Source organism: Rhinolophus sinicus, linkage group LG06, assembly GCF_036562045.2.
Source record: "Rhinolophus sinicus isolate RSC01 linkage group LG06, ASM3656204v1, whole genome shotgun sequence".
NCBI lineage: Eukaryota > Metazoa > Chordata > Mammalia > Chiroptera > Rhinolophidae > Rhinolophus > Rhinolophus sinicus.
In genome coordinates, this window is record NC_133756.1 from 144,748,960 (window position 1) to 144,893,138 (window position 144,179).

At 37.9% G+C, this 144,179-nt stretch overlaps 2 protein-coding genes across 3 annotated transcripts; one reads left to right on the forward strand and one right to left on the reverse strand.

Moving 5' to 3' along the window:
- Positions 1-13,159: 13,159 nt before the first annotated feature.
- APIP (APAF1 interacting protein) lies at positions 13,160-32,537 on the reverse strand. Its single transcript, XM_019738603.2, has 7 exons — positions 32,349-32,537; positions 24,027-24,127; positions 19,812-19,860; positions 18,491-18,608; positions 16,966-17,101; positions 14,090-14,257; positions 13,160-13,489 (listed from the first exon to the last, which is right to left on the reverse strand). The coding sequence occupies exons 1-7, from the start codon at positions 32,403-32,405 to the stop codon at positions 13,390-13,392; spliced, it is 729 nt and encodes a 242-aa protein (XP_019594162.1). The 5' UTR covers positions 32,406-32,537; the 3' UTR covers positions 13,160-13,389.
- PDHX (pyruvate dehydrogenase complex component X) lies at positions 32,201-93,972 on the forward strand. 2 transcript variants are annotated; one of them, XM_074336201.1, is made up of 11 exons: positions 32,201-32,417; positions 48,317-48,397; positions 58,716-58,816; positions 66,688-66,887; positions 70,445-70,543; positions 72,354-72,528; positions 74,741-74,888; positions 81,287-81,345; positions 84,343-84,501; positions 89,374-89,438; positions 93,067-93,972. In XM_074336201.1, the coding sequence occupies exons 2-11, from the start codon at positions 48,337-48,339 to the stop codon at positions 93,323-93,325; spliced, it is 1,326 nt and encodes a 441-aa protein (XP_074192302.1). In that variant the 5' UTR covers positions 32,201-32,417; positions 48,317-48,336; the 3' UTR covers positions 93,326-93,972. The 2 variants fall into 2 exon arrangements, with proteins under 2 accessions (XP_074192302.1, XP_019594156.2); XM_019738597.2 differs by lacking the exon at positions 32,201-32,417 and adding an exon at positions 32,695-32,927.
- The last annotated feature ends 50,207 nt before the right edge of the window (positions 93,973-144,179 follow it).

Here is a 144,179-nt window from a genome sequence, read left to right on the forward strand (position 1 = left end):
AGGGTTTGGTGGAATCGGTGAGGGTTTCACCAATTTGCTTGGGCAGCCACACCTGTTGGACTCTCTCATGTTTTCCTTTGGGAGGCAGGTATACAACCAAAGTAGGATGCACACCTTTTACAGGGCAGAATAGGAGCCTGGTTCCATCCAGTGGCATGGGTTTGAGCTCCCTTGGGAGTGTCCCAGTGCAGCTACTCACTGGCGTCCTTGCTAAGTAAACATGGCTGGAGAAGGATGGCTCCATCTGAAACAACTGGTAGCTCCTTTGAGGGTGACAGTATCACCACACTCATTGTGTAAATGCATCCTAGTGTCGAATACCCAGAGAGACTTAATTCCCAGTCAAGTCTGGGCATGGAAGAATAATGAGCTCATAGCTCTGAAGAGTCATGATCCTATCAGGGCCTCCAAATCTGTCTCTTAGTTGTCTCCTCCTACTGTCTGTCCTCAAATGTGCCCATAAACTTGGCTCTGAAGGCCAAGTTGGTGATTGTTCTTAGTTACTAGGGGTGTGGCCTATTGAGGATTTATTCAGTCCAAAATAATTAATCAACTGGCTTGTGGGAGGGATTACTTATCAGAGAGAGATTTAGAGACTGGATGTCATCTATTGGCTGAGTCATCCTGTCCATTTGTTTCATACCTATTGTATAGTATGTGCTCTCTGGTGGGCATTAACATGTGATTCAAAAATCTTCACACTTCATGCCCACTGTCTTATGTCTACCTTCATGCTTCTATCCTAGGCCAATTCCATCCCAATTTGCCAGTCTTTCTCCTTTCAGGTACCTGATCAGACAGTTAGACCATTTGACACTGCCGATGAGTCTGTGTGTATTTTAACACTGGGCCACTTCTTCTGTCCATATGAAGTGTGTGACCAGATTCATCACAAGATACTCTGCCCACTGGAAGTATTTTCATATCACCACTATCTTTCAAGGCCACCCTTGGGTGGAGATGTAGTACAGCTGCTGGCCATTTTTGGCTTGCACCCAGACTTCTCCCTTCTCTGTCAGCTGGCTGGAAGGCATCCAGCACATGAATGTAGGTGTGAGCTAATGGAGCAGTGCTGGTGCAACAATTATAAATGGCATGGAAGCCTGAGCTGTCTGCTATTGCAACTTGCTTGTGACCTCTGGCTCAGCTCGTGCTTGATCCCAGGTGTACCACTGCCATCTTATGAATTATGGCTGGGCCTGTCTGAACTATGGTTTGGTGAGTCTGACAAAACCCAGCTCATTATTATGATGGGTGTGTTCCAATTGTATGGTAACTTGGTGTATTAGTCATAATTCTCCAGAGAAATAGAACCAATAATATATTGGATATATATATATATATATATATATATATATATATATATATGTTATATTGGTTATATATATATATATATGTATATATATACACACACACACACACACACATATATATATATATATATATATATATATATATATATATATAGAGAGAGAGAGAGAGAGAGAGAGAGAGAGAGTTTATTTTAAAGAATTGGCTCACATTATTGTGGGGATGGCAAGTCCAAAATCTGTAGAGCAGGCCAGGAGGCTGGAGGCACAAGGAAAAGTTGCCATTGCCATCTTGAAACTGAAGGCAGCCAAGAGGAAAAATTTCTTCCTCCTCAGAACACCTCAATCTTTTCCCTTAAGGCCTTTAACTGATGAGAGAAGGCCCACCCCTATTATGGGGTGTAATCTGCTTTACTCAAAGTCTACTGATTTAAATGTTAATCATGTCTGAAAAATACCTTCAGAGAAACATCTAGGCTAATATTTGACCAGACATCCAGACACCATAGCCTAACCAAGTTGACATGCAAAATTAACCACGCCCTTGGTATCTCCTTGGCAAGTCCTGTCTCTAGCAGGGCCCAGGAGCACCCCAGTGTTTTTCAAAAGGCAAATTTTCCTTCCATTGCAGAAGCGCAGGACCTGCATAGTGGTTGTCCCAATGGGACTTGCCATAAACTACACAGTGACATCTTTCCCCACCATAGACTCTCAAATACTTGGTTAGTCTATGATGTCTAGATGTCTGGTCAAACGTTAGCCTAGATGTTTCTCTGAAGATATTTTTCAGATGTGATTAACATTTAAATCTGGGTCTTCTGGGTCACATGGCCCAAGCAGCTGGGGCTGCTTGACCTACAGTCTGGGGCTGCTGCAGAATTCTTTTCTGCTTTGGGTCCCACTCAAAGCTGACAGCCCTATAAGACACTCAGAATATACACTGGGAAAGGCTGCCTCAAGAACATGAAAAGATCTACAAGGCATTGCGCCTCCTTACTAGTGGGAAGTACAAAATGTAATAATTTGTCTTTCACTTTTAAACGGGATATCCTAACATGCCCCTAACCATTGGAACTTCAAATGTTTTCCCCATGTGTCAAAACCCAGAATCTTCAGAGGGTTTATCTCTCAACCACTGAGATAGTACTAGCAACTTTTTGCTCTCAGCTCATTTAGCACGTCATCAATGTGGTGGATAAATACATGTTCTGTGAGATATACAGAAAGTTCAAATATCTTTGGACTATATTATGAGAGTGTGAACTAACACACCTATGGGGGGAAACTGTAACTATTGCCTATTTCACATGAAGGCAAACTGTTTCTGATCCTCTAATATAGAAATTGATGTTCCATGTTCTGTGTCTGAGGCCGTGTTAACCTTCTCTGGCAAAGATACCGTAACTGGCATGGCAGCTGCAGTTAGGTTTGTGACAGTCTATTGTCATCCTCCAGGACGTCTGTCTGATTTCTGCAGGCATCCATACTGGTGAGTTAAGTGGAGATAAACTGGGAATCACTACCCCTTCCTCTTTCAGATTGTCAAGAGTAGCAATAATTTCTATCACCCCTTCAAGGAAGTAAATTTCTTTTTATTTAGTATCTTGGCTGGAAGCAGGATGAGAGTCGGTGGCAATAAAAAGCCTCCTATTTTGCATTCTCTATTATGATAGGTAGCTTTTACTTCACAGGCCAAGGATCCAATGTGGGGGTTCCACCATCTTCCAACTATATCTATTCTAATTATACATTTGGAAATGACCAATATGGTGGATTCATGGACCTAGTGGGTCCACTGTGAGCCAGAACTTGGGCAATAATCCATTTATAACCTCGCCCTATCTGACCCCAGATGAGGTCATGGGCCATCATGACACGTTGGGTCTCCAACTGTCAATGTCACCTCTGACCCTTTGTCCTTGGATATCCATCCCCCTTCTCCCTAAGGAAAAGAAATCAACTCTCCCATCATCAACCTATGCCCCAGCTTTCTTGATTAAGCATCCTTGCCTTGTGCCGCTAGAATTCCCCTGGCTCCTGCCGGTAGCTGTAGCTGGGTGCTGCAGCTACTTGGGTGTCCCTTTCCTCTCTCATCAAACCCAGCAAACCCTTGCTGGGTTATTCTGTGACTAAACCCCAGTTATGCACCCAGTGGCCAGGAAGGGAGTTGGGAACAGATCCTGGGGGACGCTGTCTTAAGGGAAAAGGTAAGGGAGGACTACTAGCTCCTAATAGGGCGGGGAGTTCACGTCTGCAGGCTCAGACAGTTCCGGGAATTTGGGAATGAAAGATTTTCAGGGACATCAATGCTGATTTCTCCATCCAGTGGGTTAACATCCCATTGTTTCCCAACAAAAGCTTTGGCCGTGTTGTGGCAGACTGGCCTTAGTTGGGAGTTGAACATTCTTTGAATCTCAGATACTCTGATAATTAAAACCCACCTTGTTCTTCAGCTTTCTTTGTTGTCCTACTGCAGGAGAGAGTCTCTTGGCAACCAAGGAAGCTCTCTGGCTTTCACTGTTGGCTTTCAATGACCTATTAATCACTCTCAGCCTTTTGTTATCTTTTTCTAGAGGAACAATCACTGTAGCCATCCAATCTCACTGTCATTATGGTGCCTATTTCCTCCATAATTTTCAAATGCCTGATATACTGGGTACACTAGTGTATTCCCTTCCTCGGTATACTATCCCACTTTACCACGAGTGAAAGTTTTAACAATTGAACCACCACCTTGAGGCAGGGACTATCTGCTCCACTACCACTAGATGGGATCCTCAATGCCAACTTGGTCGTAAGAGATTCAGCTCCCAAACTCTATCTTATTCCTACTCGTTCTGACCACTCTTGCTACCGTCACAGGCTGAACATCCCAGGAAGTAGACTCTGAGACCAAGTTTAGTGTACAGTATGTTTATTACGTCATGGTGTCTTTGGGATCAACACATGTGGATAGGGTGACAAATTCATCCTGGTTTCCCTGGGACACTTTTGGTTTTAGCACTGGAAACCCAGCATTCTGGGAACTCTCTCAGTCCTTGGAAAACCACGACAGTTAGTAACCCTACTTGTGGAAGGGAGAGGCAGAAGCAGGATTGAACAGAGGGAGAAATAAAGCTGTACTGCAGGCCTAACGGCCTCCGCTGACCCCATGGAGACAAAATTCTAGAATTAAATTGGTCCATCAGACATGTCCAGCGTCAGGCTGAAATGGCCAGGCCTTTGTCCTCCTGTTTCCTCAGTCACTGGACACGGGCTGCCCCAGGGAGAGCATGGCCTTGGGTGAGAACAATCTCTGTTCTCTGCAGCTGAGACAATCTCTGAATGGGATTGACAGCTAAAGGCTATTGACAGCACTCCAAGTCTTTCCATGAAAAGGGATCTGGCTGGTGCATTCCTCTGTCCAGTGCAAATGTATATAGACATATTCTTATATGTGCACAGATCATCGGTGGAGGGACGCACGAGACATTGGTAACAGTGGTTGCCTCCAAAGAGAGGAAGTAGGTAGGTGACCAGGAGAATGGAGTGGGGAGAAGAATTATTCTAAGAATATGCTGCTTTGTACATTTTGAATTTTTCTATCATGTTAAATGTATATGTACATTACAAACATGAATTTAAGGTGAAGAATATACTCAATACATAAATAAACATGGAAATAATCAAGAACCTAAGGATATAAACTCTTTTTTTAAAATGCATTTTTTTGTCCAGATATTTATTGAGCACCTATTATGTGCCAGAATCCAGAAGATCCCAAAATGAAAAATATAAAAAACCCTTGTTCTTATGGATCTAAAAGTTTATCACATCCCTCATTAACCAAATAGAGTAAAAAATACTTACATTCTACCACGTTTATGCTCTTATTTTTCAATTTAAACACAGCTAGCTAGGTAGAATAAGATGAATAGTTATATTAATTAATGAGTTTGTTATGGGATTGCCTCCTAGTTTTAAGTAAAATCTGAATAATATACCCTCCAACACGGGGCTAAAGAACATTCAGATTGTTTTAGCTTTAACTTTACCCTTCAACATTAATGCCTATATTTCTATTTCTTCCTTTCCCTCATTGTTCCCCCCAAATCATCTTTTTATGTAAATTTTTATATGGTCCTCAGTCCTTTTCAGAATGAGTGTGGGTATATATGAATAAAATATAAATGCTGTAACACCATATGCATGTTCCTGAAGAATCCATGCTGTGCTAAAAATAATAAGGCATATGGGATCGACATGGCCGAGGCAGACCAAAAAATTAATAGGACTGTGTAACCAGGACACCAATAAAAACAACAATGTTACTAATAAAAATGTGCGTGCAGTTAGTTATCTTCCGGGTTTGCATCTAGCATCACTGTTAATCATTGGCTTCTTTATAATTCCGAGGGTTGTGGTTCCTCCTTTAAGATGTAGGTCTTAGAGGGCGTTTGTTTCTTAAAGACTCTATTTTCATCCAATTTAGAAATCTGATTCTGTCTGAAACTGTCTTCATTAATCCATTATTTGACATAAGGGGAAGTGTCTTCTTAGTGTCTTTATCCAGACCTGCCCCAGACAGGTGAACAAGAGTGAAAACACTTGAGGGCTTGTGAAGCTACTAAATCGGCTTTTTTTTTTTCAATAAAGAATACATTTCTGGTACATGTTGGGTGGCAGATGGGCACTGGACTTATTAGGGGGATCACGTCATATACTGTGTGGATGCCTGACCACTGTGCTATGCACCTAAAGCTGAAGCTGAATAATATTGAATGGCAGCTGTAATTAAATACATATGTATGTATTTCAATAAATTAATTAAATAAACGTATATAAATATAGATTTACATAGAAATATATGTATATATTTAATTATACATATACGTATATGGTTATGGGATGTAAAGTACAGCATAGGGAAGATAGTCAATGGTATTATAATAACTATATACGATGTCAGAGGGGTAGTAGACTGGGGAGGTTATCACTTTGTGAGGGGTGTAAATGTCTAACTATTACATTGCTTTGTACACCTGAAACTAAAAACAAAGAAAGAAACTTTTGCAGATTTTCAGCTTGCCACCCAAAGTTTTCATATTTTTTCAAGTTTTCTCAATTGTGAGAGCATGCGCTGATTGCTCTAACATAATGCGCTGAGAAAAAATGTGTAGGAACCAGCACAACTTCCAGCTGTACCAATATACCAACATCATTTATCTATGCATCAATTCTGCATGAAGTAATGTGCCTAAAGGGCTGCCGTCTCACCAATCTTAATGTGAGTCAGCCTTTTATTTCATACAGTTGCATAGCTTCTACTTCAGGCCTTGTTATCAGTTAAGACTGTTACTATGAAAGAACCCATCTCAAAATAATTTAAGTAAAAAAAGGAAAGTGTGTTAGTTCATCCCTTCCGACTCCGAAGGCTGAAGCTGAATCCAACAGCACTGCTGGATCCATGTACTGAAACTCACTTTTTCAGTAGACAATTCTCTATTAGAATTCTCTATTTCTATAGCTGCTTTTTCTGCTTCTCTTTGTATGTTGGTTTCATTCTCTTCATCCAGAGACAGGTTTTCTCTGTGTGGCCGAGAGTGGAAGAAGGGCCTTGACACTTCTGAGTCAGGAACCTCATACTTGTAACCACCCCTGTGGGCAGGGGACTGGTACGATTGGCCAGCCTGGGTCATATGCTTATGATTGGAGCCAGAGGACAGGCAGCACACGGTGATTGACAGCATTCCAGAACTTCATGGAATGGGGGGCGTTGGGTGAAAGTGGGTCTAATAAATGAGGGGAGCTGGGCAGACTCCAACAACAGTTGATCACTACATATCTCCCAATACCCAAGTACTAAAGAAGTACTGAGTATAAAAGTAGCTGAAATTAGGAATTACAAGATCCTTAGGAAACAGCCAAAAAATGGAAGTTTAAGTGATTCTGTTCAAGGTCAGTGTTAAAATATTAAAAATGCTCACACGCTGAGAATATAGGCATCAGGAGAGAAAGTATAAGTCGGGACAAAAGAGTAAAAGTATAAAACAAAGACATATGTTTAAAGAATAAAAAGGGAAACAAGAAAAAGGGAAAAGGGGAACAAAAGTAATAGAGCAACTGAAATCTCCCTAATTAAGAATGGATGGGCAGAAAGAATTGAAATAAAAGGCAAACTAGTAGGAAAGCCTCAGTCCCCGAGTGTAAAAGCATTAAGAAAGATTATGAGTGATAATAGAAGCTTTAATATAATGGGAATTTGGTTTACGGTAAAATTTTCATTTCATATTAGAACTATAGGTGGTGATTTACCTCTTAAGTAAATAAGAAACATGCCTGAAGAATATGTGAATGGCATTGAATGATTGAAGATTAACAGCTAGAAGTAGTAAGGCCTGGGTTAAAATCACTTTTTTGTAAGCTTCATGAGTCACAATCACTGTAAATGCTAAATGGTAATTCTTATGAAGTTACCTGGGGCAAAAATAATATCCTTCACAAGGCCAGCTTTCACAACACAGCATGGTTTTAACAATGTCGTTCTAGGCTCGGAAGGGAAATCAGCAACTTGAAGTGAGAGTTCAATTTTGCTTTCTGGATAAAAAGGGGCAAAAGAGAAAATTACAATAGGTTCTGAAACTCAGGAAAATGAGAGAAGACGCCTTTTTCAGAAAATTTCTATAAAAAGGACTCACGGATTGCTGATAGAACATGGATAAATGTAGATCAAAATCAGTTAATTCATTCCATTGTGTGATAAAATCACTAGAGAAGCCGTGCAATTAAATTAACTGCAATAATTGCTAAAAACAAGGGAATTTAAAAGGCAGAATTATACCTGACATCCTGTAAAATGGCTTTAAAAGTGCTGTTGGAAAGTGTCACTGAGGTACAAAGCCCTTAGAGATATGAATTTAAAACAGAATCAACACATTTCTAAGTTACATGACACAGGTTATCAAGATCCCATATCCGTGAAAAACTACTTGAACAAAGTGGAAAGGCAGAAATATGCAGGTTTCTCAGTGTGTATAAGTTCTTCTCAAGAGTTGGAGAGGGAGATAGGGACATAATTGCTTCTTTAATATCTTAATGCTCTAACATTTTGATGTTAATCATCTCTATAAATAGTTACAATGTTTTATTAAACAGAGTTTTAGTAAAATGTCAGAGAATATACTTGAAATTGACATAAGGAATGAAAACAGACAAATCAAGCTGAAAATGTCGCTATGTACATTATCATGAACAATGTAAAAACTTACCAATCCAATGCATAGACCTGCCTTTGCGGAGAGGTGTTTGCTCATCCAGGCTGGGCAAATGCCGCAGAATTTAGAGCCAAAGGCCTAGGACAAATTCCCCCCTCTACCACTCAACAGCATCGTGCAGGTTAGTCTTTCTGAACCTAGGATTTTCATTTGTAACATGGGTGCTTATTCAAAAAACAAACATTTCTGATAATCTGCTACTAAATGTGGGCATGGGGCGATGGAAATTGAGAGCACATGGCCGTGGTTCTCCAGAAGCTTGTATTGTTTGGAAGATGGTGATAACACTGCAATCACAGGATTGTTGAGAAGTTGACTAGAAGAGTGAAAGTGTTTGCTAAACTACAGATTTTATGCAATTATTATTCAATATAGTTAGTGAATAAAATGATTAAGTATGTTAATAGGAAGACTCATTAAAGAAAAAATAAAGACATTCAACAGATACCAGATAAGCTTGCTCTTTCTTTCTCCTTCCTTCCCTCCTTCCTTCCTTGCTTCCTCCCTCCCTTCCTCCCTCCCTCCCTCCCTCCCTCCCTTCCTTCTTGCCTTTAATCTTATTCTTCCCAATCCCTTCGTGATGTAATATATTACTGATTTGTTTATTTGTAATTCCCCCTCCCACTTCGGTTCCAAAAACGGATTTAAGACTTTTCCAGTCCTATTTCATTAACTACATGACCAATTATACCCATAATATAAAAGCTAACACGACATTCATTCTTCCCAGGCACAATTCTCTCCCAGTGAAATTGGAGAAGAAAGTGAGGCTGACATTTCATTTTATTCCTAACACCTATGTGCTTTAATATTGCCAGGATGCCAAGAGTCATTCACTCAACATCTGTTGACATCTACTTACTATCCTAGGTTTGCAGCACTATCATTTGAAGGGTAAAGATTGCTCACTTGGGCAGGAGCAGTCAATGCCCTGGGGATGTCGACTCCATTCTCTCACTGGTATCCTTCTTGTGGTGTCTTTCAGATCATTTATATCAAACTGATAAGCTTACAGGTGGTCATCACTGCTTCAACTAGGGAGCCTAACATTTGACACCAACACAACAAGTGCCAACAACACAAACAAGTGCCTGCTTCAAGGGTCTGTCACACTAACGCATTGTGTTTCTTTGGGATAGGGTATTTTGCTTTTCACCATTTTTATAAAATAAGACAAGCCTAAATGGACATAAGATTTTCTCACACACACACACACACACACACTTTTTATATTTAGAGTATGGGAAAGAAAAGTTTACTAATTGGAAGTTCAACCACACATGAGGAAAGAGAACACATCTTAACTAGCGAGTTCCAATCAGTGGTATTGAATGTTAAAGGTAATTAAAAGGGTGTACAGGTCAATATCCCTTTTCCTTATTTATATTAAAAGTGATAGATAAAATTAAACCTGAAATCAACAATGAATATTTGAGAGACCAATGGAAAAATCTGTGGGTGATTTTAAAACACATTGTTCTAGTAGTAAATAGATGATGGCTTGATGGGAAGCCTCAAGACAAGAAAAAAGTATGACTGAGAGCCATAGGTAAACGCAATTGAAAGAATAAAAGAAACTAGGTTAAAGTCACAAATCACATGTGTAATACTGTACTTTATTTCTAATTTAAAGGGTTTTTTTTAAGGCCATTTTTAGGTTGGAGATTTCCACTTTACTCACTAGCTTTCAAACCTAAGATACAGCTGTACTATAAATCAAGAAGAAAAAAAAGACCCCTTGGTTTCACTTGCAAAGATGTGGCCCTTATTGCAATAAAAAGTATCAGGTAGGAAAATAAAAGGTACTTAGAAAAGTGAAGTGCAGAGGGTTTGCTGAGTGATCGCGGTACATTTTTCTCCTTGGGAAATTTAATGTCTGAATTTCATTTTCGTCATTTGTAAAATGGGGATAATAATACCTTCAAGGGTTATTATAAGAACTGGATGTAATGCACTGTACTGACAGGTCCGTCTCATAGTGCATGGGTTCCCAAAAGTAGAGACTGCTATGATTACTACAATTACACCTGGCCTGCGATGGCTGCCCTTCTAATGACACGAATGCATTCCTTTTATCCTCATAACCTTTAACTACTTCCAAATCAGAAAGTTTCAAGATCACAGAGGAGATTAATACAGCATTGATGATAAGAATTGGCTTGTTTATTCCCCATCTTCTCAAGGCCAACAATGAAAAACTTGCAGAAGCTTATACAAGGAGGTAGTAAATGGAGAAAAACTGTATTTTTTCTTAAGTCAGGTTTATTTAATTTTCAGGAAACATACTTTGAAACAATAAAGTAACACAATTAGAGATCTGTGAAAGAGATGAACACTGCTTACAAGCGTAAAAAAAATACCTATTTCAGTCATTATCCTCTAAAATGTGATGATTCGGCCTTTTTGAGCTTTTCCTTGGGGGCCCGCTCTAAACCCTTTGGAACGTACTTTTTTCTCCTAGTAATGCCACCCCTGGGCCTTTGCCCTTTTGCCTTGCCCTTCCTTGGGGCTCACTCCAAACTCTGGAGTGTATTGTACCATTAATAATGGCCCTTGAGCCACTGCTTTCTGCCGGGACCTGCTTCTGTTTCTTTGAAGTGTAATTTTTTCTTCTAATAAACTGCTTTTTCACTACTTAAAAAAAAAAAGTGATGATTCACTGATTATAGATTACAGATCGATGGAATGAAAACCAAATTCTCTTTCTCTTGTAGTCCTGCTTTAAAGCATCAAGGTGGAAGAATTGCTTCTCGAAAAGTGCTATCATTGTTACCAGCCCCATATCTGACCACCTTGACTAGAATTGCTGATGAGACGTGGCAGTTTTCTTTATCAAAAGCACTTGAGCAAATTGAAATACAAGATGAAATTTTCCTTAAGATTATGATTGCCTTTCTGAATTGGGACACTCTGGGGAACTAGATTATTTTGAGGTACCTCTCATAAAAGAGAGCTGGGTGGGACCAAATGGCTCTAATATCATTTGTGAAACAAATGACAGACTCTTAACTAAAATATGTTAATCCCTTATTTAATCTGAGAGTGGAATGTACTTAATGAAATAAAAGTGTTTGATCTAGATCTCTTACCAGTTTAATTCTTCATTCACAACCAACCCTTCTCCTCTTATTTAAAGAAGGAATAATTGAGAGAACAACAGTCACAAGGGTGTGTGAAGAATGCCCACTGCCCCTTTCCACAAATATGCACTGAACAGCCATGAGCCAGACACGGAGAATAAGCCAGCCCTCCCCAAGCTGGATCTGGATTCACCTTTAGACCCCAGCTCCTAGCAATCACCTGGTAGGGATCATACTCTCCTTTACATAAAAAAAAAAGTAGTAGCTAGACTTCCACCAGCTATTCCCCTACCTTGATTTCAGGCTTTGCAAATCTTTTCTGCATTTCCAGTGGTGAAGAAACATACGATCGGAGAAGTGCTATAGTACAGTTGATATGACTGACTTGTATGACAATTACCTTGCAGATAACGAAGCGAGGGTGTTTAGGAAAGGAAGTCCAGAGTTGGACCTCATTCTTAGTATATGACACACTGTGGTGAGACCTTTACGTACTTTCTCTTAAATTCTACATATTTATTATTCCTATCTGAGCTTCAATTTCCTCATTGAAAAAAGTGAACTTATCTCATCTAAAATTGTACCTGCCTCAAAACACTCTTAGGAGGATTAAATGAGACTTATAGAAAGGAGGGTAATTAATATATATCAAAGACCGACTACAGGTCAAGTACTGTGGTTTATCGTTTCACATACTTTATCTCATTCATTATCTCCATTTTAAAAATGAGGTGAAGCAGAAGTGACCCAAACTATTTTCCCTCTGTGGAACAACCTCCATCAAGAACCCAGAAAACAGGTATTTATTGTTTACAATGTGTCAGGCATTTTTCTTGGTTGTAGTGAGAGACGTCTGTCTCAGGGAGGTTTTTGGCAGAAGCATCTAGAAAAGGTTTGGGAGTTGGGGGAGGGTAATGACTTATAGGGAAGAAAAATCAATAGCATTGTTTTGGGCTGTTAGGTTTAAGATAGCAATTAGACATCCAAATGGTGACAGGAGGTGGGCAGATAAGTGTGGAATGTAGAAGAGGTCTGGGCTAGAGATAAAACACTATGAGTCATCAGTATATAGATAATATTTAAAGCTATGGCACTGCATGAAAGTGCCTAGGAAAAAAAGATGAAGAGCCTGGGTACCGATGGAGACCCCTGAGGCCCTCCAACGTTTAGAAGTCTGATAGAGAAATAGTCAAGAGAATCATAAAAGTGAGCGATGAGGCAAGCAGAGAAGCATGAATCTGGTGTCACAGAAGCCTAGAGGAACATGTTTCAAGGAGTGAGTAATCACTACTAATGCTCCTGTAAAGTCACATAAAATAGAGGGAACGGATCACTAGTTTTGGCAAGAACAAGGACGTGCTCATTCCATAATTAAGCGGAAATTTTTCAATGAATTCTAGGATCACCAGCAACTCTGAAGAGTAAGAGGAATTCCTCTGGGAGTGTATGCTAAAAAGGGAATTCATTTAAAGGGAAATATGTTGCTGTTATGAATTTTTAAATAAACATAAAAATATTCATTATAAAATTTTATTCCACTGCAGTGTCGTTTAAAATTACGAGAATTGAAGCAAACGTCAGCCAATATCAGATGAGATTCAGGGTGATCATCTGTAGAGCATTTAGTGGCAACTTAATGGCATCACGGAAATTTTCAATTCATTTAAAAATACAGTCAAGTTTCATTTAAGTATAATAATAATAATTAAGATAAGCTTTGTCTCTGTATATAAACTCCCATTTGGCTTATGCAATTCCATTTTCTCCAACTGGAAGCTGTGTAGGATCCAGTCCTACTTTCTTCATTGATACAGCAATATCAAACAAATAGTCGTAACACTCACACCTAAGAAGGAAAAAGCAAAAAGAACTAAAGGTGTTTAGTGAAACAGAGTTCTCTAATAATTACATTTCTCCTCCCCATTAAGTTAATGCTGTTCTTAGCACATTCTTTTTCTCAATTGTAGGCCAAAATTTCTTACTTTCCCCCCAATATTGTTAAAACATGGAATGGAATCCTATTGAATCATGCAACCGTATTATATATGAGGGAGTTTAAAATATACTACTAACATAAATTTAAATTTTTTACTATGTGTCACTTTTTGAAATAAAGGTAACAAATCATTACATAACTTCGGTTAGCTTTATATTCCCTTCGGCCTTAACCTCCCAGAACTAGACCTTATAATGAATATTTTCTTTGTATCAAAGTGCATAGCATCTTGCCAAATAATAGCTTATCCAATAAATGTTTCTTAATTACTGAATACCCAATACAAGTCAAATATCTAGAAATAGTAATGACAAACCATTTAAATTTAAACCAATCTGACCAATAACACACACAAAAAATCACACTTCACTAACAATCATAAGACATATTTCAATCTTTTACATTTAGAGTGTGGTGACTTGTCCCAAATGTTCTCTGATTTAAACTTACATGGTTTTAGCCTTCTCCCATGTTTCTCCCCAGACATAGACTCCATGACGTCTGACCAGTACCGCACAGGAGTCTGGGTATTCATTCATTGCACGAGCCATTCGTTCTTTGAGGTCTTTCTCCTCCGGTGTATTCTCAATAATGGGTACCACCAACACATCATCATATCTACAAGATAAACAAGCCATTTTTTCCCCATGAAAACAAATAAAAGTATACATTGGTAAAATTTATAATTTTTTCAAGCAACCAGACATTCTCTTTATATCTGGAAAGTACTCTAAATTGTGAACAAGATGTTGCATGTTATTCTGTGTATCTTGAACAAATATCTGTACCAAAAGACGCTTGGGAATTTGGCAGGCATTATTCTAATCCTAAGTATAAGTGGCAGAAATCTGTACAGGATACCAAAACCTAACAAAGAAATTATCAAGATCATACAAGTATTTCCTTGAAGCGGAGACAATCATATTTTTAGCAGGAGATGGGAAATGATGTGTCTCAGAATCAGAACTGTAGGAAGGATTAACAATTGAACTACTAATTAAGAAGGAATTTTCCAATGATACAAAATCATTTTACTTTATCTCTGCAGGACCACAAAGGTCAAGTAAATAAATACAGGGGTGATTTGTGGCACTGGGATAGCAAGAAACCTCTGGAGATAACTATTAAAGGTATGATAATATTTTCAGAACATTCTTAAATGTGTGTCTTTAGAACTTCTTTTATTTCCAACAGTTTTAGTAAATATATGTGATAAAATCAGAATATGTGTGTTCCTTTTTGTTCATGTAATAACATTCAAGCAAAACACTTAATTACTGGTAAAGATTAAGTCTATCCCTGAGGTTATTTATAACCCGTCAAAACTCAGACATGTTTTCCTTTATACAGGACAATCTCTTGCCTCGGTAATATAATATCTGCTTTTTCACTCCCTCTGTAATAGCTAAACCAACACCCCAAAAATTCTAGCTGAAGTATTATCAGAAATTACTACTTTAGGGCAGGTACAGGCTAAGTAGCTGTCATGTGTAACTTGGCCAACCATTACCATTAACGTATGGAGTTGCTCATTATTTCACTTAATTAAAATAGAGATAATTATAAAGTATTCTTAAATATGGAAGGAATGAATGGCTAATCCCAAATCTGTCCTCATACTGGCCAGGAGAACCACAAACTTATATTTTCCTCAACATATAATGACTAGTCAGACATATTTTCAAGTGGCAAAATAATTTCACAGGAAAATAAGACCTGAAAGCTAATTCAATTCAAGCTACCCATTTTACAGATAGGACACTAAAAAGTTAAATGAGGAACAGAGCCAGGATAGTCCTTTGGCCATCGAACAGCGTTCTTTTCACTCTACTATATGCACGTTGCTTCCAAAACGGAGGACAATTATATTTAAATATGGTAACTTCCTCTGATAAGAATTAAGCATTCAAAAGGTGTTTTTTTTCTGAAGATGGACTTAAAAAAATAAAATAGAGAATATCAAAACACTCCTTTCTTACTTCATCCAGCCTTTACTATCCCTTCTTTTGAAAACTGGACTCAAGATTCTCCCCAAACTCTGATAAGACATCACTGCTCCTGAGCTATAATAATGACTCTATTACTGATTTCCCAGCCAGGCTCAAACAGAATCTCAAAGGACATCTCAAAATAGGTTGTATTTTTCAAATTCTGAAACATTCAAAATAATATACCAAATGTATAAATTACAATGCATAAGACATGACATGTTTTCATTCATGTCCTTTTTAGCTCACAAAATTCCAAAGCTCTCTCCTGTGCTGTTTCTCTACCCGTCCTTTTACATGTTCTTCTGAGCTATTTTTATTTTTTCACCAAAGCAATCAAATGCTGATGAAATTGGTATCAGACATAATGCCTTTCCTTCAAGGCCCAGATGTGGAAAAGGCAATATGGGACTATACTTTCTTTACGATGTCCTCTTTCATAATATAAATATTTAACTTTTGTAAATGGGTATTTCACAGGACTGAGGAATGCTTTAGGCACACGATAAATATTAACTATAATCAAATCAAATTAATTCTCAGCACGCTAGTTTAAACATGTCCATTCTATTACATGCAGTAAGACACTGCTGTAAGAACACTTTACAAAAACTGGCACCCTTTTCCTCTAAACAAGGCCCTTTAGGAAATCAGGAAGGGAGAAGACTCAGGAGTAAGAATGCCAATACATTCAAATGAAATGCTTCGCTTGTACCTGAGCACCGAGAACATGTTTCTTCACATCGCTATCGTCTAGATTGATGAATAATTACTGCTTCTTTGTGGGCTGGTGGATTTATTGGATTTTATCCAGACCTTTGTTGTATACTATCTATGCCACTTTCCACAAAGAAAAAATTATAAAAATATAGATATCTACTTAAACTGAAATAATGATAAAACTTTTACAAATATGAAAATATTCTAGAAATACTAACTTAAATCAAAATGAAGTAAAAACTTTAGTCAGGTCTGAAACTTCCTTCAGACAAAGTGAAGGTGGGGAGCTCTTGTTCTTTGGGTGCTTTAATACACAGACATAATCTTTCCATTGCTATAGATGTCTCAGCCAAGGTTTTTTCATTTTGCTCTGGCAAACATTTCATTATTTATGTTGCTAATGATTTACCAAGGCTGGGGTGAGAGTGGGGGAGGAAGAGGGGAGGCATCTGAGTTGTGTCACTGAGAACAGATCGAAGTATAAAATTAGGTGGGGTCTTATTTAGCTTAGATCCCACAACAGTCCACTAAATGCATTAAAAAAACCAGTAGTCTGTTTATCAGAAGAAGGAAAAATACTTTTCAAATGATTTAAGCAAAAACAGAAAAAAACAATACCTATAATACCCTCCCGAGGTACATTTCCTTATTCCTTTTATCATCTCTTGATGTGTAATTTTAAACTCCCGTCCTGGAAAGAGAAGGGTGGCCATGACAGCAGCTTTAGAGTGGGTATGAATCACTGCGCCTGCTCCTGGAGGAGGAAGAAAAAAGCCACATGCTCAGAGAAAACTAAATTATACCTTTTAAAGGAAAAAAAAATACACACACACATATTTATATATGGTTATGGACTTGTTTTTCTTGGCATGGAATAAGCAATTGGCAGTTGGTAGGAGGGAGGTATGAAGAGAGAAATACTAATAGAGTTGGAAAGCTAAAAAATGAAACTTTATCCAGCATCAGGACACTTCACAATACTTTACACGTGCCCATGAAATATCTTTTAGATGGTCTGACGTACAGCGATAATAATCATGGAGACCATAATCAAACTACTACTACCACTTACTTAGGGATTCCTATGTGCCAGGCACTGGGCAAACCCCCTTTATGTATGTTATCTCTTTGCATCATCTCAGCAATCTTAGAGGTAATTCTACCTCCCTCATTCAATGGTCAATAGAAGCTCAGAGATGTTAAATAACTTGTCCATGGTCCACAGGCAGTAGTGGCAGAACCTGAATTTGAACCCAGGTCAGTCTGACCCTTAATTACCAAGTCAGGCTTCAGAGCGCAGACCATATCTTGGTAGCATGAGGGATGGTAGGGATTTTAAGGTCTAGATGTAATGAGTTTACCTAAAAAGGATTTGTATGCTATAAAATTCAGTAATGGCTCTTTTTGCAATTGGAAATTTATTTAGCTTTATGCTGGGAAAGGTCCTTCGTGCTATTAGAATCTGTTCCTGAAGTTTTATCATTTTCAGCAGTCACTGATAATTTCCTGGAACAGAACACAGCATGATTACTTACTCAATATTGATTTCATTCAGTGGCTATAATAAAGCATGCTGCTAATGACTTTATTGCTATGGCTGAGCCAGTACTTCAGTTACACTTTCTATTTTCACATTGCCTCCTAGGTTCAACCTTTCCAGGCTGGTTTTCTCCCACAATTCCTGGGAATTAAGACGCCTACTTTTTATCACACCGTCAATTTTTCAAAAAGAGAGGACCCCTCCCACTGAAGTGAAGAAAAGGCCATGATTCTCCCTCATCTGTAAAGTGATTTACTTCTTCTACTACAAGTTCCCAGAGGTATAACTCTAAACTTAGAGCAGGATCTGATTGTAAACATAGTCAGTGACTTTGGCAATCTGAATGGAGTCAGACTGACCTAGGTTGGAATTCTGGCCCCTGTACTCACCAGCTGTTTAGTTTGGGAGTCTCTTCCCAGGGCTCTGTCCTCTCCTATGTTAAATGGACCTTCCACACAGGACGATGTGAGGACTCAATAGGTTAACGTATGTAAAGTTCTTGTACGTAGTAGGTATCCAAGAAATGTTAACAACAATAATAATTATTGTTTAGGAGCGCCTACTCGGCAAATATTCTTTGTGTCGAATATATTTTCTGCCTACCTCTCATGGTGTAAGCATTCATAAAAAGAGGAGTACACTGGCTTTTTTTTAACTTCTTAGAGGGTGGAGGTCCACTTATGTCCTGTTCATTGATGTCACAAACAAACATGTCTTCCGGCTATTTATAGAAGGCAGACAAGAAAACAAGGCTTATACAATATCAATTAGAAATGTCCCCTTTTCATATATACATATATATACATATATATATATATATATATATATATATATATATATACACTCACACACACAGAGAGTGATAATATATATGTACATATGTTCAACTCATATTTTAAATATTCATATCATTATAGTTTCTCTCTCAAAATTTTTTAGCCATTTTGAGAATAATGTTTTCTACTAATAAAAATATTTTCAAGAGAGCTAAAGTATTTTCCTTTACAATTTGAAGAAAAAATTGACATGGAAAATTTAACATGTATATAATGACACTGCTGTCATTTCATCAATTTAGCTTCTCAACTTTGCCCTGTAATTTCATAACTATACTTCAGAGAGACTACGGAAAGAAATCACCATTCTAAGATGGGTGTTACATTTTTTTTCACATTTCATAATACAAGAGGAAATATATAGAGCAAAATTTTCTTATCCCCTGAGAAAGTTAACTGGCACTCAGAAACCCTGGCAAATGAAATGTATAAGTCAGAAATACATATCCATTACTGGGAAAAACCTGTGGATCTGGTTTTTCCCAGTAATGCATGCGTATTTCTGACTTATACATTTCATTTGCCAGGGTTTATTACAAACTACAAACTACAGGGTCTGTTACCAATGTTTTATTAATGAAGCATTTTATTAATTAGATAGAAGTTAAGTATTATGTGTTTGTTTTAACTAGATTTTCAGTATTATTCTAGCATTAATACAGAACGAGTCTTCTCAAAATTTTGAAATAAATTGAAATAGATTCGCTATTATTAAATAGGAGTCAGTTTGGTCCATTTGAGACCAGAAGTCTGATTACCCTACTAGCCTGATAAAGTTGGCGTTATAATAAATAACGTTGGCAAAGTTATAATCCCCTTTTATTATGAATCAAAATTGCACTATTCAATTTTGTCCTCTAGAGGTTAAATGAGAATTCAAAACATACTGGATGCATAGAGGATACTTACTACCTTAAAAAAAATGTTAACAATTACTCAAAAAATGTTTGTTGATTAGTTATTAAAATGGTCACAATATAACTACCCTTCAAAACTAGTATTTCTTTTAAAATTAATTCCATTTCACAAAACAATAGTCAAGTAGAGAAGAAAGACATTTGGGGTTAAGAAGGCTCTCTTTACCGTACCCGAATCCGTTCCTTTTGCACTCCTGAAGGAGCAATGTAGATTTCATTGCTGGGAACACAAAATACGGAAATTGGTATTTATTTCACTCTAATGTTCTGCTTCTGCACAGAGAAAAATATATCCTTGCAGTCCAATCATTAATGTTCTTTACAAATCAAGTCATACGAGGAGCTGCTTGATTTAATTAATGGTACTGGCTATAGAAAGAATACCAAATACTTGAACGCCTTTGTAATACTGATGATACAGTAAAATGTTGATAGTTGCTGTTGCCTTCTATGTTTTCATATATATTTCTTTATTTCTGTTTATAGGGCAAAAGCATTGGTAACCACGCTTTTATCTGGTTAGGAGAAATAAAATCTGAAAACACAAGTTTTTAGCATGAATCGTTAAGTATGAGTAAGCAGAGTTTATCCTAGTATATATGGAATACAGTTATTCCAATCAGGGGGAAATACGCTCACTAGAAGTATGTGTAGGTATCTGTCTTGCCAGGACTCAGGCAGGTTTAATTTTAGTGTTTTAAATGTTCTTATTAGAAAACATGAAGTTTAGAGACCTCTGCTGGACAGTTTATTAAATCATTACAGCATTAACACTAGGCTACTTTTGGGGTGGAACGGTACGCTTCCTGTTTGAAAAAACACATCTATCTTGTGAAAATACTGGTTAATAAACCTAAAACAATTACAAAAAGTTAAAAATATAAAAAGAATGGCTACATCTGGAGATCTCCATCTACAGAATGTCGTGTTATACTCCACCACAAGGTGCTCTGAAATTTGATTTGGAAATCAATTTCAAAATCGTCTCTAAATTCTCTCCACCCTCAACAAAAGTCCTTTGGCTCATTCATCAGTTTCAGTTGCTGCCAGAGGGCATTAAAGAGCTGCCCACGTAGATAAAGGAAGGAAGTGCGTGTGCATGCAGGCTCCAGCTTCTGCCACTGAGTAAATATTAACTGCTTCATAGTGAAAATGACGATGGCAGCCTGTAGCGAACCAAGCTATCAAACTTGGGGTCACTAATAAACCTATAGACTTGGAACTGACAAAAATGTTAGGTGAAATAAAAGTTCCTTTAAGGGTGCAGTGGTAAATTGAGGTCTAGAAAATAAATGCTGGACCTGATAATGGGAGTGAAATCCAAAGCACAGTAAGTAACATTCAAGCATTTGTTTTCACAAAGTGGCTAGCGCTTTTGAGTTCTGTTGCATAAGAAAACCATAGAGTGGCATTCCTCTAGAACCAGTGGGACTCGGTAGGGAATCATACTGTTATAAAGGGCGTTTTACCAATACCAGGGCTCCACATCTTTTGTCCTGGTGTAATATGGAAGAAACTCTAGAATCGTGTATGGTACGTAGTCCAATCACCTCCCCTGGTAAGTGGACTTGTAAGTCTTCTTACGTGGGAGAAATTTATGCAGTCCTGGGAACAGACCCAAATAAAGTACAAAACAGTCTGCTAGTAAATAAAATCCATCTACAAAGAAGGAAAATCCAGGGTATTTATTCAGTTTACTCAAGTAATTTGGTACTCCAAATCTGCTTTATTACTGCCTTTGTAAAATGGAAATTAGTTTAGACTTTGATCAACTTTGGGTAATTAAAAGATTAGGAAAATAGGTTTTAAAAATATATATTTATACCTACAAAGAAGGAGGTCTCTGAAAAAAAAAAAAAAAAAAAAATGACAGAGCTTTTATTCCAGGAGGGAAACACGCCAAAGACTAAAAGTGAAGTATTTACTTGGTGCTGTAAGCCACAAACAAAAAGCATTTTGAATTTCAAGGTATTAAGTTTTGGAACTTATTTCTCTATTCTCCCTGCTCTTTCACTATGTGGTAAGCCCTGGACAAAACCCAAGAGTTCAGAATACATCTATTTTCATTTACTGTCTAGTCATTTAAAAAAAAAATCACTTAAATCTTAATATGCCTTAATTATCTTGTCTATGATACGGGTTTATTAACTTTAATTCTAATAGCATGCAAGGGGATTAGCATCTCTAACACATAAGAATATTACACTGTAAAACAGGAAATGCTAAATGTAAATGGCAGGGACCTGCTAAGTATCCTAGAATTGCCTTGATCACTGTCATTTTCTTGGTCCTCCATTTCCTCCTTCTGATTTAACTCTTATATGTGACTTAACGCTCTCTTATATACGTCTTTCGGTACCACACATTAGTAACATAAGCTGAAATGATATCAGCCAAACCTGGGAATCAGTAAATAATTTTATATTCCTGAAGAGTTTATTGTCACTATTATTCTGGAAACATAATTAATCTATGGGGTTTCTACTTCATTACAAATTTATTTGCTCTAAGCATCAAAGAAAACCAAACTTTCACTAATAACATGAGAATAATATTGCTGATAAAGTAGTTGACGTGGGCTTATGAACTCATTTAAATATTAGAGAAAAAAATTCAACATTTTACTACAAGTTACCCACTTTACTGTGTAAAACACCAATTTAATAAGATTCCAAATACAGTGCCCTAAAATTGTGGCTGTTTCCACCTGTGACCTCCAGGAGGCGCTCCTTACCCATTAAGAATCTAAGGAAAAAGCATTTTACACGCACGATGCAACTGTCCTGTAAATTGATTGTAGTGCAGTACAAGTCATTTAATTTAGAAGGTGACAAGTGGTGTTTTGGGGTGACCACACACATTTCAGTATATAGATTAGTAAAATTCTTTTAGAAATAACATAGTATTTTATGTCTTTATGATTAAAAAAATTCCCTCTTGAGATCTGCAATGGCCCCTTATCTGCGTTCTAGTTTTAGCTTTGCTGCTTTTTCTTTTCTTTTTTAAAGAGCCAGTTAAAAATGGTTATTTAAACTCAGTTTGGTAGGAAGTTGTATTTTGTACATACACAAACTATTTCTGCACGTGCAAACAAAAAGTTAACTAAAGGCAATGTTTAGAATATGACTTACTATAAATAAAACAGCTGAGAAACCAATACTGGGACTCAACTCTTAAATGGATTCAAAACAACAACAAATATGGTTTTCATAGGAGTTTGCTGGAAACAGGTCAACTTAAAAATTTTGGCAAAATAACATGAAATCCTGCAAAATGCTGAGTTGACACATTAGTACTGGGTTGATGGTAAGAGAAGAGAGCCATGGATGGGTGGACAAGGTACCACATGGAATGTGACCTTTCCAGACTCAGTGCATCCCTGTACACATAATTGTGACAGATGTTAACTAAGGCTCCTCCTGTCATTTCCCACATTTCAGTTAATATTTCCTGAGTTACTTGGTGATTTGAAGCAGATGAAATTACAATGGCATTATTCTGCGGTATGCCCGAAAATTCCTTTTGTTCCAAATGTTGGTGTTTTTTTTTATATTCCATTTCCTTTTACACAATACAGCGTCCTTCGGGGCATCACTATATATATATACTCAATATTATATGAATATTGTAGTAACCCAGTTTTTGTTAAAGAAAGTGAATTAGGATAAAGAAATAAATCAAGCCCCTCAGTTTACATCAGCCTCTGGACAATAATATTCCAAAAACATTTCAAGAGGAAAAACACTTGAGAGAATGAAATTCCACAATCTCTGCTTTCACTTGTAAGCTACTTATTTCTTCATCCATTTGGAGGAAAGACACTGAATAAATCTAATGAACCAGTAAATACTATTCATTCCTTCCGTTTCAAGCCCAGTACCTGTTGCTTTGTCCTCTGAGCAACAGGGACCAGCAAATGCTATGTCCATTAATAATGACACACGTGCATAGAGAGTCATATTGCTTTTCCTTTGACTCAATACAATGTAATTTTCAGGATTTCTGATGGCTAGTAATGTGTAGTTAAGTGACTTTAAAATATGTATGTGAACCTTTGAAACAAATCCTGTCTACCTACAGGGAACCCCTCACAATTCCAGACATAGGTATGAACACATTTGGCAGCATGTTGTTTAACGCTAGTACTCCAAAGGCTGAGGACCAAGTTATTCTGATTAGAAATTGCGGCTCTTAAATCCTTAGGTTTTATTATATCTGCAACTTCCATACACTTGTTCCACTCCGTTATGCAAATACCTATTTCTCCAAGTAGAAATGAAATACCTTCAGTATCACATAAAACTGTGCCTCAGTTGTTTTTTGGACATCATGCATGCTAGGCCCTGTGTGGAGAATTCCTGGAAATGAAACCAGCCAGAAACTTACCCATGCTTCAAGCTAATGCCTCCTCCAGTCCCAGTGACCCAGCCCAAATGGTAGAACAGTTTGCAAAGCTCTGGAATCAGGTATCTTGGATGTTCCTTGTCCTTAAAAAGACAATGGTTTTAAAAACACATTTTATCAAGTGATTATTCTAGCTGACATCTCTATGAAGCCAATTTGAGGAAGCTTAAGAAAATCTACCATAGAGAGTACTGTGAGGGAGGAAACTATTATAAAACATACTTTGTTTTTAATGTTTAGAAAGTGGATCTACTGTGTTATTTGGCAACCTGGAATTATTCAGTATAGGGCCATACAGTCCAACACAATCGAACAGGCTGCAACAACAAAGTGGGGAAATGCCTGGTATGTATTACACAGTCTCTATTGAAATGGCTGAAATAAAATAGAATCTGGTGCTTTATGGAACATGCTTGTCATCCAGTAAATTTATTTACACAAAAACCTCTCATTCAATTAAGGCATGATATATATGATATACTATGATAGCTAGTTCATATTTTGTGTGTTGATTCAATTTTTTTTATTCTAAAAATGTCTTTTTCTCAAAATGAATGTATCGTTTTCTCTTATTACAGAAACAATATATAGTCATTATGGAATATAAAGTCAAGAAAATAACATAGAAAGCACTCACTCAGAAACAATCAATTAATACTTCCTGGGCCATTTCTATAAAAATGTGTGTGTACAGGAACACATATATGGTGTATTAAACCACCATATATAGTGGGATAAACATCAAGCCTTATTTATTTATTTTTATTGAGGTAAAAATGGCATAGAACACTATTTTAGTTTGAGGTGTGCAACATGATTCATTATTTATATATGTATATCGTGAAATCATCAGCACAGTAAGTATATTTAAAATAAGAGCCTTATTTTTATATAACTCTAAATTACTTGTTTAGAATAAAAAGGTTTTCCTTTCTTTTTTAAAGTTAAAATTAATGAAAACAAAAACAATAAATACCATGAATTCCATTTTTGCCAGGATGGAAACAACTGAAAATGCTGAATAAATCTGCTGAGCTGTCAAGAAAGTAACATCTCACAGGGGCCATAAAAGTAATGAGTAAGGTGCTTGGAAGGGAAGTGTGCTCCAACTCCATCATTTCCCCGAACGTATTTCCAAAACTCTGATAACCTGGAGCTTCAATTCTGATAGCTGTGCAAGCCACTAGAAACACGAGATAAAACTAGGGTGTGCTCAAAATGGGGCATCCAATAGCAAATCCCTACATAGCTTGAGATTCCAAGGGACTACACCCTCCAGGAGAAATACACCCAGTGGGCAGAAAAGCACAGCAAGGAAGCTTGCCCATATAAATCTTGGCACTGGGTAAAGGGGGAAAAATATCTAAGTCCAAAGACGGATTATTATTGAACAGACTGAATTTTCAGCTACTTGACTGGATTTCTGAAATTATGGTGTTTTTCCAAATTCACTGTTAATATCTGACATATGCATTTTAAGTATTACAAATGATAATTTGATGGAGTAGACTTCAAAATATAAAATTAAGAACATGGGAACATGGAAATTTTTTAAAGTTCTGATTCAACACAGGCTTAGGAGTTAATGGACATAAAGTGAAATACATTACTACCTCATTTTTTGTTTACATGACTTTGGGTCTCAGTTTACTTACCCATAAAATGTGAACATTATGAGGATTAAAATGAGATATAATGGATATAAAGCAGCTAGCACAATGCGTGACACAATGTCAGTTTTCCTTCCCATTTTAAAGAATCAAAATTCTTGAATTAAAGTTAATGGTAAAGCTATGGTGGTTTTTCTGATATCTGTTCTTACAAAATCCACCCAAGTTATCCGTACCCTGTATAATTTGCTATTTCCTTTCCTAGGGCTATAAATGATATTTAATTATATATTAAAGTACAGCTAATGAGAAGACTCCTGCAGTTTTCCAATCCTTAAAACCATCAATTTGCACAGCAAGTTGTAAGCATTATAGAAAATGGTCTGTTATTATGGGTCTCCCTTTGCCCTTTTTGTCTTTTCCAGTACTGAGGTATTGTAGCAATTAGTCAGCTTCATGCTACAGAAATAACAGTGGTAAGGCGGCCATTGCTAACAAAATTTCATTCAAGCATTCAAACCCACAAAATTACAATTTCAAGAAAAATAATCACTTAGCAGCGGGAACCAATAGAGACATATGTGGTAAAAATCCAGTCATTTACATTGTCCAGAGTAAAAATCCGAATAGATATTTTTAATAAGAATTGACAGAAAGTAAAGGTTTAGTTAGCATTTAGTTACGAATGATAATTCCTGTGAATGTCAATAACATTACTTGTCTATTATTGTTGCATCTCGTTTTCAATTAGAATAAGAATTTTGAAAGATGTTATCTAAAGATGGGTTACAATCAACTGTTTACAGTCGAGATTCTACTACAAGTTAAGTGATGGAGAACCGGATACCAGTATACAGTATTTTGTATACAGTATATAATAAAAACATTAAAGTTTAAAAAGTTTTTGAATTGGTACTTTATTTTTCCAATTTTTCAGCTACTTTTTAAGGAAATCAGCCTCACTTGTCAGTGAGATACCTACTCATGATCAACCATGGCTCTAATCTCTTCCTCTACCTTTTCTTTCAGTTTAGGCATAATAGAGGCATGTATTGCTCAGACAGAGGTGTTCCTGGATTTTAATACAAATATAAAATTACCATGTGTCAAAGATATTATTTAACCCATCAATTAATGAGGGAACCAGAAATACGTTACAACTGGTTCCAAAGAGAATTCAAAACACACACACACCCATATAAGTAATCAAGAATCCTGGATTTACAAATAATGTAAAACTGGACAATATCCACCAGGCAGCAATAGGTGAATCTCCATAACACAACTTGCATTTTTATGAACAATATTCATCTGCATTACTGTCCGTATTCCACAATTTACAGAGTGGTGAAATAGTTCAAAGATAGTCCCCAGACACCTAGTAGGTTTTTTTGCTCATTTCAGTCTTTCACAATTTTTCCTGACACTGGCCTCAGGAAGGGACTGGATGCAGACATAGCAAAGCCGTCAGCATTTAATCTGTCTGTTTTCTGTTTCTTTCTGTACATCCGTTTCACTTTCCTCTCTGTGCATATTGGTTTTTTTTTTTTTTTGTAACTTCACCTCTACTCAAAGGCCTAATTCTCCGTTCTCCTTTCACCACACTTCATTATTAGTCAAGCACTACCTAGAAATCGGAAGATCCTAAGGAAAGTCAGTGACCCTTTCTGGGTATCAGTTTCCTTATATTAATCATCTGGATAAGTGATTCGCAGACTTCTGAATTTGATGACCAGAAGTTTTTGTTGTTGTTTTTTTTCTTTAAATTTTAGAGACTTACATAAGTTTGCCAAGTTACAACATTAATTATATTTAACTACTATTGCCTTCTTCAAAAAATAAAGTACATTTTTAACATAAAAAGAGTAAGAAGGATAATCTCAGAATAAAAGGTAACCTTTTGAATGCAATTAACTTTGTAAAATTAACGTTTTCACTGTCCTTATTTTGTTATCTTGCAGAAGTCGAGTAAAAACTTTCAGAGACTGACATTTGGGGGAGGGTTAATGTTATCTTTTCCTATTTGGTCTCCTTGCCTACAATTCCTCCTTCTTCTTCTCCAGCTACCATAATAGAATTATTATGCCCAACATCATATGCCCAAATACCACCTCCTTGGTCTGTTAAGTCCTGTTTTCTTGCCATAATTTTTCAAATATTTTCTTTCACGTTTTTACGTAAGTCTTCCAATTCTACTCAACCTAGTAGTGGATGTCAACCACCGGGATGGCTCTTAACCATCCCCTTGTGTTCACACCAGGGTATACAGTCCCTTCCCACACTGTACCGGGGTTGGTCTGTATGACCAACAGACTATTGTAGAAGTGACAGTAGGTCACTTTTGAGATTGGGCTACAAGACGAAAGCTTCCATCTTGGTTGTTCTCTCTCTCAGATCACTTGGTCCAGGGAAAGCCAGCTGCTCAAGATGTCCCGATAGCCAATGCAGAAGGCCATGAGGTGAAGAACTGAGCCTGTGGCCAACCATCAGTGAGGGGTGGAGGCCTGCCAACAACTCTGTGGGTGCACTGGAAGCTCACTCCAGCTACAGTCAAGTCTTGAGGTAAGTGGAGCTCCAGCTGACAGCTTGACCGCCAGCTCATGAGAGACCCTGAGCCAGAACCTGGAGCTCAACTCTCCAGGATTCCTCATCCTCAGAAACTGTGTGAGACAATAAATGTTTGTTTTAAGCTTAAGTTTCGGGATACTGGTTATGCAGCAATAGGTGACTAAGACATATTTCCTGGCCAGCCAAGAATACACTTTGTTTCTTTGCACGGCTATTGTTCATCTGCATGTCCAATGGTCCCAACTGTAGCTGTCAAACTCCTGCTTGTCAGCCTTTACACCAGGCTCTCTGCCCACTTCACCTGTGATTCCTTTTCTCAATCACAGCAGGAACTGATCACTCTTTCCTTGAACTGTGCCACGGCATTTGCTCTGTGTACCTTTCTTTTGGTATTTATTATGAGAATTCATTCATTCATCAACTTATACTGAAGGCCCTGAAGAAATGAATGAAATCCTTATCCTGGAGAATCTCATAATCTAGTAAACAAGTTAACAGTTATGAAACGACAAAGCAATGTGTAATACAAGACAGTCCAGGGCATTACAGGGGCAGAAGCTACAGGTGGGAGGGAGCAGGAGTTGAGAAAACTTCATAGAGGAGGGGATGGCTGAGCTGCCTTCATGAAGGACAGTGGTAATATGCCAGGTAGGTTAAGAGGACAAAGGGCATTTCAGAGAGAACTCTCAGTAGTTAGAACAGGTTATAAATTAGGTTCTTAGAGCTGGAGGGGAAAGGGAGGCAGAGTATAGAGACTCTTTCATGCCAGGCACAAGAGTTTGGACTTCATAGATGACTGAAAACCATTGAGCAGTTTTAAATAGAAGACGACATGATCAGATCTTGTTTCTGGAACATTTCTACAGTGGCAGTGGGGAGAAGAGGATGAAGGGTGGTGACCACGGAAGTAAAAGACCAGGCCAGTAAGAAGGCTGTGCAAGGGAGTGACGGTGGTGATGGATTCGAAAGCTATTTTAGAAGTTAAAAAAAAAAGGATGAACTTTGGGTGAGAAAATGAAGTGGAAGGCTTTAAGGACTTCCAAGTGTTAGGTTAGCTGGGTAGCTATGTGGATAGTGACGCCATTCACTGGCATGTGAGTCATCAATATTTATTGAGTACTGACTATTGGCAAAGCACTTCCTGGAAATTCAGCCGTGAACAAGACCAAGTCATGGCTCTAAAGGAATTTACACTGTAGGGGGTAGTTTTTATAAAGTGAACAGAAAAATATAAAATTAATTGTAATAAGTGGGAAAAAAACACCCAGCGGACTTAGGAGAAAAATAGCAGAGATCGACTCTGATTACGGTGGTTAAGGAAGGCCTCTCAGAGCAGGTGACCTTTAAAGCCTAACAGATGTGACAAAAACAGTATGTAATGAAGGAGTGTGTGTGCACAAGCAGTTGTGCTGGGGAGAGGCAAGCACTCCAGGCAGAGGAAAGAGCAGCTGGGAAAGCCCCAGAGTGAGAAAGTGCTTGCGGCGCTGAAGGAATAAAGACCAGTTGGCTAGAGCAGTGACAAGTGTTGAGTGGTAGCCTATAAGCAGGGGCCAGATAGGGGCTTGAAAGTCATGCTGATGAGAACAGTCCTGCCAGAAAGGGAATTGATTCACGGTAAGAGAGACACGGAGAGGGAGAGAAGCAACTTCGGGAGGTGAGGGGATGGATCCTGAGCACAGGTGGAAGGATTAGCGTCTTCCATTTTGTGAAATAACATGGGCTCAAGTTTAGGCAGATCTGCGGGGTCTTGTGGTCTGAAAGTGAGGAAGTTCATATTTAATGATTCCTATTCCCTTAAGTATAAATAGAGTCATCAGATGAGTCAGAGTGTGGGGACAGAGTATGAGAGCTTTGAAAAGATAATAAAAGGTACCAACTCGTCATCTCCGGGCGCAGGACAGTGAACTACGTACTAGGGAAACACAGGAGGGTTGTTGGGCAGTGTTAAGTGCCAATTTGAGGTTGAAATTTTGAATATGAAGTGAGGCCACGGGGCACAGTTGTATAATTTTCTCTAGCAACGTTTAGCTGCACTGTGCAATTACAAAGAGGATGGACAGTAGGGTTCATCTCGGGTTGGGGTTTTGCTAGGCCAACTCTATTTGTAAATGTCAACTATAACTTTAAGTAAACCTGTTGCAAGAGACTGGGTATGGAAGCCAGATTGAAGTGGGTTAAGAAGGGAATGAAACTTAGAGGCCGAGCATTCTAAGGACTCTTTCAATAGTGTTGTTATGAAGAGCTGGATAGGGAAATAAAAGGGAAAACTGGTTAATAGTTTTCTTTCACATGTCAGGAGGTAAAATTAGGGAATAGGGAGATTAAAGGTATAGGAGCGCAAAGGCCTAACTAATAGGTCAGTCTTTGTGGAGACAGAAGCTGGAATTAGAAAACCAGGGGAAGTATTTTATTTACCTTAGACAGGAGGAAGAGTCAAGGTACAAGTAATATGTAATACAATTGATATCAAGAATAGCTATCATCTCTTGAGCGCTTACTTTGTGTCAGGCACTATTCTAAAGGCTTTCTATGGACTTTATTTTACTTAATCCTTATTATTAAATATATTACACTAAGAAAGGTTAATTTGTCCAAGACCACCCAGGGAGAGAAGCAAGATTTGAACCCAGGCAGTCTGATTCGAGATTTCTAGTCCTTAACCTTTTCCATTATGATGTAGGTGGGAAGAAAGAGTTGACACCTACTGGCTTCCATTTTCTTTGCTATTTTGGAGGCAGGGTCATCTGTGAAACAGGCCTGGGGTAGAGGATGAGGGAAGATGGTCAGATTTTAGGATAGCCACTTAGGGGAATGTGAATGGAAGCTCCCCAGAGGACTGCTGTGAGGTGCTCAGGGGCTAGCTGCAGAGGACATCAAAATACTTGAAGGGGCTCAGAACAGGTCCCCCCTGCCCAAGATGTGCTACTTTGGCATGTTAATTATCTTGAACTGAAGGCAACAGAGACCCTGTGGACTCAGGAGAAACTTTTACCGCTCCCTTAAAGAATTTAAATTTGGAGACTTGTCCATAAGAGTTATTACCAGAAATAACTTTTCATGACCTATCTATAGGGCAAGGCACACTTCTAATTACTGAACGTCTGCTTTTCATATCATCCTAAGGACCTTCCTCCCCAAGGCATTTTACCTCATCCTTGGCTCAGAATGTTCTACATACCTCATTTCACCTTTCTGTCTCTGAACCTCTCATGTATGTGGGGTCCCCCGATCTTTCATGTATGTGTGGTTCCCATACGTACTTATGTAATTAAATTTGGTTATTTTCTCTTATTACTTTCTCATATTGATTTCATTATTAGACCAGCCAGAAAAAGAACCTGGAAAGAAACAAATTTCATCCTCTCCCACAACAAGTATGTCACAATAAGAATCTCTTGTATTTTATTATTTAATTGAGACCTTCAGCCCTAAGAAAGAACAACGGGAGAGGAATAAGGGGGCTAATTTTTACCCCGGCCTCTTAAGCTGGGTTTCTCATATTGTATTAAAATTGCTTGTCTAGTTTTCCTCTAGACTCTAGGCCATCTCTCTTAACCACCACGGTACCGCGGAGCAAGTAGATGTTCCATCAAGTGTTGGTACAAGTGTAAGCAGCCTGAGGGTGGACTTTCCTTTGACCTAAGCTTGAGGAAGAATCGTTTCTATGATAATCAACCTAAACTGCTCAGAGGAAAAGTGCTGGCTACTGAGGCACAGCTCCATCCAGGCGAACGTTTCCCAGTGCCTGCTGCGTACCAACCGTCCAGATGCTCAGGGCGTACAGACTACTAGGTATCAGGGCTCGCAGTCTCAACTCCAGGTCCACTCCAGGGCTTCAGGGTTTCTTGTTTCACCTGCCTTCCTGCCTTGCTTTAAAACTCACACATCAAACGCTCCGATCCTTATTTTTTCTTTTGTCAACGTTTGGTGCCCAGCTGTCGCCGTAGGAGATCCTAGTCCCGGGGACACACCGCCCCGGGACTTGGCGTCACGTCGGCACGCGGAGCGGAGGTGGCGGTGCGCAGGGATCGCGTGGGGATACGTCCGGCCCGGCCCCACCACGCTGCTGCGCCCCACGGGCGTCCAGCCTCCCCAGAATAAAGGGCACCGGCGGCCCCGCCCCTACCTGTGCGCCGCATCGCCGCGAGCAACAGTCGCCGTCTGGAGTGGGACAGCCAGACATGGCCCGGACTAGGTGGACCCCGCGGCCTTCTATATTTGTACGGCTTTGCTCCCCGTGTTCCGCCTGGGCTAGCGCAGCAAGGCCGCAAGTGCAATCAGGCTGCGCTGAGGGCAGCCCAGGGGCGGGGCGGACAAGGCGAAGGGCGGGCCTGGGAGGGCTTCGCTGACCAGAGAGCCAGCCGCGCAGCCGCTAGACCGGGAGGCGGGATCAACGAGGTTGGAGGCGGAGCTAGGGGGGGGCTTCGTGACTGGGAGACTCAAAGGCGCGGCTGGCGTCTATGGGGCGTGGCCAACCGGGTGGGAGGCGGGGCTTGGGGGGTCTTGACAGAGAGATCGGGCTGTTCTGCTACAGCCGGTAAGAAGGCTGGGAAGATGGCCGCCTCCTGGAGGCTGGGCTGTGACCTGCCGATGCTGCGTTATCTCCTAGGCTTCGGCGGCGGGAGAGGCCTGGGGCTGGTTAAGGGCGCTCCTTTTGGCCGCGGAGCTAGTTGGAGATGGTTTCACAGCACGCAGTGGATGCGGGGTGAGTGACCGGGCTTCGCTCAGCTTCTCTCTGTAGCAGTGGGCCTGGGTCAGGGTCTTTCTGTTGAGGTCCTGCGTTTGGGTGAGGAGGTACTCGTTGCTCCCTGTTCCCTTGGCCTTTCCTCGGGGAGCGGTCCTCTGACTTGGTCGCCTGATAAGCGCATGCCGCCAAGGGCTTTCTTGGACGCTGGGAGAGTCTGACTCCGTCCCTGGCCCCCTGGTTGTATGGCTTCTTTGACCTTGCCTTGGAATTTGGGATTTTTTGTGAGGTGCGGGGATAGGTCCTTAACGCCCTTCTCTCAGGTACCTTCTTCGTCACGTCTCAGGTCCCTTTAGGGTTGTCGAGCATCTCTGTCGGGGAAAAGCTGCCCAAGGTTGCTGAGATTTAAAAGCCACTCTTAGCTGTCATTATTCATTCTCTTGGCCTGTCTCTATTGGAAGATCTCTTCTAGACCACTCTGTTTGCCCGACAACTAATAAAGGACTTAATTCGTAAATGCCTACCTCATCACAGACAGGTCTGGCAAAACATGAGCATGAAAGAAGGAAAATTTAGGAGGGGAATCATACCATGAAGTTTACTATAGAAAATTGGCCTTTAGTAATGATACTGACACAATTAACAATTCTTCCGGTATTTTATAGTCGGTAATACAATATTTTTCTTTACATGGGGTGGGATTATAGGGCTAATATTTTTTAAAGTGATGCATTCATTACCTGTCATACATTGTCCGTCCACAGAATGAATTTTAATCTAGAAAATTATGTGTAGTAAACATTGCCTACATATTCTGGGCTATCTGAGGCTCAGAAAAAAAACAAGTTACACAAAGTTATGTGCAAGAGGAATGCACTGTGATTTCTAAAGATTTGGTGATAGAAACAATTTATTTCAGTTTTTTCAGATTAATGTTTCATAAAATACTACTTGGAACTAACAGTAAATATTTATTTAACTGTCTATAGCATTCTGTTTCCTCCCTCCCCAGTTTGTGAAATATTGAACTTTCCTACAGCTCTCAAGAGATTCTGTCTGGGGTGGGGCTCAGCAATCTGCATTTTACAGACAGCCATAGATGAGTTTTGATGTTTTATGTTGTTTTTTGATGGGCTGCTCTTTGAGACTCACTGCCTTAGAAAATCATGGAATAGTAAAAGTTCAGTGTTGGAAATAATCTAGGAAGAGTGTTCTAACCTTGTTTGTACAACAGATCCTTTTGAGATCATTTGAATGCTCTAGATCCCCTACAGAGAAAGGGGCATATGTGGTTACACACAAAAATGTTCATGCAGGTTCAGGTGTTTTCCTTAGACCCAGTTTAAGGACTCCTGTCTTTAGAAACTCACTTAAGCAATCCTTATCTGATGGATCATGACATTTTACCTACCACCACCCCCCCCCCCGCCCCCATCACACACAAGATGAATAATTTGTCTAACTCTGCTTGAACATCATCCGTGAGGGAGAGGACACTACATCCCTATGAAGCTGTATTAGTTTCCTAGTGCCTTCCTCTTTCACATATAAAGACTGCATAGGCCCCACCTGGATAGAACAGGATGCTCTCCCCATTCTCAAGGTCAACTGTTTAGCAACCTTACTTGCATCTTGCTATGTAACATAACATTCACAGGTTCTGGGTGTTAGGACCTAGACATCTTTTGGGGGTCGGGGGGTTGTGGACATTAATTCTGCCTACCACAGAAGCTGTGTGTTGTTAGGGAGCTCTAAATTATTTGGAAGTTTTGGAATTTTTTCCTAATCCTGAGCCAAAATTTGTCTCCTGACTTTCACCTACAAGTTTTTTATTTTGCCTTGCTGAATACATGTGGCTGTGCTTGAGCTATTTGTTTTACAAAGCATGACTTTACATGCTGTTTGTTAATTTTTCCCTGAGTTTGGTAGAAATTGTTTCATAAAACTAAGCAATTATTTGGTGATCTATACATTATGTGAATTAAGTACGATTATTGAACTATTTCCTTTTTTTCCCCCATGTATCTATCCAGAATTTAAACATCTGTCAGATGGAAGTACCCTTGGAGTTTTGGTTTCCATAGATGTTTATTGGCATCATTTTTATGAGCTATGGCATATGCCATGGGCTTCGCACTTCCTATCACTCCTATTCTCTTCCCACAACAACCTAGTAAAGTTGGCATTAGCTGCATTTTACTGGACATTAATACTAAAAAGCCCAGAGAATTTAAGTGGATCTCCCAAAGCCACACAGCTATAATGGTAATGAACGGAAGAGGATATATGTATACCAGGGGTGCCAAAAAAATGTATTCACATTTTAAGAAAGGGGAAAACTATTAAAATTACGCTGATGGTAACCACTTTGAGCACCTCTTGTAATTGCAGAAGTCAAACGTGACTTGTATTCATCTTTTGTTATTGGTATATATATAACATTTACAATTTTAATATAGTATTTTCCTTTCTGAAAATGTGTATACATTTTTTTGGCACCCTCTGTGAGGTGTGTGTGTGTGTGTGTGTGTGTGAGATATAGATGTATACATATATATGGTATATATGGTATATACATATATGATATATATAGTTTTTATCTGGTTTAACAAATTCCTAACTTGTGTTCATTCTTTCAACTGAGATGCTTATTGAGAAGGCAGAGACTTACTGTTAGTCACCACTCTACTGACATTGTGTGAAGGAATGAACATGAGGCTACATGGTAGCCTGCTTGGAAATTAGTTGGCCTACAGACTGAAACAGATTCTCTGTATTCTGGCAGATGGCCCATTTAATCATACATAGCTTCTGGAAATGCAGTCCTAAATTCTGTATAGGTCTTATCTTCAAGATGTAGATAAGTCTGCTTAGGGAGATACACAATGAGGGCATGATTTCAGCAGTGTTTGCAATGAGCTCTGAGGGGTAAGTTCAGGTAAAGGAGTATAGAAGAAGGCTTCCAAGAGGTGGCACAGTCCTTCCAGGCTAAAAGAATAGCAGACACAAAGGCCTAGAGGCCAGGTGTGGTATTTACATAAGTGACAGCACATTTGTAAACAGTTTTTCAACCTAGTCTAGGCAATTAAATTTGAAGAGTTTCCATTGCTGCTCTTTCAGACTAAATGGCATGGTTCGGAATTTAATTAATTGATAACTAATAAGATGTTAATAATATTGGTTTTAAGTTGTCTCTGAGGAAGAATATATTGAATTTAAAATAATGTGAGTAGAAAAGTAAATGAGGTTCAACTCTGCTGTGCTTTGCCTAATATATAATTACAGACCTTGCATGTTATAGACAAATCTAGGAATGCTAAAAATCTAGGAAGTTATAAAAGGGCACAGAGGTCCACAGTAGGATTGCATAATGGCAGCCAATCAACTGACCTACATCAGTTTAGAAGAACATTAAATTTATTGACAACATTTAGAAACTAGGAACTTTACATAAAAATCTAGATTTTTAGCTTCTCTTGAAAATTCAAAGTTAGGGCCTGTCTGGGGAAGTTGGTTGAGTCTGAGAAATGGTTGTTCTCCTTAGGGAGGAAATTGCTGTCTAGTTCACCGCTGTCTCCTGCACTCTATTGCTTCTCAGTCAGCATGGCTGAGTGGGCCTTGGTATATGTCATCACCTCTAATTGTCTTCTCTTGTTTTGTTCTTTGAAAGCACAAAACAAAAGATAGACCAGGAAAATGGCAGAGAACAGATATTATGTGTATGTAAAGGCAGAACATTCTTACAGATTTAATATGAAAAGAAAGCATGCCTGGATCTAATGAAATAAAATCCTTGAGATGCTCTTAGCCCACTTCTCTCTGTAGACATCTGGGTTTTCACAGCTGTTCTATAACAAAGAGGCAACTTCTTTGATAAGAGTTGGTAGTATGGTTTTTCTGCCAAAACATGGATGCTATTTTAGGCCTGGTCCTTATTAAGTGCTTCTGTGCTGGTACTGGTAAGACTGATACTGTTGTTTGAGTTCTCTTTTAACTGTGGAAACAGAAACACACAGACTAGCTGAAGTAAAAAGAGAATTTATTAGAAGGATACACCACCACCTGTGAAGTGCTGCTGCGCCATGGGGGATCTATGCTGATGAGTTCATCCATTTCTTCTAGGACTCCCATTGTCTTCTTTCTTTTTCTCTCATTTACTTTGTTTTCCTCCCCAAACTTGCCAATCTGCTTACTCATAGCTTTTCTTGCTCTCTATTTAATGTCAGCTTGTCTTGCATTAATGCTGACTCAGGCCCTTCTACCCCATTCAATTTCAGTTTAGTTCAAGCGGGCACTATCATTTCTGTGATCTAATTCCAGATTCCCTGGAGAGAGAAGCTGATGGCCCCAATGTAGATCCGTTGTGCAGGACACAGGGCTGATTCTTTCAAAGGCTGCAGTTTGGACATTTTCTTTAGAAAGGAAGTATGAGTTGGGAATCAGTGATTGGCATGTCTGATACCATGACAGTCTGATTAAAGTAGGACAGTATTTTGTTTCTAGGGTAAGTAATGACTAAGCACAATGGAGGATTGATCACCTAAGCAGAGCAGATCTAGGCTACTCAGTAGTTGAGATGTGTGGCCACGCAAGGGAAATAGGAAGGGGATAAGTGAGATCCTAGTAGAAGCGGCAGCATGAGCAACTAATAAAATTTGGTTTACAGGAAGTACTTAGTACGTATGTGCATTGCTTTAAAACATTTCATGCTGTATATGAAAGTGGGACATTCCAAGTACTCACTATTTGCCAGGCCTCATTTTAGATTCTTTACTTGCATGAATTCTGATCATCATGAGAACCCTGCAAGGGTTGCTTGTGTTTTATAGGTGAAGAAAGAAAGACTGAGTGAGGTTCAGCTTTTTACCCAAGGTTCGTAAGTGAATGACTGCTTTGTTACTATGCACTTGATGATATCCAGGTATCCTTGTTGGATATCTTGGAGTGGATTAACCTTTTGCTAATCAAGGGACTACATACTAGACTGAATATTTGTGTCCCCCTCAAACCCAAATGTTGAAATTGATGCCCAGTGTGATGGTATTAGGAGGTGGGGGCCCCTGGGAGGTACTTAGGCCATGAGGGGAGCCCCCATGAATGGGATTAGTGCCTTTATAAAAAAGACGCCACGGAGTTCCCTAGCCAGACCTTGCTGTGGGGCGAGAAGGTGCCATCTATGAAATAGGAAGTGGGCCCCTATCAGTCATCACACCAAATCTGCCAGCGTCGTGATCTTGGACTTCTCAGCCTCCAGAACTATGAGAAATAAATGTTTATAAGCCAGCAGTCTGAAGTATTTTTGTTGCAGCAGCCCGAGCAGACTGAGACACTAGTGTGGTCGGTGGGGTCACTGACGCAGAACACGTATTCATAGGAAGCATGTGCCGCTGAACGAAACTGGGTCTCTGCGAGCAAGAAGGAAGTCGGGGGAGTGGGTTTGGGAATAATACACATTTATTGAGAGCTCACTACGTCCCACGCGCCCTTCTCAGCACTTCCCATGAATTAACCCATTTATACTCCCAACCCCTCATGCTGTGCTCTGACGATAGAGCTCCAGTTTCAACCCGGGTCTGCGTTAACACCAAAGCCCGTTTCCTTAAGCACCGTCCAGTTTAATGTCAAGTGATACCTTAGTTGTAGACAGCAGCAAAACAGTGTCAGCATGCTGAAGTTTTGTTCACCGTGTGTATATTCTAAGGGAACACTTAACGCCTTTTTTTTTTTTTAATGAAATGAGACGTTTTAGTACAAGAGTATTTTAGTGACAGTCGTGGTATCATCATTTTAGAACAATTTAAGATACTACAATTCTAGACTGTATAAAGGGTGGCAGGACCATTTAAGAGAGTGAGAGTCTATGTTAATGGCCTCCTATCTACGTTTCTAACATGATGTACTCTTACATATGCCTTATTGGTATTCTGAGTTTCATTTGCCTTTGATAAAATTTTTATGTTCCCAAACTTTTGCTAGACTCTTAAGTGGAGGGGTGATTTTTTTTTTTTTTTTTGCCTTTGTTCCAAGATGACAAAATAAACTGGCATTCATGTAGAATTTTAATTTTATAGTTTAGTAACAGGAAGACTGGTATTGCAAGCAGACTCCTCTTCTGAAGCTCACTCCCCTCTCCCTTCAGCCTCCTGCTTATGCTGCCCATTGGCAGAGCCCAGCCTGAGGCCAAACTACAAGGAAGCCTCCTTTTTTTTTTAAATCAAATTATTAATACATGCACATGGGGTATTCACATAAGCATGAAAATTCCAAAGACGGTGAAGCTTCACTGGGTATATATGCCATTTTAGACAAAAGAGAAAAGTAGAGAACTGGGTGTTAGATTTCAGAAGCAAGAATGGGTCGTTTAGAGGTCGCTGAGGAAGAACACAACACACACAGCAGGAACATTCTTGCTGGGCACCTCAGAAACAGTGGGACACGTGGGGTATCTCGCTAACAAGCCCCTGCTTTACAGCCTCCCGTCTACCACACTTAATTCAGAATTGGCTAAGGTGAATATAGTAAGATGTCTTTCCTGGAGCAGGTTTTTTCTATCTGAATCTTTCAGGCAGGAAGAGGGGGCAGGGGGCATCAAAGGTTCTTTCTGAGTCTTATTTTTTAATAAGCAGCTTAAAATTAATGTCCTAAAGGCAGCTTTAGGTTGACAAAACTTTGTTCCCCTTCAAGTGCGTGCTCTGGTAAATAATCATTATGACTTTATAAATAGTTCACTTTTTAAAAAAGGTTTTCTTGGTTTTTCACCAGCACTATTTGCCAATCCATGAGGTTTAGCAGAAACATGGATTCAGAAGAGCTGACAACGTGGATTCAGAAAAGCGATGATTTTAGTCTTGTGCACTGTTCAGTAATGTTTGTTGAATACTGAATGATGGGAGTATAATGGGTCATCTAGTCCAGTAAACCATCTGCTACTTGTACCTCCTTTAGACCATTCCCTGCCCACTGATAGGCAAGGAAGCCTACTGAGGTAGCCCGTACCCTAATGTGGGGAGGGTTGAGGAGCGACCTCCCATGTCCACCTGACCAACCCCCATCAGTCATTACACCTTATTGTCTCAATTTTAGCACTAAAACCATTAAGTACCGTCATACAGATTAAGTACCGTCATGGTAAGGGAGATAAGGGAGGGAGTATAACTACTCTTGCAAGACTCAAGTGTAATTTTCCTGGATTGTATCCTTAGCTCAGTGTCTTGCACAAGAGTAAGCACAGGGTTTTTATAATGGACCTGATTTTTAATCGGATTTTTCTGTCTACATTAGAGTAGCTCAGTAGGAATCTTTGTAGTTTATAAGGCTCTTTGGGCACTTTTTATGGGGAGAAATATTTTCCTTTTGGTACTGTGGCATCTAGTTTTGATTTTGATTTTCAATTGTACTCCTAACTAGAATCATCCTTGACTCCTGACTTTCATATGCCACATCCAATCTATCAGAAATTCCTACTAGCTCTACCTTTTCAATGTCATCTGACCACTCCTCACTATGGCTACCACTACCAACTAAACTGGTCCAAGCTACGACCATCTCCAATCTAGATGATTGCGGGAGTGTCCTGTTAGATATTGCTGCTACCACCCTCAGCCCTGTACCGACTGTTTCCCACACAGCTTTCAGTGCTGCTTGTAATTGTAAGTCAGATCACGTCACTGCCGAAAACCCTCCAAGAGCTTCTCATTAATCTCAGAATCAAGTCTGAAGTCCTTACTGTGGTTCACAAGGCGCAATATGATACGAATGCCGTCCAGCTCTCTGACCTCAGCCCTCGCTGCGCCTCTCCTCACTCACTCCACTCCAGCTTGCCGGCTCTTTCGTGTGTTTTGAACGTACCAAGCACACTCTACTCTTTGTTTTACAAGGCTGTTCCATCAGATATGTGCATGGTGTCCTCCATTCAACTCTACTTTTTTTTTTCAGGGAAGGCCTTCTCTGATCAACTGATAAAATAGTTCCTGCAGTGTCATTTTTGTCCCCTTACCTTCCTTTCTTTTCTTAGTTCATATCGTCACTAAACATTTATTTTCTGTCTCCCCACTTGGGAAGGTAAGCTTCATGAGAAGTGGGGGTTTTGTCTGTTTTGATTTCCTTTTGGTATCTCCACCCCCTAGAAGATCACCTACCTAACACTTGCTAGGTACTGAATAAATATTCGTTGAATAAATGAGCAAATGAACAAACAGTTCTTGTCTTTCTCCTCCTTCACTCTATTCCTGTGCATTAAATGTCCTTTCAGAAATGCCCACAGCCTGCCTTAAAACCCTTCCATTCCTCTCTCAACACTGTTGGGATGAAGGCAGCTGATTAGAAGGATCTGGGCCCTAGCTGCCTTTTCCGTCTCTTTGGACAAATGGTCTAATTGAGAACAGGAAACATTCATGGGTATCATCACTTGGTCCTTAAAATCCCATTATTTTAGCTTTTCTGTGAGGTTTATAGTTGCAACCATGTCAAAGCATGTGAATTTTTTTTGGGGGTGGTGGTGTGCAAAATAGACTTTTGAATATTAACCATATATGTGGAACTGCAAACAAGTTCTGTTTTCTATTGTGGTTATTTCTCTTACTTGCTCAAAAATGTTTTCATGGTTTTCCATTGCTATCAAACGTCAAACCCATTAACTAGGTATTGAAGTGTATTATCATAATACCACAGTACTGTGGTACTGAGGTACTGTGAGGTACTATAAACTAGTATAAGGTAGTACTTCCAAAATGCTTGTTTTACTTCCGTGGGCCACTGAAACGCCTGCCAGTGATTTTTACGAGAGTTTGGTTTTCAGATGTGAAATACAGTTAAACTAGAGGTTATGAGTTAGTGTCCTTTTGCTGCGAGAACAAGGCTGAATTAGGTAACGGAGAAGAGTGGGCTAAAAAGCTAAAAGGAACCTGTGAACCCATCTCATTACTGGAAGAAGGAATTGTAAGGAAGGATATTGTGATACCCCCAGCCGACTGTCTGCCCGCCTTCAGAAGCCCACCCTCTTAACCATATCTGCGCTGCCTGTCAATCAATAGCCAACATGTCTGAGTCGGACTTCCTTTTGCCAGGCCCCATGGTAAAGACTTTGCGTGTGTTACCTAATTTAATCCTCACAAAGCTGTATTTTACAGAACAGGCAACTGAGGCACAGCATGATTAAGTAACTTGTAAGTAGTGGTCTGTAATTTGAACCTAACCAGTTTGGCTCCAGTGCCTGTTACCTAAATCACTGTGGTATGCTGCTGCTTGTTAAATTCTCTCTTTTAATTACTCATTTTATTAAACAATAAAATATTATAACACAGTAATATATGCATCTGGTTTAAGTACTAAAAGGCTTAGCACAGTGGTCTGTGCCCCGTCTCTTCCTACTTCCCCAGACGTCGTCTTCCTTAGAAGCGACAAGTTTTGTTTCTTCTGGTGGTTGCTCTTCTCTCTATTTCTGTTTTATTCAGTGCTACTCCCCATGTTTTCCCTCCCCCATTCTTCTAATGTAGTTCTTTTGTAATTCTTAGTTAAATCCAAATTCATTGTAGTTCATTGTTGACGCTAAACAAATACTACACAACTGAGGATTGTCATACATTGTCCCATATAATGATTGTTTCCTTTATTTTTGCTTTTCCTGACATTGTTGTCTTTTAAATTTTGTCTTTGGTTTTCTGTGTAACGACTGCTGGTTCATCTCACACCATTTAATCGCTTTCAGCGCAATTTTCTGTATTGTCAGTCACATCAGGTCATCTCTCAGTTAACCTATTTGGCACTGCCCATATGTCCCAGGTCTGTGGGCTGAACCTCCATTCCAAAGGTTCTCACTCTTACCCTCTCCAGAAAAAAAAATCTCCAGTCTTTCAGTCTTCTGTTGAACGAGGGGGGGTTGTTACCCAGCACTGGATCTGGTTTTCTAGAATCTTATTAATCAATTATTACTCATCTATTTACTTTCCTGTTTGCAAAATTGTATGCCGTTGTCCCTTCTTTACTCTCTGTGTGTCTAAAAATAACAAAAACAAAAGCACATTTTTACATAGTGTTAGATAAGTTTTGGAGAGAGAGTAAAACTGGGTAAATTTATTGTAGAAAATTAACATGTAGATTATAAGAAACAAAAGTAATGAAAAGCACTTATAACATCACCAACTAGAGATAACTACGATTGTCATTTTGGAGTATATCCTTTCAGTCTTTTTGTGTGTACAAGCTAAGCAAGTAGAAATTAGATTATGCCGTATATACTGTTTGTGGGGTATCTTTTTATATGTTTGTACCATGCCAAGACTTACAAATGCTATTCTCACAGACTATTTATTGTGCATACATTTTCTGTTGTCATCCATTGATATTTTCAAAGTATTTTTGCACCAGGACCACACCAAAATAACTATTTGAACAAAGAAGACTTACGTGACAAGCACCCATTAAAAAAATTGCTTTAGCTGCTTTGATTCAAAGCTGCATTGTTAATATTCTGTACCCTGGTGTTGGTTTTTAAATGACCTGTATACTTCATTCCGCTTTACTTATTCGGCCAGCAGGTGGCAGGATTGTTTTATTTGCACAGAAGTTTTAAAGGTTCAATTTTATTTAATGAGTTCTTGCCTTGAAAAGAGAGGTGATTAAATGAGCAGTATCTCTCCCTATTGGAGAAGAAGCAAATTAATGTTCGGGGAGCCACATTAAGAAAGTACTGGGTAATTTCCTTCTTCATTTGATCTATCTTCATGAGTTTTGTGTTTGGATTATAGTCATATAGGGGGACGACAGCATGACGCTCAAGCTGTACCATATGTGAAACTGCTGAATTCCCTTAATTACTGTAGTCAGCTTAATGGAGTTGAGATCTGCTTCATATTAGCCACACAACAATTTGTTCTGCATTTGTATATTGCCTGCTTATATAATCTTTTTTTAAATCTGGAGAACTTTTAGAACTTATGTATAGGTCATCAATTTAAAGCTTTGATATAATTGGTTTTGCTGAAGTATAGGTGTTTTGCTCTTAGGATAAAAGAAATACTTTAGGGAACAAGAAACTAGAATTGGGTTAGTGTATTATATTTGATGTTGAAAACAGAATTATGCTGTAGAAAGATTGGAAGAGTAGATTTGAAGAATGTAGGAATTGCTTAGAGAAACTGTTATAAAATTCAGCGATTGATAGATTGCTTGTGTGCCCAATATGGCAGGTAAAGCAGCAATATGCTAAGCAAAAATTTTAATTTATTGTGTCAGTCTATTGAGGAAAAAAAAGATTACGACAGTTCAAATGACTTGTGAGACTCTACTTTTAAAACCAGTATGTTTAAATATAAATTGGAAATGTAATTACCCTAGTCATCTTAAATATTTTTTAAACTGCTCCAGAAGGACAGACTTTATAAGCCATTAGTATAGCTTGTTAGCTTGATAGAAAGGAGTAGAACACTAAAATGACTACAAAAGGGTTACATTCTGACTAAATTTGGGGTAATTTTTACTAAATGGGGTATTTTTACTAATTGAAATAAACTGTATGACCAGTGGAGGAAAAAAACACATTTTCTTTTTTCTTATCTATAGTTGTGCCCAGTTATTAGTAGGAAATATAATCGGTGCACATTTCAAGGCCTCCTCGATTTGACAGGAGAAAGGTAGAAGGTACTGCTCACTGAAATGAAAAGGGAAGGTATATTTAATTTGTAATGAAATTAAATAATATTAGGTGTAGGTTAAAATTCCAAGGAGTCTAGAAAACCCCACGCTATCTCAATAGAATTGATGGCAGCCGGAAAGGGCGGATATTAATTATGTGCAGACCTGTCACTCAAAGCTGATATTATGCTTGTATAATTAATTTTCCACTGGAAAAAATGCATTTGAAAAAGATGTGTATAACGTTCCAGTTAGAAGAGGACATATTAGAATGAAATATTATTAATAAATTAATGCTTATGTTTGATAGTTTGATATTATTTTCTTGCATGACAGTCTCAGGATAGATTGGTTCATCAGAAAACACATTTCACATTTTACTTTCTATAATAATCCAGTATAATCAATCAAGAGATAGTACTGAATAATGGAGATGTCCAAAATGTCTTTCTTTGTTTTTTGTCACCTTCGTTTTAGAGTAAGGATAGTGATCTATTACACAATTTTTATATTTTATTGTCATTATTCAGAGAAGCAATTTCAGTTCATCCATGAAGAGTAGCTGTATGAGGAATGGTTATGTTCTTTTTATTTTTAAAATATGAAAAATTTTGAGGCTTTTGAGATGGTAATTTGGAGAATAATACTTAATAAATGCGAAAGTTTTATAATGTAGCCCTTATATCAAGAATAATGGAAATGTGAAGGTTTCATTGGTGAGAGATTATAATAGCAGATAGAATTATAAAATAAATATGAATTGTATCCTGGCAACTAGAACCAAGATGCAAAAATATTGAAGACAGATTTTGTTTTGAGAGAATTGATTTAATGTTTGTCATGTGTTGAATTTAGACGTAGAATCATTGAAGTCCATTTATTTTGCTTCTTTGAAGTGGAATGCTGTTTGATATAAATTTAATATGTATGTGATTATGAACTATTCTATCTCATAATGCCAACCTTGCACTTTATGATAGAAGCAACATATTGGGACTTGTAACCAGTGTTTTTCAAGAAGAGAAGAGGCTGGCCTCTTACATGGTGCGATTAGATTGTAGGTTTTTTATTTATTTGCTTGCTTTTTTTTTTTTTTTTTTTTTTTTTTTTGGTCACTGTAAGCTTTAAAAAATTAAATGCTGAAGCTTAAGCTGGCTCTGCATTCATTAGGCAAATGTTTTTATTTGTCTTCTTTAACAAACCATGTGAAAATGAAAAAGGTACTAGATACTAGATACATAAATAATATAGGGGATTAGAAAGCTCATTTTATTATTTCCAAACATATTGACTGTATCAAGCTTTGAGCACTTTTTAAGAATTCTTGCAGTTAAGCTTAGGCTTGTTATGGTTTGTAAAGATTTGGACATGCATTGCTAATGTCACAATATAAGTTTGCCTGTGTGTGTGTTTTCCCTAAGCGCATCTGCCTAATTCTAATTCACTCCAGAATTTAGTGCTCCAGTGTTTTATAGACAACAATGTGCATTGTAGTCTGCGTTATTTTCTACCCATTCAGTATCTTATTGTGCCTCTTTTAGTCCATGGGGACTTACTTTGCTAAGGAAAAAAAAAAGATTTTTTAAAGCTATAAGAATTCTAGTCATAATTTGCTTTTCAACTAGAGGGCGCTTGACATGAAATGAAACTGTTTGAATAAAAGTTACTGAGAGACATAATGCCCAGGTTCTTCAGTCTCTTCTGAGCTAACTGTGCTTTAATAATAAATCAGGAGTTAGGAAACTCACTGTGGCTATTTCTTTTCTCTCTCTTATTTCCAAGATATAATGCACTTAAAGGTGACCTGTCCTCTTCTACATTCAGAATATTCATTGTCAGTAGGAAGAGTGGTTTCTTAGTGCAGGAATTCTTTATGCCCAAGGTAGGGAGAGGGTTTATTAGGATGTTTGATTGGACATAAGAAGAATGCACACATGTATTTGATCTGTCTGGTTTGCTGTGTCTGAATTTCTGGGTGAGTGTGCTAAAAATAACCAGCGATGAGTTGATGGTCTTTATTGTAGTTAATGATGGGAGGTGTATAATGTAATAGAGGACAGCCTCCTATCCCTTGTCTGGATTATAGTTTTCTCATCGAGGAAATGGGCATGTTGACTTGGAGTTTGGTCTGGGCTCTATGATTGTTGGGCTATTAGGAATGATGATTCTCCTTTTCTCTCCTTAGAGTTTGGGGCCAGTTGAGAGAGGCGAAAAAAAGCTCATAGAGATCAAAAGTAACAGTTGTAATGCTGAAGGTTTTATTGGGTTGGAGAATGTGACTTAGATCTGTGGCGTTCCGTTGTTGAACTTGCCAGTACAAGTCCATGTTTAGACTTCGGGCTTTTGTTTGAGAGGGAGAGTTTGTGTGTATAAAGCAAACACACATACCTGAGTTGCTTCCTCACCCAGTGGGTCCTGATGGACAGAAAGGTGGTCTTGTTATCTGCCTTTGAAAGGCAGGTCTGTTTACTCCTAGTACATGGAGGAGCTGAAAGGAAACTGCAGGTTACCTACAGTTTATGCAGTTCTTAAAGAAAATGAGGAAAAGGCTGAGGCAGGTATATGCTCTGGTCCTTTTCACAGTCCTTTACGGAGGAGAGAGTGAAAAAGAGAAAAAGGACAGAAGCCTCCTTCCAAATGCTTCAGAGATGGAACGCCTTTAATCATGAAGCCATAGGAACTCTCCATTTGAAATTACAGTATAATTAGTTCAGTTTCCCAAAGGAAATAGTTAACCTCATTTAATATTAGTGTTCAGTACCCTTGCTTCTGACCCTTAAACGTCAATGGGAAAAAAACCAAAACCATTCTGTCTTCTTCCACATTTAAAATACGTTAGATATACAGTCATGTTTTGCTTTTGGGGGTCAGATAGTTGAATAATTAATAGGTTAGAATAGGTTCTTTGGAAGATTCCATGGAATGTAATTTGTTACCATGGTTACTCATAGAGCTGGAAGGTGCTGTTAACTATTTTACTAGTGTGAACTTTACATAACTTGTAATCTAACACTGTGTACTCCTTGAATATGGTCCTAGGTACAGTAGGTGACTATTGGAAGCATATCTGGCCAAATATATAGAGCATCGTCTTTTTTGATATCTAAGGAAAACGTAGATGTGCTTCATTGAGAGGTCACACTGGTTTGAGTCTTATCTTTTTGGATCCCCGGTTAAATTGTGGTATGGAACACGATCTGAGATTAATTTAACCACTTTCGTTCGCTTGCCTGATCACCCTTGACAAGACAAACCTTTCCTTTCATCTTTCACATTTACCAGCAAGAACCTTTGATTATAATATTAGAGGAAAATAAAAACACAACCAATTTCTTAACGTCTTAATTGTGATTACTCTGTTGTAGGCTATCCCAGCCATAGTATTTTCCTTTTTTTTCTTATTTGTCTTTTTCTTTGATCAATTTACTTGTAAATATATTTCTGCAGTGACAAAAAGGGAAAGAGAAGATGAAACATAAATCAACTTTTTTTTTTTTTTAATTTTGTAAACACCTGGCTTGAAAATTTGCACAGAGGACTGGGGAACTATGAGAAAGGAGTTGAAAGAATTCCAAAAAAGCTTATTTTTATAAAGTTGAGAATTTTATGTTCCATACTATTTACTGGGCACTTAATTTGACCAATTGGGAGTTTTTTCCGACTTTGAAAATATGATTTTTCTCAAATTGAATTTGGTATTAATTTACTTGAATTTTTTTTATTGATGCCTTGTGAGTTGCATTTTTTGTGTGGCTAATTTTTCCATTTTTCAATTTCAGCTGATCCTATTAAGATACTAATGCCATCACTGTCTCCGACAATGGAAGAGGGGAACATTGTGAAATGGCTGAAAAAGGAAGGTGAGCAAGTACATTACTAATGTCTTGTGTTATTTGATCATTTTAGGTTTTTTTCTAATCAGTTATGTAATACATGATAAGTGAAATAAATTGGGTTCCTCTGCTAGTTAATCTAAGTTTGTTTAAACAAAAATTTCCCATGGTAATGTAGCAAAGGTTTTCTGCATTCAGCCTGTAACTTGTCACAAGCAGAGAATGGTACAATATTTTAAGGGTCTTTTTTCCAAATTCTAGTCCTTATACTTAACTTCTAGTTTCAAAATCATGTCGATCCTCTTAAGTTCATTTATAGCTTTACGATGAGTGTGTGTGTGTGTGTGTGTGTGTGTGTGTGTGTGTGTTTCCTAGAGTTAGGCAAGTTGATTATAAATTTCATTGGAAAGAACAAATAAGTAAGAATAATAAGGAAAACTCTTGAAGAAAGAGCAGTGGAAGAAGGTTGTAGCTCTACTAGATACTGAAACATGCTTTTAAGCCCCCATAATTAAAACTGTGGTATTGGTACTTAAGACAGAATAATAGAGCCGAATAGAAATGAGGAAAGAAATAGTTGCAAATGGGTATTTTGTGTATAATGAAGGAAGACAATATTAGATTTATTCTTTATACTATGCCAAGGAAAAATTGCAAATGAATCAGACACTTAATGTACAAAAATGAAACCATCATACAAGTCTTAGGGGGAAAAATGGTGAATTTCTCTGAACCTGAAAGTGAAATAAAAACCTGAACTACAGCTCAAAATCCAAATGCAATAAGGGAAATGTTGATAAACTTAATGATAAAAATAACTTTTGTATGGCTAAAAACACAATAAGTAAAGTGAGAAAACAAGTGACAAATTAGAAAAGGGTATTTGCAATTTTTATCACAAAGGATTAATAAAATTTAGAGAATAAGAAAACTGTCAACTCAATAGGAAAATGGGAAAGATGCACGAACAAATGGTTTTCATAAAAGGAATTTCAAATTGCCTTTAAACATACGAAAAGATACTTAGTCTTCCTACTGATAAGACATATGCAAACAAATACTAAAATGAGATAGCATTTCTTACCAATCATATTGACAGACATTAAAAAGTTTGACAAGGTATTCAATTGATGAGGCTGTGGAGGGAATGAAGGGGCAGTGAACACTCTCAGACGTTGCTGGAGGAAATGCAGAGTGCTGTAAATCCTGGGGAAGAGAATGTGTCAATATCTAGACAAATTGTATTTACCCTTTGGCCAGGTAGGTCTACTTCTGAGAATTTTATCTCAATGTTGTACTGGCAAAAGTCATTAGGTATAACAAGCAGCAGAACTAGACCTCCGAGAACTTCAGTTAGAATTACTAGCTACATAAAAATGTGTGTTTGAAATGATTAAACATGTAAGAGAAGGACTTGAAAATATGGACAAAGACAAACACTGTTTAAAAAGTCTAGGCAGATTTGAAAGGGACAGATAGAATTTTTAAAATGAAAAACATTGTCTCTAAAATTAAAAAACAAAACCTCAACATTGAATTAAAGTGTGATTAAACATGCATGACCAAAGAACTTGTGAACTGAAGACCAACCTGACAAAATTAGTTTGTATGCAGCACAGAGCGAGGATGCAGTAGAAAGGAATGAAAGGGAAGTTGAGACATGAAGAATAAAATAGGAGTCGATCAATACTCCAATAAGAGGAATTCCAGGAAGAAAACAGGGGAATGAGGAAGAGATATAATATTCAAAGAACAAATAGCAGAGAACTTTCTAGAATTTAAGAAAGACATAGATCATGTAAATGAAAGGGCCAGTGCTTCATTAGGAAGCACTTTGAGTAATTGGCTCTACGTGGCTGTTGCCATATTTTAAAATAATTATCAGTATCTAAGAAAGTTTCACCTTTATAAATAATGTAATCAATTGAAATCTATTTTTAAGTTTCTTTTTCCTGAAAAATTACAGAACTCTGGCTGTGTCTATATTCAGTCTGATAGAGTGTTGGTGTCATTAAATAATAATTCAGACACAGAACACCCTTGCAGGGTTATTATAAAAAGATTAAATTTCTTCGCACTTTGAGAAGAGAATTTTTTTTTTTTTTTTTTTTTTTTTCTCTCTCTCATACTGGCACTCTGATAAGTTATTCACACCCATTAGAATATGGAGAGTAGGTAGAGTAAAGAGAAGGTGTGCAAAAGAGCAAGTCATTCATTTCATTTTTTTTTTTTTTTTTTTTTTTTATATTATATCTATATATATAGGGCCAGGGCCAAAGCCCAGGGAGCATGAAGCCCATGGAGTTTGTTTTTTTTGTTTGTGTGTGTTCTGTTCTGTGTGGTGTTTGTTTTGTGTTTGTTTTTGTTTGAGAGCAAAATGAAAAAAATCTTAATCTTAATTCTCTGGCTTTTTTTTTTTTTTTTTCCTTTTTTTATATGATTTAATTATAAATATTTAACTTCATTTTTTTTTTTTTTTTTTTATTATATCTATCATGGTATATATGTAGTATGTTTGTTTATTTATTATTTATAATAAATTTCTATATTCATATCATATATATATATATTATAAAAATTTTTTTTTTTTTTTTTTTTTTTTTTTTATTATTTTTTTTTTTTTTTTTTTTTTTTTTTTATCTTTTATAATATATATATATCATCATCAAAGAGAGTTTTAGAATTGAACAGATTGAGGATTTTTTTTTTTGAAAAGAAAAGTGTTGTATCTAATCTAAAATCTAATTTTTTTTGTTTTTAAGCAAAGGCTAATCTGATAACCTTTAATGGATAGCAGTTCGGTCTTCAAGTTTTCTTGAAAGTCTGAGACTGTAATTCACAACTACTACTACGTGTGTGTGTGTGTGTGTGTGTGTGTGTGTGTGTGTGTAAGCCAAGGCAAAAAAGGGTGCAGAAAAAAGAACTCTGGCCTAGCAATCACGGTTTGTTTTTTGGTTTTCATTTTACTTTTTGAAATGAAAAGATGAGGAATGAGATGAGCTCTAATATATATATATATTATGGCTTTAGAATTCTAAAATATCATTTTTTTTTTTTTTTTTTTTTTTTCGGAAACATAATATATATATAATATAGTATCCCCATCTTTGTTTTTCTAATGAATGAAAGAAAAGTAGTTTTGTAATGAGTATCAGAATACTTAATTTCAGTCTGAGGATTAAGTAAAGAATATATATCATACAATAGTAACACACACACAACAAAAGTGCTGACACACACACACACTTTCTTTTGAATTGTGATATGATATATATATAATTCCATTTCTTTATTTTATGTTTGGGGGGGGGGGGGGGTGTTGTTTTTTTTTTTTTTTTTTTTTTTTTAGTGTATTTTTTTTTTTTTTCATCGTTTGGAAGGTCAAATTTGTTAAAATAGCAAAAAGGAAGAAAATATTCTTGTTGCCCCTTTTGTGAGAGAACAATGAAAAACATCGTTTTCTTTCTTGAGAGACTTAAGAGCCTATCACGAAAAACTGGAACCGAATGAGGCTGATATAGTTATGTGAGGTACACACACACACACAGTGTCTGGAACACACAGAGTAGGTGCTACATCAGTGATGTTTGCTGCTGCTACCCGTGGTGTTACTCCTACTGTCATTTTATGTAGTATTCCTTCTGTCATGTGACTGGGAATTTTGAATACTTCAAATAGTTTTGTGTAAGTCTTAGACTGTAATAGAGTGTACAAAATTCTGAAGTAAAACTGTCTGAAGGAGTCTTATCACTGAGGTGTTATCACTAGGTGCACTAGAGGTACATGGGTCTGTGGCATCTACTGTAGAAGAGGCTTTGGTTTCTGCTATTTTGGGGGATTTGTATAACATGTTAATGGTGCTGAAAGGGAAAATTTTTGAAATGGGCATTTCACAAATACCAACTTTTTTCAGTATATTATTTTGACATCTTTATTGAGGTATAATTTACATAACATTTACCTATTTTAAGTGCACAATTCAGTTACTTAGTAAGTGTATAGTATTTTGCCACCATCACCACAATCTACTTTTAGACTGTTTCTATCACCCCAACATATACGTGGGACCTGGTTGCAGTCACGTTCTTCTTGCATCACTAACCCTAAACAGCCCTGATCTACTTTTTGTCTCTAAAATTTTGCCTTTTCTGGATGTTTCATATAAATAGAATCATATGGTTTGTAGCCTTTGTGATTGGCGTCCTCCGTTGAGCATGGTTTTGAGGTCTTCCATGCTGTAGCATGTATCAGCAGTTCATTCCTTTTATTGCTAAGTAGCATTCCATCATTATGCTTTCTTTACATTTATTGTTAGTATTTCTGTTATGTCAGAATTTTGGAATTGCTGAGTGGAATTCTAGATTTCACTGTTATTCCACAGAACTTTCTGTGGTGATGGAAACATTCTGTGTTTGCTTGTCCAGTCCAGTCACCACTTGCCACGTGTGTCTTGTACTAGCAATGGACAACGCCATAAAACATAAGGTCAGAAGGATGTAGGGAGCTTAGCTTTCCTAGCAGTCTCCTTCTCAAACTACTACTCCTGCCGTCAGCGCCCCAGGTAGACCCTCAGATGGGCTAGGAGCCAGGGGTCCTGGACCGTGCGAATAGGGAGTATGATAGAATGGAAGGAGTTGGCAAGTGCTGTCTGGGGCCCCGTCTGTCTTCCCAGACTGCGGTGGGCACTGGGTGGATGGAATTGGCGGTGCTGCTTGTTTGTACTCTCCTTCAGTCAGGTTAGGGACTTCTTGTGGCAGGTCTGTCTTATTAGTTTATTTATTTATTGTTTTTCGCTGTAGCGTGTTACACACTGTCATTCACGTAGGGGCAGCTAATAAATTTGTTGAATAAACAATTGAATTATTTTTATCTCTAATCATGGTTGTCATTATGGTTGGACGTAGCACTAAAAGGAGATTTTTTTCTTTAATGACCATTAAAGTAGGTCTGATTCGGTTGATCTTACAGATCAAAACTAGCTCTCTCTGCCGCCACTACCACCACACACACCTTTTTGGTTTTTTTTCTTCCAAAGACAGATAATGTATTCAGATAACATTTGACACATATCTTTTAAAAGAAGACTTCTATTCTTAATTTTTGGCAGAACAAAATTATTTTGCGAAAGCCACAGGATGTGTTTAGTTACTAACATAAACATCACCATTCACTGTGTTTCATCAAGACTGTACTTCATACCCAGAATTTCAAAAGAGAAAGTGAAGCTTCTCTATATCCAGCCATCGGGACAAAGGAACAGGATGATGATGCTGGCTTCAGTGCTGGGGAGCGGCCCCTGGGCGAGCCTTTGCTCTGGCCCCTCATGGGGCCTGCACTCTCGCTCCAGGCCCGCTCCACCTCGGCTGCACCACGAGGAGATGGCACAGGGACACTGCAAGGCTGCCATCTCTTTCTACAACCAGTCAGCCATCAATGTGGTGCTGAGGAGCCGTCTGTCACGTCACGCCGACCATGATGCTCTTTCCCAACTTCTCAGTTTTCTTCTCTAGACTATGCCCTCGTTGCGGACAGAACCATACCTTGTTGTTTTTATACCCAGCCCTTAGTACAATACCTTGTACACTAATATTGATGGAATGATCTGCTTGAAATAACAGAGTATGAACTAAGGAGCTAGAATGAGTCTTGGTTTTTAATCAGTAACATACTTAACATTTTATTTTTATCTAAAGATATTGTAAAGTATTATGTGAAGATGTATGTGAAGGGTTAACCTAACTTTTCCAGTTCCTGGAGTTTTTTTGTTAATATCACTGAACATTCAGAACCTTCCTGAGGATCAGAGGGATTAAGTCACTTGGTCAGGATTACTAGTAAGTGTCAGAGCTTGGACTCAAACCTGTGTCTGAATTGGAAGAGTTCCTTGTAACTACTCTGTTTTGCAGTTTTTCTAAATTATAGTGCTCAATTGTTGATCAAGGCTGAAACTGAGTGTATTTGCAATCTTCATGGCTCATTATTCTCAAAATTTTTTGGCATTCACATTATGTTTGATTAATTGACTGATAGAACCTGAGTTTTGGGATAAATAAAGGGTAACGTACCCTTATATAATAATACGGCGTTTTAAACTTGGCTGTGGTTCCTTGGGAAAGTTCACCACACAATAGATCCTACCCTGTTTTTCTTTCCATTCTCTCTGTTTTCATATAGGTGATATATATGTCTGTTATGTGAATAGATTATGCACATACAATTAAAATAAAGAGGAAATAATCTAAGTTTTTAAATGTTAGCATGCTACCAACCAAATGTTAGAAGCAAAAGGACAGTTTGATGTATACCTTATAAGGAGATGAGGATGTGTGAAATTATTGCAATTTTTTTCTGAGGGGTTTTAATCTCATACTCATTATGTGTGAGGTGCTAGCTGGAATCCTGGGTAATGAGGTAGAATATAAAACACTTAAGACGTCCTATTCCTATTGTGGAGAAGCTCATATTCTTGTAAATAGAGGGAAACCCAATTTTAAAAACGTAATTAATAATGGCAACATAACATCTAATAATGCAATTCTGATTCATTGCAAATAAATTACAACTACTGTAGGAATTCAGGAATAGGAACAGAATGATCTGCATTGATCTGTGGCTGAAGTAGAGCCTGTGGGTGGTTCTTACAGGATATTTGGAATTTGAAGTAGGCGAGCACAAGTGATAAAACATTTTCTGTTTTCGTATGGCCAGAATTTCTTTTCTAGATGTCTGGAAGAAGTATTTGATGGCTAGGTTGCCTAGTTCAATTGTTTTTTTCCCCATGGTTACAGCAGAAACATATAAGGGTGTGATTTTTTTTTTTCCTTTTTGAAATACAATCTATTTCAACTACTAAAACATCTGTCATATAAAGAAAGATGTAAGCTTATGTAACCTGGCACTGTAGCTTTCTCTGGATGACATACAACGGTCCTGTTTGGTCTGATCTCATCATCCTGATCTCTCATCCCTTCTCTCAGCGAGATCCTCCAAAGTTTCCTGTTCTCTTTGGCCCCCAGGGCTTTGGGTATGTTGTACCTTCTGCCTGGGTCACTGCCCCTTCCCTTCATCGTCTCCTCCTCATCTTTTCAGGATCAGATTCCATGTCATTTGCTTTTAGGACGCCTTCTTTCACCTTCCCAAAACTGAATTAGATGCCCCTCTGAATATTTTCATAGCGTCTTGACTTCACCTAATCCTCCTGCAATTTCCAATTGTCACCAGAAAGTAAGCAAGCTTCCTGAGGTCAGAAATCTTAACTACCGCACCCCACCACCCCCCACCCACACACACACTTCTGTATCCTCAGTGTCCTAATTCGTTTTCAAATAAATATTTGTTGACCAGAAAAATCTCTTCAGGGTTAGACTAACCACCTTTTTAGACGTTCACTAGATACCATCTAACAGGTAAGTTTGTTTATTTCATTAAAACAGTGTATATTGGTGGTTGTGAAGTGTTGTAACTAAAAATACACTACAACCATCTATGTGAAAGTCTTGGTATACAATGAAGTAGTTTCTGTTCAGTGAACTTTCGGAACATACTTGTTATCTTAGTGTTTTAGATTTTCCTTTACATTCTTTTGTTGAATGTGCCTATTAATATTGCTGTCCCAGCTATTTTTGGTGTGTGTGTGTGGGGGGGGAGTGTATCTGTATATTGCATATTTTCCTAGTCCTTACTTTTAGTTCTGTTTTTGTTTTAGGTAAGCCATGTTTGCCCAGGTTTTATTTATTTTTTTAATTCATTTTGATAATCTCTGCTTTCAGTAGGTGATTTTAATTCATTTATATTTATTGCAGTTACTGATATATTTGGGCTTACATCTACCATTTTTTCTGTTTTTATTTGTTGTTTTTTTTCTATTCATGTGTCTGCCTTTAATTGAACAATCGTTTTTGTTATTTTCTGTTTCCTCAGCTTTTTTGATCACTGTAGATTATATTTCTATTATATTTTTGGTGTATACCATTAAGTTTTTAAGACACATATTTAATTAAATTTTGCCAGTGAAGTTGAGTTATTCAGTATTTTTTCCTCTTATATCAAATTCTTAGCATTCTTTAACTATCACCTAAACATTCCCTTATTCATCTTATTCTTTCTTACAGTTTGAGTTTCACACCTTTTTAAACACTCAGAAATGACCTTGCAAATGATTAATAATTAACATTTTTATCAATTTCTGTGGTAATTTGTTTCCTGTAGCCCAGGGGTTGCCTCTCTGTTCACTTTTCTTCTTGATGAACTCCATTTTGTAATAATTCATCAATAGGTGGTAAATTTCTTAGCCTTTATATGTCTAAATAATACTTTTCCTTCATTCTTAACTGATAGTTGGGCTACATACAAAATTCTCGACAGTTCTTTTTTCCTCAGCTTTTTGAAGATAGTACTCCATTGTCTTCTGACCTCTTTGCAGCTGCTAGGAAGTGTGCTCTCAGTCTGTCATTCCATTGAGGTACTCTATTTTTTCCCTCTGATAACTTTTATGATTGTTTTTATTGTAGATAGTATGCAGTTTCTCTGCAGTGTATCTAAAGTGGATTCATGTTTATACAGTCTAATACTCTCTTTTTCTGTTTAATTGTTTTTTTATCAAGGTATTACTTGCACAAAGGGTAAGCTCAGTTAATTTTTACATACACATATAATCCAGGTTACCACCACTGAGATCAAGATATAGAATGATTCCAACAAGGTACCAGGGTCCCTCTGCCCCCTCCCAGTCAATACACCATAGATGGCCATTGTTCTAAACTCATTCAGAACTCTTCCATTTTGAGGGTATATAGATTTCTTTTCAGTTCTGGGAAATTCTCAGCAATCATCTTTCCATGCATTGCTTCTTTACCATTCCCTCCAGTCTTCTTCCCTTGGAACTCCATTGGGCAAACATTGCAGCCTCAGTCTATGTCTGACTCCTCTTTTCTATGTTTTATCTTTTTGTCTGCCTGTTTTAAGTTCCAGGTAGTTCCTTAATGCTATCTATAATTTACCAAGTCACTTCTCGATGTCTACCTAGAATATATCCCGTTGATTGTTTTTATTTCACTGATTTTATTTTTTATTTCCAAGAGTCCTATGTAGTTTTTTCTTTCTACATACTATTTTGTTTTATTTCTGTATATTATTATTTTTTCTATCGTTTTTGTGATGAATCTTTTATTTTCATTTATATTTCTGAACATTCTTCAGATACTTATTTTAAAATCTTTGGCAGGTTACACTAAATGAATTGCATCTGAAATAACTTTCTGTTTCAGTTATTGATTTTTGTGGTTTTCTTTCTTAGCATTAGATTTCTTCATGTGTTTTGAAACTTTGCTTTGCAGTTTACTTTTTAATGGAAGGTTTTTGTTTGTGTTTCAGTGTCTTCCCACCTGTCGCCTACTCTCCCACCCTTACCCCCCAAGTCAGGGATTTTGCTATTGATGTTGGCACTATTAGCAGATGGAGTAATGGAGCCAGAGTGCCTTGGCTCTGTCTTTGGTATCGAGGACTATTTTTGTTTTACACCTTCCTAGACCCACAGTTCTCATTAAAGCCTCAGTCTAGTCACTAGGTGTTGTTTGCCCATTTTATCAGCCTCCTGTTATGAGCAGTCCTTTTATGACCCAGTCCTGGCTTTAAGTGGAGAATCTGATTTGAGTCCTCTGACTTCATGAGGTCACTTTTAGTTCCCTTTACTTCAAAAGAAACCAAGACACTTTACCCTCACCCAACCCCACTGCCCCCCTAATAGCTTCTAGGTCTAGAAAACAGCAAGTGAGATTCTGCTCAACATTTTTGAGTTTCTATTGCACAGAAATGTTTCTTTGACCTCAGTTGTGTCTTTGATTATCTCTCCTCCTGCTTATTAACACTTTATTCATTTATGCTCTATGATGCTGACAGGTTTTCTGAACCCAACTTACGATGTTAACCCAGAAGTGCTATTGATTGTAAAACTTTGCTCTTCATGGAATAAGGGAAAATATATTAAAAAGGAAGGAATGTGGGATCTGGAGTTGATTTGCTCAGAGGATGCTATGGATTCATTGCTGTTGTCTCTAAAATGTGATTTCATTTTTAATATTTGCGCAATAATCTTTGTAATTTTTTTATTATCACAAATATAATTTATGTCCATTATAGAGCTTTTGGAAAATACAGCAAAGCATACATATATACACACACGCAAACACACACACACACAATGAGAATTACTTGTAATTCCACAGCCCAGAAATAACTACTGAATATTTTGGTATCTATTATTCATGTTTTACATATACACACACACCGACCCACATACTAATATTCATACTGTAAAAAACAAAACAAACTCAGTCTTGTTTTGTAGGTGAAGCTGTGAGTGCTGGAGATGCCTTATGTGAAATAGAGACCGACAAAGCTGTGGTTACCTTAGACTCCAGTGAAGATGGCATCCTGGCCAAAATAGTGGTAAGTTTTTATTTTGATTGTTTTCAACAGGAAAAAGATTTCTTAAATGTAAAGTTACTTGCAATAAAGTTATCTTTTATTTTTACCTTTAATTTATAGTGTTGTAATATCTGCTACATAATACATTTTGAATTCAGATCTTAAAATATTTTAGTGATAAGGTTTAATAATAGCCAGTGATGGTCAAACATGGAACTATTTCAGCCTTAACAGTTGTACTCTGTGTGTTGAGTACCAGTTTCCAAGTTTCAAGTTGGTAAAAGAAAAAAGAAGGAATGATTTACTCTTACCACATGAACATTAGAAATCCTCTCTTCATTGATCCCCAGGATCCCCAGGACCCCCAGTTATCGTCTGCTCAGCCCCTCTGTCTGGACAAGTTGTCCTGTGCAGTCTTGTCTGTAGATTTCATAACCGCATTCAGTGGCCTGGTTGAATTCTTACTCATCCTGACAATTTGGACATTCTTATAATTTAAAGTATATATTTATATAAAACGTTGTGTGTATAGAATATTTCATATATTGGAATATAGTGGGCAGCCTTGTCTGTTGATATTATACTTTCTGTTCCATGAGCGTTTTTATGGAGAATATGCTTGTGGATCTAGCAAGACCAGTCATTTCCTTTTAGATCTAAATTTAATTACATGCAATTGTTAAACAAAAGCTTTCCCAGCCTAATGCTTTTCTAAAAGAAAAGGTTAATGAGCCAATTGCGAGCCAGGAAAAGGACCAGGTCCTGGGGCACTAAGTGTGAACCACCAGCAGCAAAAGGATAGATGGAGAAGGCAACAGGGCAGTCAGCTGTCCTGGAGTTGAGGGGCTTTTAGGCAGTTTGGGGAAGAAAGATGCAAAGTTGTTTGGAAAGAATTTGCATTGGCTGTGTGGATAAAAGGGGTGGGCAACAGTCCAGAAAGTTCATGCACAAGCAAGAAGAGGAGGTGCCTGGTGATAGGCAGCTTGGCCGTTCTCTGTCGATAATTCTGGAAATAGCTACCTGGAAGGTAGTTCAGGGTCAGTATACACTCAGGAATGGAAGCAGCCTTTTGTGGTTTTGCCCAGTGGTTTTAACTGATTAACTGCTCTTTTGTCTCTTCCTTCTACCCTCTGGCCTGCTGTAATTTAATTTAGGCGTTCTCAGAATTTTCTCCTGGCAGTCATCTTGAGTGCTCTTCCCTGGGCGGTCTTTACTTTATAACTAATTGAAAATATGGAGCGACAACTTGGATACTCTAGTGAGTTTACTGGAAGCTCAAGTTAGTACAGCCCTTCAACCGAAATGTCCAGCAATAGAAGAGGGGTTACTTAAATGACAGGAGTAAATATGCAGTGCCGTGTAGCCATTAAATACTGTTTCTAGAAGAAAATGTGATTTCTTTACATATGTTCTACATGAATAAAAATTCGAAATACAAATTTTTGGAAAAATGCTTTTAAAATTGTGTATGGACAGACAGTGGTTACAACCTTGTAGGATTTTAAGGAAAAAACATAAGTATAGAAAAGATTAGAATAAAATGTTATAAAAATGTTGAGTGTCTTTGCGAAGTGGAACCAAGTGATCTTCCCTATTTTTTTCTGTATTTTCTAAATTTTCTATCATAGGCGTATTATTTTTAAAATGGAGAATTAGAGTTTATGTGAAAAGTAGGTAAATTAAAAATTACCTAGTCAAATTAAAGCTTGACTATTTAGGGTTACCTGGTATATTCACTGACGGTTCATGTTTGTTTCTTAACTTCTAGAACATTTCATAGATAGTATGGTGGAGCAGCTAAGATTATAGGCTCTGGAGTCACACTGCTGCCTGATTTATATAGCTATTAATAGTAAGTTCTGCCAGTTATTTATTACATAATAATTGGCAAACTCTTTTGACTTCTCTCTGCCTTTTTCTTCATAGGGAAGTGGAGATAACAATAATACCTACGTAATAGGGTAATAATGGAGATTAAGTGAGATAGTACATATCCACTCATCATAAGACCTGTCACCCACCAAGTGTCAATAAATGTTGCTATTTCCATTATTATTATAATTATTCATCCAGCTCTTGATGACCTTTATATCCCACGCCTTTCTGTGTGTTCGTCTATTCATTTGTATTGGTTGTTTGTGACTAGACAGTAAGTATCCTTTCATGCATGCTTCTGTAGTTTGATTTGTACAGATAATCTGCCTATCTATTAGTAGTCCTTTGTTGATGTGTTTTTAATTCTGAAACTCCAGCTCACCTCTGCTTTGAGCATGGATATAACACCGTCCTTTGGATAGTCTACCCAAAGACCACACTTTGGAATGTTATACTCTCATTAGATGGAGATCTGTATGTAGTTTTTATTTGCATTTCTTACTAGAAAGTCCCCTTTCCCTTTTTTCTAGTCTCTTATATTTTGTCTTTTGCATTCCAATTTGTCAAACTTCTTTTGCTTGTCATCTACAATATCAATGACTATGTAGAACACATTGTTGAAGATACTTCCTTGGAGGAAATGTGAATGGAGGGCTAAAATTTCTGTACTTTTATAACTAAACATAAATATATGATATAGCAGCTAAAATTATAAGCGTGGAAAATCCACATATTCATACCAAAAATAGTTTCTTTGACTAATTTATGCAGCATTTCAAAAAAGAAAAAGGTTGTTCGAATTACCATAAGTAATAAACCCAGCTACATTTTATTGTGTGTGCTTTTGGCAAGCTGTATTCCTGGCCCTAGATTGTCTAGGTTGTTTGGCTATGAAAATCTTCCAGAATTGATAGCATTTTCCACTTAGCTGCTTAGCAATGCATTTCAAATTGCTTACAATGTCATACGTCAGCAGTGCCTATTCATCTGGCCCCCTAAATGCCCTGGAAAGGGGTGGGGGATGTGATTGATAGCACAAATAGCTATTTGCTTGCCAAAGAAAAGATTGCATGTATATTTTAGGGCTTCATGGCTTTGTTATTATTCCACATGCTTTTTGGATGATAGGAATGGGAGTATGTTAATGTCACAACGTATGCAATTTTATGGGGGGAAATGGAGAAAAGGTTGAGATGGTATTACTGGTTTGTTCGGTGTGTTTTTTTTAAGTCTCTCACCCCACTCCATTCCCAATCCCCAACCCCCACTATAAATTACACCTTTGTCTTTCATTGTGGAATAATTCTCGTATTAGCATACATAATAAAATGATTTTTTATAGGAATCTATGAAAGAGATTTTACTTTGAGAATGAAGGAATTGGATAAGGAGCTTATTAAAGCCAAGTGATGGTATAAAACTCTGGTTTTTAGTCTTCCCACATTTCTGAAAGGATTCGAAATTACAACCTTTTTTGCTACTCACAGGGATTTATTTCCACAGTCTTTGAGAGTTTTTGCTTTCTTTTTCTCCCTCACAATTTTATTCATTTCTTTGTATTGAGTCTTATAACTTTTGCATCTGAATTCCATTTTAAATATAAAATAATATTTATTATATTTCAGTTAGAACCAGAAAAAAAACTTAGAAGCTCTTAATAATATTAAAGAATATTTGCTCTCAGTGTAGATAATTTTATGGTTTATTTCCAATTTAGTTCAGTTAATGGGAAAGTTAAATTCTCATTTAATCACTAGTAAATTACTGAGTAGAAAATCTTAAATTATTACACGCATAGCAGTTCATAAGCTCAAATTTATTACTCAGAAAATTGGACAACAGGTGTTTTTACGTGATAAATTAATAAAATAGAATATTAGGATGACATATTTAGAGAGTTTATTAGAGATTGTCTTCAATTTCTTAGTTGTATCTCACTCTAATACTGTGTCGATGGTGTTTTCTAAAGAATGGCATTTTTCAATATGGTTTTATTTTATGGTTAGGTACCCCCCCTTATTTTTATTAAATTGCCCACAGTTGCCTGCAAAGTTGCATTTTATAGTTTGAAAGTTTATGGATGAACTTTGAAGTTGTGAGACTTTTAATTGATTCTTCTCAGTGGGCTGATATTTTTAATTGAGAAAATACGCCCTCAAAGCTCAGAGCAAATTCTATTAAATGGAAGATATTCTCAGTTTTAATTTTTTCCTATTGAAATTGGTAAATGACATTTTGAAATGGTAAATGAGTCTCTGTTCCCCAAGAATTAAAAGCTAAATCAATTATAATCCACTTTACATCTTCTCTTTTGAGCTTGTTTTCACAAATGGTAGCGCTGTCCTGAGGTGCCCGATGGTAATTTTGGTCAGGTGAGTGCAATCCACAGGTTGGGTACTGATGCATCATCCTGCATGTGTCTCCAGGGTCAGCATTTGACTCCTGGCTCTGATACCTAATAGCCCTGTCATCTTGAGCAAGTTATTTAACATTTTTGTGCCTCAGTTTCATCATCTATAAATGGGAATAATAATATCACTTAACCTCAGAAGATTATTAGGAGAATTAAATGAGTTAATACTGTGCTAGGACGGAGCCTGACACTTACTTGAATGCCAGACAAACTGTTACTCAAGGACTTGATGAATGTTTCTTCTCCCCCTTTGCATTTTAGCTTATCTTGTCATTGCTTTGTTTTCAGCTTCAGTGTTTCTTATGTATATTCCTCTTAAACCCAAGTTCACTGTGCGTGTAAGTTAATCAGTATATATTAAAGAATAAGAACAACTTAAAACTGTGTGATGGTTCAAACCATGATGGAAAGTCTTTACCTGGTCAGGCAGTCCACTATGCGTGCTCCGTCAGGACTCACTCCGCAACTCTCAAGCTGTTCTGTTTTTTAAAAGAAAAATATTTAAATAATTGCTTAACTTACTGATTGTTTTTTAATGTCAGAATCAGAACACTGGATTGACCAGCACCCCTGCTGGAACGAACCCCCTCACACAGTTCCTCTGTCGGGAAATACTGACGTAGTCCTTTTGTCTCTTGACTTCATCTCCTGCCCTTTGGTGCACTGATGAGCGTAGGTGGCTGTAGTTAGCACATTTGCAGGTGATTTGTCAGCCTCTGGAGATGTCGCTGGTAAAGAGGCCCCATACGAGGGGCTCCTGCCTGGGGATGGAATTCGGCCTCTATAGAGTATTATGGAAAAACAGTTTGTCACAGGCCTTACCACCTGTTGTCTCATATGTTGCTATTTACTCTCAAGTGCTGCCCGCCTTAGGCCCAACCTTGAGGCATGAATTTGCAATCCTTACCAAGGGGGCACTCCTCTGTAATCCAGTGTATTGTTTTGTTTTAAAGTCAGTCATTTGAAGGAAAACGTCATCATCATCATCATAACTTTCACATTTATGTAAGTACTAGATGTCTGGTACTGTGTTAAGTGTCTTATATCTAACTCATTTATTCCTCATAACAACTCTGTGAAGTAGCGACTATTATTATTTCCATTTTACAGATGAAGAAACAGTCATGATGCGATAAACTTGACTAAGGTCACCTAACTAGTAAGTAGCAGGGCCGGCATTTAAACCCAGGAAGTCTATAGAAAACCGAGAGGGTAGGCCAGTGCTTTGAAGGACAGATTCCTGATCCGATCCTTCCGCATTAATCAGCAGTTGTAACAGGGCTTAAGTATAAAAATCCTGCATTTGATAGTAAGAGACCAGTGGCACAAGAGTAGGAAAGGATTTTGATCAATAAGCCAGATGCCCGGGAAAAGAACTGGGCGTTTGAGGTGTCCTCTCACCCCGCGCGCTCTCCTGGAGTCCAGCACGTTCACTGTGCTAACGCAGAGGGAGCAGGAGCACAGCCTCGCTTGTTGGTTTCTGAACACAATTTGGAAAGAGCGTTATTTACTCTTCTGTTACTAAGTCTACGCCAATTTTAAATATTTGCTGACTACAACATAAGCAAACTAGTCTACAGGCAATTAGCACACCTCTAAAAGATCTCTTATTTCTAAGGGAATTAAGAAAATCAGAGAAATTGTCTTAACTTCATTTAGTGATTTTAATGATTTTAAATGGAATTATAACAGACATTATTTTCTTTTAACTTCTTTTATACATTTAAGTTGTGTGGTAGTATACACTTGTCCTTGTCTGTTATTATGGTTGGATATCAGGCTTCATGGTGTCATTTTTTTAATGGGAAAAATACAAATAGTTAAAAATAAGATTTATTTGATAATTTAGATATGATAAAAATGGAAATGATGTTATTCTAAATGCTCATGATTGCCTACTTGTGAAGCATTCAGTTGGTAGAATATATGTGGAATTGTTTATATGATTTATTTTAGGAAATGAAACAGGTGAGGTGTCAGTTACTGATTTAATATGTGTCTGATTCAGGGTTCAAAAATCTATTCATTTTTTAAAAATAAAACTTTCCCCCTTTTTAAAAGAATGCTTTGCACGGGAGTGATGTTCTTTGTGCTTGGATATTGATTCTACTTCATGTTCAATTTTGATAGGAATTAACATCAAGTAAATGTCATATCACAGTGCTTTTTTTCTGTCAATTTCTTTAGATTATTAATTATTTTACATTGCGATTTTGAGTTAGCAGTCATAAGCAGGTAGACATTTTTAGAAGAAGAAACAATGTTAACTTAATAAATAATCTTAACTCATCTTTTGATTCAGTAAAGACAAATGAGCAGTCCACAGAAGTAAGACATTTTAGTATGTGACAAACAACTAAAAAGATTGTTTTGGGGTTGTTTAGTGTTTTACCACAGGTTGCAATTCTTTAAACGTCTTTAGTTTTATATACCCATGTCTTACATACGTATATTTCTTCATCAAAGCATTGTACCTGTTCTTCTCTGTCAGTAATTAGGAAACTTAGAAAGCTTCCTAACTCCCAGAACTCATGCCTTATTATTTTAGGAATAGCGCACATACTAAGCATCAAAATTCGTGTTACTCAGAAATGTCAAACTCATTCTACGAGTTATGCTTTTACTTATAATTACTATATTAGTGAACTCCCTGCATGCTATCATTCAATTAGTCATTAAATTACATCTGTAATAAATCTTATTTAAAGTAATTGAAAGAGAATAATAGAAAATTTTAAAGAAATGACATTTTCTTCACTACTTAAGTTATAAAATATTGTCATCTGAAGGTTCTCTAGGGACTTTTTTAAATAACTAAATAAGAATCAGTCCTTTATAAATTAATGCTGTTGAAATGCTTTAAATATGTTTATCTTAAGTATTATCTTTGATCTTATTTATGCTTTTAATTGGCATTATCTATGAAAAAGTGTTCGGTTACTTAAGACACCACCATGTTTCTGATATATATACTTATGAAAAATTCATGAGGTTTTATTTCTCAAGTGTGTAAATATATATACAGAAAAAAAGTTAAATATAGAGAAAGGCGGAAATTACACTTCACATTAACCAGACTAGTTAACCAAGTCTGTCTATACACAATGGGATGTTCTTTCTTCCAGACTAAGTCTCCTGAAAAGATTTTTCTTTAAATTAATTTTAGTAAATAGGATTAGTTTGGGGGAATTAATCCCTTATGGGCTCCTGGAATGCCTAAGCCATTGTGTAGAAACTGTGAAAGACAAACAGTTGAGCTGTGTGACCACAGTCTTCTGTTTTGGATTTGTTCTGACTGACATCATTGGAAGATGGTGTGAATAGCTCTTATGTATTTCAAGGCTGACAGAAAGAGGAGAGATTCTGTTTTTCTTTCCTATTTCAGGAGATAACATTAGTAACTGGGAGGGAGAGTGTGGTTAAGGAAGGTGCAAGTGGGAGAAGGTAGGAAAGGAGGTGGAGGAGGCAGGCTGTCTGGAAGCAGATTTTAGCTCAAATTAAGAGATCTTTCTAACCAGTACAGGATTATCCAACAAAGGAATGAACTGCTTCCTGAGGTCATGAGCCTTTGCATCGCTGTAGTTATTCTCTTTTTAAAACACAGGTTGAAGAAGGATCTAAAAATATACGGCTGGGCTCGCTAATTGGTTTGCTGGTTGAAGAAGGAGGAGATTGGAAACATGTTGAAATTCCCAAAGATGCAGGTCCTCCACCCGCCACTTCAAAACCATCCGTGCCTCAGCCCTCGCCAGAACCACAGATTTCTGCCCCTGTCAAAAAGGAACACACACCGGGGAAACTGCAGTGAGTGTGTTTATTTGAATGATGATGTAAGAAAAATGTTATGGCAACTTTCAGGGTATTTTAATCATGACAGTTAACACGTCTTGTATGTTAAGTAAGAAGTTACTGGTCTTCTCTTTTTTCCCTTAGGAATGAGTATTATACCATCATTAGTCATTCAACAAAGTTCTTGCATACCTGCAGAGTTCCAGGTACTGCAAAGCCCTGCGCACGAAGTAGAGAACAAAATAATTCATGTCCCTGTTGAGCTTGAATTAGGTTTTAGGATTCCAGATGCAATTCAATATATAAAACTTCATATTGTGTTTCCATTTATAGATTGTAATTACTGCACTGTGAATTCCAGTTTCAAATGTGTAATTGCTATAAAATGGAATTAGCATTTTAACATGCATTTTTTGTCCAGCTAATCTGCATTTGAATTTGACACAGATTAGAGCTCAATTTTGTCCAGTTCTGAAACAACAAAGATACTTAGTAAACACCGTTTTACTTTAGCTTTCCGTAGCTTTCATTTATGGACTCCGAAAATTCTAACAAGTTTCATTTGTTTAATAGTCTCTGTAGTTCAAAATTATAGGAAAAAGTTATCTGTGAAGAAACAGTCCTAAAAACCACTTTGAACTTACATAAAAATGCAGACCCTTTCATTTTTAAATATTTTGTTTCCTTTAGTTTACCACTGTCAGTTCTTGTCAGAAAAAATTCACAGTGTTTTTGAAGTACTGAGTTTTAAATCCTCATTGTCACACAGTATTTCTGACTCCATTGCCTTAAACCTTTATTTTCTCTTCGTTTTGCCATGAAAATCAGAAGGTGGGCTCACGGATGTTTTGTACTTACTGCTCTTCTCCCCTTGCAAAGGTAACAGCGTGTATCTGTCATTCTGTCATTAGAGACGTGCATAGGTCTGATGCCCCATGGTGTGGATTCAACACCAGCTGAGCTGTCACCCTGCACGTTGTTGGCCCACATAGTGACTTTCTTTTTTAAAAACATTTTTGAATTGGCTGGTGACGAGTTAATCTTCCACAAAAATCTAACATTTAAATTTCTCTTGAAAAACCTGAAGATTTGGTAGCACTGAGTCCATTATCAGCTAGAGCAGTTTCCCTGAATGCAGCATGTGCCACACTTGTTCCTCTTCATTTCTTAGCTATAAACTTATGGACCCAGCTCATCTTATAGTTCTCTTTATCTGACCACGCAGTCATTTGTGTTTGCTGCTGTGCTTAAAGGTCTCAATGGAAGGTGAGCACTAGTCATGTGATCTTTCAGTGTGTCTCAGTTTACTTGTCTGTAGGAGCAACGTAATTATTTTTGCCTCCTACTCTTCTGGAGTGTGCGTACAGTAAAAATGCTTTCATGTAAATACTAAGGACTTTGGCAAATACGTAAAGGATGCTATTCAGTGCCAACAAAACAAACAACCTAATTAAAATAGGCAAAGGATTCAAATATGCATTTCTTCCAAAGAAGATGTACAAGTGACCAATAAGCACATGAAAAGATGTTCAACTTCACTAATTATTAGGGAATTGCACATCAGAACTGCAGTGAGATACCACTTCACACTCATCAGAATAGTTATTATAAAACAACAACAACAACAACAAAACTGGCAGCCGGATGGCTCATTTGGTTAGAGCGCGAGCTCTCAACAACAAGGTTGGCGGTTTGATTCCCCCATGGGATGGTGGGCTGTGCCCCCTGCAACTAAAGATTGAAAACGGCAACTGGACTTGGAGCTGAGCTGCACCCTCCACAACTAGATTGAAGGACAACAACTTGGAGCTGATGGGCCCTGGAGAAACACACTGTTCCCCAATAAAAATTAAAAAAACAAACAAACAAACAAAAAAACCCTGAGAAAAAAACAAGTGTTGACAAGAATGTAGAGAGATTAGAGAACTGTTACGCACTGTTGGTGGGAATGTAAAATGGTTCACTCGTTGTGAGAAACAGTGTGACAGTTTCTCAAAGAATTAAAAATAGAATCACCCTATCATACAGCAGTTCCTCTCCTGGGTATATACTTAAAAGGGTTGAAAGCAGGGACGCAAAGGGATGTTTGTACAACCATGTTCATTAAAGCATTATTCACAACAGCCAAAAGGTGGAAACAACCCATTTGTCTGAAATGTACTATATACATATACTGGAATATTGTTCAGCCTTAAAAAGGAAGGAAATGCTGACCTACACTACAACATAGATGAACCTTGAAGATATTATGCTAAGTAAAAGAAGCCAGGCACAAAATGACAAATGCCATATGATTTTCACTTTCATGCATTGGTTACCTATAGTAGTCAGATTGGTAAAGACAGAGAATGGAATGATGGTTGCCAGGAGTTAGGGGGAAAAGGAGGGGGATTACTGTTTAATGAGTGCAGAGTTCACTTTGGGAAGATGAAAAAGTTCTGGATATGATGGTGATGGTTGCATAACTGTGTGATTGTATTTAATGCCACTCAATTGTATATCTAAAATGGTCAAAATGGTAAGTTATATATATTACCACAAAATAAAATGAAGGGACAATATATAGTTAGTTCCTTATTGATGAGTGTGAAGAGCCATGTGAAAAGTTATAGAAGCTCTCTCCTTATGAATATTTACTCTTTTTAAAAGAATATTTTGAAATAGTAACTAGTTAAAATTTTTTTAAACATTTATGTAACACTTTTTTATCAATTGCAGTTGACATTCAATATTGTATTAGTTTCAGATATACAGCATAGGAGTTAGACATCTATATGATTTACAAAGCGATCCCTTATAAGTCTAGTACGCCCCAATACCATACATAGTATATTATTGACTATATTCCCTGTGTACTTTACATTCCTGCAACAATTTTGTAACTACCAATTTGTACTTCTAAATCCCTTCACCTTTTTCACCTAACGCTTTTAACCCCCTTCTGTCTGGCAAACGTAAGTTTGTTCTCTGTATTTATGACTCTTGTTTCTGTTTTGTTTGTTCATTTGTTTTTTAGACTCCACATGTAAGTGAGATCATAAGGTATTTGTCTTTCTCTGTCTGACTTACTCACTTAGCATAACACCCTCTAGGTTCATCCATGTTGCAAATGGTAAGATTTCGTTCTTTTTTATGTCGAAGTAATATTCCATTGTATATATGTACCACATCTTCTTTATCTAGTCATCTATTGATGGACACTTAAGTTGCTTCCATATCTTGGCTATTGTAAGTTATGTGGCAGTGAACGTAGAGATGCATATATCTTTTCAAATTAGTGCTTTTGATATCTTCAGAAAATTACCCAGAAGTGGAATTGCTGGGTCATAAGTTAGTTGTATTTTAAATTTTTTGAGGAACCTCTATAACTAGTGAAATTTATAGGAAAATATTTTGATAGTAAAATAAACCAAATTAGTACAGATTATTCGTCTGTGACTGTCCATGGGAGTCATTTTAGCTTTCGTATGTTTTTATTTTTCTGATTGTCAGCAGAACTGTTGACATTTAGATATATTTCAATCAAATGTAAGTGTTAATTGGTTCCACTAATCTTTATGTTTCCTTCCTAGGTTTCGTTTAAGTCCAGCTGCCCGTAATATTCTGGAAAAACATGCACTGGATGCTAGCCAGGGCACAGCCACTGGTCCTCGGGGGATCTTCACTAAAGAGTATGTGTGTGTTTTCTGTAATAACCAATTCCATTATTTATTATGATAACTTTTTCTGGAAGTATTTAAAGAAGAACTTATTTAATATTAAGATTTAAAAGGAAGTACACTGGTTTTTTTGTATTTATTGCTTTTGTCAGTGTAAAAATTGTATTCTATGCAAGTGTTGTTTTCTGAATAATTGCAGCATTACTGAAGAATAGTTCTAATTTGGTAACTAAGCCAGATCCTTAGAAATGGTGATAAACGTAGAAAATTAGAGTGCAGAGTGATGAAGCTTTATATTGTTTTAGGTTTTAAGTATCATATCATCATATAATCACATTTAAATTTCTAAAACATGGAAATAATACTTTTAAAAATGATTTTGTTCTTATTTGTTTGAATTTTATTCACTTGTATGGTCAAAGTAATTTCCATATACAGTTGGGTCTCTTTTTGGATTTTCTTTTCTATTCTGTTGATCCGTCTGCCATGATTTAGTGCCATGTTTTTTTTGTACCACACTCTTAATTATAAATATTTTATAATATGCTTTAAAATCTGAGAGGGCTATCCTTGCTCTTTTTTCCCCCCCAAATAAATCAGTTTTCTTGTCATTCTTATTTTAGTATTTTTCCAAATGTATTTTAAACAGTTTAGTCCCACGGGCAGAGTTGGGCCGGAGAGCTATGGCATTTTTATTGGGATTGTGTCACATTTTAAATTAACTTAGAAAGAACTGGCATCTTTATGATGTTGAATCTTCCTAGTGAAGAACACTGATAGGTCTTTCCATTTGTTTAAACTTAGTGTCTTTCAAGAGTGTATTAAAACAGACGGTCCCTGCTGTATTGAAACTTAAGCTAGTTGCGACGACAAAGATGAATTAAATAGGCATATGAACTAATGTAAAGTTGTTGTAGCGGTAGGTGCCATGTTTCTATTGGCAGTAATCTTAAATTTTTGAAATTGAGTTAATGTTTTCAAGCAATATGCTTTTTCCCTCTTTGACTAATTGATAAGAATTGAGGGCTTAACATATTTAGTAGTCTGATTATGTGCTTTTTAAAAAACAAAGATACCTTTGTCTTACAGAGTAATGCAAAGGCAAGTTTATTACTAGTTTAGTTATTTTTCATTCTAAATGGTGTTGTGGGTTATGTTTATTACATTAGGTTGTGCTGATAACATATTGAGCAAAATTAACAATGGTGTGATTTCCTGGCCATAAACAAGCTAATTTTCACTAGTATAAACAATGATTTAGTAAATATCCTAATGAAAGTCATTGGTACAATGAAGTTGACACTTTCTGAATGCCATGTGAGAATTATTTCACAAGTACAAAGAATGGTTTAATGTATGAATTGCTCATATGCCAAATGACACTCTCCCCCAGAAAAGACTAATTTCTTTTTTAAAAATAACTATCTAAACCTAATACTTTGATAAATTTCTAATTGTTTGGTTTTTGAAAATGTACAAACATTGTAGCCATTGGACAAATAATATGAATCAGCAGACCAGGTAAGACATAAGATGTACTTGTCTGGCTCAAATAATTCATTTTGCATCACAGCCTTGATAGCTATATACAGAGGGTGCCAAAAAAAAATGTATACACATTTTAGAAAGGAAAAAAATGTATTAAAATTGTTAACACTCCATGTCTACCCATAACAAAAGATGAATACAAGTCATGTGTATACATTTTTTTGGCAACCCCGGTATTTTTATATCTTCCCTCCACATCTCATCTCCATTTTCTAAAAGTTCTCTTATAGTTCGTGTTGCTAATCATAGTTATCTAATTCCCTCTTATTTCCAGGGATGCTCTCAAGCTTGTCCAGTTGAAGCAGATGGGCAAGATCACTGAAAGCAGACCAACCCCAGCCCCTCCAATAGCTCCCACTGCACCTTTGCCGTCACAGGCCACAGCTGGGCCGTCTTATCCCCGGCCAATGATCCCACCCGTGTCAACTCCTGGACAGCCTAACGCAGCGGTAATGTCAGCTGAGTAGATTTTTAATTTTCAGATTTAAGTGAGAGAGAATAAGAACTATTACTGTATGTTTTACAAGTACCTTTAGCAACCTATTTTAGTAGTACCGTATTTTGCCGTGTATAATGTGCACTTTTTTGCCCAAATTTGTGAGGGAAAATAAGGCTGTGCATTATACATGGGTAGTACTAATTCCATATCTATATAAATGTTTTTCATTCTTTTATTTTTGCTTATGAGTTAAAAGTGTAACTGTAGAAATCAGTAATGATACCCGTATGCAAAATAATACCCTGGAATACGATAATTGATTTTGTTGAATTTAGAATGAACTTACAATGCTAAAGAGTTCTTGGCCTTCTATGATGCATAAATATCATAAATTCGTTACCGGTACCTAAAATTTCTGGTACCTTGTATCTGTTCTTGTGTTTTGTAATTATTTGTTACCTAAAATTTCTTGTAGCATGATATGTTAAAAAATAAATGCTAAAATTCCTTTATAACACAAAAAAATAAGTACCTAAATGTAAACAAATAAAAATTTGAATTAAAAAATTAAAAGTTTTTTTTCCCTGAAAGTTTGGGCCAAAAATGTGGGTGCACATTATACACGGGATTGCACTATACACGGCAAAATACTGTATCTAAAAGTGATAATGACAGAATACTGCAGATGCTTTGTTTTGCTTATTTTCTAGCACAAACCAGATTTGTTTGTGCAGTGCTAACTTCCGAAAGGAATGTTAAAATTATGATTCAATTTAAATTTACTACAAGTTCCACAACTTCAGTACCATATGTATGCTCTATAATCATACTTTTCATGTCTTTTTTTCTCGGGTCTGGTATTGGTAATTGGTAGCTGGCACTAGCTCCCTTTTGTGAACGTGTTTTATTTTTTGACTAAGGGAATTGATAGTCTCATTGGGAAGAACTATAGAGACTGTATAGCTAATCATTTCTTCTCAGGTATATGCAGTCTTGGCAGTCCTCTTTTGTTTTCAAATCGCTCATTGTCTTTCTGTCTTTCTTTCCTAATACCTTTCATGTCATTTCCTTCCCATCAGAAGAAATGTAGGATAATCAGGTTTATTTAAAATTGAATGGACACTTAAAAAATAAAAAATAAACAGACAGAGACAAACTATGCTGCTCTTTCTAATGGGGAAATATCAATACAATATTTTAAAGTAATTGAAAACAGTACATATTTCATAGCAAACAGCTTTTTAAATGTATATTAAAAATTCATGACTACATAGATGAAAAGTTTATGTGTAATCAAATCTTGTTTTTTAAAAAGTAAGTTATTCAAATTAGAAAGATAAACCTTCAAATTTGTATGGTATGTAGAGAGCATTTATTCCATTTGATAAAGTACTTTGCTAACAAAATGAGTAATTCCATGAGACCATTTGTGAAAACTAAATCGTCTGTACTTTCTGCCTCTGTATTACCCTGAAATGATTGTAATCCAGACCCAGAATGGAATGAAGAGCAGGATGGGATTAGATGTAATTTAAGGTCCATCATGCTTTTGTTAGAGGTTCAAGAAACAGAATGGAAAAACTGTCAAGTTACAGGAAGATTTTATAATCTCATTCAAACTTTATATTATGAATTTCTAGGAAATAAGGTACTCATGTGATTTTTTTTTTAATGACAAACCAAAATAGAAATAATTTGATAGGTTATCTAGTATTTTGGATTATTGTTTTCTATTTTATGTCATTTTTCTAAGTAAGAGTTGCTTTTAGTTGGTTTATTGATTTATTACTGCTTTGAGTTTTATTAAGTAAGAAATGATGTTTATAACAAAAGTTGCTTACGGGTGGTATCTCTTGTGTGTGTGTGTGCACGTGTAAGTAGATGCACACATATCTATGGAAAATGATTAATTATTTGTTAGATTTCTTTTTAATTACCTTAAACATAGTAACATAAGATGTCCCATTTACAACTGAAACCAATGAGTTTTTCCACTTTTTTCTACAGTCATATACTATAAAGTTTTCTCTACAGTCTTAAACTATAAAGTTAAAACTCAAATTTTTTACATTCCTCCTTATACGAAGACTTTTTAATAGTACCGTTCCTGTATTAATCTTTAATTATTATCATAATTAACTGAGACTGGGTTTCTGTTATGAAGTTGTTGTTTTTTCCCCTTCCTTTTATGGTTTAATGGACAGATTTCTATTTCTTTGCAGGGCACATTCACTGAAATCCCGGCTAGCAATATTCGAAGAGTTATTGCCAAGAGATTAACTGAGTCTAAAAGTACTGTACCTCATGCATATGCTACTGCTCATTGTGACCTTGGAGCTGTTTTAAAAGTTAGACAAAATCTTGTCAAAGGTTAGTAAAGTTGAATTTACTTAATGCAATACACATGCTAATACCATGAAATAAATATATAAAATGCACATTTTATAGCTTTTTATTTTAATTACATCATCTATTTTAATTTCATCATCTGAGCATATTTTAGTGCTAGAGAAAAAATTGGTTCTCTTTTTCTATAAGAAATAAATTGGTTTCGTAGTATTGAATAAATCATAGTTTTGATAATTGAGAAAAGCAATCCTTACCATTTTAGAAGGTATAAAATCCAAAACTGGTTTAAGAATATTTTACATTATAAATATGTCTTAGATATCATTCTTCTTGATATAAGTTTTAATTTTTTAATTTCTTCAAAATGCATTTTAGGTTATTAAATTTGGAGTGTTCCTCCCCCAAATCAATTAAAACTAAGGTTGCATAGAAACATAAAAATTTAGTGTGAACTGATGTATCATTTCTTTCTTTCCAATCTGTATGGCTTTTATTTCATTTTCTTGCCTTATTACACTGTCGAGGACCTCTGATACAGTGATGAATATAAGTGGTAAAAGCCGACATTCTTGCTTTGTTCTTGATCTTGGGAGAAAGCATTTAGTCTTTAACATTAACTACAGGTTTTTGTAGATTTCTTTTTTCAGGTTGAGGAAATTCTCATTTCTAATTTGCTGAGAGTTTTAAGCAAGAATGGATGTTGAATTTTGTCAGATGCTTTTTATGCATCTTTTGAGATATTCTTGCCTTTTCCCATATGTTAATATGGTGGATTTTATTGGTTGATTTGCAAAAGTTAAATCAACCTTCTTTATATGAATGATTCCTCATTAATAAGTGAATAAAATTCATTTAATCATTAATTTTCTCATAATTGCTTGATTCCATTTTCTAAAATTTTGCTAAGGATCTTTACTCCAGTGCACATGCGAAATACTGACCTGTAGTTTTCTGTTAACTGAGATTTTTTTTCTGTTATCAGCTCTCACAGTATGAATTGGAAAACATTTCTTCCGCCTTTCTTTTCTGGAAGAGTTTGGGTAGAATAGGTTTTATTTCTAATTGTTTGATAGAATTTAGCAGTGAAGCTGTTGAGACTTCTGATTTTCTTTATGGGAAGATTTTTAACTATGAGTTTAATTTTTAAATAGACGAGTTGTCTATTCTTAAATGAGCTTTGGTAGTTTCTGTGTTTCAAAGAATTTGCTTATGTCATCTAAGTTATCAATTTATTGACATAAAGTTGTTCATAATATTACCTTATTATATTTCTAACATCTGTGTAATGTGAAGTGATGTCCCGATTTTCAATATTAGTAATTTGTGTCATTTAACTCTCTTGATCAGTCTGGCTATGGGTTTTATCAATATTATTGACCTGTTCAAAGAGCCAACATTTGATTTTATTAATTTTATTATTTCTGTAATTTTGTTTTCATTGATTTCTGCTCTCATCTTTATTATTTTCTTCTATTTGCTTTTATTTTATTTGTTCCTCTTTTCCTAGTTTCTTTTTCTAGTTTCTTAAGGTGAAAACTGAGAGCAATATAATAAACTTTGTTTTATTCCTAATATAAGCATATTATGCATTTACGTTCCCTTTAAGCAGTCCTGAACTATATACCATAAATTTTGATGTTTTTATTTTCCTTTTCATTTAATTCAAGATGTTTTCTAATTTTGTGATTTCTTTTTTTGATCCATGAATTATTTAGAAGTGTAAGTTTAATTTTCAAGTACTTGAGGACTTTTTTGTTATCTTCCTTTTATGATTTCTAGTTTAATTCTGTTGTATTTAGAGAACATACTTTGTATGATTTAAATCTTCTTAAATTTGAGATTTATTTTTTAATCATAATAGGGTCAAGCTTACTGAATGTTTCATGAGTATTTCAAAGAATTTATGTTCTACTTTTGTTTTGAGAAGTGTTCTATGAATGATGGTTAAAGTTGGTTTCAGTGTTGTTCATGTCTTCTGTGCCTTTACTGATTTCCTATCTATTTGTTCTATTAATTCTTGAAAGAAAAATGTTTAAAATCTCCAATTATAATTGTGGATTTGCCTGTTTTTTCTTTTAGTTCTATCAGTTTTTGGTTCACGTATTTTGAAGGTCTGGTTTTAGGCACGAACACATTTAGGATTTTATTTGTTCTTAATGACGAGGCCTGTCATTACATGTCTCTGTTCCTGGTATAATATTTTTTATCCTCAAACCTTTATCTGATATTGATATGAGCACTCCAGCTTTCTTTGATTAGTGTTTTTTTGTTGTTGTTTTTCCCCTTCTTCCGCCTCCCCCCACCCACTCCAGTTCAAGCCTTTGTTTCTCAGTCTAGTTGTGTAGGACACAGCTCCCTGGCCCATGCTGGTATTATGAGCCTTGCGCTCCCCCTGGCTGAGGCAGTCGGTCACCAGTTGGTCACTGGTTGTCAGTTGGCCCCTCACAGCAGCTCATGGCTGTTCACGATGGCTGCCGGCCACTCACGCTGGCCACTGGCCACTCCTGGCAGCACACGGTAGCCCATGGCAGCACACAGCAGCCCGCGGCAGCCCACGCCAACCTTCAGCTCATGGCAGCCCAGCTCCAGGGAGAGCCATTGTTCACAGTCTTAGCTGTAGAGGGCGCAGCTCACTGGCCCATGTGGGAATCGAACCTGGAGCACGGCTCTCCAACCACCTGAGCCACCAGGCCGTCTATCTATTTAATAGAACAAATAGATCGGAAATCAATAAGGGCACAGAAGATTAGTGTTTTTATATTAGATCTTTTTACATCTCTTTACTTTTAATGTATCTGTATCTTTATATTCAAACTGGTTTCTTGGAGACAGCATATAGTTGGTCCTTGCTTTATTATTCAATCCTATAGTCTCTGTCTTTTATTTAAGGTGTTTAAACCTTTCATATTTAATGAATTTGTCCTTTGTTTTTCCTTTGTACAATTTGTGGTCCTTTGTACCATTTTGGCCTTTTTTATTTGTCCTATTCTCTTCCTATTTTTTCCTATTGTCTCCTTTTAGATTAGTTATTTTTTATTTGATCCCATTTTTTCAATTTTTTCTCACTCTCTCTCTCTCTCCATAGTTCCAATAGGAAGGATTTATAATATAATTCTTTAACTTACCACGTTCTACCTTCTACCTTCAACTTTTTATTACACTGCTTCATATATAATGTAAGAACCTTACAACAATTTGCCTACATTTCCTCCCTCTTGACCTTTATTGCTATTATTCTCATGGTTTACTTCTACATATGATATTAGCCCCAGAATATATTCATAATATATTTTGCTTTAGCAAATCAACCTAGCTTCAGTTTCACTGATTCTTTTCTCTGCTGTTTTAAGTCTATGAATCTTGGCTAAAAAAAAATTCTTTATCTTTGATAGCATGGTTTCCCCCCCTAGATTTCCATTGCAATGTTTTGAGTCTCCATCTCTCTGCTGCTATTTCCCTGTCTGTTCGTGCACGTTGTCCCGTCCTCTGTCCTGTACTTTCCTGTGTTCTGACAGTGGTTGATCACTTATGTGCTTGTCTCTCCTCTCAGCGTCACCCTTTGACATTCAGTTCACCTATTTTCTTGGCAACCATAGCTCCCTAATGGGCTCTAGAAAGTTACGATTTTGTAGTTTATCCTGCATTTTCTCTCACCCTGTTAGGGTGGGAGCAACATTCCCTTGTAGCATTCCACATCCTAAGTGAAAGCAGGATTAATAAATCAGTTTAGATGCAGTCTTTCAAGATTACATATGAAGATAACCTGACAGCTTTTAAAAGTTCAAGGAAACAAATGGAAAGCTATTCAAAGCAAGTGATGAATATTTAAAAAGTCAACCATGAAAGCTCCCTTATAGGTCTCAAATCATACTGGTTTAGTTACAATGTAGAGGTTATTATGAGAATAATTTTTCTGGTTTCTTCCTCTCATGAGGCAGAAAACAGTACTATTTCAGTGGAGCTATAGATTAATGTAATATCCTTGCATGATCCAGGTTTTATATGTCCTTGCAATTAGGAATTTTTCTGGTGAGTCTTCAAAGAGCCTACATTATCTGTGTATCCTATGTATCTCCACTCTTTCTTATATAAGTTTACAATATATAAATTCTATAAGTATGTTCCACACTTTGTTTTATAACAATATGCAAATGAGAATGTCTGATATTCCTCTGCAAATTATTTTTTACTCTCTTCTTCTCAATAAATGCCACCAGCAGTCTCCTTGCTGTATGTGTGAAAATGTCTGTAATAAGGAGTTAAAATAAAGAAACTTGAAAAAATATCCTTTGCACATTAGATTTCAGATGCCTGTTAGACATGTAAGTGGAAATGTCATGTAAGAAATTGGATATGTAAGTCTGAAGCTCCAAAAACATCAGAATTAGAGGTAGAATTTGGAGGAATCATCATATAAATGGTATCAAAACCATGGAACTGAAAGTTCTCACCTGGGGACATGCCAACATTCAGAGTTAAAAACTAAAAATACGTGAGGGACAGCGAGCAGAGGGAAACCAGAAGAGTATAGTGACAAAGAAGCCAGTAAGAAAAAAGGTTTCAAGGTGAAAAAAGTGTCCCACCAAAGAATCCTTAATGTTGGAGTATGATAGGGGCAGAGAATTTTAGGTGAGGACTGTGGTTTGGGCGGGAGGTGGTTTGGGAAGTGTTCACTGTGGATACCTCTGGATAGTAGACGCAGTGAGAAGGAAGCTGAGGGAGCCGCGAGAGGGATGCATAATGAGTCCATAAAAGGTTGTGTCCACATATTTGAATTTGTATATGCCAAGTCTTTTGTATGGTTTATCATTAAAAGTCTCTAAGTACTAGAAATCCGTTCACCTGTCTATTTCTAAAGGGGTTTTAAACAAACCAAAAATGTGTGTGTTTGTGGAAATCTGAATTAGAACAGCTATGACTTAGACGAGCAGCCGGCAGTTACCATGACAGTTTGTCAGTATTTATGTTTATGGTAATTCATCTAATCTCCTCTGAAATCTCCATCATGCCTTTGGTATGAGCGGCTGGCTGTTCACGCAAAATTCCATGATGCTATAATAACAGGGTCTGTGATTCCTGCCACATACCATTGACTAGATCTTGATCTTAAAGTCTGTTTCTAGAAGTTCTTGCAATAAAGAATCCATTATAGTCTACGTTTTCCAACGCTTTCATCCCCACTGGGAAAAGCAAAAGTATAAATCAAATTCTCTAGTTATGATCAGCTCTACGGAGAGGGAGGGGACCTCGGCTTTATCTTAAAATCATTATGTGTACTGGAAGATAATTGATTCAAATGGATCCACCATGAAACTAGACAGAGAACCTCATTTTACTCGTAACCCTAGGACCTACGCCAACATTGCTTCATCAGCATTTGCTATATCCTGTTTTGTTAAGTTAAAAAGCAGCTCTGATTTAATGCAGTGGTCTTAAAATTTGTTGTGGTACAACAATCCAATAGTACAAAGAAATTTTTTATCTCCCCCCCCCCATATATATTTGTTTCCTTAAAGTGACTACATATACGACTGTTCTAATATAACCAGTGTATCATAAAGCATACACAGAATAAGGACATTTGAAAAGGATGACAAAGAAAATGAATCGTCTTGTAAATTTCCTGGTTAAACCTTGTTTCCCCGAAAATTTAAGACCTAGCCAGGCAATCAGTTCTAATGCATCTTTTGGAGCAAAAATTAATATAAGACCTGGCTTATTTTACTATAAGACCAGGTATAGTATAACATAACATAACACCATACCATACCAGGTCTTATTTTACTATAATATAAGACCAGGTATGATATGACATGATATGATATATGATATGATATGATATGATATGATATGATATGATATGATATGATATGATATGATATGATATAACATAAGACTGGGTCTTACATTAAATTTTGCTTCTAAAGACGCATTAGAGCTGATTGTCCAACTAGGTCTTATTTTTGGGGGAAACATGGTACACAGCAGAGACCATTTGTCTCTTTAGAGACATGGGACATGGGAGTTGATTCTTTTCTGATTGTGGGTATAATGTATCCTTCAAGTTCTTGTGTATGATATCTGAGCAGTTTAAAATAATGTAATCAAGGCCCAGAAGTAAACTTTTACATTCACGGTTAATATTATTAGGTTGGTGCAAAAGTAATTGCAGTTTTTGCGATTATGTTTAACCTTTTAAACTATAATTACTTTTGCACCAACCTAATATTTATCCCAGGACCTCATATAATGCAAGTTTTTCTAATCAGGGAGTCTTACTGACTAAGCAAACCAACAGAAACCTGTAATGTTTCTCCCGATTTGTCAGTATAGTCCAGAATTTACAATTTTGAAATCTTAATGGTCAATGTTAAAGTTTATTATGAACACTAATTTTAATATGCTTGTTTTCCTTTCAGATGACATTAAAGTATCAGTAAATGATTTTATCATCAAAGCAGCAGCTGTTACCCTTAAAGTAAGTAGCAAACCCCAATCATTTTGGCTTGCAAAGTAGTCTCATGTCTTTGGATTGTATAGTAAATAGAACTCTTATTTTTAAATCACATACATTTCATAATTGTATTGCTAAAAGCATTGTATCATTTAATCTTACTCCCTAAGTTTTACCAATGAATAAACAGACTAAAAAGCCTTAAAACTAATTATAGTAGAATAAAGACCACTTATTCAACAAATACTAATTGTGCTAAATACACTTCTAGGCATTAGAAATATGTTAGTGAACAAAAGCCTACATATTTTCTACTCTCTACATATATTCTAGTTAGGAGAGACAAATGTACATTTGATAATGAAAGTGCTGAGGAGAAAAAGCAGGGTAAGGTGACAGAATAACTAGGGGTGTTATTTTCAAAAAGGAGGGCTTCTCCAGCAAGATGAAAATTGAGACAAGGCCTGCAAATGGAGAAGGAGGGAGCCAAATGGATATCTGCTAGAAGATTGTTCCAGATGGGAACAGCAACCACAAAGGCTGTGAGGAGTGGATTGTGTCACTCACAGACGTGGCGCTGAGGATAAAGTGGGCCTGGAGTGGAACTGGCAAGGGCAGAGGGTAGGAGATGGGAGTCAAAATGTTAAAAAGACGAGGGAGTTGAGTGTGGCCTGAAGTACCCAAGGCCTTGGTGGCCATGGTGAGAACTAGGGATTTGATTAGGAATGAGAAGGAAGTCTTGGGAGGGTGTTGAGCAAAGAACTAATGTGATTCGACTTACACTTAGAAAAAGGAGAGACTGCTATGGTTGTGTGGAGTACAGCTCGTGGAGAGGGAAGGGCTGAAGCAGCGAGCTGTCCTACAGAAGATGACAGTGGTTTGCACTAGAGTGGTAGGAATGACGCTGGGGTGAAGTGGAGCTTTCGGTTACATTTCAAAAGCAGAACCAACAGGATTTGCTGATGGATTAGAGATGGGATGTGAGAGAAAGGACGAACATTTGGGCCCAAAGCAATGGGAGGCATGTTTTCCATGAACTGAGGTTGGGAAAATGGGAGAAGAGTAGGTTTGAGGCAGGGAATCTAGAGTTTGGTTTTGAACATACGTATTAAGTTTGAGAAGTCTCATAGTGTCCCAGTGGAGGTGGCAGGAAGACCAGTGAACAGTGCAGGCGTCTGCCTAGAGATGTCAGTCTAACAGCCCAGGCTGGCTGACTTCCTGCTCACATCATTTTCTGTCAGGCCTTCTTTCTATAACTAGGCTACTTTTCTGGATCACTGCGTAGTAAGTACTCTCTGTAAAGTACATTTATGAGGAATTTTTTTTATGTCTTGAACAATACAGTAATAGAGAATTTTAAAGGCATGCCTTTTGTCTTTTGACCAAATAACATGGCTTTTGTCTTCTGACCAAATAATACTGTGAATTACATTAATGATTTTCTAATTAGGAATTATTCTTGCCCCACTTAAATGAATCTCTAGTGGCCATTAACTGGTTGGTATTTGTTAATATTTCATTTCATAATTTTGTAATTATAATTTAAATTTTATGCTAGCTTTGTCAGGCTTTTTTTTCAATGGCTTCATCAAAATGAATTTGGATACTTTTTTGCTTTCCTTTCTCTGTGCTTATTTCAGTATTATCAAGATTATCATTTCTTGAAGTTTTATAGAATTCACCAGTAAAAATATCTGAGCCTAGTTCTATGAAGAGGAGGAAGCCTTGGCAACTTTCTTATTTTTCCCCCCACAATTATTAAGCTGTTTAATTTTCAGCTTTTTCTCGAGTCAGTCTTTGAAACTTACATATTCCCAGAAAAATCATTCATTTCATTTGTATTCCCAAACTCACTAGCCTAGAGTCATTTAAATTTGTTTCTTACAATTACTTTAATGTTCTCAGTGCCTGAGGATTTTCTGAACTCTGTCTTGCTTTCATTATTGCATATTCATATTCTGACTCCTTATATTGTTTCATTATGTATTTCTTCATTTCCTTGGGTTTATCTCGATTAGAGGTATCTTGTTAGAAAACTTGAATATGTAATTCAGTATAATTATTTTTTATTAATAAAATTTAAGATTATAAATTTTCCTTTGAGTACAACTTAGGCTACGTACCATATGGTTTTGTTACGTAGCTTTCTAATTAAATTTATTTGCCAAATATTCTTCATTTGTGAGGGTTATTCACCTTAGGGGAGTGGTCAGAAGTTAGATAAGTAGTTAGAACCAAATTGTGGATCGCCCTGTTTACATGACATGCAGGAAGACGTGGATCTTACTCTATAGAAAGCAAAGAATTTTTGAGAAGAGAGTTTTGTTTTTTATTTCTATTTTTCAGCATCATTTTCTCTTATGATATTTTGCAACATTATCAGTGTACATTGTTTCCAGGCATTTAGTCATTACATCTGTTTTGTTTTTTTCCTTCCTCAGTGTGTATATATAGGATACACATGTGTATATATAGGATATCACATGTAGGATATATCCCATGATTATGAAACTAGGAAATCTCTCCTAAATAGGGAAGTCATTTGTTAAGGGCCTGTTGATACTTCCCAGGGCTGTGCTAGAAAGTCAGGCTTCCTTCATGCCATAGGAATAAGGGGGATGAATGTCACTGCCCCTCTCCTCTTTCCTCTTCTCCTCAAGGTCATGTTGGTCAAATGTTGTTGAAGCAGGAGGTATAACAAATGTTAAATACTTTCTAGCAATCAAGTGAAACAAAGGGAGCCCTTTTTTTAAACCATAACTTAAAGAGCTCAAAATATGTACCTCATCAGAATTTCCTTGAGCTTGCTTGAAAAAAGATGGTATGTTTAGTTATTCTTCCCAAACATAAAAGACATTTAGCACAGAGATCCAAACCAATTTTTCAAACCGAATTTTTATTTCCTTCTGTCTAGCTGTATTCACTTTCAACATGCATAATAATATTAGTTATTTTTCTGTAACTGCCTTGGTCTAACACTGTTTCTTCAGTAGCGTGTTTTTTTCTATTTCTGTTTTCTAGCAAATGCCAAGTGTTAATGTAAGCTGGGATGGAGAGGGCCCAAAACAACTGCCCTTTATTGACATTTCAGTGGCTGTGGCAACAGATAAAGGTTTAATTACACCGATCATAAAAGATGCTGCTGCCAAGGGTATACAAGAAATTGCTGACTCTGTAAAGGTATGCCTTAAGAAATACTGTTGTTTCAAAATGTTAGTTAAGCATTTACTTTCTGATAATGTCTTGTCGTGATCTGGTTACCCTATGATTAATATAATATACATCTATATATAATTACCTATCTATCTATATATAATTCCACCGTGCACTTACACGGTGGAGAGTTGGCGAACTAATTGTCTGACCTCGTATATTTATATATACAGGTGTGTCTATATAAGTATGTGTGTATGTTTCCAAGTGATTGTCAGTTGTGTATATGGAGTTTTAAGTTTTTATCCAGGTATAACCCATTTTAAGAACATTTAACCTTCAGAAATTTAGAAATAACATACAGACAATTCAGGGTCACTAGTATTCAAGTTACAGATGAGTGCTGTACTTCCCAAAGTCTAGATGACATTTTAGAATGATTTTAAAGTTAAGGCTTAAACTATACTTCTGTGAAATTGGTAATGGATAGCCCTCACTGTTAACATCATTTTATTCTTAAAAGCTTATTCATTCATTTCTAGAATTGAGACCACTAAAAGTACTGAGTATTCCAGAAGCAAAAGTACTTTTTTTCCCTCCAGGTTTCTAGAAAAGCAGTTTTGTAGCTCCAGTATGGAGGAATGTGATTTCACCAAAAGTAGCACGTTGAACAGGCAGGAAGACGGCAGTAGGCAGCTTTGATACCCTTCAGCTTTGATGATAATTTCTAAAGGTGTTTTGGGGAAGAAATATCACAAGTCTTGATTGAAGTGTTAGCATTGAAAATTTCAGATTCATTTAGGTATGTGATTCTTTTTCATTTCGCAAGGACCAGGTGTATATACTATAGTGGCAGAACAAGTTATAAGGGGGATAAAAAGTAGAAGGTAAGACTTCTTTGGGGAGCTGACAATATATAAATGTATAGACTTACTTGCCCCAAATAAATAAATGAGTGCAAGGAAACCTAGTTTAAAAAGCACACCCTTGGGATCTTAGAGTTAGATGTGACCTTAGTGGAATTGACGTTGTAAAGCCTTTCTTCACCCCTCTTTGAAAAGATTTGCGGAGTGTGTTTTTGTAGATAAAAATGCAACTTTTTCCTAATTGAGAGGTAGCATTAATTTGACCAATTTTAATAGAGGGGGGTTTACTAGGATAGTGTATGCCTTTATTCATGAAGGGTTTTCAGCAACAGTGAGAAGACATGTATTTTAGTATTTTTGTGAAGTTCAAAAGAAATTGAATTTAACTGTAGCTTTCCAATTTCCTTATCTTTATACATGTTAAATTTTTTAAATTAACCATTATACGAAGGTTTCTTTGATTTTGACCAATTTACCGATTTTACTACTATAGTGAATAGTTCTTAAAGAAGCTTTGTGAGCATTGTCTCTCTTGCATCCGGAAAGAACTGAAGTTGAGGTGCCCTGCAATGGGAAGGGCAGTCTCAGCCCCGTGGAGTGACCCAGGGCCTCTGGGAGGCCTTGGGCATTTCCTGTAACTCCGGCAGCTCTTAAGGTTTGCTGTGCCCGGGCTGCTCCTTGTCCTACCTGCTTCCCTCTCCGACCCTGCCACCTGCCACGCATCTACGACCAGCACTCCACTCTCTTCTTGTGATACACCAGACACTAGGCTAAGCATTTCATATACTGTATATACTGTATAAATGAGCACCCACATTTTTGGCCCAATCTTTCAGAAAAAAAAACTTTTTAAAATTTTTTAATTCAAATTTTTGTTTACATTTAGGTACTTATTTTTTGTATTATAAATGAATTTTAGCATTTATTTTTTAACATATTATGGTACGGAAATTTTAGGTAACTAATTATAAAACTCAAGAACATATACAAGGTACAAGAAATGTTATGTACCGGTAACAAATTAACAATATTTATGCATCACAATCACAGAAGGCCAAGAACTCTTCATAGTTGATTGTAAGTTCAGCAAAACCGATTGTCATATTCCAGGGTATTATTTTGCATACGGATACTGTTACTGATTTCTAGAGTTAAACTTTTAGCTCATAAGCATAAATAAAAGAATTAAAAACATTTATATAGATACGGAATTAGTACTACCCATGTATAATGCACAGCCTTATTTTCCCCCCACAAATTTGGGCAAAATGTGCGTATAATACATGGCAAAAGACTGTAATCCTATTAGCCCAATAGTATAGTTGGAAGCTAAACTTCCCCATTTTAAAATTGAGGAAACTGAGTTGAACTTTTTTAAGAAATTTGCCCAAGAGGATGCATTTAGAAAGCAGTGGAAGTGAGGATTTATTTAAACCCAGGCGTTTTTCACTTCAGATGCCACTTTCTTAGTTCCGTGGCTTCCACAGCTAAAATACCTTTCTGACATTTCCCTGTTTTATTGACTGCGTATGGTTTATACTTTATTTGTTGATCCTTCTATGTTCCGTACTGTCTTACATTGACTGTCATGTTCATTGCCATATATCCAATTCTAGAAGAGTGCTTGGAAGATAGTAGTTGCTCAATTAAGAAAAAAAAATTTTTTTCAATAAAATTCTTTACTGAAATTAATTTTCCAAGGAGTTTGTAGGTCCCTGGAAATTTATCTGTGGACCCCAGCTTAAAAACACCTGCACTAAGTATTTACCTCTTGACCCTCAGTAATCCCAAGGATGTAAATGTGTGGTGCTAATGGCATATCTCAGCGAAATTCAAGTTTGCATTTCTTAAATAAAGTAATATAGTGACAAACCTTATCTCCCACACTATTCTTAATTCTTCATTAATTATAGTAGTTTTAAAAGGCAGGGAAAAGTGTACCGCATTAGTACCCAGTAACTTTTTTGAATGAATTTGTGAGACGTGATATGTTTTAGAAATGTTTGCTAGTCGTCTTGTATTACATCCGTCCAGGTAGATGCGTCAGGTAAAACCTGCTTTGACTTTTAGTTCACATTTCACATTACCAGGAAAGCCCAGTGAGAATTAGGATTTTTCAGAACCAGCGATTCTCCTCAGAATCTATTCTTACTCCAGGCTCTTAGAGTTCACTGATAGGAATATCCTGCTAGTGTATTTAAGGTCTACAAAGGTTTTTTAAAGTGTATCATGTGCGCTTGCAATCAAGTTTTTCAAATGAATATGCTTTTTATTTGTTTTAATGTGGTGGCTCATCAGGATATGTGGAAGTCATCTGCCTTGAAAGAAATGCCTTTCAGAGTCCACATGATACGTGCCTGTTCAAATCATGTGAACAGTTATATTGCTTAAGGCAGGAAAAATGCATTTGTAGATTGATTTCTCTATTTCTGGTACTCTGTGGACTATACAAATCTAAGTTCATCTCTTCATTTTTCATTTTGGATCCAAATAGTTTCATAAGTAACTATATCCAAATAGTATAAATCTATAGTTGTTTCAGTTGCAGTAAGTCACAGTGATACATTGAGATCATTTTTAGATTTTTAAAGAATGTTTTCTTTTTTAAAATTTAAATAATCTATGGTTTAAAATTAAATAGTTATTAATGGTGGTTATAATTACACTTAATGTTAGCTATATAATCCAGAATATTAAGTAAGCTATAGATTTATTTCATCTACCCAAATGACAGTAGCTTTATTTTTCCTCTTCTCATAAAGTAATTCATTATTAATTTTTCATGTATATAATGATTCAATCTCTATTTTCTCTTTTGAAGAATTGAAAAATAAAGATTAACAGAAGTGTGGTTAATTGCAAGTGCAAATAGATGAAAAATTAATGACAATTCTTTTTTTTCTCTTTTTTTAATTGGGGAATATTGGGGAACAGTGTGTTTCTCCAGGGCCCATCAGCTCTAAGTCATTGTCCTTCAGTCTAGTTGTGGAGGGCACAGCTCAGCTCCAAGTCCAGTCGCTGTTTTTTTTTTTCAATCTTTAGTTGTAGAGGGCAGAGCCCACCATCCCATGTGGGAATTGAACCGACAACCTTGTTGTTCAGAGCTCGTGCTCTAACCAACTGAGCCATCCAGCCACCCCAGTGACTTTTCTTAAAGTCACTTTCGGGGTGTCATCCGTCTCTCTGAAAGTTTTTAGAAATCAATATTGTCAAGAGTGATATGAAATTACTACATTTTTGTAGCAATGTAAACTGCACTAGCTCATTCAGGAAATGCTTCAACTATAAGATCAAGAATCAAAATAATGTCCATTTCCTAGGACTTAGTAATTCTACTTCTGAGAATAATATGAAATCATTGAAAAGAAACCAATGAACCAAAGTATCACACTGGGGAAATGACTAAGTAAATTCTGGCAGATGCAGTTCTTAGGTTATTAAACAGACATTTAAAAAGTCGTTTATAAAATGACTTAACACAAAAGATGTTTAGAATATTGAAAAGTAAAATATAAAGTTCTGTTTGTTGTTGCTTTTTTTTTTCCACAACTGTCTGAAATTATATATATGTTATGGGTAAAAAAGAGCCAAAAACTGAAAGATGAACACTGATATGTCGGTTGTGGGTTTGTTGTCAGTGCACAATATATTTAAAATACTAGATTGACAAGAATGGCTTCTTCTAATATTTTATCTTACAAGAAAAAATTTATACATAACATAGAAAACACTGAAGCATTCTGCATAGTAATGGTGCACAAGCTAATTCCAATATTTGAAGAATTTTTAAAGGAAAGTGATTTTTCTAGATTTTTGATTCTCATCTTTAGCTTGTTGGGTTATCTGTGCTCTAACTTGTTCATTTTTTTAAATTGTTTTAGAGAAAATTATATATATTTTAAAACATCTTATAAAGTCAAATCAAAGCATATCAGAAATAAGTGTGTACCCTGTATAAATACTTCAAGTGACAAATACCCTTTACTGTGCATACCATAGTATTGGTTGACACATTTGTTTGTATTTTTCTCAGGCTCTATCAAAGAAAGCAAGAGATGGAAAATTGTTACCTGAAGAATACCAAGGAGGATCTTTTAGGTAAAATTTAAACTCTTAATTATCAATAGCATCAACAGATATGAAACTTATAAAGTCCATATTAACTGGTTTTATTTATTTTCTGAAACTTTTTTTTAATTTAAGTTAAATATTACATATTTTATTTAGATAACAGAATATGTGAAAATATATAATCAGGCTTTTGTATCAAAGCTAGTAGGAACCTATTAGGGTTAGTTATTTAACCCATTCAAAGCTTCATAGAATGGCACTCAGAGTCTGAAATTTAAAAAAATATATATAAATACAATAGATTTATAAATCTCAATTTTTTTTCTTGCCATCTGGACCCTTCAGTTGTTACCGGCTCTATTCTTGTTAAAGTGTAACTTACACACAGTCAAGTATACTGCATGTAGCTTGAATGGTTTACAAAGTAAAGAAACCTATGTAACCAACCAAAGCAAGATATACTCTCTTTACCCTTCCTCATCTTCACCCCCTTAAGGATAACCACTGTTCTGAAAATGATCACCATAGATTTGTATTGCTAGCTTTCATCTTTATATAAATCCATATTCTTGGTGTCTGACTTCTTTTACTCAACATTGTCTGTGAGATTATCGCTGTGTGAAGCAGCCATTTATCTGTTACGGCAGTGTATTCTGTTCTGTAGTATGCTGTATAAATATGCCAGTATTCATTTTGTTGTTGGGCATTTGTGTTGTTTACAGTTTGGTGCTATTACAAATAATGGTGCTATGAACATTTTCTTAGTGTCTTATGGTGACTATACATATTTTTGTTGGGTAGACCTGAAAGTATAATTGCTGGGTTAAACATTTTAATAGATTCTGCAAACAATTTAACAAAATGGTTATACAAATTTATACTTCCATCAATGGTGTATGAGAATTCCCATTAGTAATGTTAGTTTTTAAATTTTAACAATTCTTAGGGTATATAGTGGTACTGTTTGTGGTCAGGGAAATGCAAATTAATGATGTTGAAAATTGTTTTCATTTGCCTGTCTGCCATTTGAGTATATGGTAACTCACCAGACCAAGTACCTGTTGAAGTCTTGTGTCTATTTTTAAAAATGATTTGCAGAATTTCTTATTTCCAGATACACAGACTTTTGTAGGATATATATTATTTCAAACACAATTTCTCACTCTGTGTCTTGCCTTTAGAACTTTCTTGATGGTATTTTTTTAATATACAGAATTTCTGAATTTTAATGAGGTCCTATTTATCAGTATTTTTCCTCATAGTCAGTGCTATTTGTTTTCTGTTAGGAATTATCTCCTGAAGAGTCACAAAGTAATTCACCTATGTTGTCTTCTAGAAGCTTTATAACTTTTCACATGTACATCATAATCCATCTGAAACTAGATTTTTTTTTTATGGTGTAAAGATTAAAGTCAAGATTCTCTTTTTTTCTTATGTGGATATTAATTTGATCCAATGTCATATATTTAAAAAATGATTCCTTCTCCATAGTATCGAGAAGGTGACCGTTTATGTGTTCGGTCTGTTTCTGTGTTCTTTCTTCTTTTCAGTCATATATTTGTGTATCCTTTTCTCACCACCACCGAGCTATATAACTTTTGATGTCAGTAATGAAAGTCTGCTTGTTTTGTCCACCCTCGAGATTGTCTTTCCTGGCTTTGTATATTTCCAAAGAAATCTTAGAAATTTTTCTTACCCACACATACATACATACACACCTTTCTGGGATTTTGATTGGGATTGCATTGAATCTTTTGATGAGTTTAAGGAGAATTGATCTTTGCAGCATTGTGTCTTCTAGTCAGGGAACATGGTGTAAACCATTTATTCAGTTCTTTGATTTCCTTCAGTTATGTCTTAAAATTTTTTATATAGTGGCCTTACATAGGTTTCATTAGATTTCTTCCTTGATATCTTTTGATACTATTGTAAATGGTATTGTTCTTCAATTTTATTTTATAATTACAGCGACTTGTATATAAATATAAAATGAATTTTTATATTGACCTTTTGTCTAGTGACTTAGCTAAATTTACTTACTAATCTGACTGGTTTATCTGTAGTCTTTGTTTTAACATTTTTTATTAGTTTCAGGTGCACAAAACAATGTAATAGTTAGACATTTATCATTTATATCCCTCACACAGTGATAGCTCCCCTACCCCCATCCACTACCCCTCTGACATCTCACACAGCCGTTACATTTCCACTGTCTCTATTCCTAATGTTGTACTCTGCTTCTTGTAAATATATATATATATATATATATATATATATATATATATATATATATATATATATAATTGTAGGTGACATTCATTATTGTTCAGCTTCAGCTTCAAGTGTACAGTGCAGTGATCAGGCGTCTACATCATCCCTGAGGTGGTCTCCCAAATGGGACAAGTGTCCACCCTACAAAATCTTTATAACATTATTGATTACATTCCCCAAATTGACTTTCGTATCCCTGTGGCAATCTTGTGGTTACCGATTGTGCTTTCTAATCCCCTCACCTTCCCCCTTATCCCCACCCCCCCATCTAGCAACCCTCAGTTTTTCCTCTATGTCTCTGAGACTGTTTCTGATTAGTTCATTCTTTTCTTTAGATTCCGCATATAAGTGAGATCATATGGTATTTGTCTTTCTCTGTATAACTTATTTCACTTAGCATAATGTTCTCTAGGTCCATCCGTATTGTTGCAAATGGTAAGATTTCATTCTTTATGGCTGTGTAAAACTCCATTGTATAAATGTACCACAGTTTCTTAATCCAGTCGTCTACCGATGGGCATTTCGGTTGTTTCCATGTCTTGGCTATTGTGTATCCGATAAGGGATTAATATCCCCAATTTTTAAAAAGCTCACTCAACTCAACTCCAAAAAACAAACAACCCAATTAAAAAGTGGGCAGAGGACATGAAGAGACATTTTTCTAAAGAGGACATAGGACATACAGATGGCAGACAGACAAATGAAAAAATGCTCAACCTCACTAACCATTAGGGAAATGCAAATAAAAACCACAATGAGATACCACCTCACCCCAGTCAAAATGGTTATCATCAATAAATCAACAAACAACAAGTGCTGGAGAGGATGTGGAGAAAAGGGAACCCTTGTGCACTGTTGGTGGGATTGCAGATTGGTGCAGCCACTATGGAAAATAGTATGGAGTATATCTCAAAAATCTGAAAATGGAACTACCTTATGTATGACCCAGCAATTCCACTCCTAGGTATCTATCTGGAGAAATCCAAAACTGTAATTTGAAAAAATGTATACACCCCTATGTTTATTGCAGCACTATACACAATATCTGTAGAGTCTTAGATTTTCTGTGTATACAATCAATTCATCTGTGAATAATGACAGTTTTAATTTTTTTCAGTCCTTTCTCCTTACATTTCTTTTTCTTGCTGCATGCCACTGCCTAGGACTTATGGTTCAATGCTGAATAGATGTTTATATTAGATATAATATTTGTATGTGCTTCAGTATTTGTTTTTTGATACTATTGTCAATAATGCTGTTTGTTTTTTATCTTTGACTTGATATAAGATCTGTAACACAATTTTTTAGTAAAGAAAAAAATGTATGCTTGGGGAAAGGGTTCTTTGAGGACATGCCGCCTTCAGAGCTCTTTGTTTCCCCCTAGTATTTCCAACCTGGGGATGTTTGGCATCGATGAATTTACTGCAGTGATCAACCCTCCTCAGGCCTGCATTTTGGCTGTTGGGAGATTCCGACCTGTGCTGAAGCTCACTCAGGATGAAGAAGGAAATGACAAACTCCAGCAGCACCAGCTCATCACGGTCACGATGTCCAGTGACGGCCGAGTGGTAGATGACGAATTAGCCACCAGGTTTCTTGAAAGTTTTAAAGCAAACCTAGAGAATCCTATTCTACTTGCCTAGCCCTCAAAGATAAAGCCATTACCCACAAACATAAACTATACGGAAAAACAATTATGTATTTAAGTGTGAAGTGTATGAAATGTTTATTTATTTAAGGTGAAAAAAAGTTGGACCTGAGTTGTCTGCATTTTCAGTTTGGGTTTAATGTTGTAGGAATAAATGATAACAAACTGTTATTGATGAAAGAGAACATTTAGTTAGATCCATTTTTAATATCTGGTGCTGTGCAAAGGCGGTGTTAAACTAGATGTAAATTAAATTATGTTTTTGACTCCTTGCAACATTTTAGAGTATTTGAAAATGTATGATAAATTGTAAACTCAAAAAAATTGTTAACATTTCTACTTAATTGTATTGAAATTTGGAGTAGTCTTCAAAGAGATGCCCATTAATTTAGTAGTGGGACCTCACTTTGACAAGCACTGCTCTAGATATACTTGAACAATTTAATATGTACAGAAGTTTATTCTGGATAATGGTAAATAAATAAGAATCACATTGTATTAGGGGTTGTGGCAACATTATTGAACTTTTTATGTATATATAGCCATATGTTTTAGAGTGCTTTCTATAATATCAGTCTTATTTTTTACTACTGTAACACTGTGAACTTCTAAAGAGAAAGAATAAAAATAATCAAAACTGGAGAGAGAGAGAGACCAAAATATTTGTTTGTTTCAATGATAAACTATAGTTTAAATATCTAAACCCTCAGAAATAACTGCTCGCCTTCGTACTAAGTTGGAATATATTAAATTATGCTATTTCCTACCAACATTTAAGTTAGTGTTGATTTAAACACAAACTGTTTCAAGTTTGTATTGTGCAATAAGATGTGAGAAAATACAAAAATTCCTATTGTGTTTTAAGTGTTTCAGACACAGATGTTTAGGGAAAACTTGAAGTAGATTAGTAATTTCCTTGGAACACCTTGAAAGGGACTCCAGAGAAGGAAGGAAGGAATTTAAAATTAATATGGCATTGGGAAAATAACAGATAAGGAATGTAAAACTTTGGAAAGAGAGTAGAAGAGAAGGCTTATGAAGCAGGTGAGAACTATCCTTTAGTGAAATTTTCACTAATTATTGTAAAGGTTAGAAGAGCTTATTTCTCTCTTTTAACAACTCTGCTACAACTGGCAAGATAGCTGTACCGAAATTGGATGGTAATTTAATTAACCCGTCACAGAAAGGCTCCTGTTAGTATCTGCTGGCATGAATCACCAGAAGAAAGACTGCATGGTACAGGTTGTATGCTGTGATTTGACTGGACTGCTTATCCTCTAAGAAAAGAGCCTTCTAAAATAGAGCTCCTATCAATCGTTAGGAAAATGCTTAATTCCAATCATTCAGTTTTAACAAGCTGTTTTTTAAAAATAGTCTTCAAAACTTTTGTCATATTAACAGTTGTACTGAAAGTGATAACCAAATGCCTCTTTCAAAACAACTTTTCTAAGTTACATTATTTGCAGTCAGTTTTAACTGAAATTGTTTTTTCCCCTAATTTGTGTATGTGAGGGGTAGAGCATGAGCCAGCCATAAATAGCCCTTGCCTTGGAGCTCTTTTTTCCATGGCCCGAGCTGCATAAACCATAATGCATCTGTTTCCCTGTAGGCGAACGGGTGTTGACCCCACCCCAGGGTGCCATACAGCGTTGTGAACTGCCCAGGAGAAATGCTGTATAAACTGAAGACATTTTAGAGCTTCATGGTCATCACAACCAGGCTTTTCATATAATAGTTGTTTCTCATAGTTGGACTTGTCATGGTGTGACTTCTCAGCTGTGGGTACACGTGCTCATTCTTGCTGACTACAAGTGTTTTCTCTAGTATCTCTGTTCTGCTTAGGTTTATGTAAGGAAATTGTCATTTCATTTCTCAAAAGAATTGTATTGCACTGTGAGGTCAAAGACTAACACCGATTTGGGAAAGAAGTATGGTATCCTTGGTTTGCATCATTATAGAGAGTGCGCTGTGTGCTGCATGAGCCGGCTCTGTATGTATGTGTATATATATGTATATATAGATATTTGTAGTACTGATAGGTATCACACTGAGAGGATGTAATAATAAAATTTTATACCTGGCCATCTTTTTCCTCATTTAAACAGGGAAAATGACTGTAATATTGGGAAGAGACTTCTATGGAAAAGGTAATGCCCATTCCAGTTAACACTTAGGCATGAAAATGACAATGAACATTAGAATTTATAAGTCACAGTGGCCGTGGTTGTCCCTGATTGCAACTTTTAGTTAACATTGACAGGTACAGTTTGTTTGCTCACTGTTTTGTAGCAGATGAAAATCATCAGTATACTGCTGGTCAGACGCCTTTGTTTGGAACATTACTAAGAAATTTATGTATACTGGTATTAGTACTTTATATATAGTGTCAGATGGAACTTATATTTTCTTTTTTGCATTTTGGATGTAATTTAAGACTATGTTGTATAGGCCAGCCATTTGGGCATTATGCTACAAGTAAACCTAGTTTCCTAACCTTTTGTTGAAAGGTAGGTGGTGCTGTGAGTTAATATACTATATGCTGAGTGTGGGAGAAAAATAAAAATGGCATTTAAATCTTCGTTTTCAAGGAAATCTGTCCTTATTGCACATTGCATGATGATGGATTTTGTCTCATGTGAAGTGAATGAATGAATGAACCAGTGTCTGGCATGTAAGAATTAACCATTAATTTAAATGTGACATTATTAACGGGAAACTCTGTTTGGTCTCTGAAGAACGAAGTAACAATGCAGAATTACTTTCAGACTAGTCTGGCCACACTCTGCAAAGTCGGTTAAAAAGGAACCAGCTAGAAACTTCTGCTATAATTAAAGCATGAGTTGTTTAGATTCTGCACTTGTTCAAGTGGCTGTAAAGAAAGGAGAACATGAAGAATATTGGACATGTTAGTTTGCTGTGGTGTATTGTGAACTTATGGGGCGGGTCTGTGCAGCAGCAGTGATGCAGTTTACCAGCCCCAAACACGGGGGCCCCCTGGTCCCGTCACCAGTATACAGAAGGTTAAGGTTCTGATAAGTTATATACAGCAAATGGTGTATTTCAGGAGACATTCAACCTTTTTATAAATGGAAGAAGCAATAGTCTGCCAATGATATTATTTTAAATAGTTTTGTGGATTTAAAAATTTTATTTTCTAGTGTCTCTATTGGTTTAAAGAGATGGGGACAGATAGGATTGGTGGGAACGTATGATTTGTCTAGACTTGTAATACTGAAGACATCATTTAATTGAAATGATAAGGTATAAAGATGTACTTTGAAAAATTATGATTTGCCTCAGTTAATGGCTACCCTATTTCTTTGATCATATAAAATTTACTTTCACATTTTATCACTTGTTTATATTTTTTGCAACAAAGCCAAGCAGCCTTCCTAGCAAAGTAGCTGTTTTTTTAACCTCTACTTTATATGCTACGCACAACTAAGGGAACCTTGGGCCTTTATTAAAAGAGAAATTATTAGCAAAATCATTAATTAGTCAGGATTTTCCTTTATTCATACCTAAAATAATTTATTTTTCTGAAATTTATTAGTTTATGAAATTCTTTATTGGTCTTATTACTACAAAGTAGGTCTGTTAAAAAATAAGGCTATTGTGATCAAATTAAATATTATTCATAGCACTTTATAAAACATAATGTATTATATAAATCTAAGATGTTAAATTTTCATCACATAAATTGCACTTATTCTACACTTTTTATCAGTGGCTCATCAAATGTCTGACAGGGAATGGCATTTATCAGGAAGCTTATAGGATGTTACTTAAGGAACTACCATCTTTCCCAGTGAACTACTGGCCTTTAGCACATACTTTGTTTCTCAAGTTTGCATACTGACATCAACAGTATTTTAAGCCTTTAGTATTTTAATTTCAATTTTATCTGTAAATTACCGCATTCTCAGTAAAAACCTTATTTCTGTGCTTCAGTATTCTCTTAACCTATAAAATGAGGAAACAGTAGGAAAAATTAATCACAGTGGTGTTTGCTTATCTTGTTTAACCTCGATTCTATAAAGTAGGTATGCCCTACTTTATAATCATCATTGCAGGCAGGATAAGGAAACTCAGAGATTATGTAATGTGGTCAAAAGCACATGGCTCCAAAGTCCCAGTCCTGGGATTTGAACCTTGGAGGTCTGTGCAGCGCCAAAATTCGAGCTCACTATTTTGTAGATTACAGCTTTCTAAATTGTGTTGCTGCTGCTGAGATAATTCTTGTTAACAGGTAACATTTTCCACTTGCAATAACTGCAGGGCCTATTCTTCGGTAATGACTCTAATGTGTTTCCTACTTGCTGACCACTCTTAATTCCTATGTTCTCTGAGTGGATTTCTTTGTGTCTTTATGGTACTTGTGTGCAGAAAGTGCTGAGGGATTTTTGTTTTCATTAAGCACAACTATTAACCTGAAATGCTGAGGTAAAATGTTATAACTTCTATCTCTGAATGGAAGGCTTAGAAAAATACAAATTTAAAAACTTAAGGACTTAGTTCCTCTAAGGGGTAAAAAGATGATGTAGAACATGTTACTTTCAATAAATATCTGCATCTGGTCCAGATGCAGAATCAAAAGCAGTTACCGCAGTTTTTATTTTGGAGGCTTTCGGCTTCTGTACTAACAGCTGTATCAGTGAGGGTCCACTCTTGTATATTGATAACCCTATCAGTCAGGGTCCAATGCTTGCAGCCCACTGGATGGCAGAGACGTTCATTGCGTTGCCCAGGCCTGATCTGTGTGCGGTCATCAGGGAAATATGAAGCCACCCTCCAGGGTACAGGTCAGACTCAGTTGCTGGGCTGGTGCATTTAGGGCGATCAGGGTGCCACTACGGGTGGGAAGCACTTGGCGTCTATGTTGGGAGGGCCGTGGGGAGGTGGTCACCAGGCCACACTGGGGCTGCCATTCTGGGAACATGGCAGGGGCAGAGCACCACTGATGTGCACACCTGCTGACCTGCCATGCAGCAGCCGGAACTAGCAATGTCCCTCGGGCGCCGTCTGTTGAGAAAACATTGTGCTTGGTGTAAAGGAGAAATGCTGCAAAGAATCACTGGTTATTGTGGAAAAGGAAAAGGTATTGAAGGCTACATCTGCATCTGAGAGACAATATATTTGTAACTGGCACAACTGCCCAGCCAGAGGCTGGGAAGTAAAATGTGATCTCATAACCTGGAATAACGCCCCATAAGACTCCTTATAAGGAGTCAGGGTGCCACTATGTAGGGATAGCCGTCTATATTAGACCTACTTTGTGGGTAGAAATCTACCGAGGGTAGAGGTGATACTGAAAACAATGTCACTTTATTTCAAATAAATTCCCCTCTTTTCTAGGTGAGACATTTGTTAAAGTGTGAAACCAAAGAAAGTGTTGAAATACATTATTCATTCACCAATGGTGATTCACCAGTGGTGAGCATCTGTGTGTGCATGGGCACTGAGGATTCATAGCTAACAGCCCTTAATCTTCAATCAACTTAAACTGGTAAAATAAATCAATTGTTTAGATTATCATTTGGGAAATTCTCTACAGAACTTCTGTTTTCTAGGTGGATATTTCAATACAATTTTTCTTGTTATATAATTATGTAGTTCCCATTAAGTAGATGCAGATCTCTCTCTCTCTTTCTCTCTCTCCATATATATATACATATACATATATATATATGTATATATGTATATATATATGTATATGTATATATATAAAAATATATATGTGTGTATATATATATATATTTATATATATGCTAACCATGAAAATATTATAATACAATAATAATAGGTACCTTACTGGGTCCCAGATATTCTGAAAGTTTTATATGTATTGTTAACTCATTAAGCCTTCACCACAACGCCATCAAGTAGTTATCAGTATTTCACAAAAGATACGTTAGGTAACTTGCCTAAGATTACACAGCTGGCAGTGACAGGATTCAAGGCTGGTTGTCTGGCCCCAGAGCCTCACAAGACATTGCTCTTTTAAAGGCATCAATTTATTAGGAAATTCTGGAATTTACACATTAAAAAGACATGAGTGGGGGAAATGCCTCTCTATTGACGTAGTAAAAACAGCTTGTTGAACTCAGTAGTGCCTCTGAAATAGAAGTCTGTAGCTAAAGCCACAGTAATCTAACATTTAGTGTCCTCTAGATTTTAGTATGAATGAATGATTTTAACCTTTAACCTTCTGATCCATGAAGGGGTGGTAGCTGGTGTGGATTAAGAACATCTAAATGTTTTTATTTAGAGGGCAAATTATTGGGTGATGACCAGAGAGTTCTTTACTTTTGCTCTGGGATAACAAGGTATGGAAAATGAAATGCCTGATAATGTTTCTTTTAAGTTAATAAATGTCATTGTGGTTGAAAGTACATGTTCTTTCTATGCAGATAGCAGAGCTTGGTAAGTAGAACTACCTGCTTGATTTTCCCCAGATTGTAAATTTCTTGAATATGTTTTGTTTGAAATATATCACTTCTCCACCTCTCATTCTTACTATCACCAACACAATTATGAATTTATAAAATACAGCACAAGGCTCATACCTTGTAGGATGCCAGACTGGGTTTCTCCCACTCTCCCCTTTTGCAGTCCCCTAAATGTGTCAGTCTGACCTTCACCACCCACATTCTTTTTTTAAGGGCCTGAGGAATCATGTTGGAGCAATTCTGTGCCTCTGTTTCAAAATTAATACCAATTAAGAAAAAGTGTTACCATTTGTCAAGACGAGCCCATAACGTGCTTTCTGTAAGATGTTCTGAGGCCAGTTTCCCTTTTGTGGTGAACATTTTATGATGGTTGCCTTGACTCCTCTCTCATTTGGAGGTCAGAGAAGTCTCTGTGCATTTACGTTTGCAACATTATAAATAAGACATCAAAACAGCTTACCTGACAATGCCTCCTTTTCTCGTCTGCATCAGTTGTGCTTTTTCATTAATGAAAAATTGCACTCTCTTTAATTGGAGGATAACTGTTTAGCAAAGGTTTGTACTTCATGGTACTCAGATCCTAATAACAGCTATTTGGTGGGCTTTTGCTGCTTCTGTTTTCTAAGAGAAAAATCATGAAGGAGTAGGTGCGAGGTGGGGGGAGTAGATAAATTGTAGCAAATGGAAAAATCCTGAGATTATTGAATAGCTGCATGGACAAGACAGGAGTAACGTGAGCAGTCAGAAACCTGATTTGATCAGAGACAGGTCTGACCTCTGTTTTAAGAAAACTAGTTTCGTTGTAATTTTTTTTCAGTACTGAAGGAAACGCCATTAGTGGTTAGTGTTGGCTATTGACATTGGCCTCAAGTTACCAAACAACAAGTCTACCAAGTAACAGAATTTAAAAAATTTCTGTACATCTTGGTTTGGTAACTTTTGTTTCACCTTTAGAAAGACATTCTACAATCACAAGCAATTACAATTTAAAGATAAATGTGTAAGAACCCCTGATGTTCATGTACACGTTCTGCTTGGTGGTCCTTTGTTATGTATCCCAGACATGTTCCAAAGTTGACAAGAAGATTCAGCTTTGTCGCCTACTTTGATGCCTCTGCCCACCCCTCTGCTCCCAAGGAGCCATGTGTGTGGATTCAAGGGGGGGACATTGATTAGGTTATGGTGCCAAGACTGCCATCTAGTAGGATTCTCGCATTTTTACCACATGGCAGGTGTCATCAAATCAGCCTAAAGCTTTCTTCTTGGAGGGCAGCCTCCTTAGGAAGGGCTGAGTTAGACAGATTAAGTTATCTGCCTTGAGTCTTTAGGAAAATCTATTTTCCTTTTGGTTTGTGTTCTTGTACAAGTCTTTGTAACATTCTTCACAGGGGAATGGTAAACTGAAGAACTAGGATAAGGGTGTGGACCTCTCTATAGGACAGAAGAAGCCAGGGAGGCTGTTCGACCTGTTTTGTTCTTCGTTGAGACAGTGGGGTGCTGGTAAGTGTTTAACAACCAGCTCTCTGAGAAAGACATCTCTATGCATGTATAATCAAATGTAAGTCCATTAGAAAGTTTACTGACATACAAATAGTAAAATATTCAATTCATAAATTTAATAAAATATACAATATTAAATGTAACGTGTAATGCAGTAATTCAATAAAATATACAATTCACAAATAATAATAGAACATACAATACTCTATTGTAAATTTTATTTATAGCTCACTGATTCTTACAGAATGCATTCATTGATTTTATGGAACTCTTGTGTCTGTAGCCAAACTATTATTGATGAATAAGTTTGGTTCTGAATGTTGGTTGATATTTTTCTTTACATGAAAGAGTAAGATGAAAGTTAGAACAACAAAGACGTGTTGAAATTTTACTTGTCAGTGAAGAGAATAATGTCTTTACTGAAATCAGGCAATTTTCAAATACTGGAAGAAGAATTCCTCAAATACTGTGCTATTCACAATATACCAGCTACAGACATGACATTTTTTTTAAAAAGTGTATTGGGGTGACAATTGTTAGTAAAATTACATAGATTTCAGGTGTACAATTCTGTATTACATCATCTATAAATCCCATTGTGTGTTCACCACCCAGAGACAGTTCTCCTTCCATCACCATATATTTGTTCCTCCTTACCCTCATCTCCCACCCCCCACTCCCCTTACCGTCTGGTAACCACTAAACTATTGTCTGTGTCTATATTTTGTTTCTCATTTGTTTGTCTTGTTCTTTTGTTGTTTTGGTTTATATACCACATATCAGTGAAATCATATGGTTCTCTGCTTTTTCTGTCTGACTTATTTCGCTTAGTATTATACTCTCAAGATCCATCCATGTTGTCACAAATGGTCCTATTTCATCTTTTCTTACTGCTGAATAGTGTATTCCATTGTGTATATATACCACAACTTCTTTATCCATTCATCTATCGAAGGACATTTTGGTTGTTTCTGTGTCTTGGCCACTGTAAATAAAGCTGCAATGAACATTGGAGCACACGTGTCTTTATGTATAAATGTTTTCAGATTTTTTGGGTAGATACCCAGGAGAGGGATTGCTGGGTCATATGGTAATTCTATTCGTAATTTTTTGAGGAACCTCCACACTGCCTTCCATAACGGCTGCACCAGTCTGCATTCCCACCAACAGTGTATGAGGGTTCCTTTTTCTCCACAGCCTCTCCAACACTTGTTACTATTTGTCTTGTTGATGATAGCCATTCTGACTGGGGTGAGGTGATATCTCATTGTGGTTTTGATTTGCATTTCTCTGATGACTAGTGATGTTGAGCATTTTTTCATATGTCCATTTGCCATTTGTATGTCCTCTTTGGAGAAATGTCTCTTCAGGTCGTCTGCCCATTTTTCAATTGGGTTGTTTGTTTTTTTGTTGTTGAGTTGCATGAGTTCCTTGTATACTTTGGATATTGGCCCTTTATTCGAGTCACTGTTTGCAAAAATCTTCTTCCATTCAGTTGTGTTTTTCAGTTTTGTTTTGTTTTAATTAAGAACTTTTTTTTTTAAGGTTTTATTGGGGAACAGTGTGTACTTCCAGGACTTTTTCCAAGTCAAGTTGTAGTCCTTTCAATCTTAGTTGTGGAGGGCGTACCTCAGCTCTAGGTCCAGTTGCGTGTTGTTAGTTGCAGGGAGTGTAGCCCACCATCCCTTGCGAGAGTCGAACCAGCAACCTTGTGGTTGAGAGCCCACAGACATGACATATTTTTAAGTTTAATCTGCATTATTGACATTTGTCCATCACTTTCCTTAAATTTTTTTACTATTACAGTTAACATTCAATATTATATTAGTTTCAGATGTGCAGGATTAGACATTTATGTAAGTTACAAAGTGGCATCCCCAGTAAGTCCCATACCCATCTGACACCATACATAGTTATTACAGTATTATTGACTATATTCCCTATGCTGCACTTTACATCTTTGTGACTTTTGTAACTGCCAATTTGTATTTCTTAATCCCTTCATCTTTTTTATCCAGCCACCCAACACCCCTCCCATTTGGCAATTATAAGTTTGTTCTCTGTGTCTCTGAGCCTGTTTGTTTGTTTTTAGGTTCTACCTATAAATGAGGTCATATGGTATTTGTCTTTCTCTCTCTGACTTATTCCACTTAATATAATACCCTTTAGGTCCATCCATGTTGTCATAAATTATAAGATTTCATTCTTTTTTATGGACGAGTAATAATTCCATTGTATATACGAGGTGTGATCATAAAATACGGTGAATGTTTAAGAAAATTGTATTCTAGTACAAGACACATTGCCATTAATTCCCCTCAAAATACTCCCCCTCACTTTGAACACACTTATCCCATTGTTATTGCCACTTTCTGAAGCAGTTCTGGAAGTCCTCTTTCCTGAGTGTCTTTAGTTGCGCTGTCATGGCTGCCTTAATGTCCTGAATGGATTCAAAATGTTTACCTTCATGGTCATTTTGACTTTAGGAAAGAGCGAGAAGTCACTCAGTGCTAGATCCAGTGAATAAGGTGGATGAGGACACACCGCAATGTTTATTTGACAGAAATTTCCATACCAGAAGTAATGTGTGACACAGAGCCCTTCCATTGTGATAAAAAAATACGGTGAATGCTGCTGCCGAGTGCCATCCAGCGGAAAGGCAGGGATCTTCAATACAGGAAGCAGCACATCGAACCTTAGCAACTGTGTGTGACAAGTTTCAATTTGTTCAGTGCAGTCAGTCAGGTGTGAGCTACGGTTGACAGAAGGTGTTTTTTAAAGTGTGCTGTAAATCATCCTCCATCATGACAACGCACCGTGTCACACATCATTCTGGTGTATGGCAGTTTCTGTCCAATAAAAGTACAATGGTGTGTCCTCATCCACCTTATTCACCGGATCTGGCACTGTGTGACTTCTGGCTTTTCCCAAACTCAAAATGATTCCAGACTTTGAGGCAGCCACAACAGCGCAACTAAAGACATGAAAGAGGACTTCCAGAACTGCTTTAGAAAGTAGCAAGAATGATGGGATAAGTGTGTTCGAAACGTGGGGCAGTATTTTGAGGGGAATTAATGGCAATGTGTCTTTTATTGTATTAATTTTTTTTATTTAAACATTCACTGTATTGTTTGATCATACCTCATATGTACCGCATCTTCTTTAACCATTCATCTTCTGATTGGGCATTTAATCCATTTACATTTAAAGTAATTATTGTTAGATATACATTAGGTTGGTGCAAAAGTAACTGGGGTTATTGCAATTATTTTTAACCTTTTAAACCGCAGTTACTTTTGTGCCAACCTAATAGTTATTGCCATTTTATTAATTGTTTTCTTATTGTTTTTGTAGTTTTCTGTCCCTTTCTTGTTCTGTTTCTTTTTTCTCTTGTATGTTGACTTTCTGTAGTGTTGTATTTGGATTCCTTTTTTTTTTTTCTTGTAGATTTTTGGTTTGTAGTTACCATGTGCTCCATATATACCAACCTATGTTTATAGCATTCGATTTTAAGTTGATGGTCCCTTAAGTCTGAACATGTATTAGAATCATTACCTCTTTTTAACTCAACCCCTCCACACTTACGTTTTTGTCATTATTTTTTACTTCTTGTGTGTGTGTGTGTATTTGTGTATATCCCTTAGTTTACTGTTGTAATTATACATGATCTTTCTACTTTTGCCTTTTAACCTTTGTGCCTGCTCAGTTGTTGATTCACTGCTTTTATTGTGTTTGCCTTTTGTCAGTGAGAATTTTTTTTTCTTTGTGATATTTTTCTTATTCATGTTTTTTTTCCTTTTTCTTCTTCAAGAAGTTCCTTTAACATTTCTTGTAATACTGGTTTGGTGGTGGTGAACTCCTTCAGTTCTTTGTTGTTGGGAAGCTCTTAATCTGCCCTTCGAGTCTAAATGATAGCCTTACTGGGTAGAGTAATCTTGGTTATAGGCCGTTGTTGCTTTCCATCACTTTGACTATTTCATGCCACTCCCTTCTGGCCTGCAAAGTTTCTGTTGAAAAATCAGCTGACAGTCTTATGGGAGCTCCCTTGTAGGTAACTGCATTTTTCCCTCACTTTCTTAAGTCCAGATACTTAAGAAATCAACAGTAAATCAAGCCCTGATTTTTAGCAGTTCCTGATTTCCATGGTATAAATGCTCTGATCTCAAGTTACCAATGCGATGTTACTGAATGCAGAGTTGGGAAGATGCGCAGCCATGTACTAATATATAGCATTTACCACCATTACGTAACAATAAATGTACATAACCCCAAGAACATAGGTAGTAGTGAAATGTTGTAAATGAGTAACAAGTGATGAGTTTTAGGTATTTTTGTTTTTAATATAATTTATTTACTAAGATTATATAATTTAACTTTTAGTAAGGGCTTGCAAAACTTAACATTTGGCTCTCATGAGCTGGTACAAACCAGCTTTAGCACTTTTCTTAGTGCTGGTCTTATGCCTTCCATCTCAGGTCAGAGGTTCTCTAATGGTAGTGGGGGCAGGAAGAGACATAAGCCAATATACCATACTTGTTTAAATATGGAATCCAGGGCTCCGCCCCTGGAGACAAGTCAGGTGAGACTTGGAATTATAGATCAAAACAAAACCAGACCTCCCCAGGTGATTGTGATGTGTGACTAGATTTAGGAGCTATATTCCTCTGGCAAGAGTGCTAGTAGTCCAAGCCAGCTCTCTAGGATCCACTGGATTTGAGGCAGGAATCCTGTTAAAAATATGTCTTTCTTTGTCTGGCCTTGTTCTCTGCTCATTGGTTGTATCCCTTTGGAACCTCAAGGGGGAGAGGGTGGAATGGGGCTGAGGAGAAAGTTCCCATGTTTGAGATCATGGGATTTGGCCACTATTTCTACCACTGTTAACATAACAATATCTTGGCTAGCACCACTACTATCCTATGGAAGTAGAAATCAACCCAATTTCTCAGTTCCTAACCAGAAATTAGACTCTTAGAGACCACTGAAAAAGCAGAACTGGATACGAAAGGCTGTGGGCTAGTTAGCTGGAACCATGAGATCTTTTGCCTGGCTTCACTACTGATTCACAGGGAAGTTTTCTATTCAGTAGCCCACATTTTCAAATATCATTTGCTTATTTAGTAAATAAGCAAATAAATATTTAGTAAATAAGCAAATAAATTATTTAGTAAATATCATAAGCTTATTTAGTAAAGCTTAACAGCAAAGCATAATTGGTTCTTGGGTTGGTTTGGAGCTTAGTCCACAAATGAAAAGGAATGATGGCCTCCATCATTTTTTGAAATTCATTCATGAAAACCTGAAATTAGAACATGTGAAGTGGAAAGATATTTTTTCAGAAGAACTTTTGCTTTATGAAAATAGCCACAGAAAGCTACCTAGAAAATGCCCTTTGGATCGTTTAAAATGGTGCTTACAAAAAACTTCATTTATGTATATGTTTGTCACAATACACGGATGACATTAAACATATTGAACCTACATCCATTGTACAGTATCCAGAACCTGGCTTCTTATATCTGTGAAATAGGAAATGTGACCCAAATGGGGGGGGCATTGGGGGTTACATACTAGCATAAGGGTATGTTTGAGAACAGTAGCGACACAAAAACCTTTTTCTTTGCTAGGCTGAGAGTCACTGCAGGCAACGTGACTGAGCCAGCAATTTTGAAACTGCTTTTGTCTCTGTAACATATCCTGGGCAGTGAAATTGCTAATGAAAATTGAGGAACTTTGCCTTGAGTGAAAGTTTAAATTTTTATATTATTAAATTGATTGGGGTGACATTGGTTAGTAAAATTATATAGTGTTTTAAGTGCACATTTCTATAATACATCACCATATAGGTGATGTCCTTTTCCCTCTTCTATCACCCATTCTGCCCCCTTACCCTCTGGTTTCATCTTTTAAATTCCTGAAAAATCCATCATGAAACATTATATATATTATATATGAGGGGAAAATAAATATGGGTTTTGGAGCAGAGGCCAGTGTGCATGAAATCAGATAAAGCTAAGTTCCATGCACTCATAAAATCCTGATATTAATTAGCTTCACCCAAACTTTCTCATGGAAAATTTCAAAAATCAGTGTCCAGAGGAAAAAAATAAAGAATTGTCCAGGGGTCGTTAGGAGTCAAATTGTTTTCCTGAGCGGTTTCCAAGTCATCTGATGATGAGCCTTCAGCTATTGGTGAATGGGAGCTATGCTGCAGAGGTGACAACAGAAGATGATTAGGATGTTACTTGAGCCTTTTTTTTTTTTTATTTAAGAAATGACATTTCCATCTAAAAGCTTTCTTAAGCTCTGCATGATTTCAAAGGGAGAAGTTCTAACTTGATATGACAGGCAGGCTGTTCTTGGGCATTGAGAACAGAGATTGGAAACAAGCAATGAAATCCATGTGAGTTGTTTTATTGATTGGCTATTGCCTCACATTTGTGCTGAGACAGTTTCCTCTGTTTCTTCCTACCTTAGCTTCTCCAACTTGGAAACATATAATCTGTGCCACAATGTTCTCATGAAACAAAGGGAATCCACAGATCTTCTGATCCCTTTCACGACCTTCCCACCTCTTTCCCTGCCCCTCTGTATTTGACATGTCACACGTGGGCTTGCTGAGTTATGTCTCTGCCCCTGTGTGTACACTCTTTCCGTGTACAAGTGTCCTCTACACTGCTCGCCACCATCTGAATCCCTCATTTCATGACCTTATGCAAAGAGATCCTGTTCTAGGAAGGCTTCCAGGATGATCACCATCTTGTAACCTTCTGCAGGCCACGGTAGAGAACAAGCACGTCTCTCTGTGACAGCTTGAAGATGGTCATTGCTGTGAATCTCCTGAAGAGGTAAACTGGCACCATGAATTGACACTAAGCTCTGACTAGTCTACCCATGCTCTGTGGGCTGTCACTGGGGCCAAGTAGCAATGTCAGATGAAGCAAATGGGGACACAGACTCTTATGTTTCTGAATAGAGATTTTGTCTTTTCATCCATGGTACCATTCTGTATTAACAATTCTTCTGTCTCTCCCCTCCTGTCTACTTTAAGATAAAATTCACAATTCTTACCCCAAGGGACAAAGCCCGTCATGCTCTGGCCATGACTTTCCAGCCTCTCCCTTTATTATGTCCCTCTGCTGCATCCACATCTATCCATCTGTTGTTTGGACTCCCCTGAAATGACTGCTACCTGCCCTTTAACGTAAAGTTCAGGTCAAGCATCACTTCTTGGCTTTTGGATGGATTGTTTTGGGACCTCCCAGGTTGGGTCAGGCACTTGGCACACCTATAAATGCCTGGCGATCTTTCCCTAGAGCACTTCCTGCTTTGTCTAGTCCTGGCCTTTCCTGTGTCATTCACCATATTGGGTGCTTCCTTATAGCAGACCATGTTTCTTCAACTCTCCCCAGCACCCAGCAAAGTGCCCAACACATGGTAATTCCTTAACTAGTGTTTAAATGAATAAATGATATGTTGCGTTTCCTGGAAATTAAAATAATGGATATGAAGAGAAGAAAGAAAAAAAAAAAAGATTGTCTCTGAGCTCAACTCCTAGGAAATCCAGAATTTTAACCTGTTCAGTGACCCATGTGGCAGAAGAGAGAGAGAGAGAGAGAGACAAGACAATATGTCTGCCTATGATTAATGAATGCTGGAAGTCTGACAACATGTGACTCAGGTATTCCTAGGAATATAAAGCCTTGAGAAAAGGCAAGTATTAGGAAGAGCTTGAAATAAAAACTTATCACTAAACAAACATAGAGGGAGAGCTGTCCTCAATGAGAAATAATGCCCTAAGAATGCATCAGGATACAGAACAAATAAATCTAGAAAGAAGAGATTGCATCAAAAGGAACCTGTTTTGTTAGCTGTAAAGTTAAGAGGAATGATTCATAGCTCTCCTGGGTTACCAAGTACAGTAGGTAAATCAATGATACGGTAGCAAAGAATGTACAGCTTCTTCTTATGGGGTGTTTTTAGCTCAAGGGAAAGAAAGGAATTTCATTCTGTGTGACAGCACATGTGCCACGTAGCCATTTGGTTGGTAGAGTCAACGAAAGTATCAATATAGAGAACTCTCTACGTTAGCATGCTGAAGCTGCGTCAAAGAGCACGGTTGTGTTGGTCTCCCCCCAAAGGCAGCTGTTAACTTGTGGGGTGCTGGGTTGCATAAGGAAGACTATAACCGGAGTTGTGTTGTTTCTAGCTCAGCCCCACCCAACTTTCAGGATTAATGATGGAAAAAACCCGAAGGGCACAGAACTAAACAGCAGTCAATGTTTCAGGGAAACTTTTCTATAGCAAATGAGCGGTGCCAAGAGGCCCCATTCAGAACCTTAGGCCCTGGTGCAATGAATTTAGAATCAAGATAACGTTATATGTTCTCATCACTGCCTTTCTGCAGTGAACTGGCAACAACTTTCTTGATAGGGAGTCTTGCTGGGCTTGAGGGTTCTTAATAGACCTATTTGCGGAATGAACAAGTGTGTTCTCTTTTTCCTTTGCAAAGATTTTGCTGGGATATGGCCGGGCTCAGGGAAAGGCACTTGATTTTGAGGAGGCTAATGCTGGGAGATCAGAAGAGGGGAGTTGGGACCTCCGAGTGGCTGTGTTTTGAAGACCTTGGAGACACGGCTTCTTTCTTTCAACTATTCTTGACCGTGGCTCTCTGCCTGGCCTCTTGTGTTCTCTCATTCAGTAGTATGTGGACGTTTGCCACCCCAAGCCCCGTAATACACTGACAGGTCAGTAGGTGGCAAATCTCTGGGAGTGTGTAAGCCCAAACTGGCGTTTTATCTTTCTGTGATCCTAGGCTTTGCTGCCAGAATCCTCCAGATTCACCCCATGGCCGTGACATCCCTGCATTTGCCTGTGGTGATGAGTGTGCTGAATACCCGGGAGAACCCAGTCGGTGGTAAAGGATCCTGTGGCTCTGGGCTGGGTTCTTTGTAAATGCTGTTGACTGGCAGGTAAACTGATTCTCACAGTCTTGCTTTTACCTTCTAAGTGTGCAAACGTCAAATAGGCTCACCTCTCAGCTCTGCCTGTGGTTCTGAGTACTTACCTTAGAGCCAGCCTGCCTACGTTCGTTCATACCCCTGCCTCACCCCTTCTGTATGACACAGGTCAAGCTGTTCAACCTCTCTCTTGCTTTTTCCTCACCTGAAAAATAGGGGTTATAATTATAATACTTACCTCATCGAGTTCTAGGGCGGATTAAATGAGTTAATCCAGGTGAAGTGCTGAAATGTCAGCACTATTATTTTGAAACCCTTTGGCATGCACGGATTCTCAAATCTTCAACCTTGGAGTTGCAAAGCACAGAACATATGGCTGAAAGAGATGTGACTCTCTAGCCAGCTTCTTGTTTTTAAAAAGTATGCAGCTAAAATCCAGACAAAAGACAGGTCTGTTCCCAAAGTCCAATGGCTGTTAGGGACAGAGCAAACACCCGCATTCGAGCTCCCTGCCATTGGAAGCACCTTTGGCGCCACCCATGGTTATTGGGCAATGAGAGGATCAGGTTTCCAAAGAGGAAATTGGCCGTTTCCTAGTCTTGCTCGCTTAGGCCTTCTGAGGGCATAACCTGGAGGACTGTATAGTTTGAGAATATATTGTCAGCTTTCTGAGTGTGTGAACTCAGGAGGAGATGTGAGGATTTCAGAAGGCAAAATGACAAATAGCCAGTGGTGCGAGCTCCCATACGTCAAAGGCCATGGAGCTTTGCTTTGCTGGTGGCTGCATAGCGATGGAGGGGCTGCATAGGAGGAGATGGATGTGAGTTCTCCAACTGGAGCTAAAAATGTAAAAACAAAGACCTGTGGCTCATGTACATATTCAGTGTGGCAGCATGGTAATGAAACTGGCTCCCCAACCAGGCAGTAAAATGGCATCTTTATTTTATAACCATGTCTCACGTATTCCCACCATCCCTCCCCCAAGGTCATGACTGTCCTTGTCAGTCAGACCATGGCCCCTTGTTACTACCTCTTCCTTCTCTCCCCATTGGCGCCTTACTGACCCTCAAAGTTCATTTTAGTGTGATCAAAGCTCGATAGAAAGATCGGGATGAGGCAGAGCATGAACTGAAAAAAATTAATGAAAAGAATTAAACATTACCCTTATAGAATAAAACCAGTCCGTAGGCCCAACTTGTAAGTAAATCAAATGGTATGCTTTTTTGTGGGCAACTGGCAACTTTGTTGGTCGGGTGGTCTCCTAGAAATGGGGATACAAGGGTACCCACAGGAGAGAAAAAGAGTCCGTCTCCAAACCTGCAGAGTGCATCCTTCCTTTATTTCTGTTGTATCAAGACAGTCTTCATCCTGGAAGGTTGAGGATTCCTCTTACTGGGTTTCTCTTGGGAGCTCAGGAACTGGCAGTTATCAGATTTTATTGCTTAATTTAATTTATTCTTTATACCTCACTGGCAGGTTGGGAAGTAAGTGGTGTTTGTTTCTAGGATTGAGCCTGCTGAGGTTTTTGAAATGGCCTAGAGCAGCCCTCGTGTCGGTTACCTGGAAGAGAGAGGCACCTAGCAATTCTCTCTCTCTCTCTGAGGTCAGGACAATCTCCAGTTGACCTCTCTCACCCTTTCTTTCAATCTAGGATGTTGCAGCTGAAGAGGAGGCTTGATGTGAAAATGAATAGCCTGAGAAAGCATCGCCGGATGTGAGTAAATTAAAGAATTGGGTTTTTTCCCTTGGGTAGGCAGAGGGAAACCTAGCTTCTCTTAAAACTTAAATAAAAAGTACCAACATGAGTGGATGTAGGGGCAAGTCCAAAGCCGAGATACCATTTTTGCTCTAAGTAAATTTACTGAGGGGATTTCCTCCCTTAAAGAAAATGAATGATTAGAAACCACGACTTTCACCATCCTCTCTGCCTGATTTCCCACTCTCTTCTAAGGGGGGCTGTTGGAGGTTCATCAAAGAGAATAGCATCCTGTCACTGGGTCGGATAGTTGTGGAAACCAGTGATTTGATACTTGTTGGAACCTTTATTGAAAAGTGCAGCAATTGAAATTGGCCAAGGCACCTGAATGCAAGGCAAAGGTGACAAAATTGAGATGAGGTTGCAGTGAGGGGAATATGCCACTGTCCCTTGTGTTACTATTAATGTTTCCCCGAAAATAAGACCGGTTCTTATAGTAAGGTTTGCTCCAAAAGACACATTTAGGGCTTATGTTCAGGGGATGGCATCCTGAAAAATCACGCTAGGGCTTATTTTCAGGTTAGGTCTTATTTTCGGGGAAACACGGTAATAAGCGTGGTGGCCCTGGTTTCTCAGAGGGAGAGGGATCTAGCTTTGGAGTTGCCTGCTTGACGCACTAGAAAACCCCAGCCATCTGGGGCATTTTCCCTGCTGACTGTGTCCTGAGGGATGGAACTTGCTAAATATCTCAGTAGCCCAAATTCCAGGTCCCTGTTCGTTGACAATAAGTCAGCCAGCATTCTAACCCTACTCAGGTTCCTGATTACTTTGAATTAAGTGACTTGGAAAGTCCCAGAGATGTGATTTCTGGAAGTCAATTGAAAGTGAAACTTAGCAACCAGATCTCCAAAGAACAAATAAAAGTTAGCACCTTCTAAGTGTAGCTTCTTGGTCACCGGGGTTTGTGTCTATAGATAGCCAGCCCCGTTAGATGCCCCTTGGTTTGGGGAAAGGTACATGGCATTATCTCACAGAGAACAGTATACCTTTTCTGTTCCCTCCAAGTTTGGCCTGCCTGAGAGAGATGTTGCTTCTCTTATTATCGTTGCTTTCAAACACAGTTGTCTTTTGTTTTGCTCTTGCCATGGAAACGCATAAAAAGAAGCGTGATTTCTTAATGATCTCCATCTTCAGATGCATTTCTCTGCCAGAATACCCGAGAGCACACAGCTACTGAGAATGAGGAAGGGGGAGAGGGAAGCACACTGGTCAGTGCTGGTCTGAGCTTCATGTCTGGAAAACAGTGTACTCTCTTACCAGTTTGACATTTGGTTGGTTTTGTTTTGCAAAAGGATACAATGTGTGCACACATTTTATTTTATTTTTTTCAAACACGGAGTTAAATCCAGTCGGGGGTTTTTGTGTGTGTTTTGGCTATCTTTCATGTAGCTTTCTGTCGGGTGGGTTGTTGACAATTACTTCTGCATGGTATCACACAGACTCATTCTGCTGGAATCCAGTTAAGTGGTCCTAATGCGTTTGTTCCAGCTGTGGACATGTGTTTTGATTTACATTGTGTTTGGATGGACCGTGTGTATGCTTCCTCCTATGGAAGACATAATTTGCAACAGAAGACTTGGAATAGTAGCATCCTGCCTGCAAAATTATTGAGAAAAAAAAAAGCCTTCCTGGTTAACTCCAAAATCTTCAAACTGCTGTTCAGATTGGTACCATCTCAAGTAGTTAATCCAGTGTAATCTTCAGCCCTGGGTTTATAACAGCCTCTCCTGGGTGGAACATTAACCCTTCCCACCCTCATCCTTTCCACCCCATCACTCCCAGTCCCCGAGATTCCCAAGATGCCTTGGGTCGGGGCACTGGGGTCGATGCTAAGTAGGTAGGTAGATAGATAGATAGATAGATAGATAGATAGATAGATAGATAGATAGATAGATAGTTTTAAAACACAGGTGAGTTGGAAGCTCAGCCATAGTTGAGAAGTACTGAGTCAAACAATGTAATCTTTTAAAGGCAATTTGCCCAAATGATAAATCTTAGATAAACCTGAAGATAGGACGAAAAGGAGATACAGAAATAGCCAATTAATGCCCCTGGGCTTGCTTCATGGTTATAAATAACTGCTCCCTTGTATCATGGGCTAATTTGACTTTACATAAAGTTAAGTGCTACAAAACTCTATAAAGTTTCATCATGTTTTTGAAATCAGCAGTATGGGAAAAAGTCACCTCCAGCTGTTAAAAAGAAAAAAAATGAAGATTGCTGCTTTACTGGGCTAAATCTGGCCTGACATACAAAGGTGGCATGTATTAGTGAGTCCACAAATAAGGCATTGTTCGTTATCTGGACAGTGGTTGGCCAGATCCTGGTAAATACAGCTTCAGTTGGAGAGAGACTCAAGCTTTTGAGGGCTGTTTGGCTCATAAGATAGATACACAAGCTGATAATTACCACTTACTCTGTTCTAGGTTCTCATATAACACTTGACTTACACCCCCTCGCACCATCTCTACAAGGTAGATATTCTTGTTCCCATTTTATAAATGAGAAACTAGGTATAGTTTGCCCACATTCACTCAGCTAGTCAGCAGGGATTGGAACTCAGATCTGTGTGGTCCCAAAGCCATGCTGCTGTCACCACACCACTTGGTCTCATGCTCTGTGGAGTGATCCATATTGGAACAATAAAGACCATGTAGCTGACAGCCATGCAACCACTTCAGAGAAATATGTTAGAGACTTACATACAAGGATACGTTCATAAGACATGGTACAGCAAAGGGCCAAACACTCTTGTAAATATGGCAGTGATGACCGAAGAACTTGATTAAAAATATTTAAGCATGTACAGTAGAGTGTTAACCTCTGTTAAATGGGGTGGATTTATTTACCTCTCTGTTTTTCTGTATGTTTGAAACATTTCATTGCTAATCATTCTCAGGCAAAGGAACATGGAAGAAAGTTGATAAGCTCTTCTGCATTATGAATTATTCAGGTAGTTTCGCATTAGCTGAAGGGCAGGTAATTGCTGATAGGACCTCAACAAAGAGATAAAGTGGAGAAAGGAATGTTTGCCAATTAACTACAAAGGAAAAAGAAATGTGAGAAATGATTAAATTACCTGCCTCTGTGCTCTGTTGCTATGTGCTCATCCTAGCACTGTATGTCTCTTCCAGCTAATGACTGAGAGGAATTGGCTGGACAATAAACTCTAGTAGAGACCTTGTTAGTTATGTGTATGATGCCAGTTGTGGGTGCATTGATTTTCACAAATTATATTAGTTAGTACACATGAGCTGGAATTGCTATACTGAAACATTCAAAATGCGGAGACCAGCTGTTCCCAATAGTTACTTGGTTTTTTGCACTGAACCTCAAAGACGGTCCTTGGCTAGGAAAAGAGTCTTCCAGATTCCAGCAGCTTTTCTTCAAATCAGGGCGTATCTGATTTACACTTCCTTCCAAGTTCAATGTGACACAGAAGGTTGTGCTTTGATTTTGACTTTTGGTTCTTGGAAATTGTAAATGAAGTCTAATTTTCTAGTCTTGCACTTCAGAGCAGCTGACTCATCTCAGCCGATGTTTGTTGTGTGCGGCGGAGCTGTTTATCTCTTAATGTGTATGTCTCGCTAGTGAGACCCATTGATTTTAAGAAAGCTACTAATATAAATAAGCTGTGACAGAGGGAGTTCATCCAAGTTTTAATGAGACATCTCAATTCTTCCTCTTAGTTAAAAAATGTACTTTCATCTCCAGGAAAAATGAAAATAGAAAAGGCAGTTTAAGAAACATGTCTTGTATATGCTCACAATATTAACGTTTAAGAAATCAAAGCCATATGTACAATATAATTCCACTTTTATCTGAAAAAAGCTATATAAATGCAACTAAGAAACACTAGAAGAATATACAAACTAGCATATTCACACTGCTTCGCTTTCTCTTGAAGGTGGTATTTTAGATTATTTTTATTTGATTTTATTTTTTTACTGTTCTGTGTTTTTAAACTTCTCTTTATCAAGCCCCGTATAAGTAGTTTAACAGGAGAAAATTACAATAAATGTTTAAGGGTCAAGAAAAAGAAATAAATACGCACCTACATGCTACAACTAAATCATTTCTAGTGATGGGATGTCTGAGGCTTCATGCTTACTTTGTAAATAAAGAACACAGTACAGCCTGCGAGACTAGCCACTGCGGTGGGCTGGAGTGACATGTATCCCTCGTGCAGCTTTTGCAGTGGAAAGAGTCCGGATAAACCTTTCTCCCCCAACAAGGCTTCCATGAGTGGAAGCTTCATGAGGAAAGGGGAGGAGTCTACAGGCAAGTCTGATACGACTATCTCGTCACATCACCAAGCAGCGTGAGGGCAGGATGGTGTAATCGGTGTCGTATCTCACGCAGCGTAGATGCTCAGTAGTGTTGCCTGACAGCGTTCGATGTCCTGAATCTCCCAAGACACCCTAGAGCAGACAGTTATGCATTCACAGAAAGTCATTCAACAGGATGTAGTTAGTTGTCAGCAGGGTCAGCAGGTGCAAGCTTGGCTGCCCAGCAGAATCTCCAGGGAGCTTTTAGAAATGCGTTTCTGGGTGTCCTCAGAGACTGGGGCTCAGTGTGTGTTTAAAGTGCTCCAAGTGATTCCCATAGACTGGCTTATGGGACCTACTTTAGGACAAACTCTCCTTTGACAAACAAGGGAACTGAGTCAATGGAACTGACTTTATTTTTTTGCATCATGCTGGGAACTCTGCGTGAGTGTCATCCTTTTTCAAGTGTATTCCTTTAGAAACACGTGGTTACTCACTGCATTTGCTCAAAACATTGCTAGGACTCCCGTTTTCCAACTGCTTTCAGAGCACACAGGAGTCTTCTAACTGCCCTCAAAAATTACAGCACACTTTTAAGAGGAAAAAAATGCTAAAATAATTTTTCTATTTTTGAAATAGTTGTTGACTAACCAATGTTATATTAAAGTCTTGTTTTATTCAAAATTATTTTCAAAAGTTATTTCTAATAAACAGAAAATAACATTCATGTACATTAATGCAAATGATTTTAGACATCATTTGATTATATGACCACTATTATAACATACTTAGAATAAATATTCTTGGTACATATTCTTGTTCTTTTATCAGTTTCTTAGCCATTTTTAAAATATTTATTACTTATAAAATGTAATGTGGGTAATTGTGATACATAGTAACAAAGTAAACCTAGAAAAATTATTTTGTTGTCAAAATGTTATACAGTACAAAAAAATAATAATACTTTATTCATATGATATCTTGATCATAAAATTTTTCTGGCTTGAATACATTCATTTATTAAGTCATACTTTTAGCAGCTTCATTTTTTAATGCTTAAATTGTTTTAATACATTTTATTTTTTTAGAGCAGGTTCGCAGCAAAATTGAGCAGAATGTACAGATTTCCCATACACCCCCTGTCCCCACAAATGCACAGCCTCCCCCATTATCAACATCTCTCACCAGAGTGGGACCTTTATTGCCATCGCTGAACCTACATTGACACATTATTACCACCCCAAATTGTAGTTTACATTAGGCTTCACTCTTGGTATTGTACATTCTATGGGTTTGGACAAACTAACGATGGTGGGGGAAAATCAGCATTTGTTGCCTCTGGACAGTGAGGGCAGGGGTGATTGAGAAGAGGCTTGAGGGAAGTTTCTGGGGTAATGGTAAAGTGTTATAGCTTGGTAGGTTTGGATAAAACAGCTTTTGTCAAACTTGGTGAGTGTATACTTAAGGTTTGTGCATTTCGTCGCATATAAATTTTATATCAAAAACCCTTACATGTTAATATGCATGATCAAGTATTTACGGTGATACGTGTTGACACCTGCAATTTACTTTGAAATACATCAAAAAAATAAGATGGCTTGATAGATGGAGAGAAGAATAGATATATATGTGATAATATAAGCATAATAAAATATTAATGGTAGAACATAGGTGATAGATGTACAGTGTTCACTATGAAGTTATTTGTAATGACTGAAAATGTTCACAATAAAAATGTTGGGGGATAAAGTGGCTTTTGTGTGTAATGTAGTCCACAAGGTAGAAAGGACCAACTTTGTCATTTCAGCCCAGTCGGTACCCCCAGATAACAATTTTCATTGGTAATATTACCTTTTAATATGTGTAGACAGCAGTATAAAAGTAGGTTAATATCCCATTACTGTAACTACAAACAGAGTGGCAGGACCAGTGGAGACAGAATAGAACCTGTGATATCTTTTCATTTTGTAAATGAATTTCTTCTGTGGTAAATCAAATTTTTGTTATCTGTGTGTCTGTATAACACATATAAATATATATATATATATATATATATATATATATATATATATATATATATTTACACATGTACATATGGATGTGATATATATTTATATGATATCCATATACATATATAAATACACACACGTAATATAGTTAAAAGATATACATCAAAAAGTTAGCCATAGTTATCTCTCGATGGCGATATCAAAGATAATTTTATAAACATTTTTTTGGCTTTGGTTGTCTGTATTTTTAAAATTTTCTGCAATGAATATTTATTTCTTGTGCCATGTTGTAAATCTCCAATGGTGTTCCTTGTTAAATGCTTTTCAATAAAAGCAAACTTTTTATTATATATATTTATGTAGAAATACTTTGACCTTTTGGTTTAATCTCCACCTCTTGAATTATTTTTCTGCAGAATATACTTGTTTTTGTTTTTAATCGTCGTCAAATACACATAACAGAATTTGCCCTCTTAACCATTTTTACATGTACAGTTCAGTCGTATTAAATACTTCACATTGTTGTGCAATCATCACCACCATCTGTCTCCAGAATTCTTTTCATCATGTAAAACTAACACTACCCACTACACAACTCCCTGTTCTCTCCTCCCCTCAGCCCCTGGCAGCCACCATCCTACTCCAGGTGCCTCATTTAGGTAGAATCATAAAGTATTTACTTTTTGTGTGACTGGCTTATTTCACTTGGCATAGTGTCCTCAAGGTTCAGCCATGTGGTAGTATGTGTCAGATTTCCTTCTTTTTAAAGGCTCAATAATATTCCATTGTTTATTTTGTTGATCGATTCATCTGTCCATGAGCACGTTGCTTATACCTTTTGACTATTATGAATAATGTTGTTATAAATATTGGTGTACAAATTCCCTTGACTCTCAGCTTTCAATTATTTGGGGTATATACCCAGAAGTGAAAGTGCTAGATCATGGGTCTTTCTATTTCGAATTTTGGAGGAACTGCAATATGGTTTTCCATAGCGGTTGCACCATATCACATTCCCACCAACGTACGCAAGGGTATGTGTCCACATCCTTGACAATACTTGTCATTTTCTATTTTGTTTTGTTTTTTATACTAGTGTCCTAATGGATATGAAGTGGTCTCTCATTGTGGCTCTGATTTGCATTTCCGTAATGATTAGTGATGCTGAGCATCGTTTCATGTGCTGCTTGGCCATCGTAAGCGTCTTTAGAGAAATGTCTACTGAAGACCGCTGCCTATCTTTTAATTGGATTGTTTCTTTGCTGTTGTGTTGCAGTTTTTTTCTATACTCTGCATATTAACCCTTTATGAGACATAGGACTAGCAAATGTTTTGTCCCATTGTGTGGGTTGCTTTTTCACTCTGTTGATTGTGTCCTTTGATGCACACAAGTTTTAAATTTTGACATAGTCCAATCTATCTATTTTTTTGTTGTCTTTCCCTTTAGTGTCATACCCAAGAAATTATTGCTAAATCTAATGTCATGAAGCTTTTCCCTAAGTATTGTTCTAAGAGTTTTATAGGTTTTGATCTTATGTTTAGATCTTTGATCTATTTTAAGTTAATTTTTATAGATGGGGTTAAGATAAGGTTTCTACTCTATTCTTCTGCATGTGGATATCTAGTTTTACACCATTCATTGAAAAAACTGTCCTTTCCCCATTGAATGGTCTGGACACCCTTGTCAAAATCATCTGATCATATATGTATATGAGTGTTTGTTTCTGGGCTCTCTATTCTTTTCCATTGGTCTATATGTCTGTCTTCATGACTGCACTACACTGTTTTAATTACTGTAGCTTTGTAATAAGTTTTGCAATCAGTTAAGTGTGAAATCTCCAGCATTGTTCTTCTTTTTCAAGATTGTTTTGGCTCTTCGGGGTCCCTTGAAATTCCCTATGAATTTTAGGATGGATGTTTCTATTTCTGGGGGAAAAAATCATTGGCATTTTAAGAGGGATTGCATAAATCTGTAGAGCACTTTGGGTAGTATTGACATCTGAACAATATTAAACCTTCCAATCTATGAACATTAGATATCTTTCTGTTTATTGTTGTCTTCTTTACTTTCCTTCAGCAACGTTTTGTAGTTTTTTATGTATAAGTCTTTTGCTTCCTCGGTTAAGTTTATTTCCAAGTATTTTATTCTTTTTGATGCTATTGTAAATGGAATTATTTTCTTAATTTCCATTTCAGGTTGTTCATTATTAGTATATAGAAATGGAACTGATTTTTGTGTTGATTTTGTGTTCTGCAACTTTGCTGAATTTGTTTATTAGTTCTGTGTGTCTCTATGTGTAATCTTTAGGATTTATACATACAAGATCATGTCATCTGTGAACAGACATAATTTTATTTCTTCCTTTCCAATTAAATGCCTTTTTTTTTCTTGTCTAATTGCTCTAAGTAGGTTTTCCATTATTATGTTAAACTACGTGACTAAAGTGGGCATTCTTGTGTTGTTCCTGACCTTAGAGGATAACTTCCAGTCTTTCACCATTTAGTATGATGTTAGCTGTAGGATTTTCACATATGCCCTTAATTATGTTAAGGTAGTTTCTTTCTGTTCCTACTTTGTTGAGAGGTTTTTCTTTATCATGAAATGGTGTTGAATTTTGTCAAAGGCTTTTTCTGTATCATGTGAGATGATCGTGTGTTTTTTTCCCTTTATTCTATTAATGTGATGAAATACATTGATTTTTTTTATATCAATGATTGTTGTTTAACCATCCTTGCATTTCAGAAGTAAACCCCACTTGGTCATAGTATGTAATCCTTATAATGTGCTATTGAATTTTTTTCCCAAGTATTTTGTTGAGGACTTTTGCATCAATATTCATCAGGGATATTGGTCTGTAGTTTTCTTTTCTTGAATATTTTGTCTAGCTTGGTATCTGGATAATGCTTACCTCATAGAATGAATATGGAAATGTTCCCTACTTTTCAATTTTTTGGAAGAATTTGAGGAGAACTGGTGTTAATTCTGTTTTCAATGTGTGGTAGAATTCACCAATGAAGACATCTGGTCCTGGGCTTTTCTTTATTGGAAGGTTTTTGGTTATTTATTCAATCTCCTTTCTAGTTATAGGTCTGTTCAGATTTTCTATATCTTTGTGATTCAGTTTTGGTAGGTTGTATGTTTCTAGGAATTTGCCCGTTAAACAAAAATTTTAAAGGGATAATTAGTAATATAATCAGTGAGAAGTTTTGCTCTCATTCCTATCCTCATCCACTCAATTCCCCCCTTCCTCTACAGGTAACCAATTATATTCATTCTTTGTGTCTCTTCTAGTATTTTACGTACAATTTCTATAAATTGAATATATATATACTTATTTACCCACCTCCCTAACACAAAAGTACTTTTTTTTCACTTAAGAATGTATTATGATGTCCTCTCCAAGGTGAGCTTCCACTGTGTGAATGAAACATACTTTACTGAATGAAAATGTATCTAAGTTTAGAATTTTTAAGTGACAGAACTGTTGCCTCAGCACTTTGAAGATATAATTTCATTGTTTTCTGGCTTGCATTTGTTGCTGATAGAAAGTCTTCTGTCATTTTGATTGCTCGTTGCTTTTCTTTTTTATTTCTGTTTTTTTTTTTTTCATATTTTTCATTGTCTTTGAAATTTTTTCATTTTCATCAGAAATTGTTTAAATGTGTGTTTATTTTTACTTATTGTGATCTAGACTTGTGTACCCTTTTCTGTCTGAGAACTGAGAACTTGTGTCTTTTTTCAGTTTTGGAATTTTTTAAATCTATTATCTTTGTTTAAAGTAGGGATCACTTTATCCCCATCTTCTATATTTTCACCTTCTGGAATTCTTATTAAATAAAGGCTGACATGTTGTAAAAATCCTAGAAACACCATTTACATTGTATTCCTTGTGAATAGTAGCCTTAGAATTGTGTAGCATGGCAGCCCTATTTTATATCTGCTGGATTTCCTCAATTTAGCCTCCATATTTTCTATCTGTTCATTTGCATTTGCCATCTGTTCTCTGTGATATAATCTAGATAGTTTTCAGAATTTTATCTTCCAGCTCACTAATTTTCTTAGCAGCTGTATCTAATATCCTCTTATTTCTTTGTGTTTTTTTGTAGGTATGTCTTTTGGTCTTTTTCAAATCTGTCTTTTCTTTGTTGCACTGTCCTCTTCTTTACTCTGGATGTTATTTCTTCCTCTCCCCTTTCTTAAAACTCTTTAATTATTTGAAACATTGTACTTATTTTGTTGTCTCTTAGATTGTTCTACTAGATCCAGCTCCTAGGGTACTAACTCTCTTGTTTATGGTGCCTGATAACTCTTTCTTATAGTAGCTTATTTCCTGTCGTTAATTTCATAATTTGTCGTAGTACAACTTTCGATGGTGCAGGAGGCCCAGGTACTCTGGATTTTGGAAGTATGTAATGAAATGTTTTATTTTAGTTTCTACTTCTAGGACTTTCAATGGTTCTACACCAATTTTATGTTAATTCATTGGATAGGATTTCCATTCAACACAGGTAGTATAAATTCAATAGCCACACCTGTGTTTTCTACAAGCTTGAGGTGTTTCTATCTCAGGTGCAACTTTTTCCTTCACCTATGACTTTGGTTAATAGCAGGCTTCCTTTATGTTCCTTTGTGCTCTTCTAATGAATAAATTCTTGAAAACTCTCATGAAAATCAAAGTCATACTCTATATGCCATGGTAGATGTTTTCAATAACTACGTAATCACCTCTAAATTGCCTAACAAGTAGGGTGTTATTTTAAATTTAATTTTGTATTTCCCATTTACTTACGAGGGGAAGTGATTGGGCCATCTTGCTGTATCCACCTCACCTCACCTTGGATCCCTACAACACCCCCATACAAAGCCGAAAGTTCACAAAAGTTGAAATGTTGTCCAGTGATTCTCAGCTGTCATTGAATACGGTGGATAGAAGTTGACTGAAAAAAAATGAACTAAAATCTTGGGTTTGCATATGAATTCAGAGGTGGCTTAGAAGTTTGGGGTTTTCTAACAGTGGGTTCCCCAAGCCCTCCTTTTGGTGGTACTGACAGCAACTTATGAAAAGTCAAGATGCCTCCATGTTGGGCATGGCTCCGGAATTTGCTTTGGTAAGTGACTCATTTATAGAGCTGAATATAAAGTGGTGGGAAGTGAGTTACTTACCAGGAGAAAAATATAGTACTTTGGGGGTTTCTAATGGCTTTCCTGAGAGAAGGTGTTTACTGAACTGAAACAGCATTAACAATTTGAAGGGCGTGTTCTGTATCTGACAGAAGACCTGGAGCTCATATCATCTGAGGACGAGTAAGAAGGGGAGAAACTGACACTGATTGAATACCCATCATGCGTGGGATCTTGAACCTAGTGCTTTGCGTACATTATTGTTTTTAATCCTCATAAAAAATCCCATTTTATAAATAAGGGGACTAAGGTTTAGAAAGTAGGACAGTTTCATTCACGGTCATACAGCCAGTAAGTAGGTAATGGAGCTTGGATTTTTCAGTTCATGTTGTTTCTGAACCCACCAGGCCTAAAAGGATGTACAATAAAGTCATGAATTCAGTTCACTGCTGGGAAAGTATGTGAAGGACTTAAATTAGCAACTACAACACCTTAAGCAAAATTAAAGAGAAATGGTGTGCAGTGAAGGGAATTTTTTTCTCTAGCAAAAATTTTTTTATCACTTTGTACTTCCTGTGTCTGATATTCTGTCTTCGTGGGGAGGCCGGGCCCAGCGTGAATATCCTTGTGCTCTGTGAATCTTCCTCATCTCTAATATATTCCTTCAGTATCTGTATAAGACGGAATTCTGATGTCCAGGATAAGACTCAGTAGACGTCAAAAGGCTGTCATTTCATGAGTGAGAGCTTCTGAGCTAACTCCCATGAGCTGTGACTCACTGCGGTTCTAATTATAAGTTGTCCTGACTTCTCAGATAATGGGTTGGTCTCAATGGTTTCCAGGGAAAGATTAGATCAGTCCTGTATTTTGTGGGTCTTGGGTGTTCAGCTAACGCATGTTGTTCTTTGTGGAAATGGCGAAGAGACTGGCAGGCAATCAAGAATTTGAGTGGTGCCTCTAAAGTTTTCGCAGTAATTTGACAGGGCCTTTTAGCAAGTGCTCTCAGGGTTCAGATGTCAGCAGTGGAGTTTAGCTGTCCTGCTTCAGGTTTCAACACTAGAGTGAACAAATCCTAAAGGAGCTTTGGCACCCCATGGCTGTGAGAGTGGGATGCGTCAGAGACTTTAGACCCCACAGAACCAGCGACTCAGGGAATACTGCAGGGAAGAGCAGTGGGCGAAACAGACGGCAGAGCCAGAGCAGGATAGAGAGCTAAGATGTCACCTGACCTGTGGAAACAGATAGCACTGCTGTGAGTGCACATGAGGTACCTGGTAGAACCTCTGAAACGCACGGATACAGAATGCTGGGCCTGAAAGGGGCCTGGGAGGTCCTACGTTTAATCAGCGTCCTTTACAGACCAACCACAGCCCTGAGAGGCTAAATGATTTTCCAGCAGGACACAGGTAGTGAGATCCCACCTCTTTTCAATCCCCCAATTAGCATCTTCAATGCACAACAAACACCTAAGTTTTTCCTCCAAAATTGAAAGATTTTCCTGTGTTTACCATTCAATTGACTAAAACTGAGGGGCTTTAGAGGGGTCACTTTAAAAGATAGGGACAGCATAATTCAGTTGTATGTCTCCAACTGGAGGATCTTCAGAACGTGTTACCACATCTAAAGCTCTGTATCAATAGTGTTCACACAAATTTTTATAGAGGGCTCGGAGCTCAGGATTCCGAGGATGAATCTGCACCGAGACTCTTCCTTTTCTGTCCTGCCTATCTCCCCTTCCTTACCTCTGCACGTTAGATGCTTCATCAGCACTGAGCGAAGCACTCACTGAGACAACTCATGATGGAGTAGAGATGACAAGGAACCAGGAAAAGGGCACAGGGATCTGGGAGCACGTCTTAGCCTGAGTTAAACTTGAAAGAGACCAAGACCATCTACTGAGTGTAGAGGGTCAGAGTCAAAGTAGACCCAAACTTGGGAGCCAGGCAGAGACAAGTTTTAAGGAGAAATGCAACAAGCAAGGGAGGAGGGTCTAAGGAAGGAAAAGCAGAGAGATTTCCTTTTTTAGTGCCAGCACTTTTCAGCTGATAGGAGCTCCCAGAGCAATGGGTTAGGGATCAAACTTGATGGGTTTGTTCTCTGACTGACCAGTGGCATCTGCTCTGGACGACACAGGGAAGGAAAATGCACTGTGTGTGTGCAGTATATGGCAGTATTGCCAAATGGTTCAAGATATAAGCTCTGCAGACTATGTCGTCTCCACCCCTTACAGGTTATCTCTTATCTCTTCAGTGTCCCATTTTCCCAGTTTGTAAAATCCGATAAAGATTTGTGAACATTAAATCCACTAATGAAGGCACATTGCCCAGAACAATGCCTGGGACACAGTCAGCACTCAGTAAATGTTCACTCTTATTACAGTGCTAGCTCGTCCTGATCTCGGACAATCGCCACAGACAGCTTTGGGGGCATCCACAACATGAAAACATGAGGATCAGATTTAAAAGGCCATAGCAAACATGGGGTTCGTTGGACAATTTCTCGTTTCCTGACAATACCTATAAGGTGTTTTGAGTCTAGAGTATTTGAAACAAAACTGAAAGGTATGTTTTGAACCTGAACGCTGGGGAGGGAGGGATGCTCTCAAAAACAATGTGGATTTCATAAAAACAGTCAAAACCTAATCCACATTGGCGCTAAGTATGGGCTTTTGTTTAAACCACTCATGCCACTTAACTGTTCTACGGTTATTTTCAGTCGGCAAATTTTTGAAAATCCTCCCTCTACACTGGAAGTGGGGAATGGAGAGGATGGGAAAGAAGAGGCTTTGACCGAGCAGGTTTGGACCTCATGTTGTGTCACAGACTATGCTGTGTGCAGACGGGGGTTGAAGGTGGCAGGTGGCACGACCTCTTCTCTGAACTACATCTTGTTGCCCTACTAGGACCTGGCAGCCAGGACCAGAGGCTCTTTGTTCACTCATACACTTAGTACTTCAGGTTCAGGAAAGGAGGAAGTAGCCTGTTGTTCCCTCCTGTCCCTTTAAGGTGTATGCTCTCTTGCTAATCTCTCTCTCCCTCTCCCTCTCTTCTCTCCCTCCTTCCCTCCCTTCCTCCCTCCCTCCCTCCCTCCCTCCCTCCCTCCTTCCCTCCCTCCTCCTCCCTCCCTTCCTCTCTCCCTCTCCCTCTCCATCTCTCTCTCCATACCCCATTCTCTGGGGGCTTAAACTTCTGCTTTCCTCTCTAAGTCAAATCCCGTTGTCCTTCCCAGTGACTCAGCTTTCAGGTGGACAGTTGTCCAGCTTCTTACTTCCTTGGTTCCTTGTTCCTCTCACGTCTGATGACAACCCCTCCACTTCATCTCAGCCACCACTTGTCTATTCATACCCTGCACACAGCCATGACCAGAATGTACACTACTTTTGAAATCCGATGTCAATACCTTTCTCTCGCCATCACCTCCGACCTTCATCTCACCTCCTGTATCATTCTACTTTAACTCAGAGACAAATTTGGCCCCCACCACTCCCCCCACACATCAGCTCCTGTCTTTACTCATATGTCATCTCATCCCAGCTTCATGGCCTAGCATTATAATCACTCTCTTGCAAATACCCTTAACTCCCTTGCCTCGTCCTCTGTCCCAAACACGTGGCAAAACTCCAACTCCTTAACGAACCCAATGTTCTACTTTTACCTTCTCTACACTTATATCTGAACAACTGGACATTGCAGGAGAAATTGAAAGACTGAAATTCACTGGTTTCACTTAAAATCCATAATCACAAGTCTCAAAGGATGTCTAGCAATCATACCACTTTTCTCTAGAAGTCTAGGTTTCCTAGTTTCCAAGGTGGCTATTTTGTACTCAAAACACACTCTCTTCTATTTATCTCTGGGTGTGCCTTCCCCCATGCTTCACTAAGGAAATCAAAGTGACCAAACATAACTTCGTTTCCTTACTTTCATTTCCCTAAAATAAAAACTGCAAAACTGTCTAGGTGATGTCCGTCTTCTACTAGCCTTCGGTTTCGAAGCACGAAGTGTCTCTCATCTAACCAAAGGTCACTCTCCCCTGTGTCCTCTCAGTCTCTCCGATATCTTACCTCTCCTCTCCCTTCTGTGTCTCTAATGTTTCCCTCCCCACCATGTTATTCCTATCAGTATATAAATAAAACGTAATAAGATTTATCTGAAAAGACAAAGAGAAAAAAGTCCCCATCCCTCCCTAACTTAACACTCCGTCACCAGTTCCGCTGTCCTCAGCCACTACTCTCTGTCCCATAACCTCTTCCACTTAATCTTCAACTCATTCCACACTGGCCTCCATCCCACCTCTTCACGGAAGTTGTTTTTATCAAAGTCCCCAAGGACCTTGAAAGTCAGGAGATACTTTTCTATCCTCTTCTTAATCCATCCAATTGAACATCCTCTTCTTTAAATGGTTCCGTGTTTTGACTTCTTCTTACATCACCCTCTGGCCCTTCTCAGTCTCCTTGACTGGTTTCTTCTCATTTCCTCAATGTCCTACCAATAGAGTCCCCATGGTTCAATCCTGGACATTTTCTCTGTCTATCTACACACTCATCTCAAAACTTTAAATGCCGTCTATGTTGGCATCTCTAATGCTGAGGGTCCCAGATTCATGTGTTTCACCTTGATAGTTCTCATGAGGTTCAGACTCTGATAATAATAAAAATATTAACAACAATAACAACAACAAAAGTGACTGACACTTAAGTGTTCACCACATGCCAGGCCTGTTTGAAGCATTTTACATGACTGAATCACTGATCCTCATCACATGTCTTTGAAGTAGTTATACTGTTACCCCATTGTATAGATGGGAATATTGAGACCCGAAATGCTTGTGTATCTTTCAACTCACCATTGGTAAATAGTAAATATGGAATTTTAAGCTAAGCAATTGAATCTATCTACTAGACAGAAAATTTGATACCTATCCATTCAACATGTTTTCATGACATGTTATTCAAGAAAGAAATCTGAAAGCCATTTTGTATTACTTTTTTCTCTCACTCTCCACATTTAATCTCTTTGGAATTCCTGGTCATTTTAGCTTAAAAAATGCATCTCGAATCTAATTACTTTCCATTTCTGCCACTACCTAGTCCAGGGTTTGTCTACTTTGGCACTACTGACATTTTGGGCTGGATTATTCTTTGTTGTGTGGGGCTGTGGTGTGCAGTTTTAGGATGTCTATTAAAAGCCCTGGCCTCTACCCACTACATGCCAGCAAAAATGTCTCCAAACATTGCTAAGTGCCCCCTGAAGGACAGAGAACCCCTAACTTATTCCAAGCTTTCACCATCTCTTGACTGAACTATAATAGTCTCCTACTTGGCCTTCTTGCTTCACATTTTATTCCTATTTTTATTTTGTTGTCTACAAAGCAAACAAAATAGAAATAAGATTGTTATTCTTATGTCTGAAATGCTTTAATGCTTTCCTATGGAATTTAGAAAGAAAAAAAAAAAGATTAAGAAAAAATAGCTGATTTTTAAAAGGCTTTCAATGATCTGGCCTCTGCCAAATTCACCAGTCTCATCTCATATCCGTTCCCTTTGCTTCACCCAAACAGGACTTCTTTCAGTACCTAGAATCAGTTGAGCTTTCTACCGACTTACTCTCCCCTCTGCCAATAAAGTTACTGCTTCTTCCTCTCTTCGATGCATGTGTCCATGTACATACACACGACACACACATGCACTCCCCACCGCATACAAACGTCCGACACATATACATGTACCACAGACAAACACACCCACTGCACAGCCCACATCCGTACATACAGTATACAGCACACGTCACACACACGTGTCTATCATACAGGTTACACCAACCTGTCCTTGCATTTCAGAAAATTGGCTGCTTGTCATCCCTTAGGCCACCACTTTAACGTCACCGAGAGACCTTCTCTTATCACTCTATGCAAATATGTTCCCCTTTCCTCCCTCCCATGATGCCCCACGACCACACTGCACTCGTTTCCTTTTTTAGATCCCTCCTGGTAGTTGTATATTTATTTGTATATTTTCCATCCCCCACGTTCGACTGTAAGTCCCATGAGAGCACAGATCATGGTGGTTGTGTTTACTATGGTGTTCCCAGCACGTGGCACAGAAAGAAACTCAATTCATCACTCAGTGGAGAGGCTGATAAATGCATATCAGTTAGACTGGTTGAATAATTTCAAAGACTCCCACAAAACCCTTGCTGGTAGAATGCAATGCAACCTTGGGAATAATGATATGAGTCATGAAAGGGACTTAAGTCATAACCAGGAGTATAATCAGAGCCCACCTGGTTTGTCTCTGAAAAAGGAAAATCCTAGCTGGGCTACCACTATACATGCCTGAGCTGTGAACTGGTCTGTCCCAGGTCAGGCTTGTATTTCTGGCACCAGTTGCCCACTCCTGGCTAAGTTTTGGGGAGCATAGTTTTTCCCCTCTCAGTGTGTGGTTTGTAACTTGGGGGAAGTACCCAATTATCAATTCTGCTGGGCCCCACGGTCAGGATGTTAGGAAAGAAAAGTTAGGTGTAACTCTTGGGGCTATTTCAACAGCTGTGGTATTTGAGGAAGAGAGCCAGCTTCAGGGGAGGGGAGATGGATGGCAAGGACAGTGTTCTGTGACTTCCGTCTTGGATAACGCCTGCAGCGTCACCCTGGGTGTGTGTGTGTGAGTGAGTGTGTGTGTGTGTGTTTTGGTGTGTGTGCATGCGCATGTGCATGTGCGTACACTTGAGCCCTTGAAGTGGCCTTGTCATATCTAAAGCTGAAAGAGTCTTTGGGCAATATTAAGCCCAACCCTCTCATTTGATAGAAGGAAGTTGACGCCCTGAGAAATTTCTCTTACCTAGTGTCACACAGCTAGTTCATGGAAAGAACTGGATTCAGACAAAAGTCAGACCTATTTCTACCATATCTCACTGTCTGGAAGATTCAATTCAAAGCAAAACATTTGATGTGTTTTTCTGACTAAAGAATAATATGTAGATAAAGATTCAGAACTGCCATCCTGGGTGCTCCAGTTTCGCTTAGCCCTGAGAAAGATGGCTTCCAGCTTCCCTTCTAAGAACAGCACTCAGCAGAGGCCACTGTTAGCCAGAAGCCATCTCTAGGTAAGATCCCAGCCTTGTGCGAGGACTTCAGCCCAGCCCTGGCATCCGTACCCAGTTGGTTTCTTTGGTCCCAGCCATGACTTATTAACCACCAGCTGGCCTGCTTGGGTTCCCTCTGCAGCCCCTCGTCCGTGGTCCTGCCTTAGCCCGCTGGCCAATCCCCTCCATGACTCCAGCCCCCTTTACTGGCCTAGTTCTTGCTTCTCCTGAACCCATATTAGCCGCACTGAATATCTGTAGACCCAACCAACCCATGAGTCCTTTTCCTAAAACCTCGCCTATTGGCCCCGAGCACCGCCCTTGACCACCAAGATATTACAAGAGCCCAGGCTGACCCCACCTTTCTTGTTAGTCTCTCACTTCTCTGAAAGTACTGAGAAAAGGGGCCACTGCAGAGAGTGCAAGGTCATTTCCTGTAGGTACAAAACTGCTTTCTTTCCATTTTTCACTGAACTATTTATTAAAAGGAGACCACAGCTACGCCACTGGCAGTGTCCATGGCGTGTCTTCAACTACAGTTCTTCCGAAGACATGACCTCGATGGTGCTTATGCTTCCCTGAATCCCTGGAGCTGTGCTGGCCTTTGCATTTCTTCCCAAGCCTTACTCTCCTGCCTTCCTGTCTATTCTGTGAACTTCCCCAGACCTTTCCAATAAACTCGTATTCTGTGTCAGTTAACCCAGGGTTGAGTTCCCTTCCTTGTGCTTATGGACTTTGGGTCGTGCAACGTAGGTGAGGTAAATTAACCCTTCCCAGAAGTCTTCTATATGGGACAGAGAAATTTTCAATAACACACTTAATTAAGTCCCTGGTTTTAGGAAAAAAAAACAAACAGCTACCGAGGAGCTTATATAATCTCTGCTTTCCAAGGAAATAAGAGAAGTTGTGGGCATCAGTGACTCTTTAGCTTCAGATCTGCACGACTACATAAATAACAGCAACTGAACGAATGAATAAAATCTTTCTTCAGAGAACATGTAGCTCAGCGTTGAGTTTCCTGCCCAGGTGGAGAACGTGAATTGGAAATGACAGTACCTGCTCCTCTATATGGTTATGGTACCATTTAGCTAAGGGCCTCAGAGTCGTACTTAACAGCAGGAATACTCTTTATCTGACGACTGTCTGGAGATGCAGAAGACAAGCAGATCCTGGAAGTCTTGATTCTTTACGTTCTGCTTCCTTTACATGTTCTGGAAGGAAGAATCGACAAGGGATCGAGTTGCTTATGGTCGCGTGAGTCATTGTAATTGTCTAGCACTGGACTTAAGTCATGTTCATGGGTCAACCCTGAAACAGGTTTCTGTACTACTGTAAAGCGTCCCGAGTTGGAAGCTAATTCCCAAATATGATTGAACATGTTGCAAAAAAAATACATTAGATGATCTGCAAGGCACCGTCTGGAAGCCACAAGCCACGCAAGTTCGTCTTTGAAACCTGGTGACTAGGGAAGCAGACTTTCTCCAGGAGCTCTCCCGACAGTAGTGCCACCGGCATCATTTCAAGTGACACATCTTTTCATTTTATTCACAGGGGACTGTTTCACACACCCTCCCTTTTTGTTTGGTTTGTTTTATTTCAGTGGTCTTGTAATAGACAGGCATGGGAATCCCTTCTCAATGCTCTACATAGCATTTTCTCTAAAGCCTAAGCAAAGACATGAAGAAGTTCCAGAAGACAAGAAGGCATTTCCTCTTCTGGAAAACAGGACTAAACAATTTCTCCATAAATTTCTCCACGAAGACTGGTGCAGAACTACGCATCAGCTTTGTGGAGTTTTAAAGGCACAAGTCGCTACACAGGCTTCCCGCTGCTTCCCAAATCAAACAGCCATGCACATTTTGGCAGAGGTGAAACCTGAGCGCCTGCTGGGGTCAGTGCTGGAAATCAATGGGGAACAGGCTTGGTCTTGATCAGAGAGGTAGGAGTGTGGGGGAGTATCCCAAATTAATTCTGAGTCACCGGGAGACTGATTTTTCCAGCTGGAGAAGGATCTAATGAATGGATCCAGAAAGAAGAGGGTGTCAGGAGGTAGGAACACCCAGTTCAATCTGGTTCAAGGTAGGAATTTGGGAATAGTTAAGAGGGTCATCTGATTGATTTTGCTGGATAACATTCTTCTCGTTGGTAACGTGCTGCATTCACCTCAGTGTCCTAAAGGTATTACCTTGCGTGAATCTGATAAAGGGATAAAAACACTTAGATTTAACATAAAAATCTGAGAACTTTCATCTTCAGCTACCCACCTTTAAATCTCTTCCTGCTTCTGTAAAACTCACCTTGCTACCCACTTCAGAGAAAATCTTGGCTCATATTTAGGTTGTATTGTTCCTGCCCAGGTAGTGAAGCCAAGATGGAATTGACTGTAGTACTGTCTGTTTTTACAAAGCCATTTCTCTAAGGATCTCTGAGTGTTATTTCTAATAGCAGAAGTATGTTTTCTTTTTTTTTGGCTGAGATACAGGAAATGTCTGAGATACAGGAAAGAATGCATCCTGAAGGGCCCTAGTCTCTTAAGCACTGCTTTCTTCCAAATTTTTGGAAATTAGGCATCAGGAGAGGGATAGGGAGTGAAAAGTTATTAGGAAACTGAGGAGGGAATTCCCCATTAGGAGTCTGTTTTCGTGCACGGTGGCCCAGACTGACGGAGATCTGGGTAGAGACAAGGGTGAAATAAGACTGTGTTTTGGAAACTGTGGTGAGAAGGAGGTAATGAGTCAGTGATTACTATCCCCAGGAAAAGCTATTGCTCACTGAGGAGGCTTCGGGCAAAGCCTGTACATGTATCTGGAGGTGGGGTTGGAAAGGCAGATTGGCACATGGAATTTGGAGGGACAGGGGTGGGGGGGGAGAGCATGTGAATGAACAGAAGGTGGGAAAACACATTGGGGAAATAGTACTGAAAGTGGGTCTCTGAGGTGGAAGCTGTCAAAACTGAAGCAGAACTCCTGTGTCATGCTGATAGTGAAGGGAGATTTGCAGATTGTGTGGGAAACCCACAGGCATTTATTTTATTTTCTTAGTCTTCTAATTTTAATTTCTCTTTAATTCAACATGTGTGAAATAATTGTGGTTTTGAGCAGTGTCGTCTTGGTAACCTTAGGGCTATACTTAATGTCCAAATTTAGGGTTTGACCAAACATAGCATACCTGGAAACGGTCCTTTATTTATCAGTAGCTGAAATAGAAGCTGAGTCACAGAAGTGACACAAACACATCTGGTGCCTGTCTCATACCTCCTGGTTCCCCAGGCTGTTAATGAACTTGGCCTTTGCTTGCTCAGGCCTTGAGATGTCCACTTCGTTGATACCCACCCACCTGGCTCGAGGGTGATGCCCCTCAGACTGGTCCTCCTCCAGCCATCCTCCTGGATATCAGTGGCTATATATGTATAGTTGACGTTCAGAGATGAGCTATAAGGCATTTCATCAATTAAAATGTCAACAATTCCACCCACTGTTCTAAACATTGGTGACAGAATACAGCTCAGTTCTGAAACCTCAGTTTTGCTTAAGTTGCATTTCGTCTGTGCTTGAAGAGAAGGGGGAGGAAGACTCTGTCTGGTTTGGAAAACGACGTATGCCTTTTTCTCACCTTGTAGTAACCAACTACCATCACTATCCCCTCTGTTCCCAGGCCCTAGCCCTGGTAAGAGGAAGGAATAAGCTAGGGTGGGGAGGAGCACTGTCTCGGGGACTGAGAGACCATTAAAATACAGTGGGATGGATTTCGATTGGTCAGTAATGGGAGGTCATCTCCCTATTCCCATAGCCTTTCTATCACAGACAAGACTATGAGAATGCCCCAGGGTAAGGGGTGCCTACATCCGGGGAAATCAAGATATTCCCTTGGGAACAAGAGGAAAATACTAGAGCCTCTATTATATTTGGTTCTTATTCTTTTACATTTTCTTTTTTTGTGTATATGATGCAATATGCATTATAAATTACTATGTTGGTAAGTGTATATTATCTGTCATCTAGCATCTATGATCGATCTCATGTCATCTATCTACCCCTACTTTTATCAGGAGGTACATTGAACAGCATTTTGGGAAGTACAAATTTCTGCGAGATTTCATTTCAGTAGGTTTCAGGTGAGACCTAGGAAACTGTAGTTAACTGACTCCTTTATGTTCATTCAAGAACCTTGTCTGAAATATAACCTTACACAAAATCCGAGCATGTAAACTAGATAAAGATGGGACACTGGTGTTTTGAAGAAGGACTGGAAGCCAGAGTAAGAGATGGTCACGCCCTCCAACGGTTTCCTTTTGTTTGCTCTCCCCTCTACTCTCCTTGGTTTGCATAAACTCCTGTTTGGAAACCACCATGGTAGCTTCTGAAAGATGCATCTTTGGAGATGAACTCAGACTAACAGGACATGACCCCCGTCCTCAGCTTCGATCCTGTAGATATTTCCCACTAGCTGGATCCATGCCAGCCTGCTCTTCATGCCACATGCTAAACACCCGCTCACAGGCCAGACTAAGGGAAGAGAGTGACACTCCTCCTCCTCAGAGAAGTCACCTTCCCCAGGCCATTTTCCACCTTCTCATGACTGCTTCCTTTTTCTCAGCAGTGATGTCACCACAGGAAAGAGTCAATACTACGTATTCATAAGTACTCATGTTCATTGTCAAGTATGACCAGACCTCTGCAGAAAGCGTTTCTCTGATCTTACTTCAGATTTGCCATGAAAGGAGATTCTGCTTAAACTAAATGCAATCCCAGATCCTAGGAACACTTCACCCTTTAGCTAATGAAATTATGCTTACACATGGTGATCATTTTCTTTCCGATTTTGCTGGTTTAGAGCTGGTCTATTTCCCAAGGGCACTTCACACTGTCATTTATAGAGTTAGGCTGTCTTCATGAGTTACCGTGAGGGGCAAATCTCCTCCTAGAATGATGCAGGGATATGGGGTGTGGCAGAGAGAGATCCACCACTCTGAGCCTCCTTCAAGAAAGTTGCTAGCCTCCCTGCCTAGCAACTTTTGAGCTAAAGTCGTACTCTGTTCAGAGGGCCCCAGCCAAGAACTGAGCGGTGCCATGCAATGAAGACATGGCCATTTCCATCTGATGGGGATTCAGCTCCAACAGGCAACTTTGCTATAACCTGTTGGACTAACAGCGACTGTATCACGGTCAGGTGGTTTCCTCATGACCGTTCTGCTTCCTCACATTTCCTCTCACAGTTGGTACTCCCCACCAAAATGTATGCATTCCTAGTTCTGTCTTAGCATCTGCTTTCCAGAGAATAAGAGGTTAGGGAGAAGAGGAGGGAAATGAGAACCAAATACAGGGTGCAAAGTTCTCCTAGATTCCTTAGGCTATCACCAGCCTGTGGGGATGAATAGCTCCTGAGGCACCTCAGAGTTACTGCAAGAGGTCTGCAAATATACACACATGCTCAACATTGCCTGTACCCTGAATACATAATATGTACAAATATTTTTGAATAATATATGTGCTACTTTTCAAATATATGAGTAGCGATTCAGTAAAATTTCACTAAAGTAGTTTTTTAAATAGTGCGTTTTTAGATCAGTGGGTACTAATAGTTACACACACACACACACACACACGGACTTTGTTTTGCATCAAAGAGGTGTCCTCATGTTAAATGGGCTGAGAACCACTGTTTTAGATGATGTGGCCCTCTTGTCTTCAGACGTTAACTGGGAATTTTCAATTTAACTTCCAAATAGACTTTGAGAAAGGCTGCCTGATTCTCAAATTGAACAGCTCTAGTTTGACAAATATCGATAGGTGAGAGGTGCTAGAATGGCCAATTTAAAGGGTAAGGAGATGTTTTATGGCCTCTTGGCGCAGCCGCAAACGTTGTAAAACGTGTGCTTATGTACTTGGCAACCTGGGATCTTGACGCTCCTGTTCAGAGAGATAATTAGGTAAAAAATGTTTGGCTTGGATTAAACATCTCTGTTTTGGGACGAATTGCCTTGTCTTAGCATATAATAGTTATGTTTAGGGAGCAGGTGCCATGCAATTTTGGATTGCCATTTAGGTAGAATTTTACATCAGAAAGAGACCACCATCCTGTCCTACAGAGACACAGACTCATTCTGGGGAGATATAGCAGCTTGTCCAAGCCACACAGCTAGTAAATGGCATACATCTCTCTTTACAGTGGATAGGAGCCAAACTATGGATTATGATTTGGGGTGATCAAGTTACTGGCTATTACAGTCGGGATATGCTACATTATGTTGCTATAACAAATAGCACAAAATATGTTAGTTGCTGAACTTAAAGGAAGTTTATTACTGTTTCAAAGTCCGTTGTAGGTCTGGATGATTCTCCAGGACACCTGTCCTCCACATGGTGCCTCAGGGATCCAGGCTCCTTTAATCTTATGACACCTCCATTTCAATAAATGACTCCACAATTGCCACAACAGAGAGTGAGCATGCTGGAATATCTCTCATGGCAATTAAACACCTCAGTCCATATGTGACACATAGGCCATAGTCATATGACTTTATCTAAAACGAGAAGAGATGAGGATAAAAGCAAGCACTAAACATCTCAACTGCACCAGCCTCCCAGAGTACCAGAAAATTCCATTAGTTATTGTTAGGGTAAATTTCAAACGTTCTCTTACAGTGTTAATTTATGAATACCCATTAATACTTAACAGTATATAAATCATGAATTAGTTTATCAGTTTTGGTTTAGTCGCTAATACTTTGAAGGAATGAACAGCTAAGGGGAAAACACATTTTAAGATCCCTTCTTAAAACCAAAACAAAACAAAGCAAAACGAAAAACAGCTGAGGGGCTTGGATAGGCAGGACAGAGTTGTGTGGGAGACACTTGGAAGGCCCCAGCTCTGGAGGTGGATTGTAGTTGAGGGCAGTGAACATCTGGAAAAGACTTTTAAGGGAGGAAGTGGCACTGCAAGACGGTAGAGGCTGCCCATAACCTACTTCTTTGAATTTACCACTTGGACCCAAATGGGGCATGTGAGCAAAGCATCCCTCAAATGTCTGTGGGTGTCATTTGAATGATACCAAGTCTTATCAAACCTTTGATTTTATGTTTGCCTCCAATCTGCCTTCCCTCCCAGCCCCTGAACACTACTTTGAAAGTGATAAGTTGCTCACATAGACTATTGGGTTTCCTGATGCATTTTGGTGTCTAGTGCTGTAGAGACTGATAGGGCAGAAGTACACACTGCAGAAGGAAGTCAGGTTTGGTTTCAGTACAAATTGACTTATTAAATCCTTGACATTTTCCAGGCTACTACTTCCGTTAGCCTGGCACACACGGGCTAAGGTAACTGGCTAAGGCTGGGGGCTTTGTTAGCATTTTCAAGCTGAGTATTTACCCAAGTCCTTTAAGCCACCTGGGTCTAGGGAATGGACTTGGACACCTTCTCCTTTGTGTTCTTCCACCTTTCACTCTGCGCTGAAAATGTTAGTGAAGAGCCACTTCTGCCCCTCGTGGATACAGGATGTTTACTCTCGGACTGAGAAGTTTTACAAATGGGGCTCAGCTTAGAGCAAAACAAAGTCTAAGGGTCTGGCCAAAAATCGGCTAACAGGCATGTGGCTTTCTAGTCCATAGCATGACCTCGGAGTCAGACTGTTTGGGTTCATATGCTGACTCAACCACTTACTATGTGGCTGTAGGCAGATCGCGTAATCTTTGTGAACCCCAGTTTCTTTAACTTTAAGATAAGAACGATTACATTGACTTCAATATTGAAGCCCGTAGGGAGAACTCAATAATATGAACTGTTATTGTTTTTGCTCTAAAGAGATTTTGGGAGAGAGGCCTGATAATTTGACGTCTATGTCTATCGTTGTTATTGTCAGTGATAATACTACACGATCTAATGTTATGTACAGGCGTGTACTTCGGTGCCCATGAAATGGGACTGACGTTGCTTCCTGGATTGTGTTACCTTGCTGGATTATGAGATGCATCCGGTGAAGTAAGAGATGCCTTGAAACTAAACATATACTATGGAGATAGGAGATATTATTGTGCCTGCTGGGCAAAGTCATAGCAGCCATAGCCGTGGTGGTGGTAGAGGATTATTGTCTGTCCTGTTGCCACTTACGTGGATGCTGCATGTGGCTGTGACCGAGCAGCCAGACATTGTTGGGGTGAATGGGGCTAGTTCTTACTGCACTGCCTTTCACAAAACATTGCTTTTTGATGTCCGACGCGTCCATCATGGAGTCAGGGGCGCTTCTTTTAGGGGTTGTCGATCTCTGAGAGGCCAGTGCCAAAGCCTGCTTTCCAACTCAAGAACCATAGGATGAGCAAAGCCAGGTCCTGCAGCAGCAATACACAAGACTCGAACAGTGGGCGGGCCCTCACTCCATCTCCTGTCTGTAGGGTCCTTTTGAGGCTGGAGCTGCTCAGCTGCCCCTGGTTACGAAATAGAAAGAAGCTTGCATGTGTAGAAAAAGGAAGGAAGAAAACATCACCAGTGCTTTCAGAAAACCCTGCATGTCACAGTTCCTGTTTAAGGGGAAGGACTCATTTTTCCCTAAGTTGAAAATATTTGGGTCGTTGGAGGGTGGGGAGAGGGAAGTGAGTGAGGGAGGAGAAATTGCCTTTTTGTCCAGAGCCAGGCAGAAATTTGCATAAATACAGTGAAGTATGTCTGGGCTCTCATTTTAGGGAGAGTTCTTTGGTTCCAAGCAAACACACAGACAAACAACCAGCTAATATAAGCAAAAAAATTTAATTTAAAAAATACACGCACACGTACACATTAGAAGGCCACAGAATCAAATAAAAAGCTAAAGAATCTGGCTTTATACAGGACAGGAAGCTGGGGAACGTCTATAGGAGAAACTAACAGATTCTCCAGTAGCTCGTGTCACTTCACTCAGGAATTCTCTTCCCTGGGAGCACTTTCACTGGTCTTGGTTGGTGACATTTCAATTTTTTGATGAGCAGAAGGTGAGGTCCCCTCCTTCAGGCTCTGGTAGACGGGAGAACGGACTATTGAGCAGGCCGTAGCATAGATGCCTGCCACATCTCTGTTTATCATCGTCAACCTTGTTGTTACAATTAGTTTCCCCAGGCTGCCTGGATTCAACATTCATTCAAATGGAGTCAACTTGTTTCTGTTTCATAGCATCCTTGATCAAATTACACCGTGTAAAAGGTGGATTGCAGTCTTCTCACCCAAGACAAGCTCTCTGCCTTTTCTTCCTGGCCCACCTAGAGAACAGGTGTTGGGTCTTCCTGAAGAGGTCTAGTGGCTTCCCCTTGCTTTCTCTTCAGTGGCTCCATGCTCTGGATTCTGAAATTTGGGGCCCCAGGCCCTGGTTTCCCAGCCTCACTCTTGCTTAGACAGCAAACTAAAAATAAGTGTCCCCAGGATGGTTCATGTTGGCAGTGACAGTTGGGCTGCCACCTCACCACAAAGACTCTTGCCATTTGGGGGTTTGGAAAAGGGAAATACTTAAGTGCTAGTTTATCAGCTGAAAGAAGCTACAACAAAAAACAAAAACACAAAACACAGCACCCATCCCACCCACAGACTTCTGGTCAGAGTATCGACTTACAGGAGAAAGTTTCACCCGTTATAAATTAAAGACATAGAGGCGTTTCTTTATTTATACATTGGTGGGAGGACAGGGGGACAAAGTGAACCCAGAGCAGCTGCTTTGTAGAAGTTTCTGGGAAAACATTAAAAGAGAGCAAAAATGTTTTTTTGAAAAGTGTTAGAACCTTTGAAAAATATAGAGGGACAAAGAAGAAAGGCCTGCAGTGATGTACAGGTTAATAATTTAGTGTGTTTTCCGTCCTGGTTTTTAGATAGTTAGGGGTCGAGGGCACTATTCTGTTCCTGACTCATTTCCAAGCCTCCTCTGTCTGCTCTCACTTAGGAATGATGTCTGAAATAAAGGGCAAGCTTAATCAGTGTAGCTAGTACAATGACAGGTTTTAATACACGCCATGCATAGGCCTCCTTTATCCACTTAATATTAGAATGTGAGGCTTGCCCCAGGTTTTAACATTTCTTTGCTGGTATTATGTAATGGCTGTATAACAGTCTATCAAATGGTTGTTCCACAACTCACTGACGTGGGCCCCCAGCACTGAACGTGAAATATTGCAAGTAATACTGTGAGAGAGATCTTTGTGAATAAACTGGGGCACCATTTGTCAAAGCAGAGTCCAGCCTCACAGCTTGTTGGGTGGGAGGTCTCCCTACGGCCGCCTTTATCTATGTGAAAAGGCAGCTCTTAATCGCACAAAGTCTCATTATTCAGGTCATAGGTTATTCTAACCTAATTTTTCTTCACTCTTTTTCCTCTTTTCACGTTTCCGGAAGTCATTTCCTAGATTGCTATCCAAGATACTGGAAAATGAAAAAAAGGACACCCTTTGTGTTAGGCACTTTCAGTCATAGAAAAAAACTTGATGGGGGCACTGTGAGAGCCAGGGTGAATCTTACGTAGGAAAATCAATCAGACAGGTCTAGACACTGCTTTAAAATATTAAGTGCTCTTATATTCTTTCAAACTATATGTCACAGTGCTTCCATTAGGCACATAGTCATTATGTGTGGCAATACTACCGTAGTATAACTTTTTTTTTTTAAAGGCAGAAAAAGGAATTACAAGAAAAAATTGCATTTTTTTTTCCTTTAAAAATATCTAGCCTTCCTCTCATAAAAGCTTCTGGAAGGCCAGATATTGATATTATTCCTCTTTCCTACTCCATTTATCTAATTACTTCAGGGTGCATTTTAAAAGTCTCTACTAGAACAACAAGGATCAAAACAGTAACACGAACTAACACAAATTTAGTGCTTACTATGTGCCAGGAGCTGGTCTAACATGTTGAGTGGCTGGATTGACACATTTCAATCTTAACAGAGGGTGGATGTCCACTGTAGATTCAGTGGACCCTTTTGAGGAAGTGAGAGCCATGGGAAGAGTGGAGGGAGATAATTCCAGCGTGGATGAGGGGTCCCAAGCATGGACGAGCATGACCTATTCCACCGTGGCTGGGCATTAGTGAGTAGGTAGGAAAGTGGCATCAAATCCAGCTGGAAGAATATTTAATAAGGGAGAAACAAGATCAGATTCATATCTTAAGGCAATCGTACACATCTTCTATTTGAAGATAGATTGTGGGGGGGAATGGGGTGTGCACAGGAAGGCATTGTGGATACAGTCAGCGTAATGGATGGTGGTGGCCTGGACTCAGGTTGCTGGTGGAGATGGACAGAAGTAGACGGACTCAGGAGGCATTTTGGAGATAGAATTGACAGAACTTGCTGGTAAATTATAAAAAGAACGTAGGATAAGGGATAAATAAAGGCCAGGTTCTGGGTTTTTCATTTGAGTACCGCGGCTAAGGGTAATGCCATCTTCTACGATGTGAAAATCTGGGGAAGTAACTGTGTCATGGGTAGGGAAATGGAAGGTTCTTTTCCTACCTTGTCATTTGCACAAATTGACACTGTGACCAAAAAATAAAGAACACAAGACTAGAAGGTTCACGCTTTAATTATTTTTGCATTGTAAAAAGAGACCAGACAGATGTAGGACTGGGTTCAGACCCAGAACTGCCATTTTCAAGCTGTGTAACTTCAATAAAATGGCTTAGCCACTCACCACTTGATGCTTCCATTTCCTCACCTCTAAAAGGGAGTTAATATGTCCTGACACACACTGGTGTCGATATAACATATAAATAGCCTTCCAGCTGGGTTTGATGCCACTTTCCTGCTTTCTCACTAATCCCCACCATGGTGGAGTAGGTCAGGCTCTTCCTTATTGGGGACCCCTCGCCCATGCCAGAATTGTCTCCCCCCTAACTCCTGGCCCAGTCTTGGGCACATAGTAATTCCATTTCTTAAATGTTAGTTATCATTCTTGGAAATAACCTGCACGAGATAAAGCTGTTATTTGCGATAAATTCTTCCTTGTGGGAAGAATTTCCTGTACATCTTCCTCTGCATCTCTTAGCCTGCGTTACAGGACATGACATGGACCAAGAGCACCTGGATGGCAGTGATGCCCCCAGATATCCCTGCCACACACTGTTTGATGTCCATATTTAATGTTTGTTTCTTTAGCTGAAGGTTTGTGTTGCTGGGCTTTTTTTTTTCTTTTTTTTTTTTTTTTCTGAAATACCATTGACCTTGAAAAAGAGAAAATAGTTTAAAGCATATTTATCAATAACAGAAAGTCATCATAATGTTGTGATTTAGAGCATGGAGCCTGGCTACCTGGATTTGAATCTCGTCTCGGCCACTTATGAGCTGTGTGACCTTGGGCAGGTTACCCGACTTCTCTGTGTCTAAGTTCTCTTATCTGTGAAATTAGGACATTAATGATTTCTACATCAAAGGCTTGTTAGGAGTTTTAGTGGAGGTAAGATATATGAAACCATACAACAATGCTTGGGAAATGGTAACCACGATATGTGTTACATCAAATACAGATAGTTAAGGTGTTAGAACACAGATGATTTTTGAGAACGTGAGAGAAAGGCAAGGCTGGGAAAGCAACGTAGGGCTAAGAGGTCCTGGGCCTCGGGAGGAGGGTAAGACACGGGGGGCGGTCATGAGAGGAGCCGGGACACAGACTTTTCTGCTTCTTGGTTTTGTCTTGTCTCAAACCTCCCAAGAAAGAAAATTCAAGGATGGCCTCAGTCCCAAATATTAGGGACTAATTATTCCCCTCTAGAAGCAGCCTATCGTCCAGGTTACAAACAAGGTGAAATGCTTTAAAACTTGCATTTCTGCTGGTCCCGCTTCCACCTGCAGAACCTCTCTACCGGGCATTTATAAAGGACGTGTCAAGGTACGCCGAGTGAGAAAGCCTGTACCCCCAAATTACATATTGTATGAGTCCATTTCTTTAATATTCTTGAAATGAAAAAATAGTGGGACTAGCAAACAGTTTAGGAGTTGCAGAGGTTAAGAAGGTAGTGAGGGCAAGAGAGAAATAGCTGTGGTTATAACAAGATAACATAAGGAGTCCTTACGGGGATGGAAATCTTTTGTACCTTGACTATGTGAGTGTCAACATACTGGTTGTGATATTGTGCCTTAGTTTTTTCAATGTACCACAGTGGGGAAACTGAGTAAGGGTGTAAAGGATCTCTCTGAATCATTTCTTAAAACTGGGTGTGAAACTATAATTATCTCAAAATAAAATGTTAACTTTAAAAAAAATGGAGACAGGAGAAAGACTTAACTGACCCCCAAACTCATGTTGAAATCTAGCAAAACCCTTCCACTTGCCCATATTCCCTGCTCTAAAGGAATTTGTAGTTGTAGAAAGACCTAACCAGATGAAAAGTCAGACAAACCGATACGTTTCTTGTCACTTAATTAGGCACTCAGTTCACCTACTGTTCATTCTGTCACTTATTCATTCAACAGACATTTTGGGTGCCCACCTATATACCCGGGACTGTACTAGGTGCTGTGGATCCAGGAAGACAGATAACAGACTTTGCCTGTCCATGAACGGAGCAGATATTATAGTGGGCGAGATGGACAATATGTAATGCATGCGCAATGAGATCATTTCAGGGTGGTGAGTACTAAGGATGCAAGAAAACTGGGTAATATAGGCAGGGTTAATGGAGGGGAGCCTCTTTCAATAGGGGAGACAGGGAAAGTCTTTCTTTGTGGGTGATTTGGTCTGAGGGCTAAATGATAGAACAGAGCCCCAG

What these genes read in the sequence shown, in the direction of transcription:
- APIP (XM_019738603.2), bottom strand. Translation starts at nt 32,405, where the DNA reads ATGTCTGGCTGTCCCACTCCAGACGGCGACTGTTGCTCGCGGCGATGC. An exon ending in GGCATTAGCTTGAAGCATGG is followed by an intron (nt 19,861 to 24,026) that starts GTAAGTTTCTGG and finishes TTGTGTTCCCAG; the next exon opens with CAATGAAATCTACATTGCTC. An exon ending in ACCTCGGGAGGGTATTATAG is followed by an intron (nt 14,258 to 16,965) that starts GTATTGTTTTTT and finishes TTTATCTTGTAG; the next exon opens with ATATGATGATGTGTTGGTGG.
- PDHX (XM_019738597.2), top strand. Translation starts at nt 32,777, where the DNA reads ATGGCCGCCTCCTGGAGGCTGGGCTGTGACCTGCCGATGCTGCGTTAT. An exon ending in AAATTGCTGACTCTGTAAAG is followed by an intron (nt 84,502 to 89,373) that starts GTATGCCTTAAG and finishes TATTTTTCTCAG; the next exon opens with GCTCTATCAAAGAAAGCAAG. An exon ending in TACCAAGGAGGATCTTTTAG is followed by an intron (nt 89,439 to 93,066) that starts GTAAAATTTAAA and finishes GTTTCCCCCTAG; the next exon opens with TATTTCCAACCTGGGGATGT.